Here is a 144,179-nt window from a genome sequence, read left to right as displayed (position 1 = left end):
TTTAACACATCAGAAATCTGTGACATAGAGTGACATTTCTTTTAATGGTGTTTGGCGTCAAATATGAATGGTCATCTCAATGTTTTGCCATCAGTCTACTTCTCAGTCTTCCTGTTGATCACTTTGACCCCTTACCCATCAAAACTTGTCTGTTGTTCACAAACAGCCAACGTTGTCTGTGTCTGATTTTCATCTAATCATTTGCTCAGACTCCTTGCGGTTAAATTAATCTACTGCTCTCTACAGTTGTTTCTTGGGATTTGGTATGCTTCGCTTAGTCATAACCTGCAATGTTGCTGCATTATGAGCAGCCAAACACGTCGAAACATTTCTACAGCTTCATTAACTGACCCTGAGTATACTGTCATTTGGAACTGGTCAGCAATGTCATGTTATTGCCGGCAAACCGTCTACTGTACATGTGTTATGTGGGCTGAGTGTTTCCAGTTTTTCCACCACAATCTCCTTCCAACGTGACTCACAAGGCTGCTCCATCTGCTTCAGATCCATTAAACAAACAGACCATATTAATTGCATGGATTCAACAGCAATTTGACTGCTCTTGAAAACACGCCACATTTGATTTCCTTTGGAGTACACTACCAGCCTAACACACACAGGCATATACATCCAAGCTGCTGACTTGTTTGATCTGTCTACGCTTCCTGCGGGGCATATGAGTCACTCAGCCTTCCACCGTCTGTACGTTTGTGTATTTCTGTGTCTGTGTAGTTTTTTTTCATGCCCTTTCTCTTCAACCTTCATATGCCCACCTGAGGGAAGAAGCCTTACCACAGGGTGGGGATCAATGAACTGCTGTGTTGTGCTCAGCCAGCATAGGATCTTATTTAGGAGCCCTCCAGGTGGGTAGGATCAGTGGCGCACAGAAGGAGAGGGCAAAGCTAGCATCCATTATTTATTTCTTCATTTAACACGGGCAGCGGGTTGCTCCCCCACTTTTATTTGTTAAAGGGAGTAGTGGTGCGTGGGGTTAATTATCCAAAAGGGTTAATATTGGGAACATAATTGGATTCCTGCACTGGGACAGATGGGAGTTGGAAAGATAAGGGATGTGTTGTAAACACACTAAGCCCTGTCGCTGATAAAAGATCTATTTGTGCCGCCTGCTCTTTTGTTATAATGTCAGTGCATGCCAGAACAGGGCAGCCTGGTGAGGCTTATTGATCTACCAATCCTTCTTCAATTAGAGGGAATGAAAAATTAGTCCCTGCTAATAAAACATAACTTATTGTCTTCCTCCGATGTTGCCCAACCCACCTGTCCGTCCCTCCGTCCATCGCTCTTCTGTACCGTTATCTGGCCAAAAAACAGACGATGTACTAATGAGAGCTGAAGAGCAGGCTGCTTTGTGCTGTTTGAGATAAATGTCCTCAGAAGGAGAAAAAAAAAGAAAAAGACTTCTTGAAGGTAAAACCTGCAGTTACAGTTTCATCTGTGTCGAGGATGGTTCTATGTATAGCTGCTTACACACTGATAATATTTAAAGACTGTATAAGGAAAAAGATTTCTGATTTCTGCTGTGTTTTCTGATAAAACACGTGAGATAATTTGCAATTTTCTACTCTGACCTTTTAGAGGAGAATTCTGAGTATTTTCACCCCAGGATTTTTGTTTTTGTTTTACATATCTGGGGGTCTGAATTAAGTTTTGGAATATCCCCAGTAGTCCCTCAGCAGGCGGCCACAAGACAGGCTGTCATTGCTGAAATAAGCCCTTGTGTTTGTTACTTTTATATAGCCTCAGATTGTTAACTTGTCTGACAACACTGCAGTAATGATCGCAACACATGGCATAGACCTTTTTTTTTGTAATAACATTGCCTTCAAAGTCACCATGACTCCTCTGATCAAAACAAAGATTTATCTCACAAAGAACTGTAGTCGACAGTCTGACTCTGCATGGATCTGTTTGATTGTATTGTTGTGTAACCAATGCTGGCTTTTCATTCCTTCACTGCACAATAATGCAGAGCAGAGTTTGGTTGATTCTGGTATCAGCTGTTTCTGGTGTTCTGGTTGATAAAGGATTTTACCAAAACATTTTATATAAGTTTATTACGATTCAGATTATATTTGTTACCCTGGCAGATAGATCTAATAACTATCTGAGCCCATCAGTGGCAGAAAAAAGGACTTTAGCGTGAACATTATCTTTCTGGACGTGGCAATCAGCTGGTGCAGCTTCAAAACTGTGTGTACCTGTAAATCATTAAGTTCCAAATATATTTTAAAATAAGTCCCGGCTTTCCCGTTTTAAGTTACCATCAATTTCGATGTCATGATAAAACAAATCCATGTTATATTATGGAGTACCCCGTTTGAGACCAGACAGCCTGAATACAGGTTTACTGCCGTGAACGTGCTGTTTCTCTTAACATGCACAATTGTGTACACACCAGCTGTGTGTATGTATAACTCGTGCCCTGCACTATATGAGCTGCAGTTCCCAAGTTTTCAATATATTTGGAAGAATTTCAACCCATTCTGAAACGACAGATTATTGGCTTTCAAAAAAAGTCAAAAGAAGCAAACAAGATTAGCTGATATGCAAAAGCAGATAATGCTGTTTAAAAAAAAAGTTCCCAATAGACTGTATTGGGTTTTTTCACCAGAACAGATTTTTGGATCAAATAAAGAAAGTGCAAACAAACTCTCCATTCTGCACACCAAAGAGCTCCTATTTAAAGGAGTTATTAAAACAGGCCACCTTCAGAGTGGGAATTGGATTCCTCTTAACTGAGATGGGTGGGGGCGGGGTTTATCAGGATGGGCGGGAGAAGGCAGGAATGGGGTTTACAAAAGATGACCACAGTACAATCTTAACTCTTATACCACCTGTATATGTTTTATCCTCTGTGCAAACCAATAAAGAGATAAAAAAAAGGAGTAAATGACAAGTGATGTTTCGAGCTAACATGCTCTTCCTCAGACTTTTTGGATCCAGTACCTACTTAGGGATGCGTGTGTCTTTTTTTTTTTTTTTTTCTAAAGAAACCCTCTAACAGTTTGAGAATATCAGGAATTTTTTTATCACTGTATGCTTGAATTGGAATTTTTAGGACAATTTCTCAGGATTCCCAACAAGTACAGTTAATTGCATCACATGTACATTATCAAACGTAAATCAAATATATTACCAAGTGCCTTGTCAAATTTGCTGGTAGGATAAAAAATGGAAGAATATCTCAAATCAAAAAGATCAAAAACCTGTAATATTAAAAAAAAAACACCTCATAAGTAGGTACTAAATAGTAAATCATTCCAATTAAAATTTGAACTTCATTTTATCTTGCGCATACAGCATACATTTATTATTTATCATGTTTATCCACTTGAGACAAGGCTCCTGAATAATTGTATTACAGCTGAATAGCTGCTCCAATAAAAGGGAGACGTTTCATATACCGCCTGAAGGGCCAGTGCTGAAGAACTCCCTGTGCAGGAGTCCTTCAACTTAAAATGCTAAATGATCTCTTATTAAAATACTGTGCCCACAATAATCACCAACACTGCCCCAAATGGTTGAGCAGTTACCGTTAAACTTTTAAGCTCTAATTAAAAAACAGAAAAGACGGAAGAAAAAGAAACGCATTCACCCGCGGCACCCCCAGGGATGAAATCTGTCTTCTATTCTGTTGTAAATTGAGCACACCTAGCAGCTCACTGCAGAATAATCAGGAATTAGGAGATAAATGCAGCGACTGTGAAGAGTAATACGAGCTTGCATCGCCCCTGCACCCTGAGTTTATAAAGCTCTCTCTCTCTCTCTCTCTCTCTCTCTCTCTCTCTCTCTCTCCCCTCAAGCTTGTGGCTATGCTTCTCTGTTTGAATGCAGGATTTATAAGTCTCCCGAGAAGCACAGTGGGTGCGTAAGAAGTGTTTTTTTTTATGTCATGCTATAAGCTTCCACTCAAGATATTTTCTGCCCTTTTAGATCCCTCGTTTTTTTCCCCCCATCTCTGAATGCATGTGCATTGTGCTTTGAGAAAAGCACAGAGGGAGTGTGAAGTTGTGATTGCTGCGTAATAAATGAGAAAGAGAAACACTCCCGGTGCCTCATGCTTTTGACAAGTAATTAAGGGCAACTGTGCCACAGCAGACACATAATACAAATACATAAACTCAGGCACAAAAACATTCTTTAACAATAACCATATTTGCTGCAACTGCTGCCCGTTTCTCTGTGTTTATGCCAGACAATCCACAGCCTGTTTTTTTGAGGATAAATGATGCAAGATATACAGGATTGCACAGTTGACTTCAGCACTATTTACAGCCTTCATCTTTAATCTGCAGTATCCCACGGCCAGTATCAGGCTCGGGTGTTAAGGTGAGGGACACTGAAAGAGGCCATGGCCACCTCATCACCCTGGCCCGTCCTTCAGCAGATGGAGTTAACCCTCAGTGCTGACAACAGCCGTCATAGCAGCTCTGGACGGCCTTGCTGAAAATTGAGTGTCAGGTTTTTTACTTGAGCGGATTAAGCAGTGGCCCAAAGATCGTACCGGGTTATTTCTTTAATCCTTGCAATTCTGCGACAGCGCCACTGTCCTTCACTGCCAAGTAAACACGACCACAAGGTGTAAGGACCACACACTTTCTGTGTTGGTGTTGTGTTTTACTCAGAGCATCAGACATGACCAGACATGGTATGGCAGGTAATAGTCCATTGTGTTGTTTCATCCAAATCAAATGCACATAGGTTCAGCTGTTATTGAGCAACCTGCTATTTGTTCATTGGACACTCTATAAAATATATATATATAAAATATAATAGTGGTTGGAGGGGCCCTCAATTAATGTCCCCCGACAGACTCTAGTATTGCCACTGCATCTGGTCACCTTACCCTCAGCTTTACACTCCTCTTCCTTTTTTCCACGAATATTTGAAAAAAATCTAGTTTCTGATGTCAATTTTCTATTATATTCAAGGATGCCAACCCTTAGTTTTTCCAAACAGTTGTAGAAAGTATGTCACTCATAGTCCATGTCTTGGCATATCTGAGAAGCTAGTGTGCCATTTATTATTTTTATTTTTTTTTGTTATTGTTTTCCGACGTTGTCACATTGGTCAAATGTCATGGGCAAGTAAATACAGGAAATGAAAACCAGGCAACAACTGCCAGGAACTGTGCAGGTTAATACTTGTTGTCAGTGGTGAGAAGCAACTTGTGCCAGGTTGCTTCTCACCTTGACTTAAGGCTCCGGACCTTACAACCTGCAGTTGTCTTAGTCATCATATTATAAATTCTGAATATCAGCGCTGCTATCTGCGATTTAGGAAACAACCAAAATCTCTCTAAACATCATATCAGTGTGTTAGCAAGTTTTACAGTACAGTCCAAAATATGTTATCTTAAAAATACATGTAAATATTAAAATATACCATGCCGAATCCAAGCTGGCAGGTTGCTTAATTTAGCAGCTTTCCTGGCAAGATATCACAACGGCATGGGAGGACAGCAGCGCCACACATGAGGGTGTTCTTACTGCGGAGGCTGGGAGAACAGTGATGTGGTTTCATAACAGAACAGCTGCCAGACAGTGCTGCTGACCAATACTATGTGGGTGCAACCTCATTAATCCTGAGAAATATATTTTTCCCTCACATCAAAGAGTGTTATATACATCAGCAGCTTACTGTGTACTTGATGGATTTCCCGGCTCAGTTTCCTGAAGATCAAAACGAGTTGTATGTTGCAGCTCAGCCAAGGGTTTTTTTAGAAATGGTATTAGTGCAGCAGCGTTAAGAGTTTATGATCATGTTATAAGTTTCAGGAATCCATATTCTTTTTGGTACGGAATGAAATTAAATCAACAAAACGTTCATCATGCATTCATTTTGAACAAAAAAAAAAAAAAAGGTTTGAATTTGGTGATTTGATGAGTGAGTGCAGAATGAATTAAAGCACATACTTTAAGCATTGAATTCTGCAGGGATCAGAAGAAAGGCACACATGCAAAGTAGAGTCGCCAATGAACCTAACGAGCATGTCTTTGGACTGTGGAAGGAGGCCCGAGTACCCGGAGAGAACCCACAGGGTTAGAACATGCAAACTCCACACAGAAAGGCTATATCCGACGGGGATCTGAACCAGGAACCTCCTCACAAGTGTCCATTTTAACAGTATGTGTGTGCATAGCAGCATATCTGGTGATCACGCATGAAGTGAAGAGAAACTTCTCCCAAACCTTGAGCTTTTGTTGCTGATCCTGTTTGGCCTGTTCCTATTTGCCAAATGTGCTCTTGGTAAAATTGGGATTCATTTTTTTTCCACTCCTGATGCCAAGCAGATCTTTTTAAACATGAGTTTGCAGAGTGCACCAATACTTCCCTATTCCTAACAATCCACTTGAGGCTAACACTCACACACACACACACACATACAGGAGTGCACAGATGGAACGCTCACACACATGCATATCATACACATCTAATTTCCTTTGCTGTTTTTATGAGTGTAATTCCCCCACAAAACACACTGGCAGCAAGTCTTTTACTCTGTTCACAAACATTGTTTCAAGTGACTGTGGAGAGGTAATGCTCATTATCCAGGCACTCATCTCTGAAGGGGTGACCCATGGATCACCACTGACATGTCTCTGGCTCATCAGCGAACAACAAGTCCCCCCCCCCCCTGCAGAAGTTGTTTCGGTAGTTATTGTTTTCATGTTGCAAGACCACCACAGAAAACCTCAGGACGCGAGTAAAATCTCAGCTTGACTTGGAAGATGTGTTGGCAATGGGAGACACATGTTACACAACCACAGCAGGGGTGCACAGCGCTCGGCACGGCGCATCTCACTTCAGAAATCTTGGCTGAACTACCAGCCTTAAACAACAAGACTCCTCACAACAGGAAAGAAGTCAATATCGTGTTATATCAAATAATGTGACAGCTTGATCCCTGAAAGTCACTCTTAACACATCGCCTTTGAAGGTATAGAACGGTGTTAAGTGTGAGTAAAAGTTTATAGGAAGCACATCAATGTAATGGCTGAGGATTGTTTCTCTGTGTCGATACTGCTCTTTGAAATTCATACACGCAGCCAAGTCCGCTCGCTCTCTCTCTTTGGGGCATGACGAATAACTGCGAACTGTATTCCCATTCATTCCCGCATTGCACATTAACAAGAAGAGAAATGGCAGCTGATGCATTTGAAAAAGAAATGTAATCGAGACTGGGTGCAGTGGACACTCCGATATTAATTTCTCAGAGGGCAGGGCTCGCTGCGGGGCATCAGATAAAATGTAATTAGGCCCACATTTCATTTGAGAGCGTCTGTACTGCAAACACAGACCGGAGGTGAAGTCAGGTCCCTGCTTTGATGATAAGTCATATTGGCTGCCAAACAATGTATCAATCATGCCTGTAGGCTACTTATTCAGGATTTATTATTCATATTCACCACTGCAGCCAGTAAACAGAGCACAGAAAGAAAATGCTGTGACAACTTGCTCTGACTCGTAACTTTACTTTTAGCACTCTTTAAGCATCAACATTTAAGCGTTTACGATCATGACGAGTGTAATATAAGGAACTACTGAGCCATAGTTGTCACTTTTTATTCAGCCTCAGCAATTCAACATCAAACCAAACAAAGTATTATAAGAGATTAAGTTGCAGTTGTATTGGCAGACTTAAATAAGTAGTCAGGAAAAGAGTTGTGACAAAAGCACTTTTATCAGTATTGGCCGGCAATACAGCCTGAAACGGGATAACTAGTATTGGCAAATGCCAGCAACCCAATGAGACTCTCTATCCAAACAAATCTGCTTATATGGGATACATTCTCCTGTGACAATTGAGCTCAAAATTGACTGTCTATTTTTTTTGATGGCTCTGGTACCAGAAGTACATTCCCCCATTCAAATCCTCCATTGACATCAGTGGTAGTCAAGTCATGTCCCATTCATTCATAAAGCACATTTATAAAAACAGCAGCAGCTGACCTCCTGTCTCTGAAATAATGCCTTTACTAGAGAGACACAGGACAGTGTGTAATAGTAGGAAATCAAGCGAGAGAGTGGGGACGTGCAGGAAAAAGGTGCCACATGTCAGTTTCACTTCAGGTTAGAGCCACGTCCAGCTAGGCCACGCGCTTCGATCTTGGGCCGTTCGAAACATGGTTGACCCTCTGAGCGAAACACAAACAAGCTGAAGGAAACGCTTTCCTGTCCATGTGAACGCAGAGAACAACAAATCCAGAGTGATTTCTTTTTTAGAGAGTCATTACCACACGTTACATTTCCATAGGCAGTATTTATTGTTTGCTACATTCATTTTCAGAATGTCACATATTGTATCCTTCCTTTTTCACTTTATCAGCAGTCACGATTCTGAATACCTCCAGGAATAAGAATAATTGGAAGAATGATGTGAATAGCATTCACAAAATGCACAAGGAATTTTGCCATAGTTCATCATTTGAAGGTGAGATTTACATTTATTTTTAGAACAGCAAATGCAAGCAGAGCATGTCTTTTGTGTGATATCCTTAATCTTTGGGTCCACTAATCAGTCTTGGACATAAGGCATGCGAAAGATATTGCATCGCAAATACCGATTGAGGCTGCTACAAGAGCTGTGGTGCTGCCAGATTTCTTACCTGCACCACCTGGTCTGAACGTGTGAAGCCCTCTGAGCTTCAGAGACTGCACACTCTAAGCCAAAGTCAATTACTTTTACCCTCAATCGCTGCTGCGAATGGCCCACAATCATTATATCTGCAGTTTTTTTTTTTTTTTTCAGATCTGTGTGCACAATCCCTTTTGCTCCTCAGGAAACCACAGAGCCTTACCTCAGTCCTGGATACCTGGACAGAAATATTATGAGAAGGTCAACCTTACTGCAGCAGTTAACATTTCTGAATGTCATTCTAGGGGCATCGCTTGGATTGGAGTTCACTTTAGGGCAAGCCACTGACTCTGTGGTAGAACAGGAAATTATGATAGCAGACACTGTTATGGAGACAGTACTGTGTGATACAGAAAAGAGAAGGCTGTATGATTTGTAAAAGCTCTGATGTCAGCTCAATTCAATCCACGACTATTTCAGCAGGAGAAACAAGAAATATACATTTTTTTCTCCCAAAAGCATCAAAGCACATTGTTCAATATATAGAAAATTGTGACGGCCCTCTGGCCTGTTATTGTTTCTTCTCTCTTTTTGTGTTGCAGGTTTGTGTAATTGGTAGGCGTGGCGGCCAAATAAGTCTGACTGGGAGCACCTGGGCCCGATGCTCACAGTCATTATTAAAGCCTCACCCCATTCTGATCCCAGAAACTTCCTGCATGCGCCTTGTTTGGTTAATTTGCACATTTAAGCGCATTACACTTCTCACACACCCACTCACATACACTACTGACTCTACTGACATCCACACTTCATCTCTTTTGCAATTTCATTCACATGTTTGTAATGAAAACAGTTAATAAAGTGTGAATTTGGTGTCTCTCCCTTTGTTTGCCATGGCCTTTGAGCCGGTCATGACACAATACGGATGAAACAAAAATCGCTTTGAAGGCTTACCATGTACTTTTAAGAGTAAAGTTTTAGACGAGACGCTCTCTTCATCAACCCACCCGCTTCATCAGGAAGTCTCTGTGAGGCGGATAGCAACAGACAAGTGCTAAGAAACATCTGAAAACAAGATTCTTTGATCAATCTCAAGTGGTGATATGCATTTCAATGCTGACTCTGTTGTTCTATGTTTTTTATCTTTTTCGGCCATGGAAATGATTTTCTCTAGTTTGGAAAAGATCTGTTGGTTCTCTTCGCTCATTCTTGTGACGACACTTCATTGTAATACCCCTGGACACAGCATGACACCATCTGTTCCCTTACATGGTGGCAGGGCTAACAGCTAGAGAGGAATGGTAACGTGAAAAAAAGAAATATATATATATATATATATATATATATATATAAGAAACATGTTTAAGCCTTTAGGTGAAACATAAACAAGCTGTGGGAAGTGTTGTCATGTCAGTGTGAACACAGAGCTCAGAACAACAAACCCAGAGGGACTTTTTTAAGGAAGTCCTTACGCCGAAGTCTATTATGATTTTTGCAATATTCATATCCAGAATGTTGCATACCTTTAAAGACATTTGTAGGACTAGATGTTAAGTATTTCAGAAGTTTGCACAACTCCTAAAAAAAAGTTTTTTAAAAGCACAATTAAACCTCTTAAAACAATGAAAGGTTGTGGACAAACACACAAGTCTCAATTCATTTCCTGTTGAGCTTCAAAGCCATGAAGCTACGTTTGAGTTGAGCATTTACCATCAATAAATATCTGTTAGATTTGATTTTCCTCATGGAAAAGGCTACGTAAAGATCAACAGTCTAAATGTCAGATACATTCACCAATTTTCAGTAAATTAGAGCAATGAGCTCCAAGTTGATTAATATTGATTGATACTTAATATTTAGGGTTTAGTATTGACTGATCCTTGCTATGCAAATGGCGAGCGTGATGTGAGTTTCAATACATTTCAGTCTGAACTATTTTTTCTTTAGTTTCACATCATATTACTAAAGTGAAAGTAAGATTTTTTTTAAAATTGAATGTAATATATTCGACTCAGCGTTTCTGTTGCATGTTTTATGTTACATTGCATTCAGTCCCTGTTTCATTTATTTACTTTGTCTCCCTTTCAAATGGGAGTTCCTTATGTTTCTGCAGCTGGTTGGAGCCACAAGGCGCTTCCTCCACCAGCGCTCATGGTAATGAAATTCATCATAAACAGCTGCCTGCGTGTGCCACATCTGAATGGATGTCAAAGAGCTCGCCTCGTTCTATCTGAACACCCCACGCCCAAGTTACATTACCACCTGCCGCCAAAATAGGCAAATCAAGGCTTAATCCCAGAGCCGCACATACAGTATTGCAAATAATGCATCTCTCATTTACTTTATAGCTTACATTGCACTTGCAGATTCAAACGCATTTTGTAAAGCGGGCGGATGCATTAATCTAAACGCCACAACCAACCTCCCCCATTCCCTCCCTTGCACACAAAACAATCTACAATCTGTTTCCCCTGTGGTGGCTCCTCCTGACTTATGCAGAACTCAAATCTTGCCAGGGTAATTTATTACTTTCCTTCGCGTTGGGCGAGTCTCCATTCTGCGGTACAAAGAGCCGGCAGAGCGCCACGAGATGCTCGCACATCATTATGCAGCACAGAGATAGTGTAACATGGCTGACAAGTCCTGCACATTAGCCCTACATGCAGGACTTTATCTGTGAGAATGAGCTCATTCAGGAGGAGGCCTTACGGATCTTTAACAGTGTGAGCATAGTGGCTCCGATCCTTGTTCAGGTCACTGGGTTTTTACCATAGACTGTAAATATTACTGGACGAACCCTGACCCGTCTGTGACATAGGCAGAAAATGAGTCCAATCGACGGCCGCATCCATATTGGATTTGCAGTCTCAACCTAACTTCGGATCAACCTAGCGACAGCAGTAAGGCGGGACCGGCGGGACTTAGCTCCGCCCATTCAGCTCGACGTTAGCAGTCCACTTGACAGCATAGCTAACAGCTAGGCTGCTATCATCAACTATTCCTGCTCGTCCTGAGAAAACTCTACAAACAGTAAGTTAACATTTAACTTTTATACAACACAGTTAAAACGAATTATATTCAACCCAAATATTTAATTAAAGTCTTAAAACTACACTTTTTTAAATATACAATTATGTTTATGAGTTATTTGTTAGAGAAGTTAGACTTTGTCAGTGTTAGCAGAGAAATACATTAACAAAGTTTTATCCATAGACTGTAAATATGAGACATCCAGAAGAAATCAATATTACAAAGCATACAGTTCATGTTACTGTTCTGACAAAAAGAGGAATGTCTGTGTTTTATATTTACTGATGTCAACAGCGATGAGGTGAACATGACAATTGAAAAATAATTATTTAGTATTTATTATAAGACATTTGTTTTCTATAGAACCCCGTGAAGTCATGGAGTCTGTGGACAGTGTCAGCTTCACACCAAAAACTTTAAGTATTAGAAAAAATAGTATTTAAGACTGGCATCTATTATGATGAGCTGCAGCTACCTTGTTCAATATTATTCCTGCAGATGTGGCTCATAACAAAAAAACAGCCTGAGCTGTCACATGTAGTTAACTGTACATTTCGTCTTGTCTGAGGCATTAATTGAACACCTTTGTATTTCTCCTATAGACACAGTGTGGATTATTGGTGACTTGTCCGTCGAGGTGCCCAGAGAGCTGCAGAGACAGAGGAAGAAACCTGAGCTTCAACAACATCTGCATTTGTTGGTTCTTCTGGGGTGGACTTCGGTTGCTTCTCTTCAACAGCTCGCTGTGAGGGAGGTCTCCCCCGGATGGCCTGAGTGATGTCACCCACAGGCTGAGAGCTGAGACGGGTTTTAAGCCTTTTGACAAACCGTTACACCGCGCCCACCTGTCAAGCTGGTCAGCTACACGCCTTATTGTGAATAACTCTTATCCTTCATCAAAACATTCCCCCCCCCCCGTACAGTGTGTGTCCATCGAGACATGAGCTAATCACACCTATTTGTTTGTTTTGTACCAAGCTGTAAACATGTTAATCTCTGCTGTAAAAACAGACTTTTTTTAATGTTGTTTTTCTGATTAAATAAATATTTCTATATAAATGCACTCCTTTATGTCTACTTATGAGTATACATTTCAGATTAATGCTCAACTCAATAGCTTAGGGAAGGAAGTCTACTTTTACACAACTTCTTATTCTTTTGATAAATACTAATGTAGTTCATTTCTGAAAGTGGGATGGAACAGAGTCATTGCAAAAATATGCCCTTAAACACAGCCCCATTCTTAAATCAAGATACGTGGAGAGTAAATAAGATCAATAACTGGTGAATAAAAACACAGTTAAAAATGATTTAGAAATGTAGTCTTCCCAGATCAATATCACATAATATCAACTTCTCCCATCTAAACTGGACAAAGGGTTTTAAAATGGGAAGAAAATAGTTTGATTGCAAGTTGTTTGGAGGAGATCTAGTTTTATTTGAACAGCATGAATACAGTCTTCCAAGGTGCAAACCCTCCTCCTCCTGAAGCTTGTGGAGCTCCTTGATGTACTGCTGTCTTATCTGCTGGCCATCTTCTCTCAGCAGAACTTCAACTGTTGAAAAGTCATTCAGAAGAAGCTTGAGCATGTGACATGGATCCAGGAGAACATGGACTTTTAGTGAGGGGTCTTCAGGGTGACAAAGAAAGAGAGAAAATATCAGTTATTCATTAAATCATTTTTTTGTTCTCATCTATTTTTCTGTATTCATCTGTGTGTAAGAGTACATTTATAAATTCAACAGTGTACTACCCAGACAACAAAGGTACAGTATTCAGGTAATCAACATCTATTTAAAGTTAAGAAGATAAACATTATTGTAATCGTGCTGTTTTCAGCTCTCACACTCACACAATGATATTCCACATCAAATTGTCTCAGATTTTGTGAGGAAAAATTAAGCAGTTTATTGTGGATAGTACTTCATCTTAACATGAAACAAATATAATCTGAATTATTTAAATCATTAACAGGTCCCAACTCTCTGTGCTTCAGTACAGAACATACAGTAACTCATTTATTATTAACATGAGCTCAGTACATGGCTGTATTCTTCAAACTATTTCTTATACTTTATATCTATGTGCTTTATATCTTATTTTCATTCCACATGTTATTTATATTTCTACATCTATATTCTGTGTATGAGTTCAGTGAAAATTAATATGGTTATTAATATAGTTCTTAATGGTTACAGATGCTCTTACAAAGTGAAGTTTTTTTTATTTGTTAATAGTTTGCTCAAATCTTCAGACACTACATCAACCATGTAACGTTAATGTCATCCTCTATAACCTACACAGCACATTAGGTTCAGTTCAGTTTATGTTACTGACGGATAATTACTACACAAAGTTTGTTTTTTAATGTCGACATTTAGGTGGAGTATAACATTCATCATAACGTCAGATAACCATATTTACAGTCTGTGGTTAACCACCGAGATGAACCTTTAGCTTCTAACATCACACAAACTCACTATTTTCAACAACAACATCTTAACAAACATTTCTAAACCATTGACCGTAAATAATGTAAATAATGAGCTACACAGTTAGCCGACTGGTTTACAAGCTAACGCTAAACAAGCTAGGTCCGTAAATATAAACACATGAGTAAGCAGTAAATATAACACTACTATATCACTTACCGAAAAAAACTGAAGCATCAACTTGTTGGATGGTCTGTTAACCGCACAGCAAGCCATGTATGTTGTCAGATATGTGTTAAACAAACTCTCCAAACGAAGTAAGAAAGAGGAGAAATCAGACGGATCAAGCTGTTAGCCTCCTGACCTGCTGACCTGACAGACAGATGCAGCGCGCAGAGCTGTCAATCAAATCTGACACAACCAAATATGGGCATAGTCGTTTTCCTTAATAGAATAAAATCCGATGAGTTATAAAAAAATTCACCCCCCCCACAGTGTGAGGAGAAGGGGCCGTCAACTTCTCAGATACATCTCGTTTTTTGAACCAGGCTGTAAACATGTTGATTCCTGTGGTAGAAACGGGCTTTTTTGGCTGTGGGCTTATGGCACTTCCGGCGCTTCTGCAGCCAGCCTCAAGCGGAACCTCGAGGAACTGCAGTTTTTTGTACTTCCGCATAGGCTTCATTTTTCGAGACCGGAGGTTGCCCCTTGGTTTTTACACGCGTTCAGTAGTTCCAGAGGACTTCAAATGTCATCACCTGCCTTTCATGATAAATCACAAGGACACAGTGACTCACGATCGGCTGTGATAGCCATAGCTGTGCCTGTGGATGTAGAAAAAAAAGACACAGCAAGTAGTGAACTGGCAGTTATATATGTATCCTGGTGAGTCATAAAAGAAACCTGCATCTAAAGCAGGATGTTATTTGCATATTGTTGAATGTATATGATGACTCTGGTTTCCTCATTTCCCTTTAGTACTATTCATCCATGAAAAGGCATCAGGAAAAAGGTTTCTGATGATGCAGCTTGAACTTATTCAAGGAAGATAAGATTTACTTATACTTTTATTGATCCCCGCAAGGGGAAATTTCAGTTTTTACACTCTGTAGTGATGCAACACACACATATCGGCTAAAGTATACACACACAAACAGGATCCTATGGACATGCACTAAGGGAGAGATGTCAGAGTGACAGAGTGGCCCACAGTGGGTGCTCCTGAGCTGGTGGTGGGGAGGGGGTTTGGTGCCTTGCTCAGGCACCTCTCCAGCTACCAGACCAACTTCCATACTTGGTCTGCAACAGGACTTGAACTGGTGACCCTCTGGTTCCTAACCCAAGTCCCTACAGACTGAGCTACTGCCGCCAAAGAGTTCTGAATTGAGCAATTTGGGGCGTGCGTTGTCCACATTGTTGGGTTGTGTGACTATCTTTGATTGGATCGCAGGAAACTAAAAGCCAAAGTTTAAATCACATAATTTCCTAATCAATTGTTGTGGCCTCTTCGCTGATGCGCCGAGGACAAACAATCGATGTAATTGAGGAAATAAAAGACAGTTTTTAACCATCATGGAAGTGACAACAGTGAGTTCAGGTTCCGACTCACAAGTAATGCATACAAATGTGGCTGCAGGCCATCAAAAGTGTATTCTCTGTCTTCCAACAATTCAATATTTAACCAAACGTGTTGTATCAGAGTAATCCCAGGGAGGTAAGCTACGTTTTGGATTCATAAGTGTTGAATCAGTTTATCCAATTCTCACAGGATCGGTGAGATGTTTTGATTTTTATTTCTGCATTGTCCTTTATCAAATGGGATTTTTTTTTGGTGCTAGTTTTATCAATCAGTGAAACTTGCCAAATTAAGACTATCCAATTCAGAGAAACCTCTCGAGGTTTTATCAATCATTACTATTGCAGCAGGGATTTTGTTTCCACTGGAAGGAAGCTTCTTCACTGACAGGCAATCCAGTTAAACATTTAAAAATGAACAAAATGGAAATTAATCTGTGACCCCAGACCTTTAATTTAAAGGAGCATTGTACAGTATTTGCACTACACAGCATGACTGGGAGCACTGAGGTTAATGTCTGAATTGAATAATATAATATAATATAATATAATATAAATTTGCCAAATTGTAAAAAACATGGTCGACATTGGAAACTACCAGCAGCAGAGGTGATGCAGAAAGCAAATGTTTAAACCCAGTGGATTCTAAAGATCCTGCAGGAGAATAGTTAATGTAATTATCATCAGTACGTCTCACATTTTTAGATTAACAGGTTGGATACAAATATTCAAGAGTGAGTTCCAACTTTCTACACATTTATTTTAAACTTTTTTGAAAAAAATCGGTCTTTTTGGCTCATGACAACTACAAATAAAATGTGTAAATGCCATGCAGTCTAGAATCCTAGAGACTGCATCCATTTGGGTGATTTCTTTTTTTTTTTACCTCTGGTTTGCAGGATGTAGAAGGGAAGTTTGGGGTCAGAGGTTCTTACATTTTCATGCAGGGAACTTGTAATCCTGCCAGCTATCTGAAATGAACTTTAACCGCTACAGAAACAAATAATCGCGATCACTCCCTAAACTTAACCTACCCTGGTTACTATATGCACATATAACAGGAATTTCCAAAATTAACCTTAAGGTCATAAGTTTTCAGTATTACTCCAAGTTTCTCCATGATCCCCAGGCAGCAGTGGCAAAGAAGGAGTTTTTGGACTGTGGTGGCCAAACAAGTGAAACACATTTTTGAAATGTGATATTTTCCATCTACACTATTCATATCTAATTAAATGTATATCATTAAAGATATTATATTTTTTTTAATTCTTAAGGAGTGGGCAGCAATTTAGCCTCCAATCGATCTAAAGACAGAGAGGAAACATTGGGAGGCGAAAGTGGGGCATGCCATGGAGTACTATAGCCTCTGTATATGAGGATTACGCTCTGGGCTTTACAGGCACTCCCTGGGTATACTGTGTAAACTATTTTAACTTTAGAAAGTAACAAAACAGAGTAGCAACATACAAATCTTCTTCACTGTATTGTTTATGGACTCAAAAATCCAAATAGGAAATGTCCCAACTCAAAATTTAACAGACAACTATAGAGAATTGAAAATTTCAATCTTAAAAAAAGGGACGTGCAGCTTTTTGCAACAGCCCACATAGTAGATTTTAACATAATTCCAAGCACTGACAAGGCACATAGGCAATCATATTTTAAGATTTTCTGGGGGGGGGAGGGGTCAATGAGATTTCTAGGGTGGCCACCCACTCTTCATCTGGACCCGGCCCTGTCCCCAGGTGTTTGTCATGAGGTTGGAAAAACTTTATTTGAGTAGATAATGAAAACTTCTGAGTCATATCTGAGAACTTGCCTACTTATGATTGGATATTTTTTAAGGCCAATACAAAGTAGTGTTCTTATTCTATTGTCATCTGTTTGTACAAAGACAACCAATACCAGTGTGATTGCAAAAGACACCGGTGTCTCAATGATTGATTATCAGCCCAAGCTTCAATAGATCACCAGAAGTCCGGAGGTGAAATGCATCTCCAAAGTTTAGTGATTTTGAATTCCTTATCCATCATACTTGTTGGCACTGCCATGGAAATGCCTGCATCCTTTTTCTCACTCTGCCAGACAAGAGAGTTTAAAACTCACAATCCTTGCACGAGTTGGTAATGGTATTCTCCCTGTTTCCCTGAACAAGGTGCACTTGTGCTCAAGATGACATATGAATGAAAATGAATACATTTAATGTTATATCGTGTGAAATGAAGCGTGTTGCTGCGAGCTAGTGTCACACCTCACATAGAGCCACCTGGATTAAAAGGTCATTCTCTCCTTTAACAATTTCACCATTTGCTGCGGAGAGACGAGAGAGTCCTGGAGGTTTACCTGCACATCTTTCATCCACCAGGAAGGTCAGAGAGATGAGATGGCCATCTTTTTTTTAATTTGTGGTTATAATTACTGATGATTGATTTTAATGTCAGACACACATGAAGACGTATACAGGAATTTACAGTGGAGTACTTTATCTTCTCGTTTTATGATAACTTCACAGAAATATGGATTCTTTGGCTCACTTATTGGTAAATCAGGCAAAGAGGACCAGAAAAAAAAAATGAAGAGTAATGATAACAAAAGAGAGGTAGGGGAAATGTCTCCTGCCCGTTCTTTTTAATGGAGTTTACACAAGTTACATTTCTTCTTGCACAATAAGCAATTTTGGCCCAGTCGATAAAAGCCGCTGCAAAATTGTTTACTTCCCTTGCAGGTAAATCATTTCAAAATTGGTTTGATATTAAGGCGTATCCCTGAGAGCATGTACACCACGGATGTGGGTGATTACAAAGCAAACTACTGAAACCTTTGCAGACTTCCTAAGGACCCCTGCACTCTTTCTAATTAGCTCTCCATCCCCCCAGGGCTCCAGATAATGGCTAGGTGTGAATGAAATTTGTGGGTGGATTGTAGCCGCGGGCAGTTGTCGGATGGTATATGTGTTAGGAGAAAGGAAACCAGTTCATTTGTTAAGCTCCAAAGTCAAGTGGGAGTTAGACATGTTATTAAAGCATTATCCTGTTTCTGCCATTGGTTGTGTCCTATTGACCCATGAGGGATCTAAAAAGAAGGTGTGTCACTGATGGATATCTCGTACTAATCCTACTCTAGCAGTGACAATGTGCAGTAATAATAAAGGATTTGACATGCCTCTAATAAGTGTCTACAGCCCATTTTCTGCAAACTGTTTTGTACTAGACCGACTTTGAAAATACTAATTTGAGGTGGAAAAGTTACGTAAAATCTCATTAAAGCTGTTGTAAAGGATGATGAGGCAGCCCAGGGAACATTCGAGAAAATATCTCTGAAAAAAACGTATTTTCGCAGTTTAAATCCTCATCTGTTCATCTGTTAAATCTCATCTTGATTAAGATACCCTTACTTACTATTCAAAAAAATATTTCTTCCCAACACTTACCTCTCAGGCTCCATCTGCTCAGCTTCTCTGACTGTGAAGTCAGTGTCATGGTGACCCTGCTCATCCCTCTCACTCCTCTGCTGCCTTGGACACGAATACACTGAGATGGCCTCAGGCTGCACATGATCACCGGCAGAATCACTTTATAAAGGCATGAACCGCTGCTTTCCCATGGAGAGTGATGATGTTAAACCCCAGTGCAGAGCTACCCTGAATGTTGAATACTGCTCAGATTTACACAAGTTATTAATTTTAATATAACTGGTCAGAATACTTTCCAGCTGAACAGGAAACTACAGAAATTGAAATTGTGTACTCTATGACTCTCCATCAATCTTTTGTCTAGTTTGACACAACAAATACATGTTTCATCAGTTGTTGGTTGAAATTAATGGAACTGATGGGAAATTAGCATTGAGCCTGGTCCTACATAAAACACTTCTGAGTTACACCCAAGATGGCGACTCGTGCGGGCACTCTGGCTTGGCTCCAGCTTGTTGCTTTTGTGGTTTTAGCTTTTCTTGCAATCCTTGTCTATATCTAAACTTTGCAGCAATTTTTACAGCGTACAATCGACCGAGCGAGTGGAGGTGAATGGACGTGTTTTCTCTTGGAAAATAAGCAAATAAATAAATATAGGTCTAGTGACTGTTAAAGGAGCAATAAGTAACTTTGACATGTAGAATTTAAAATAAGTACTGCAGTCCAAATTCTTAACATTGGAGAGTCTCCGCTGCCCCCTCCTCTCTAGAGTCGATGCACAAGGGGTTGCCATGTTTTGGACACTGAAGCTTCAGTGTTTAGCCAGCTCTGCATCAGTCTTGAAACATTTCTGTGTTCCAACCTCTTTCCATTTTTCTAAATCGTCTCCAAAATGTATTTTTTTTTACCAGGTTTTGCTCATGGAGCTTATTAGAAAAATGTAGAGGCTTTTCAGGTCAGTTAGAATCGGCTATATCTGAACTAGTTCTTTTATCCGATTCCATCGCTGAAGATCCTGTTGGTTTGCGGATTGCCTAGCAAAACAAAGAACGTCCAAAACGGTTGTGTGGGGTGCCTTAAAACTGTCTACCTTCGCTGGTCCAAACAAATCCAGTCCATCCAGGACCAGAATCTAACGTTAGAAGGAGGACATACTGAAACCAGCACTTCAACATAGCATGTTTCCTTAATGTGTGATCATATGGTAAGGTCCTTTTATGATTTAATTCAGTAGATCGCTTACATATTGGTCATTTCATATACCTGGTTGTGACTTCCAGGTAAAGTTAATGTGTTGGAAAATATGGATGCTCCTAAGTAATGTTTCTCATATTGCTGACTCTATCTGACACAATGAAGCTAGTCAGATCTATATTCATGTGTCTGGAAACCGACCACACTTTGTCAACCAAGCACAAAGAATGAGCTCACAGGAGGAGCAACACATTGCTGCTGTATTTTTTTTCCTCACTGAGAGATTCTTCTCTGTATTTCTCAGTATCCCTCTGCATAGAATCACATCCTCTTTTCCGAGGCCTTATCAGGGATCATTCTTGCAAAAAGGATTTGTGTTCCTAAAGGATGTTTTTTCACAATAAGGCACGGTGCATTAGCCTAGCCAGCCTTGGTGCACAGGCTGCAGAATAAATATTTTCCACCGTCAATAAGGTACCAGTTGAATGAGCGGTGTTAAGGGAGATTTACAGCGTGAAGAGGTGGATAGGGAAGTCCTGATTATGGAGGTGTGCATTTTCCGCCCTCACTGTGCATTTGTCTTGTTAGCAGTTCATTAATAATACGACCTAGGAGATGGTTTGTCATCCGTATCGCCGCCGCTCTTTTTCTCATTTCAGCCCGGTTAGTACAGTACGTGCCCTCCTCGATGACCCATAACTCCAGACTAAATCAACTTCGTGTGGAACGCACAACGAGTTCATGAATCACACTAACACATCAGCAGGATTTACCCTCTCACACAGGGGTATACAGACAACAGGCAACACTAAGACTTAATCATTTTGTAGAATTATTAATTTTGTCAAGCGCACACATGCAACCACGCTTATATGAAAAACTGCAATATCTATTATAGCCTTTCAGTGCTCTGATGGATAAAGCCCAGGCTCTGCCAGAATTATTGCTTCAGTGTGTTCAACACTGTAGGGACCTCTAAAAATAAATGAGCAAGCCGACTGTAGGAGGTGTCGTTATAGGGCTGTTTTTTAATCAGCATGGTCGTATCAAAATACTGTAGGTTTCACTGTTAGTCAGTGTCTCTGTCACTTCTATATATACACATGACTTGCATTGATGTCATATAAGGTAAACACACATGCCTGCGCTGATGACACTTTTCTATTTTGCTTTTGTTGTCTTTAATTGTTCGGGTAGAGATGGCAGCTGCTGATAGCTGATTTTCTCAGTCAATATTCAATTTGTGCTGTGTGATCATTGCCGTTTCTGTTTCAGGACCAAAAAGGAAAGGAAAATTAGTATTTTACCATTTTCTGCAAAGGACTAAATGATAGAGTGATGGTGATAACAATGGAAATAATATAAGTGTACGAGGCAGGAAAAATAATAAGAGACATCATGGGGTGGGGGAGAGGCAGACACTTAATAAGATGGAATAGGAAGACCGAGGAGGAGAGGAAAGGGAGTGAAATATAAGGAAACAAAGGTAAAAGGGAGTAGAGAGGAAAAACAGAAGGAATGGCATGGAAGACAAAGATCAGATAGGAAAACAAAGCAGGCAAAGAAGAAGAAAGGGGAGGTAAAAAGAGAAAGGAGCTAAGGTAATTTTGAGAGGAAGAGGAGAAGGAAGTAGGAGAGAAGAGGAGGAAGGATAAGGTAACTTGCCTGTGACAGTGAAGGTAGAAAGCAAAGACAGGAAGGATGGGAAGCAGTCACAAAATCGAAGACAGAAGGAGAGTGGGGCGATGGACTAAATAAGGAGGAAAGTAAGGAGAAGAGACTGAGAGGAAAGATGGGATTCAATTCCAGCCGAAGGAAGGAGACGTTGAAGGAACATTTATTGAAATATTTAGAAGCTGGGGAAGAGGAAGTGGACAAGGAGCAAGAATGATTTTATCAAATATATTTCATGTTATAGACATTGACCTACATTTCACTTTTAATCAAATCAAATCATCAGCAATACTAAGCTTTACCCTGCGAGTTTGAGCGTGTGTGTGTGTGTGCCTTTTTTCATTTCTGTGCATATGGTGGAATTACCAGCCTTTTTAAAATCTCTTGTTCCGAATCCTTTCATCTCCGGCTAATCCCTTTCTCTTTGGAAGTGCGGATTACGTCCACGTTCAGTGGACTAAAGTCTTCATCCATACGTAACATGATAACCTCCTACTCCCACCTTCTGCAACAAAACCCACTCTGAATACCATGCAGACGTGAACGCACGGACCCGCAAAGACAAGAATGTTTATCTTGTTGTGTCAGTACGTGGCAGACGATAGCATTACATATGCGACTGCCATCGCTTCCAGCCGCTCGCCAGCACAGCCAAGCCCCACTGCTTTCCATGGAGGTAATCTGCAGTGGCAGAGGCAGGCTAGATTATGGATAGGAGATGAGACTGCGGGCCGGCCACGGGCGTCCCCCCAAGCCGTTGTCTGTCACGCTGTTTCAGTGAAGCGCAGGGTTCCTCTCTTTGGGGGATGAAAGGATCTATCTGTCTGTAACTGAGCTCACTGAGAGGATGAAATGGATTTTGGTGCTGGAAACAGGGCTGGGGCGGGGCTGGACAAACATTTAAACATCTCTGTGAGACGCGAGTCAGAAAGCAGATATACAGAGACCACTTGGCATGTAACAAGTGTCCAAAGCGATCATGTAGCACTAAATGAAGACAGCAGACACCAGTGCTGAAGAGGGACAGCGCAGCATGCATGTACGAAAGCCAAAATGATGAATGCTGCTATTGAACGTTTTACAACATCCACACCTCTATTTCGAAAACTTTCAGCCAGAAACACTTTGTTTCATTCAAAGTGCAGTCTAATCTGCTCCTCTGCAAACTGTTTCTGCCCAGTGTCATGACTGCACACTCTTTATTTGCCAACAAAACAACAATATACAGTACCTATGTCTGTGTAGGCTCTCAGAAAAAAAAGACGCTTTTTCTATAGGCTTTCAAATGTTCTCTCCTCATTGGAAACAATGGAAGAATATTGTCAGATTTTTAGATTTAGATTTAGATCTTTTGTGCGTTTTGTAGATATGAGGTGTATTCTATAAATAAGTTATGTTATATGTGTATAGTGAATTATATGATAGGCTGTACCTGTACAGATTTCTTTGTTATTATTTGTGTGAAAGTATTATTTTTGATTCTCTCTCTCTCTCTCAATCTGTCCATCTATCTTTTGTTTGTTTTTTTTACATCTGTTATGCAGCAGAAAATTGTGTTTACCATGCATAACAGCGAATTTGACCTCTTGCACCGCTACGTTTAATATCATCTGTGCGCTCTAACACTTCTGCACCTTTGTGCTGAGAAACTCTGCCCTCTTTTCCAGGCAGATTCTCTTCAGACGTGCCCGTGCATGAAATCCTCCAATATTCACTGTGGTGCGAGAAGCATGGTTAAAATTTGCGTTCTTCAGAAGTTGTCTTTCAAGTGAACTGTAAAAAGAAAAAAAAAAAAAAAATGTTTTTTGGACTCTTTCTCATTGCATACCTGCTCCTGAAAAAAAATGAAGAAGTTCAGAAAAGCCACTTACAAACAAATGAGAAACACCGTCTTCATGCGGTACTAAGAGAAGGCATTTTCTCCACAAGGGCATGGATCCAAGAAAGCAGCTCTTGAGAAAGGCAGAGATGAAAAGAGAAAATAGGACAGGTATAAATGCTGCCGAGAGGTACTTTTATTGACTTTGGAAGTCCAAAAGTTTACAAAGTAATGACTGCGGCAAGAGACATGACATTTTGATTTCATTTAATATGAAGAGAAACGACAGCATAGGGAAGCTCTCGAGGAAGCCAAATAAAATGTATCGTCTGACGGTGGAGAACAATGCAATAAAAAGAAGGGGGAAAAAAAGGGCTGTGCTCCATCCACAACAGCGTATAATTTCATTGAATGTTCAGTAAAGGAGATTACTGTTTCATCAAGCTGCATTTCATGAGGTATATACAGTATAATAGAAAAGCGTCTGTGTATTTCATAAAAATCGAGGTATCGTGCAGAACGGAAAGGCTGTGCGTGCCTGAGGACAGACTTTGCCGACCTATCTATTCCTGCAGTTTTATATAGGTCTAGTGTGTGTGAAGCCAAAGCCCTGGAGGAGAGTGTGTCAGAGGAGCAATGCATTAGGGCTCCCTGCCTGTGGGGTGGAAGGATACAAGGTCAGGAAAAGCATTTGTGTTGCAGACAAAGTGGTGGTGAAGGTGCAAGCAAGAACTATACAGTGCAATGCATCAGCTCAATCATATACCGTGAGCTCGATCAACCAACTGAACCAATGTGGCTCCTGCAGGAGGGTTTGGTCGTAGACTGTTTTCATAGCTTTCACGGGACGCCACACAGAGAGAACGGCCCACCTGGTGGTGCGAGAACAGGCTTCTTACTGCTGCACGCCATCGCCATGGAGAAGTCATCAGTCTCAGTTGCCACCTACTTGTTTTAACCAGTATTCAAAATGAAAGGCAGTTGTCTCCAACGAGGAGACAAGCAGGGCTGTGCTTCTACAGAATTGAACATGAGAAAGGAAACCCAGTGAGGAGAAGATTGTAGATTAATGCTTCAAGGCGCTCAGCTGTCCGTATAATGACGGAACAAAAGAACTGACTTTCTCCAAATCCTAAATATTGTCAATCAAACAGTCAGTTAATCAATCAGTCAAAGTAGTAGCCCGTTTTCTCCTGTTTATGTGTTTTGGAGCTCAGGTAAGAACACTGGCATTTGTTTGGTTTGCTTTTCTGTTAGGGGAGATCGGGGTTTTGATTGGATACTTTCTGTTTGTTACTTTGGCCATTTCCTCACCTCTAGAAAATTATACAAAAAGACAATTAAACTGCTGCTTAAACTCTGAATTTGACTTGTGTTGCTGGCTTTCCACCCAGGAGAGCCAGCAGCACAAGTCAAGTGGGAAGAATGGGGGTCACTTATTAACATGTTGTGTCCAGGTATCCCTTAGACCAGGGACATAATGGAGTGTGACACTGACCTCTTGATAAAGTTGTAAAGTTGTAAATAAAGTATTTTAAGTTTGCCTAACTTTACGAGAGCTTGCCTGTTGAGGTGTCAGTTCAGAGGATGGTCATATTTTTTTTTCTGGAGGTCATACGGGTTGCTTTCAGACCAAAAAAAAAAGAAATCGATATCGGGTATGGCTTCAGCACAGTTGTGAGGTCGTTCATTTCTAATCATTAAAAATAAAAGCCTTGTAGAAAACACAACTCCTCTTTGTTCTTACTTGTGGCTGTTTTGATCATAATTTCCCTCAAATTATTCACCACTATGCCTGTATCAAGCAATTGCAGAATAAATAATGGGTGAACTCTATTTAGAAAACAAACACAGCTTATTTACCTCGCGGGACTGTGCAGTAGTTATATCATTATTTGTAGAAGTAGCGAGCCCAAAAAGCAGAACCGTTTCTACAATGCAACAAACACGAAGCGTATATAGGACAGAGGAAATTGAGTAAGACAAAGAGCCCATTAAGCCCTCTCCCCCCGATGGTTGTTCTCTCGCTGCACTCAGAACTAATAGTGAAAATACTTGAGCAAAACACATATCAAGGTGACAACAACAGGAGCCTATTTATTTATTGTCACAGGAAAGGTCTTGTTTCTCTTTCTCCTTTACTTTAGTCTTATCAAGGCAACCAAGGTGAAGAATTGGTTTAGTGGCAGATGAAACTCAGATCATGTCCCCAATAATTGTCCAGTAACTGATTTTTTTTTTTAATTCCATTTATTCCATTATATTATAATATTACTCAGGCAATACGTATTTACTGTATGTAGCAGTAAGAAGGAAAAGTAAAACACCCTGATTCTCTAAAAATGGATTGCGGCCGCTTATAACTCCAAAAGTGGTGCATCATTTCTCGCTTTCCTGCTCCGTCTCAAGGTCTAAGTCACAAAGAGTGTAGTGGTGATGATATTCAGGCACATGCATGCCCATGAAGTCGTCCTGCTCCGTGCAGTTTGCTCTTGTTTTGCATCTGAGTGTGGAGAAAAGTTGCTCCTTGTGGAGCTGCACTGTCATGCTGAGGGAGCCGTTTTGTCCACAAACAGACGACCAGGCAGGAGGTGAGGGGACATTTTTTTTCAGGTTTTATTTTGATGCCAGACTTGGACAATGTCAGATGTGTGTCACTATTTAATACAAATGTTGCTCCCTGAATTAAGAAGGCAATCAGGCTATGCAAATATGCGAAAAAGGCTGCACACCGTCTCCACAGTGTTGAGCTGATGAGAATTATTATTATTATTATTTTTTTTACTCGATCTTGTCTTAGTCTCGAATTTTAAATAAGAACGCTCAAGACCGCCGCTGAAATGCTATTTTTCCAAGTCATTACTTTGAATAGAAGGAAAAACACCCCCTTCTAAAAGAACAAATAACCTAAATTCATTGAGAAGTTGATTTTAATCCCCTGGTTACGGCCGCAATCTTCCTGGTGTTGTGTTCTGACTGAGTGACATGCCCCCTGCACACAAGATAATGATTTTTCTTTGATATTTATGGTCTTAATGTCTCGACCTGCCTTGGTCTTGGTCTTGACTCGGTCTTGATCCATAAATTTCTTGGTCTTGTCTTGGTCTCTGAGCACTTTGGTCTCGGTTAGTGTGGTCTTGACTACTACAGTACTTCAATGTATCGCACCTTGAGAAAACAATAAAGGGTACCTAAATCATTTCCTGAATGGTATCTTAAATGGATGAGTAAGTGTATTTTAAAACTGTATTACAGTAAGAAGGAACTTGAATGAGATGTTAAAGGATACCTTTCTTCTGCTTGGGCCCTTTCATGTCTGTTTGGCATGACAAATTATCCGTTGCTATTCATACCGTAGGATAAAAACAGGACTACTTGAATACAATTAGATACTGACAAAACACAACATAAACCACATAATGACACAACACAGCTCCCTCATTATCACACATACACTCGCATTAGATCCAGGGATGCACAATGCTCCTTTCTTCACACCAGGCAGCTGTAATTTTCTGCGGCATATGCTGTGAAAATGACTCGCGAGCATTATGCAGAGACTCTTACTGCGTCCGTCACTTTGGGGAGCAGCACAGTTCCTCCTCTTTCCTTCACTCTCCGAGAGCCTTTGTAGGTGAGAGACGTGCTGGAACACGGCTCTCTGGCAGTAGCTGGGATATGTGGAGGGGAGGGGAGGGGATGGGATGGGGGGGGGGGGGGGGGGTGATGGGAGGATTTTTTTGATGGGAATGATGATAGAAACCTTGTGGTGGTGTTGGCTGTTAGCCTGTTGTGCTCTGCTGGGCAGCCATCTTTTCACCAATTTGACATGCATGGCATTTTTAAAATCCAGCAAGGACGCCCCGTACAGAGAGAGTAGATTATACACCGAATGTCAAGGAGGGATATTGTCTCCCCTACCTCCATGAGAGATCCACTAAGCTCAGCTGCTATACCTTTTTTGCAAGTAACTCTTGGAAGGTAATGACATTACAGTCACATACAAATGTCTCCAAGCGGGTAAAGCTGGATTAAAGAGGAATTGTATGCACAGTTATACGATAATGAGGGATTTGAAAGAATGTTTATCTCAAAAAAAGAAGACGCCTTATGCGAAACGATATCAGACAATCGAATGACATAGAAACAGACAGAAAAAAAACAGATGCATTTAATCCAGTGGTCATGGTTCAAAGTAAAATCTTTGCTCGGAGTTGTTTGGTCTTTTTGATCTCCTATGATGGTAAAAAAAAAAAAAAAAAATCAAAGCTTGTTCCTTGGAGCTAATCCCTGAAAGTTTATTTGGCAAGATACTTCAAACAGACGCGGCTTTACTTTCCTAACCAACTATTTCATGAACTAACCTCCCTGTTGGACCACAACAAGTTAGGACAAGAAAACTTTTTATTTTGAACCAAAAAGCTACAGTTTTTAGATTTTAATATCATTTTACGTGGACAAGATATATATTTTTTTAGGTGGGAGTGACAATCAGTACTTCTTTATTTATCATGACAAGCAGTACAAGTATGTCTTGTCTCCGCTTCAAAGATTGGTAAACTGCATAATTCATTCCATTCTCTAAATTTTGGCATAAAATATTTTCCATTCAGTCAAAGACATACATTAGAGATGCAAAAACCGTGCTCACTCTCTCAGTCCTGCGGGGCGAGACCCACGTGGGAGTCCCGCCCTGCAGGTTGGAAACCTTTTGGCTTTGTATGTTAGCAACTGACAAATTTGGAACAGATCCAGGGAAGCAGAAACCTTTACAAGCTCTGAGCTGCTGTGGCCTAACAAATGGTCTTATAATGCCACCAGTCAGAGCTCAGACATTCAGCACTGAAGGCAGTGACATTTCAGAGACCTTCTGAAAACTAAAGCAACAGCTTGAGTCTGGAAGTAAAGAAGAATTCATTCTTCTGCCTCAACACAACTTCATATCACAGAGATTGTGGGCTTTGGTGACCTTGGCACTAGAAACTATTCGTCTTTCACTGTGATGTGAGAAATGATACCATCATGTATGGTATTTAAAACCTGCTCTGTTTATAATGCAGTCATTACAATGTGATAGAGCGATGGACTGATAGATTGATAGAATAATATTATTATGTTTCTGATTCATAACCACATTTATTTCATATCAAATGAGCCCAACATAGCCAAACATTTGAATAGTCATTGAGTGTTGAGATCATTGAACTCAAAGTGTGTTTTCAGCTATTATGTCAGTTCTCTTGTGACTTGTGAAAAAAAAAAATACATTTCAAAGTTTAAATGCCTTAAATGTTTAAATCTTAATAATTCTAATGAGGAGTATTTTGGAAATGTTTTATGCAACAAATGTAATCAATCTTAATTAAATTTGTAGGAGAAGCAGTTATTGTTTTTTAAGAGCAAATACAAATAAGTGTGGAACCTCTGACTTCATTTTATATTTCCCAAGGGTTCTGACCCAAATGTCTCTTGTAGCTATAAAGACGAATAAAAACAAAGTATGGGAGGTAATGATGGGCTGCTTATAAAAGCAGCAATATGTAGGAATTGTTTTGGTATCCTTGGCGCAAAACCAGGGGAGTGTCCAGAATTCTTAGGTGCCCCAGGTGCCGCCCCAGTATCCTTAACTATGATTGGCTAATTGCCTTGCCAGAGGCGGGACTTGTGTTAAAATCCATTATTCAGGCTGTGTTACAACAGGCAGCTCACACAGTTTTCAGTGTGTAGATGTTTGTTTACAATTTTTCAAATACTTACATACCTATACTGTATATTGTTTTAAATCCTTGAAGAATTGATGTACCTATGTTTATTTGATAGGGACAGATACATGTGACGACCCCTGACTGTGTCAGTGCTCCTCCTGCTGCCTTGTATCTCTCCCCACTCAGGTTGTCTTCAGGCAGTAAGGGACGGAGCCGTTCAATTTGATGTCATGCACCCGGGCAGGCTGGGCCCTGGTATTTAAGATGGCTTAAACTACTGTCCAGTGTGTTCAATGCTGACTGGCCTGCTGATGCAGAGCATTCCACAACTGTAACAGCCATCTTTGTTATTGAAACAGCTTTTCCAGGTCTCATATGGAGAGTCAGTCTTTGTATCAAAACCATCCAATAATAGATAAACGGTTGTGATTGGCCCTACTCAAAACAAGCCAGACAGAAATCTGTTTGTATGGGAGGCAGACGAGATTTTTCTGCCAGACGACAAAACACATGAGCTTACACACTAATCTGGATCCCTGGCTAAAATATCCCCCAGTGGCTGAAGCCAGGGGAGATGCCTCTTGGATATGAGCGCTTTAATTTTTTATCTTACATCATCATCTTTACTGTTAGAAAAATAACCTCGCTCTATATTGTTGTTATTGTTTGTGTTTTGACTTTGTCTTTTTTGATTAAAAAAACCTTTGAGTAGATTTAGCCATTTCTATGCGCCTAACTTTCATACACTTTTATCCACCATATTGGAAGGCTTCACACATTGGACTGGTGTGTGTGTGTGTTTGTGTGTGTCATCTACAAGATTGCTCTCTCCCAGCCAGCCAGCTAACTTTGCAGTCTGCTCACACCCGCACAGTCCTCTCCTTTGGACAAACACAGCAGTCTCCTCTGTGATGGATGCAGAGTCTAAGTGCCACCACTGTTTTTAGCCTTCTAAATATTTCTGCTCTCGCACAAACGCCTCCATGTGCTCGACACTGGCTCCTCTGTTCGGCCTCTTTTGTGGGCAATATTTGCACCTGTTCCATCTGTCGCTCTGCCCAGCACGTTTTCTTTTCTCTTCTGCTTTTATTTCCCACAGATTTGATTGTTTATTCTTGTTTTTTCCTAAGAAAAAGAAAAAAAACAACACAGGGGACTTTCTGCAGGAGCTATGCTAATTCTTCGTTGTGTGGGTGAGGAAAACATATTGTCTGGTGTCTAAGAGTGTGCATATATAGGCATACATAACATGTGCATGCATTTGTGTGGGCATCCATATGTTACAGTGCGTTCCTCTCCATCCGTGTTTGTATGTAAATGCGTTCTGCATGCTCTGCTGGGACCAGATGAGTTCATCATGGCTAATACGGTGCAGATTTACACAGAGCCCATAATGCCTCTGGTGCCAGACATGTTGCTCTCTGCGGCCCTTTTCCCAGAGATTTGTTAGAATAAAGACCGTATCTCACTGCAGAGGGCAAGCGGGTCGACTCGCATGCAGACAGGAAAGCAGAGAGGCAGGATAGAGGAATATACAAAGGTTTTATGAGGCTGAGGTAAAATGTTAAGCTCCATTGTGGGAAAACATAAACTATATGCAACCAAACATATAAGTCATCTTTAAGTGACCAATAAAAATCTAACTGAATAGGATAAAGATAGACGTTTTCCTTTCTTTACGTCAACATGTGAAGGTTATGAATTCATGGCTGTATATCTGAATAACCTGCTTCATTGTGTTTTCACTGATTGATTGATGTATAAACGAGAAAACACTTTGTTATTTAAACAGTTATTTTTGAAGGACTAATGCCTTATTCAACTATTAGTTCAATACGACTTCATCGAGCAATAAACATTTGTTCAAGAACATATTACCTGTACAGACTATCTTGTTAAATAAAAAGGATTACACTTATTAGTTTGCAATGATTGATATAATGGGATTTGATGGTTTCTTAAAAAGAGAACTTCCACTCTGTTGACGTTGTGTCAAGACATCTAAATATTTTAAACCTCAGTGTGGAAATTCCACCACCAGGGGGCTCTCAATCAAAACAATAACAAAAGATGATGTTGAGGCTGGTGGGGAATCATGGGAGTGATTCTCTCTGCTACTCCCCCTCCCCACCCCGGAGGAAATTGAACTCTGAGTTGACCGCAGTCGAAGATGATACGTTTACCGACGATGTATCCAAGTATAATTTGCATGATGTTTTTATTACAGCAACACATACAGGTGTTACAATTATATAATAAAGGATTTCTCTGGCTTTGATAACTTAATGAAATATTAGGGGTAATGTAAGTACTATATATAACTATATATAGTGGAAAACCTTCCACATGTTACACAGATAAATAGGAGACTCATGTATGAGATAAAGGAGTTTAAACTGAGACTGAATTAGAAATAAGGAGGAATGATTTAAAAATCTAAACACAGTTTGGTTTTATTTTGACTACAACTCGCATTAGAAATTATCACAATTGCTCCATGTTAAGCTTAGCTAAAGCTAATAACAAGCACCTGATGATTGAACATAAGTAGATAAGTGTTTGAAATTATCCAAATGCTCAGCTGTGTCATAGTTCACAAGTGTATATTTAGAACCACTTTAGATAAATATTAAAGAAAGCTGTGACACACTGGTTTTCCATTGTGCTTTTCAATGCCAAGACAGTTCACATTTCAACAAATGTTATGACCCAAGGCACAAGTCCCGGCAACCTCCAAGTACTTTCTCTAATCCTTAAGGGGAGCCCTGATTCAGAAGAAGTCCGCCTCAGACTGCAACAGTCACAAACCGAGCATGAAGGGAAGACATCAGTGCTGAGCTGTTTCCTGCCTCTTTAGGGGGGAGAAAGTAACACCGGGAGACAGGCTGAGAGTCAGGGATGCACTGAAGGGTGTCAATATGGTACAAAATTGAATTAAAGTGTAATTAGGGAAATCATTACCTGACACTTATGCAGTTGAGGATTTGGTTAATTTACTGAACAATCCTTCAGTGAGTGAAATGTGTTTTTGAAGATTTTAAGTCAAGGATGCCTGAGTGCTTGTGAGTGTTGGAGGATGAATTCATGATGCTCTCCTTAATAATGGAACACTGATTCGATCAAATCTGCTTTGAAAGTGTTTATTCAGTGTAAAAGATGGCAAAGTTGGTGCTGACTGTGCTGAAAGAGGCATACTGTATCTTATCCTGCCTCAAAGCGTAAGCATTATCTGCAAGGGGGAAATGCCTCTCTCAATTCTGTCTCGCTTTCAAACTGTAGTCTAATGCCAGGATTCCACAGGAACGCAGCACTACGGCTTTGCTATGCTTTTATATGCGTTGGTTCCACTTTATTTGAGTTTTTAAAAGTCCCACTCATTCAGCAACAAAAACTCCTTGAAGGAAGAATGTGAGATATTGTACAGCAGAATTGAAGTATATCCTCTGTAAATGTCTTTCTGAGTCATGACTGTCTACAATGAGTGAGAAGTGTGAGTCCCGACAGCTGTACTGTTGTCGGAGCCGTGTTTGCATCATGTTTACACTGATGGGACTGCCTAAATGCAAATAAAACTCAAATTTACAATATTAATCATGTTTTCAGGTATTTACTTGTTTTAGATAGATTTACTTTTGCCTGCCATTAGTAGACGTACTCATACAGGACACACTCCTGGGGGTTGTATTAGCGGGGAACAAAAAACAACCTACCTACTTAGTTATATGGGTTGTAGGACTTTATTAAACCCAGGTAACACAAACATCATTTGGGTTTATAAGAAAAATAACATCAGAGACAGACTGTTTAAATGCATGGGTTTATTAAAAGCAATGTAGTACTATCATGCCAGAAAATGATTACAGATAATTAATATAATAAGAAGGGTCCTTGTATAGAACCCTGAGGCATGCCCTTTTTTACGGGAAAAATAAGACCCAGCAAAGTAGATGAAGTGAGGTCAAGCTGGAAGGGAGGTTGTTCACCAGTTTTCAGCTACCCTAATTATGTCCGTATTGGAAGTATATTACCCTTTGTCACCTATTCTCCTGTATCACATACCTTGGCCCTCAAAATAGCTCATAAGAAGTAAAATACTTCATGCCTTTGGATGTAAATCTAAGACCAATGTTGTTGACTTTGTTGCCCGTTACGCACTGATCATTTTCAGGCTAAACAACAAAGCTACACACGAGTTACATGACCGCAATTAGCTACAGTAGGTCCCTCCGGGGAAGAGATTTATGAGCAGGTGCGTGTTTTTGTGTGCATATTTGTGTGTGTGTGTGTGTGTGTGTGTGTGTGTGTGTGTGTGTGTGTGTGTGTGTGTGTGTGTGTGTGTGTGTGTGTGTGTGTGTGATCCTGAAACTGCTGCACTGGTGCAGAGCAGTTTGGTGTGTGTGCGATGCCGTTATTTCACGGAGGAGCTTCATTTGTTGCTCCTTCTCAAGTAATTAATTTATTCATGCCAGTTAAAAATAAAACCAGGAGAGGACCCTTGTGAGAATATTAAGGCAGGGAAAGATGCTGGAAGGGTGTCAAAACATCTGCTGCTTGCACTGCAGAGCCGCTTCCACTAACCATCAAAAGCACAAAAATCTTACATTATGGGGTCTAAGTGCTGGTGTTACATTTGGTACTGTTTATCACTTTGTTTGGAAGAACTATGTCTGTAACATGTTTCCTCATTTAGAAATTCCCATTAAAATCAAAAGGGGAAAAAAATTCAAAAACATAGACATGAGCTTTTTCGGCCTTGTTTTTTTTTTCAAATAACATTTCTTCATTTGCCCCACGGGATCTTGTAAATAAGGCCTAATGCAGGGAAGGTGGGAGTGGTTAAAAATGAAATGTTCAAAAAACATTGCCCCACATTTTTAAACATCTCTTATCACCCTGTTTAAGGATACGACCAGAAAGAGCTCTGTGGTAATGCAGCATAAATAAAAAGGTGTGGGGAATATGACCTTCAGCCAGTGAATATTATGAGCTAAACAACCATAAGTAAGAAAAATCTATTCTCCTTTTAGAAAAACATTTGCTTTTCCCCCCTCACCATGATACCACCAATGAAGGATAGTTTGAATTAACCTTAAAATTAGATTCTATTGCCTCAAATAGCTTCAGGTACATTCCCAAACCTACTACATCACACTGAGTGTTTCCAAAGCTCAGCAAATACTCAAATCATAAGCTACAAAGATTTGGTCGTAGTAGGGGTCATCAATTATTCCCAAGTTAACCAGTTTGATTTCTTGAGTGTCCTTGAGCAAGATACTGGGTGACAGGAGGCAAACTTGTAAAGAGCCTTCTCCATTAAGGTAGAAAAGCACAGGCTTTATTCGTTCCCTGTTCACAGTTGAACCAACAGAAAATGCACTACAATTTGAAAACAACTAATGTTATAATGCCTGAGTTTGGACTGTATAAAACAAAGCGGCAAATCCGGTTGTTGAAATATGTAGCCAAGTGCAAAACACTGCAATTTTTTGAGTGTCAGCTTGAAGTCCTAAACACACCCCATATTAAAATTTCCATTTTGACTGCAGAAATAAACATGTTACCAGCCTGGTTCAAAAAACGATTTGTCTGAAGAGTACATGTCTTTATCGGCATACACTGTACAGGGGGAGGATTTTTTTTTAGAACAAATTCCCTCTTGATTGTATGAAGGATATTAATAAGGGACGTGGCTGATCTGACTGAAGTCCCGCTTCATCTCCAACCCTCAGCCCCAGCGCTTTTCCTGCTTTTAAGTTGACCAAAAGTTAGTTTGAGACAGCATTTCCAATATGGCAAATGGTGTCTATGGGCTTTCCCCCAATCAGTGACATCAGAGAGATAAGTTTGACAGAAATGCTGTCTCACACTACCTTCTGGTCAACCTTAAAGCAGGAAAAGAGCTGGAGCTGATCGGTGAAGATCAAGCGAGACTTAAGCCTCCTGACAAACAGCTGCTGCTTGTGAGTGAGTGAGTCCACCCCTAATTTAGCAAATGTATGCATACATCCTAGCCTAGATATATTAAAAAAATGGAACCTCATGTACAGTGTGTACCAATAAAGACATGAGCTTTTGGTACCAAAATTGTTCTTGAACCAGGCTGTAAACATGTTTATATCTGCTGTCAAAATGGGCATTTTCACATGGATCTTAATGAGACTTCTGGGGCTTTTGGAGCCAGCCTTAAGCTGACACTCAAAGAACTGCAATTATTTGCTCTTTTGCGTTTGATTCATATTTCAACACTGGAAGTCGCTGCATGTTTTGGAACCATTTGTGGTTTATAAAATTAGCCAGGTTGTTTGTTCCCTTAACCTAGCAAATAAATAATTTATCATACTTGAAAGAAGTAAAACACAGCATACAACAGATGCAAGAGGTATCTTGAAGCTGTCCTCAAGGGTACTCTGAAAATGAACACAATTTGGTACTTTGAAACAAATGCTATGTGTACTGTGAAGCAGGTGCTAAAAGTTACCCTTGACTTGACCATGAGGGTTATTTGAAACAGACACTTAAGGTTACCAATCACAGACCCTGAGAGTATCCTGAAACAGGTGCTGAAACAAATGCTTATGGGTATCTTGAAACAGATGCTGAAGGGTATGCATAGAGGTGCCGTATGCATCTTTTTGGTTACAAAACTAATGCATGCCATTTCACAAGATGTCTTATCAGTCATTAAATGACTCTGAAAATCACTGTATACATGCAGTTAATTTATTCCATTACACTTCTTATGATTTTCTTTTTTTTTTTAGTCTCTGGCCAGAGTTGTGACAGCTCAAGTCTCTGCAGTCTCCCCTCGTGTCAGTCATTTTCCAGCAACACCCCCGGATCACAACATTCCATTTATTCGATAAGTGTTTGTGATCACATGTAATTTGGTTTTCTCTCCACTGTCCCAGAGTTTGATGGCAGCTGATGAGGTCTTAGAGAGCCAGGCCTTTTATTCTCTTGAGAGCATGTCCCAAAACAGCATCTGGCCATGCCTCACAGCCAAACACACGCTCACACAAACAATACGTCACACAAAATGCCACACACACACACACACACACACACACACGCGTGCTCAGTACACTATATTTAACCAGTTCTGTCTCCCTCACTGCTGCATGAGCTTTAAACATTTTGTCCATCTGCAGTCATTCCATTAAATCTCACTACAGTCTGTTGTCTGCTGTTTAAAATATCACTGCAGTGTAATTTTCAGTATTGCACGGACATATGGTGTGTGATGAAATTATGATATTAAGTCGTTCCATCACAGAGGCATGATCAGAATCTGTTCCTGAGGATTTTCTCTTTCTAAAAGTGAAGCAGAACACAAAAACAGTAAAATATACAAAATCTTTAAATGTTGAACATTTTATGAGCCTGGATGGGGCAAGAGATGTGAGCATGTTTTTTTTTTGAAGTTTTCACTGCTCCGGGATGTAGTACCATGAGAGAAAATTCCAGTCCATGTCTCCATCCTTTAAAGATTCTGATAAATTTCCAACCTTAGCAAGCGTATTATCTCAAATTTAGCCTGCAGCAAATGACTAAGCAATGCTCACAATTTGTTAAGATAATAGTCTTTGGAATTTTTAAATGATTATTTCATATATCAGGGGTAAAACCAGAATGAGTGTTGGGAAGAAAAGAAAAGACTAGGATAGATCCAATGCAATCAAGGACAGTTAGTAGTTTACTCAAGGATTAAAAAAAAAAAAAAAAACATCTTCATCACACAGAGAAAGTTTACACGTCATTATAACATTAAGAGTTAGCCGGTGCAGATTCTCTCCCAAAACACTCGTGACCCCTAACGAGGTCATTTGAGATCTATGTGAGCAAACAATGGCTGTAAAATTACTGCAAACATCTTGAGCAGCACAATCAAAGTATTCAAAAGTCCAATATTTACCTCATTATCTCCAAGATTCTCCTCACCCACAATGCTCTTCGGGCCATGCTCCATGCGGGAAAGTGCTGGTGCCTTCAGAATGATGAGTGCAATCTTCAGAAATTTAAAAACTATGAATTTTACAAGTATTTGAGTTTCAAGTGATAAAATCCTGAGTAAAAGGACATGCAATTGGGTGCTTGGCAGCTTTTCACTTACAGTTTGAACATTCTGTTTGCTGTAATACTAAAATAATTAGTTGAAAGAAGCTACAATACTTTGGAAACTGAAGAGCTCAGAGTAATTCCCAGTTGGTTTATTATACTGAGTAACCACTCTCACTGTAAGTGCCATTTTATGATTTCTTTTTTAATATATTGAGAAAGAAATAGTGCTGATTCAGAAGACAATGTTTGTGTGTTTGTATACAGCGATGACGTGTTTTGTGGTTGGTCCCCAACTGGTGGCAAAGAGCTACCTGTCATGTTTGGCGGCCAGAAACCAGTCGTCTTGCAGTGACGAGCTAACCCTTAGCAAGATGGTGAAGTTTCCTGACCGTGCTCCCTGTTGGGTCAGTGGGTCAAGGATCCATTCAAAAGGCCAGAGGTACAGAAACCCTGTGTCTATACTGAAGAAAAACTCTTGACACGTACAATTTTGTACTTTGCAGTCATGTCCAAATCATTGAATACCGAGATATGTCAAATGGCTTTTGTGTATTATGTACTGACATACTTCTTAGCCAGCAGCATCGCAGCTATACACGACTTCATAACAAGTCGAACAACTACATGCTGATGATGAACTGCACTTCAATGGCGTAAGTAGTAATAACTGTTTTCTTTTATTCTGGATGATTTCATCAGTCCAGTTTGTTCACTTAATGGCTTGTAATAATACTTCTGCAATTTGATTCAGAGGGCATCTTCAACGACCGTGTTATATAAAAATGGAGCTCATGTTCCTTTGCATTCTTAAATAACATCAAATGGAAAAAGAAGACATTTTGTTCCCTTATATCAGGGATCTGGCCTTCATCTCCAATGTTTCTCTCATCTTTCTTCTGCTGTTTTCTTCTGCCAATGATGGAAACACAACTGCTGCCATGACTACATCCTAACCGAATCAATAGTGCTGTGGCAGTAAGAAAGGGAAACACTTACAATCAAGCTTTAAACAAACAAAAGTAGTCCAGCATTTCAAAATACTCCTGGGATTCAGCTGTCTTGTGTTTAAAATGAATATCTTTGCTGTTGTAAGTGAACTGATAATACTGCAATTCTGATAAGCACTCTTTTCTGAGGTATTATTCAACAAATCGTTTTTTGATTACTTGAACAAATACCGGTCAATTGAATTGATTACAAAATAATGTTCAGTTGAAGCATTAGTTAAGCTGTTAGACTTTGTCAAATGTGGATCAAGCAGCTGTGTAGTACAAAGACCGCCCTGAAAGTTAGGAAACAACGAGGTTAATATTCATCTGTTTGGGGCGGCTGTGGCTCAGTTGGTAAAGTCGGTCGTCTCTCAAGCGGAAGGTCTGGGGCTTGGATCCCCAGCTCCTACATGCACCACATGTCCGATGTGTCCATGGGCAAGACACTTAACCCCAAGTTGCTCCTGCTGCTTCGTCTGCAGGGTTTGAACATGTATGAATGAGATGAGTTACTTCTGATGGTCACTTTAAATAGCAGCCTCAAACTGTTGTGAATGTGTAGGTGTGACCTCCGGTGTAAGAGCACTTTGAGTAGTCAGTATTTTCTGACCTTATTGAGTCGTGTTAGGAGTAAATAATTCATAAGAAAATGTGTAATTCTAAAAAATGGCATAGAAATGCACTTTTGCAAGCTGTGTCGCCTCTCGTGAGAGTGCACAACAGACTGATGGCACTAAGCTGTTTGGGGCCATTTGCGTACTCTGATGACAGTTACACTCACAATGGCTGAGAAATAGCAATCACACTTGTTTACAATATGCACCCTGCATGGAGACGATTGGAGCAGGGCTCTTGTGTATTTCAGCTGGACTCTGCACAAGACTGTGAGCTGCTGGCTGAGGTCATTTATCAGCAGCGAGCCGCCACAAGCAGAGGCTGGGCACTTTCTATCCGTGACCTATGTTCTCTATAAACCCAGACAATGTCCTACTAACACAGGTTTTTTTTTTTTTTTTTTTTTTCAGGAAAAAGTCTCTCTATCACCGCTGAATTGTTTGCTTTTCTCTCCGCAGAGAATGAATCGTCCTTGCCCCCGCCCACCCTGCAAATGCAGACCAGCATCAAGGGGAAATAACTCTAAAAAGGTAAAAACAGAAGAGGGAGGAAAAAACATAACACTAACAAGGTTTATACAATAGGTTGTGCCAGCCCAGCAATCTGCTCGGTCAGATAAGCATTCCTACCATGTTTTATGAGACCCTTGAGGACATTCAGCCGAGCTGGACTAAAATGAAACGGGTAGCTAAGCTAAAAAATAAAAGTGAGCGATTGTATTCGTCAGACAGAAAAGTAAGCATTTGTATCAGTCTTATTTTGTTTATTTGTTTAAACCACATTAAAGGGATCATTGAGCTGATATGTGTGTTTACATGTTAAAAAAAAATCTCAAATCAGCATGTTTTGGGATAAATACATTAAAGGAGCAATATAAGATATCTACTGAATGAACTCATAAAATGACCTTACTATATGATCAGACGTTAAGAAAACATGCTGTGTTGAAGTTCTGGCTTCTCAGACAACAATGCAGCAGCCAGTATGTCCTCCTTCTAACTTTAGATTCTGGTGCATAAATATCTGTTTTCGTTTTGACCAGAGAAGGGAGGCTGTTTTAAGGCTCCATCACACGGCTGTTTTGCCCCTCACTTCACAGTTCGCCAGGCAAACAGCAAACTGAAGAGAACTAGTTCAGATCAATGAGCAGAAACGTGCTCAAACTAAGATAAATGTTGGAGATGCTTTTAAAAAATGGAGCGAGGTTAGACTGCAGAAAGGTTTTAAAACTGGCTAAACACTGAAGCTTCAGTGTCTGCAACATGGCAACCTGCATTCACATCGACTCTAGAGAGGAGGGAGCGGGGGGGGGGGCAGCTCTCTCCAATGTTTTGAATATGGACCACAGCACCCATTTTAAACAGTAGGGGTCACAGTTCCATATTGCTCCTTTAAAAATTGTGGTTATGTATCTTTAATGTGTCTTGACTCATGAATTTCTGAACTGAGGTTCCTGCTTTTCTCTTTCTGACTTTAAATTTATGAATTCCTTCGACAATATTTATATAATCTTCAAACCAATGTCTGTGTAAATGTTCAACCAGAAAGACTATTTCACATGAAAGCTCCATCGTTATCTCCCACTTTGAAATTAAAAACATAAAAGTTTAAAACAAAGCAATTAACCATCAACAGATTACATAAGAAAGCTCTATGAGTCAGCTGCCAAGTAATGCTGGATAAAGATTCTTCTGAGGGGGAATGAAGACTTTTCTACATTACTGCAAAGTGGCATTGATTATGAGTGGACATCCTTCCTCTCGGGGAGGATTTTAATGTAATAGTTTAAAAAGGCAGCTTGGTTAGCCAGCCAATTCTTCTAAATATGATGGGACCAATACATATAGGAAACTGTCCTCTAGTTTATACTATAAATTGAAGACACTTGGTGTCTATCCTCTGTGAAGGAATAGTCAACGTTGACTCCAGACACACGTTAGTAACCCCTAAGTAGGGAATGTTATAGCCTTTTTACTCCTGAAGATTTCCCAAATATTCTGTGTCAGCTGCATGTTTGAACGCAAAAGACCACATACTTCACCCCAGCTTTAAACTGACTTTTCCCTGCCTGTCCCCTGGTACAATCTCCACAAGACATTGGGATCATCAGCTGTATAAAAGCAAAAGGTTATACTTAAAATCCACACAAGCGGGTGGATCATGCAAATGATGCACGACCGGTTCATTCTTGTGCACGTAATGAGACTGCTTCATACTACTTTTTCTGCTCGCCATCATGTTTTTTTCACTCTTTCATTGACAATGTGATTACTTGTAGCAATGATACAAAGGCAAAAAGTGTCATCATAGCTGAAAGCTACGTAACATAGGTGAGCTACGTGATGTTAGCACTGATTTCATCTTAAAAGTGTCTTGGCATGGCAGCTGCTATTTATCATGACAGTCACGACATGTTTATCGTTGCCATGGAAACACCAGATGTTGCGTCAAAGACCGTTGCAAAAGGAAGCAGAATCTGCTACTTTAAAGCTAATGTACTGTTGCTGTATGTGCTGCTGTGATAGAAATGTCATGTAAATTATACGTGGATTCATTCGCTCGTCGGTAAACGTATTCTCCTCCTCAAGTCGTTTTCGCCCGTTTGTCTTTCCTCACTCAACGCAGAGCTCGTTTTCATCAGGAATGGAAAGGGGGGTGGAGTAGCAGAGAGAGTCACTGTCATGATTCCCCACAAGCCTCAACATCATCTTTTGTTATTGTATTGATAAACTCAACACTTCACACTGGAGTCTGGTCATAGGTTGCATGTGTACTTTTTACTGAGAGCCCTGCACCTGGTAAACTGACACTCAATGGGAAACTACAACTTCAATATTTAGAAAGTTCAGAGCCACTGCAACTATTTGTTGAATTCAGTGAGAGAATGTGTTTGCAAAAGAGCGGCACCAGATTCATCTTTCAGCTCTTCACTCCCTCTCTTTATGCACACATTTGAAGGTGAAGCAACATAATTTCCCAAATTTTTATGATTCTGCTCCCCTATTTTGCACAAACTCATTTGACAGGAAGGCAAGAATATACAATAATTGCTTCATAAGGAACATCTTGAAAGTCAGACATGCTTGAGTTCTCCATCTGCTTGTTACCTTGTGTTCTCCCACTCAATCAAAATCAAACAATGTTCAGTCTTTACTATGAAACACAGTACATATTTCAATCTCTGAAGTTAATGGTTTTCCAACTGGAGCAGCCACATTTGCAAATAACAATTTTGCTCTTGCAAATGAACCCAACTCCCTGATGAGGTGAAAAGTCTGACAGTCCTTAAGAGTGGGAAACGATTTCACACGTGCTACACATCATATGACACACACTCATGCATGAGCACACACACACACACAAAGACGCCGGCTGTCACTGTATTCTTGACAGAATATGCAAATGTCAGAACCATTCAATAACAGAAGCAACATCAGGGAGAGGCTGAGCATCTGGGGAGGCAGTAAGGAGAGCTATGAGCTTCTCCCTCTGTGGACATACTGACACGTTTTATTATTTCTCTTTCCTCCTCGTCTCTCTCTCGCTCTCTCTCTTGCCTCGAATACTCTGTGCATGAACGGGTGACGGCAATTGGAAAGCAAGCATATGACGTAAGTCAAGTCAGATTTATTCATGTGGCACATTTCAAACAATATTAGCTCATATTTGTTGTGTGAGAAGCACACATACATAGTCAACTACGGACATCCAACACACCTCCTCAGACTGTACAAACAGGAACAGTGCTGTACAGACGTACATTAAAGTGAGACACAACCAAATGGGAATGGTTATAAACTCCTAATGTGTTGTTTAAATGCTGCATGTTATTACTAAAGAGGATGTTAAAGTAAATGGTTTCGTTTCTCTCTTTGTCGTCTTGGATACTATTTGAACGTCAATGCTGACTTCTGTGCACGAGATTGGACACGTTGACTTCTTTTCAATAACTAAATCCATTTTTGTTTCGTTTTGAAGCCAGACATGATTATATTTGAGTGACAGTGTGGATTGGCAGGCTGTCATGGTAACAACCTGTCAGTCACAGGAAGCCATGCCATAAACATACCCTGCTATAATGATAATAATAATAATGCTAAATTAACATCATGCTTTATTGATAACATTTGGAACTAACATATGAGATGATGACCACTGCAACCACTGTAGTCTTACCCTGCTGGTGATTAGAAAGAGGGTCTCACATGGACAAAATAACCGCTTAATGATTGAGATTTGTAAAAAGTAAAAATGAGGGAAAACAACGTTTCAAATGCTTGTGTGTTGAATAGAGGTTGGATCGATCGTTTCTGATGGATGTCATTACTACATTGTTCTCTTTTGCTCTTCATTGACTGTTTTTCTGGATTACACCAGATCCTACTGTTATGTGATTGGTTATTACAGTTTGGACTACAAATGTATAACAAACAGACACTAAAGCCCTTCCCAATCTGCTTTATATCTGATGTTTGATATCCGTATAGTTGTGTTGTAGCCAAGACCAGACTAACCAAGACCAGAGTGCTCCTAGATCAAGTAATTTAGGAATCGAGAAACCCGAAACTGAGATAAGACTAAGACCATAAATATCTTAGAAAAACCCTCATCTTGTGTGCAGTTGGCGTGTCACTCTTTGAATCCGTAACACAGGAAAGTTTGTGGCTGTAACTGGGGGGTGAAGATAAAATTATGGATGTATTGAAGCTCTTTCTTGATTCAGAAAGGAGCGTTTTCTTTCTAATCACAGTAATAAAGTGGAAAAAGTGGTTATCTTGACAGATCTTGAATTAAAATCCTGACAGAGGCCTCCAAAAAGTGGTCTCGAGACCGGTCTTGGGACCAAGACCAATTTTGAGTACTGTAACGCTACCATATAGGACACAGAATGGAAGATAAATTAGACATTGTGGCAAAAAAAAAAAAAAAAAAAAAAAAGCCTTGTTAGGACCATAAATTAAAGAAAAGTATGTGCATAGCAACAGAAGTAAGGTCATATTGGATCACACATTTGCATGTATGCATATGATTATACATAATTAACTAGCTTAGAAACATGCGGTGGATACAGTCACATGCAAAAGTATTGTACATGTAATTGCCCAACGGGATTAAAAGGTCTTTTCAAACTTCTGTTTTCTCTAACAGCAGATGACAGGTGAGAATGAAACGTGCACATGCTTATGTTGTTTAAATTCTGAATTCAAAGATATTCCACACATACCAAGAAAGAATGAGAATAAAGTACACCAGCACTTTATTTAAACTTTTTATAGAGGTTAGAAAAACAACTATATGCCAAGATGGAAATGTTGAAGAGTTATCAGCTGAAGGTAGAATGTCTTACAAGTGAAAGCAGTAAGATGAAGAAGAGGACGTGAAAGACATTGAAGAAAAATAAAATGCACTGACGCCACGGCCAACATCTACTGCGCAGTGACTGATTCAGCCTTGTAGAGCTCACCCACCTCCTACTGACTCTTCTCTACATGCCCGCTAATGATGTGTCTCACACATTCAGAAAACAACACAAGACCTCACAGTGATCCAAAAAGTTAATGAGAAACAGGGCATTTATTATACTCAGTGGAAAAAAAAGAAACCTTGAACACTCTTTCAATCCTGCTTGTGTTACAAATACCAAGACAAAACGTAGGAGTCAGACGACCCGACGTGAGGCTCAGCATTTTCTTAAGTTGATTAATGGTGGGTTTGGTGACTCGAATGAGCAGTAAGCAATGCAGATTCTGAGTAAAGCTTTGTCAGGCCGTGGGCCCTTTTAATTACCACATTATATATGCCTTTGACCCTACTGGGAAATGAAATATGGATACTATTAGATGATTTAGATTCTCTTTTCTTAAGAACGGACAGGTAGAAAATGATAATTTACACAAGTCCCTTTCACACATGCACCTCACTCCTGAGATTGTCCAGGTGTCGGGGTGTGGTACATGTGTAAATCGAGTGTTGAGAAACAAAGCCACTACCAAAGTGGAAAACCCTGCAGTTCCTCAAGTGCCCACTTGGGGCTGATGGCAGAAGCCCAGGAAGTCACATTCACACCCATGTTAAAATGCCTATTATGACAGCAGAAAAAGAAAAAAAAAGTCTACAGCCTGGTACATAAAAACAAACAAAAAAATGTTGGTCTGAGTAGTTACTATATATATATATATATAGGCACGTACTGCATGGAGGGTCCAAAAAATAACCTCACATATTTCGATTTGACAAAGGATAATCAATCACTCAATCAATCATTATCTGTATAGCACCAACTCATAGCAAGTGTTATCTCTAGACGCTTTACAAAAGAGTATATGGGATGAGATGCAGGGAGGATTTCTCCTTTGTATTCCTGGCGTTCCTGTTGTCCACACTTCCTTGCGGCTGAGGTGAAGGTCAGAGCAGGCCGTGCATGAATCAGGATGGCGGTGGTTGAGGGACGATAAGAGTTACGCATAATTAGGGGTGTGGCTGATATGACTGCAAGTTGGTGCATTCTAGCTGTTTGCCAGGAGGCTTAAGGCCTGCCTCAGCTCCACCCCTTTGGCCCATCTTTTACTAGAGTGACCGAAAGTTAGGTGAAGACAACATTTTCAAAATGGCGACTGCCATCCCTGGGCTTCAATGAGACTATGTTTGTGTTTTCTACAGCCTATGATGTGAATGCAAAGGGCTGAATCATTCACTGCAAGAAAGTGTGTGGTGGTATTACGATTGTTATGTTGATCTGAGTTTCACGGCTTGCTGCCTGCATCAGTTTTTAGCCCTTGTCACACATGTACTCCTGAACATTTCTGGAAAGTTAAAAACAGCCTGAAACGTTCCTGAGATGCTCTTTCACACATGTCCCTCACAGTCGTAGATTTCTGTCAGACGAGGTAAGGGTTTGGGGGCAAGACATGACATGGCATAAAAAAGATGTTGCAGAATGTTTACAGCATATCCAGGATGTTGGACGAAGCAACAAAGGCTATGCAAAGCTATGCTGACTTTTAACCTTTACATCAATGTTACGTGTATTTGAATATTATCACAAAATGAAGGAATGAGTGGAAGAGAACCTGCAGATGTGCAGAAGAAAAACTGAAGCAGCTGCATGACAGGAACAACGTTGAAATGGCTATGCATCACATGCAGGATATAAACATTGTTGATCGCCTGTTCTTGTGTTGTTTTTTTTTTGCTTTCTAAGATTATATCAGCCCGAGTTTTTGTGGAAACTTCACTGAAATGATCAGATCAATTCCGAGTTAAATTCTAGCTGATTGCATTCACACATGCAGCCCACCCCAGAATTTTTCGGGACGTTTTTTAGGAGTTTTGTGCGAATGTGAACGGCTACATTATTATGTTTTTTTTTTTACTAGAAAAACGTCATTTTCCATGTTGTAGTGATAACAACACAGAACAGTTGCCATGACAGATGACTCCTTCTTATGTACGATGTACCCTGAAGCCCCCTATAAACCAAATAATAATTTCAATGATAATTTCACACTCGTGTATATGTGATACATTTGTAAAAGGCAATTCTGAAGAATATCAGGCCCTGAATATCTTAAAATGATCTGGAAAATGTAAGGAATCCATGTGTGAAGGGGCTATAGACATATATGCAGTATTATAAGCCTCCTATACAAAGAGAGAATAGTTGCTGTCTGATCCATCAAAACTCATGGGCAGAGATATCTTGATTTATTCTTGAGCCTAAACACATCTGCATAGAGAACAGTGACATTTGCGTTTCATCTGGCACCTAGGAGCGTCGAGCAAACACCCGATATTTCCCGTCTCGTGCTTCTCGAGGAGAAAGCAAGTGAAGCCAACGCGGCGGTGACAAAGCACTGACAAAAGCTGTCAGGTTTTCAGGCTAATTAAAACCTCAGCTACACTCTGTTCCCTGATCACTCCTCACAAAGACCCTTGAGTGGCATCAATGAGCACGCTCAGGCTTAAGTGAATGTTTACCTCCCCTAATGACTATCTGTCTCAGCGCTGAGTAAATGCAACTGCCCGGGTCCTCTCCCGTTATTCAGGTTACACACACTCACGCTGAGACGAGACCTCAGCCCCAGGTCTGTGTACCAGCTGTTTGTCGACACAAAGCCATTTGCAGGTTGTTATTATTTTGTGGTGTGTCATGATTGCTGGACTGCAGGGCGGCTCAGTGGTGCATAGCGCTGCTTAACAACAATAACAAGAATGCCAGTTTTATTCCACATCTCTGCTCTGACCTGCATATCAGCTCTTTCTGCTTCTTTTAACAAATTCCAGTCAGGTGGAGGACAGAAGTATGTGAATGTCTCTTTATCTGAGTACGCCCTGTGATGGAGAGATGACCTGCTCAAGGTGTTTTCTTGCTCGCTGCGCTACAGCATGCTGGGATAAGCAGCACACACCTGGAATTAAAATGAAAGAGTGGAGTTTAAAATTACCATAACTGCCCTTTGGATCACTTAGATAGCAAGACTACTAAAAATACCCATTTTATTTAAAAGTCCTATAACCCAAATTGCAGCTGAGGAAAAACTGAAAGCTCACATGTAGCTACAGTCATACGACCCACAGGAATGTTTCCAGAATTAGTGTCCCTACCAACGGCAGGAAACATGTCCTCATTACTGAATGTGAACCATCAAAGATTGATTTAGTAAAAAAGATAGAGATTTAGTTTAGTTACCAAATCATCCTGGTTCTCATCGGGGCTTTGATGAGGCTTGTTTTTTTTGTGTGTTTTTTTAAGCCTTTTTTAAGGTGACGGGACAGTGGATAGTGTCTGAAATCAGCGAGAGTGGGGATTGACATCCTGTCAAGGATCCATGTCAAGGAGCCTGTCAAGGATCTGTGTGCGCCAAGTTCTGTCTTGGTTATATCCTGTCCCAACGGCGTGCACCATACCTTACTGGATCCATTTCTGAAGCGTGGAGCAGCGGAGAGCAGCCCCAACCAGATGGATTTCCAGGTTCACTATCACAGTAGCACTATCACATGGGAATATAGAGAACAACATGTAAGCAACAGGTTACCTTGCCTTTTCTTTTTCTTTTTGGGCTTTTGTGCCTTTAATGCAGAGACAGGACAGTGGATAGAGTCGGAAACCAGGGAGAGAGAGCGGGGAATGACATGCGGAAAGAGGCCACTGGGTGGAAGCGATCCCGGGCCTCCCGCTCGAGACGACAGCCTCAATACATGGGGCGCGCGCCCTAACCATTGCACCACCAGCGCACCCCATCTTGCCTTTTCAATGATGAATTGTTGTACATCAATAAGGGGATGGCGGAAACCATTGGGAATTTTGTATGGTGTTTTATTTTGAAATTGACAGGCTCTCTATGCATTACCTTTTCTAACTTCCTGTCTGGGTCGATCTGCTCTGTTCAGTTAGATGCACGCTTCCAGAAGGCACCTACGAATATGGACAGAATCAAGTCAGAGATGGACCATGAAGTGTCCTGTGAAAACAAACTGCTCCTGAATGCGTGACACGGAAAGAACATGGTGCACATAGATAGCTTAAAGCTATTAAACCCACTGTGCATAAGAGAGATAGCCACAGTTAGACAAGCTGGTTAAAACAATGCCAACCAGATATTTCCCTCAGGATCTGCTACTGTAATGACCAGCGATGGAAGAGAGGTAATGCTTTGTTTGGGCATGACTCAGAATGAGGGCTAATGCTTACATCTATCTGCTTCATTTGTGCCTCTATCAGTCTTGTGATATGAGATTGAAATATCAAGGCAATAACAAAAGCACCTGAGGCCAATGATGTCCATGAAAAATGTATTATTGCAGGTTTAAGATTATACGTATTTTGCATTATCTTTACCTGAGAGACAAAAATGTCTGCAGGAGTTGAAGTCAACTGTGGCTTGGCTTTAGCAAGACAGGATATCTGTCATCCAAGCATGCATGAAGAAGACATTTTTCAGTGCATTCTATCAATATTACTACATATTTCGACATAAACTTATTAACATGTTCAATACTTTAACACCTTTGATTACAATATTTAAAAAAGAAACAAAAAAACCCTATGTTTTTTAATAAGTGATTGTGTCATAGTAGTAGAAGATTGAAAGTCCATCCATCCATCATCTATACCTCTGTTCCCGCTCGGGGTCGTGGGGGCTGGGAGCCGATCCCAGCTGTCATTGGGTGAGATGTGGGGTACACCCTGGTCTGTTCTCCAGTTAATCACAGGGCTGACGTATAGAGACTGTCAACCAGCCACACACACATTCACACCTCCGGGCAATGTAGAGTCACCAGCTAACCTAACGAGCATGTCTTTGGACTGTGAGAGGAAAACCGAAGTGAAACCACACATGCACAGGGAGAACATGCAAACTCCACACAGCCCCTATTCGACGGGGATTCAAACCAGGAACATTCATGCTTCGACGCAACAGCGCTAACCACTGCACCAAAGTGCAGCCGCTAGATTGAAAGTAAAGTACCAAATTAAAAAAAACCGTCACAGCTTTGATAATGTTTTTAACCAAACCTGACACGAGAGAAGCAGTCAGAGCACTGTCTAAATTGCTAGAAAAGAAAAAAGTTCCCAATGTACTTTTTGCAAATTAGTCATTGTGCAGGACTTTGAGGGACATTTTTGTTAATATAAAACATGAAATTACCCGCTAATGGGCGTCTGAAACTTCTATTTCTGTTGATGTGGTATCAAAACAGGTTTGGATTTTCTTTGGATTTGTACAAGTATCTTATCTTAGTTTTAATCTCAGTCTCATGACGACACCATTTCTCCATACAGTAATACAAAAACCTCTGCATGCAGGGTGGTATCTCTTTGACTGCAGGTACAAAGGTTGTGTTATCTTTGCTTACTGCAGCCTCAAAAGGCATACTGATGTCTTCGTTGTTATAGGTCACTGCTCTTTCCACTGTGGCCTGCACATTTCCTGCACCTTTCTCAAGCAATAATGAGCCCTTTGCTACGACATCCAACTGGATTATTTGTGTTACCCTTCCTCCTTGTGCGATGTTTGTTTACATCTACTCTCACATGGACATCCCCATGCTCCATCAATTGGCAATCAATTCCATTGCCTTGCCTGTCTGTACTACAAAGCAATAAACAAGAACGCTTGCTTTTGTACACACATAAATGCTTCTACTCTCCCACAAACACACAGGAATTGATGAATGATTTATCTCAAACAGTAAATACAAGCTGATGGGACTTGCTTCCACTCTGTTCGTGTGAGTTTTGTGGCTCAGAAGCCGAAAAAACAGTGTTCTAAAAAATGCCTGAAATGCAATGTCCATGAAAGTAATGAGCCGTGACACCCTGCACTAAATATCATGTTTTATTCAAAACTTTAGGGAAAGAAAGTTTAACCTGTGCTTGCAGACAAACTTTAAATGGTCAGCCACAATGCAGCTTAAAAATAGAATAAATCCAGAAAAGAACACTATAGAGAAAAGATTGTCTGCTCCCATTAGGATCGTCCTTCACAAGTCACCATGGCTGCGAGGCAGGGTCAGCAGAAAAGCCACCCAATCCCGAGACACGATGATGAAACCGTGACAAATCAACTCATTCTTTCACTCCAGAATCTGCAAGTCGCTCTGCCGTGGGATTTCAGCTTCTCTTTGAGTTTGGGTACCAGCGAATCTCGCGACTCAATGGTGTTCATTTCTCTAATCCAATCCCTGTATAAAAAGCTCCCTTTGAACGTCTACAGAAAAGCTGAAAAGCAGCACATATCCCTCCCCGCGTCTGCCTGCTCTCTGCGCTCTCTGATCCACGCTCGCTGTCCTAACACACAAGCTCCTCGGAAAGAGAAGAGGGGCAGGCAGGCAGGCAGGCAGGGGGAGGGGAGGGGGGTATAGAGCAGATCTAATTAAGTTTGCTGATGGTGAAAGTGATGATTATTCTGCAGGAAGAAAGGAGAGGGAGGAAGAGGGCAGAGGAGATAACGAGAATAACTGCAGGGGGGCTGAATGCACCCTCTGCTCCTCCTCATGATCGTCATTATCATCTCCAGCGCAACCACCATTAAAGTCATTATTTCAAAGAATTCTAACTTTTTAGGGATCCATTTGCACAAAAGTCTAAACCATTTGAATGATTTATGATTTTGTAGATTGACAATTCATTAGGTAGAGTACCAGATTATCAATTATTATCTTAATCCATTTTTTTTACGACTACTTATCTGGTTCTTTTATACACCTTTTTTTCAAATTCCAAGTGCAGTGTCTTTATTATGACGTTTTTTTTTGTTTGTTTTTTACCTTTAGATGTTATTAGGAGATGGTTTGACATTTGTGGAAAATATGGGCTGCAAAAATAGTTTTTTTTAAATGTTCACTTTTGAATATAAGCGGATTTTAACACTTTCCAGAGTCAAATATGGCTGTAAATTTGAAAGAAGCCGACTTATTAAAGTTGACAAGCCCTTTCTACCCTGGTTCCTCACCGTTTCCTCTTTTATACCATCCTGCTTTTAATCTTTACACAATTTCTAACAGGAGGGATCTGACTCTGGCACATCAGTATCCTCCGACCATTCCCCCCCTGAACACCTCCTACTCTCTCTCTATTCCTCCAGTTCTTCATCTCAGCCAACCGGAGTGTGCTCGCTGCTGGAATAAATTAAATTGCGGCGGTACGGTACAGGAGAGATAGAAGGGGGAAGAGCAAGAGAGAGAGAGAGAGAGAGAGAGAGAGAGAGAGAGAGTGCTGCGAATGCCATTCACACATTTCCATGCGCTGGGAGTCCAGGCACTGTCAGCAGCTTCAGCGGCTCTCCGTGCGCCTTGCATGCGCCCCGAGCGCGCAACTCCAATAAAGAGCAGAAATGAGTTAAGAGGACGGCAGCTGCAGCGACGCTTCCACATGCGGGAGCACATTTGAGTCCCTGCTCGTGTTCTGAAATAATTTGCCCACCTGGAAGCTTTGACCCTGTGCGCTCTTGAAGCAGACTCCCTCCGCCTGATTGGACCTACAGTTTCTCCTGCGCGTCGTTTGGAAGCTCTCCGCTGGAAATATGCAGCTTTGAAAAAAAAAAAAAAAAAAAAAAAAAGAAGAAAGGAAAAGAGAGGAGCGCGCTCTGAGGAGGTTGGGTGTCATCTTCTGTTTTGCTCAAGTTGCTCGGCCCCTAATTGCACGTCTGTTTGCATTTGTGACGATAATCTTCAGTTGAGTCCTGTTTCCAATGCCGCCCTGTGTGAGCGCCGAGGCGAACCAAACTTCACGGACCTATCTGGGGATTTTGCGGAGACTAATTCCGACCAGCCACGGAGCACAATACTTACAGAATAAGGTAAAAACAAACATCACATTGAAAAAAAGAAAGACTTAACTATATTGAATTAGCCTTCTAATTTCCAATTATGGTTGAAAATACAGTGTAAATTAGCGTATTTTCCTAATAATGTACTGTCAGTATTCCAAATACCTATATAAATATAAAATATATATATTAAATAGTGGTTTCTTGCCTTATTTATAAACTTGTGAATCCTTGACAAATGCAGTCCTCAGTTCATCTTCGTCCCTCTCATGTGCATACCAGAATTTCCACCTTCTTCTTCTACCCTTTTTTAACCCCTCTCCCTCTCTTTCCTCCCTTTCCCTCCCTCCAGGACTCATCCAGAGTGGGTGGAGAATGAAGAGTCACCGGGGCAGGGGGAAGCAGCATGAGTGGCCCGTGCATCTGCATTAGACTGACGGCCCTCATGTTTCTATGGAAGTGGTTAACATTAAGCCTGCTCCAGAGCTGGGTGTCAGAAGGGGCCTGGGCGGCGGACCCTGCAGGGGCCGGATTCAGCGGCTCCACTGGGCCCCTGGGCTGGCTCCTGTCGGACAAGGGTCCCTTTCACCACTCGCAGGAGTTTGTTGATTTCACAGAGCGCTACCAGCAGGGATTCACCACAAAGTACAAGATATACAGGTGAGTGGACAGCAGCAGGGTCAGGGGTTGTGTGAACTGTCTGCATGGCTGAGATGCATGTGAGGGAGGCTGCTTTGCAAAAACAATCCAAAACGTTTACTCATTGCAGAAATTTAACACCAAAAAAATTACTCAGTAATGTTGATTTTTCTTGCATTGCCTGCAGGAAAACTAGAATGTTTGCATCCTCCAGAATGAATAGGCGAGAGATCACACAATACTTTTCTTGGAGTATAAAAGATGCATATTTAGTAGGCGGCAAACTGTAGGATGAAGCGCTGAGGCGATTACTTACTTACTGGAGTTTTGCATACAAATCAAAGCCCTCCATGTGCTTTGTAAAGATGCAAGCTTCTTTGGGTGCGACTGGCTGCTTCCTTTATTTTTTTTTTTGTGGGAAGCAGAGACATATGGTTTGAGCATGATACAAACCTCCTGAATGCTGCGTATCAGTGGGAACTCAAAGTGGAGATACCGCAGGAGGGCTTGGGCAAAGCAACGGGACGTAACAGATATCTGACTGAGCCAGTTGATGTGTGACGGTGGGTAGACAGGGAAGGCTTTGGTACAGTGTGTGGTGTGAAGTATGGTGGGTGTGTGCTTCGACGCGGCAGAGTGAGCCTGCTTCGATAACGTTTGTCTTGACTTTTATTCCCCCCATAAAGACAACAGGATGGAATTAAAAGGAAAAAAAAAAACACTGAGCATTTAAAAATGAAATCTCCCAGCATGAATTCACAGGATATTAGGTGGATGTCAATCACATACACAGCTTGAAATAGATAACAACATTTACTGTTTCAAAGTAGTATTTTTTAAAAATAACATCAAATTAGCTATTCTGATCCATCTCAAAGGGAAAAGATGCCACATTTGTTGTCATTTCACACAACCGCTTAAGTGCAAATGTCATATGAAGTGACAGGCTTATCGATTTGATTGATTATTTGATATCCTTGTTTTAAACGTGTGGGGAAAAAAAAAGTGGAGCACCTTGTTAGCTCATAATTAAGATCGAATGGCGAGTTCATAACAATCTGAATTTTATGTAAAGCAAACAGCTAATTTAGGATAAGGAGCAACCCATGTCTGTGACATCTCATCCATATTAGAACTGACAGATGATCCCAATCCATTTAAGACCTAAATATCCAGCAACAGTCCCTCGCAAAGACATGAAGCAGCAGCATTTTCTTATCTCTATATCAATTAAAAGAGTGTTGTTGTTGTTGTTGTTAACCTGAATAATGTTTGTGCTTCTTCCCACATTCACACTGTCCCTTGAATGCAACCCACAGATTATAAAACAGACACTCCTCTTTGTAACACAAGCCCAGGGTTTCTTTAGGTGAAGCTTTTCTCCCAGATAAGCCTGTGAATAAAAGCACATTTAAGGTGTAACAGCTGCAAACTTTAACTTTACCTAGCAGGCCTACCTAACTTCATTTGGTTTCCCTCTGTGACTGACTATGCGAGTGTGGGTGTTTGTTTGTGCTGGATTTCCCATCCCCTCTGAGTTTTACTCTCTTCAGGGTAGAAACGCCTCTTGCAGTATGTTTATTGAAAACAAACTGTGAAACTTAGACTGATAAAGTACTTTCAGGCGATGGTTCAGTATCTGTTTAAGGCAGCATGACCCACAAACTGTGTAAGGGGATCGGGGGGGGTGGGGGTTGGGGGTATCATCATGGTCCTTTTAAAAGGTTAGAATTATTTTCCTTATTTTGCAGAACCTTGAAGAAGCAGAACCAAAATGCATTTTTTTTTTTTTTTTTTGTGAGAACAGCCCAAAAAAAAAAAAAAAGGCCGTGCCGGATTTCTGATTTCACCAAAGTTTTCAGACTTTCAAGTCACAAACAACAACAAGGAGCCTTTTACGTCACAGCGACTGCCTGTGCATGCATGAGTGGGTGAGTTTGTGTGTGTGTGTGTGTGTGTGTGTGTGTGTGTGTGTGTGTGTGTGTGTGTTTCTGCCAGGTAAGTGTTTTGATACTCCTTGATGAGAGCGATGCTGTCGGAAGCGTCCCCGTTCCCCTGCAGTGGAGGGGGGCCGATGCCAGCTGAACACAGGTTTGAGTGACACTGGCATTTAGCAGCTGACAGGGGTGACAATGCCAGGCAAAGATAGAGAATGTAACGCTGTTGGCTTCCCCGCATCCATCACTTCCTCCCGCGCTTGCCTCTCTGCCGGCCTCTTCTCTCTGTCTTTCAGGATGTCTCTATATACCGCCCCTTTTATCCTTTCTGTCTTCCCCACCTCAGACTTGGCATGAACATCTAACAGATATTTGCACACACCGTTTTGCATTGCTAAGGCTCACAAGGGCATTGTCTGACTCCTTCCATTTCAAAAACCTCAAACCTGTTTTTTATCATTCTGTTACCTACAGCCTGACTCCTTTTGACCTCCATCAGCAAACATCCAGAAATGCAAACTTGACAAGTCTATAACCCTCTCCCCTTGAGCTGCACTGGCCTTTCCAGCGCTCCTCCAAAGAATAACGATAAGCAAGCATGTGTGACAAAAATCGAATGAAATATCGAGCGAATTTGAGCCAAAATTTCTCGATGTCAAAAAAAGTTGCGATTATGCTCCCACATTGTCATTTGCTTTCCTCGCCTTTGAAAAACAACTCTTTTCAGTCTTTAAATATCTTGCACTCAGAGCTCTGTCATCCATCACTGAGCAGCCGAGGATGCCAGTTAGCAGAGAACTGAAGAGATCACAAGTGCCTTCGAAACGCAATGGGCTGCAGTTTCTTTTTTTTGTTCCAAAACAGACTCATAAATTTTGAAAGGCAGACAAAGTAATCTTGGAGTCTTTGGAATTGATCAGCAACACTCTTCAGCTTCTTGCAGCCACATCTCAGTCCTTTATGGGTCAGTAAAAAGTCTTGTTACTGCCACTTGAATCATCACTCCAATGTGTTCAGCTCCTAAATCTGAATCCAAAACCAGAACCGGCTTCTTCTAGGACAAGGGGAGCCAAATCGTCCTCCATTTGAACACTTTTCCTAGACGCTTGTGCAGATTTCTTTTTTGTGTCAATACAATAGCTGTACTTTAAATTCATGTATTCCAGCACATACAGAGATTGACACTGAGGCATAGCAGTGAGTAATTACTTTTAATTAACCACTAGGTTAAAAGAAGATTAAATACAATGCAACCTCTGCCTCTGCCTTTATCTCCACGTGCATCTCACATTTTCTCTTTTCTCTCCCCCTACGGCTCGCTATCCCCCCTTCCTCTCTCTCTCTCTCTCTTTCTCTCTCCCTCCCTCGTCGAATGATCTCAAACCAATTGCTCTCCCTCGCTCATAAATATTCTCCAGAGCTCAGTTGGCCTTTCCCGTCAGGGGGCAGGGGGGGAGAGGGAGTTGCACATGTTGGGGGAGGACTGGAGGAGTGCAGAGGAGGGGAAATACGAGGGAACAGGGGCTTTATCCCCCCCTGCTGGTTGATCATCGCACCAAAAACAGCTTGTGGCAATACCTAATTACAATGAAAATCAAATAATAATGGCGTGTTATTCAGAGTAGAGGTTGTGAGTTGTTTAAATTTTACACCAGCATCCTAACGTCCTCTGTGTGGACTGCTTTTACAGGAAAGATTAAAAAGCTTAAAGTATTACAGCGTGATTTTTTTTTTTGTTTTGTTTTACTCCAAATCCTCTGAATGAAAGAGGTTTTTTCTATACTCAAGGACTGATCAAATGCAGTAATGGGAGCGGTGATTTCAGTGGATTCAAAAGCAAAAAAAAAAAAAAAAAAGCAGGAATGGTGGCACTTAACAATATTACTTCCTCTGTGATTGCAGGAAATCTACGGCTGGTATGTGTATAGGAAAGATAGTGAATTGAAAACTCATTATCCTTATTTCTCTCGTTGAGTCAAGGGTCAAAAGTCTTAAAACGGATATGGGACTTCCTTATCCACTCGATATATCTGACAAAGACACAAATGAAACATTTCACATAATTTCTTTTCACCTTCTTGTTCACGCCGACAGCTTGACTTCATAGTGGAGATATTTGTGTTTATCTGCTGCTGTGCAAACGGGTGTAAAAATGAACAAAAGCATGTTTCATTTAATAATTGAAAAGGCTTGTGGTCGTGTAAAGTCATTTCTGTGAACGTGAGAAGCTCTTGCTCCGTGATTTTTCTCTCATGTAGTCACTCCGTTCTCGCAGACAGAAGCGTATTAGTCAAAATGTCAGCTCCTCCTTTCTTCTTCTTCATGGGCCATAACTTTTCCATCACGCCTCATCTCCTGTGTTTCTCCTCTCTTTCCCTCCCTGTCAGCACCACCGGCTATTACATTGACTTCATTTGATGTAAGGTGTTGCCTTGTGTAATTATAGAGTGATTAGTGTTTCAATTATAATGCAAACATGTTTGCAGAGGAGTCGGGGAATGCCGAGGCGTGGCGTTCCAGTACCTGTGCTGCGGCGTGTAATCGTGTCGTTTGGATTTGGAGCGCTAGATCCTAATGTTCTTCATCCGTCTCATGTTTATGGTTTGGTGATATTGTGTTTTGAATGCTTTAGATGGGAAAGCACATTTAGCAGAGATTATAAAATGGGAAATAAATGGGATTGGAGTATATGAAGCAATGGAGGGAAGAGAAAAGAGCATTAAGGAAGATGATATCAAAATGCACTGCACCCAATACAACAAGCCCAGTGCTATTGTCGACTGTAGCAGAGATGGAGCAGTGTGTACAATAATAATAAAAAAGCTTTTGTAAAATGTATTTTTTATTGAGTAGAGAAAGAGATGATGGTAGAGACAGGAAATGTGTCGGTGACGTGGGGTTGACAAGGAGCAAAGGGTCAAGGTTTGGAACTAAACCGGGTTACTGCATTTTTTTTTATTGCACATGTGAAGAAAATAAAACCATTGAAGAACAATAACACGCAGAACATAATGATTAGGAAGTAAAAACTAAACATAACTTCATTCAGAAATGTGCAGGAGAAGCTAAAGAAACCTAGTTGAGTGGCCCTCATCATGTTAAACATGTAAAGAACAGAAACTGTTAAAGTAGTTTAAGAAGTGTTGTAGTCAAGACCAAACTAACCAAGACCAAGACAGAGACGTTTAGGTGCCGAGACCGAGTCAAGACCAAGGCAGGGCGAGACCGAGTCAAGACCAAGGCAGGGCGAGACCGAGTCAAGACCAAGGCAGGGCGAGACCGAGTCAAGACCAAGGCAGGCCGAGACCGAGTCAAGACCAAGGCAGGGCGAGACCGAGTCAAGACCAAGGCAGGGCGAGACCGAGTCAAGATCAAGACCATAAAATATCACAGAAAAATCGTCACCTTGTGTGCAGTGGGCGTGTCACTTTCTTAACCGAGCCGTAACCGAGGGATAATAATCAAACTACACTGAATTTAAGTTATTTGTTCTTTTAAAAAAGGAGATTTCCTTCTAATCACATTGATGACGTAGAAAAACAGCCTATCAGTGGTGGTCTTGACTGCTCTTGATTTAAAATCGGGAGTCCACCCAGTCCAAGACTGAGATCTTGAAAAAGTGGTTTCAAGACTGATTTTGAGTGCTACAACACAAAGTCCAAAGAAAAAAAATATATAAAGCTAAACGGAAACATTCTTAATCAGGTGTTAAATCAAAGAATAAACAGGGAAAATAATGAGAAAAATAAATGCATGTACTGTATTGAGGACTCATCCTCTACACATGCTCAATCAGCTGATCAGCCAGGTTTTAAATGGTTTAGCTTTAAAGAGAAACACAAGAACTATTAATGATGTACAGACTGGATCACTGTCATGCTGAGCTAACAGTAGCCATTTCTGGGGCCGACAAGACGTACATAGGAGATAACAGGATGTGGGATGGTTAAGCTTGACAATATCTGATGTGATGGTTGGTTATAAATGTTATGTTCAAAGGAATACTGTTCAACACGGTTTCTCTGACCTGTCTGACCTTTCTGCTGTGCTTCTTTAATGTAGCCTGCTGTGTTGCTCTGCTAGCCTCTTTGATACACCAAATGCACCCACCAGAAACAGCTCACTGCCAATCAGAGTAAAGTTGAGCCTTATAGCATCACCAACATACGGCCCACAGACCTGTTGCAATACTTTTAAACCTCAGGGAACTAACAATACAATCAAAGTGCTCTGTTGCAGTGACCTCTAAATGTTAACACACAAACAGTGTTGGTTAGCCAATGCAATCTCAATGCTCGGCAACAAGTCACATTTGCTTTGCAAATGCCTCCATGTATGGATGCTTACTCAAGAGCAGAATGAGAAATGAATAACTCTGACCCTACTCAAGTCATTATTGCTTCCTGGCCTTCCCCGACACAACCCTGCAATTTTCTCCCTGCTCCTTGCAATTACATAGCATTACATGTCACATTTGTTTTCTACCAGGAAGTAATATATATACACCTCAACAAGTCCTACAGTATATTCATTATAATTAAAGGAGGAATGTACGACTTTTTGACCCAGTAGTTGTCGCCCTTGAGCCACCAGCATGAAACCAAAACAAACTGCTGTTTGGCGACACCTCGAGCTTCTCACTCATTGTGGACAGTCATGACTCAGAGACACATTTACACAGAATATACTTGATTTCTGCTGTATTTATTTATGTGTAAAATGCTGCAAATTCTTCCTTTAAATGAATTTAAAAAATCTGAGTGTCTGCAATATAATGCATTTTTACATTTTTTTCACCATACGCCAAAATACCAACATATGCACTGGCAGAGTCATTTCTGTGAAAGAATAGAAAAAGAGTTCAATCCAGAACACCTTCCAGCGCCTCCTCTCTCCTGCTCCACTTTCCTGCACGTACGTAACCAGATCAAATCTGACCTTGTTGTTCACGATGTGGAAAGCAGTTTGCAGGTAGAGGGGCTTTTGATCCTCGCTGCAGTTGTCTTGTTTGCTGCTCTCAATATATTAGTTTCTGGAAATGATTACTGTAAAGACATTTTTTTTCCTGCGGAACAGACCCAGTGAGAGCATGTGCACACAGCTTTCATCGAACTGCTGTTTTCTCTCATGCATGAATGCCCGGGCGGCTTGTTCGATGAGAGAGTGGTGGTAGAGACGACTCTGTCGTCCTCCAGTCAGAGGGTGAACGCGTCCCCGGGACACAAGCAAGAGCAGGCCTCTTCCTCGCGCTCACCAGCAGCGGTGGCAGTGACGAGGACTTCATCCAGCGCCGAGCTTATGCTTTCTGACAAGTGTGTGATGGGGGAGTTATCAGGGCCAGAGGTCCATGGAGGCAGCTTTTCTGAAAGAGAAACTCCACGAGTGTTTGAATGTGTTTAGTACGGATGGTCTGAGCTACCAGTATTGGGGGATTTCATACCAGCTGTGTAGGATTTCTTTATGGTTTATCCTTGATGAGGATAGCATTAAGTGGAGAAATTTTTTTTTTTACACCGTGAAGCATCTGCAACACCATCCTACTTTGTAGATAGGGACTGGAAAAAAAAATGCCCTGGCTTAAACTGTGAGAAGGCACTCTTGTTTATCCCAGTTTAGAGCGAGTGTCATGAGTGATTAATGTCTTCACAGTTCGTATAAAGTAGCAAATAAAAAATGTAAGAGTGAAGGAAAAAGGCAAGTAAATCAACAAGAGTTCTTCCTAGCACAACTTATGGTCCGTTTTTGACTGCGTCACACGTGCAGAATAAAAATCTAGAAATCGAATTGTGTCTTCTGGCAACAGGGTCCCAATGCATTTCAAATTCAAATCAATATTTATCACACAAAGTTTTAACCAAAATAATTTGACGAAATGTCTTGGGGCTCTTTAATCAGCAGCTCATTGTTTAATGACTCTGATCACTTCTGTGGTTTGGAATTTCATTTTCCTCAACTGCTCTCAGGCTTTAAAAGTCATCAATAGTTATATCACACTTTTGTCTAAAAAAAAGGAAAGACAAAGGAAAATGATGAATGCATTGTTCGAACATTACATAGAAAATGTGAATAACATTCTGCATAGGCACATTTCAACACAATTCAATTTTTAACTCTGTGCTACACAAACATGCTGAAATACAAACACATGCACAAACAGGATCCCATGGGCATGTCCTAATGGAGAGATGTCAGAGTTAGGGGGCTGTCCACAGGGGCCTTGCTCAAGGGCACCTCGACAGTGCTATGGAATTGAACTTGGACCTCACCGGCTACCAGACCAATTTCCAGATTTGGTCCACACCAGGACTAGAATCAGCAACCCTGTGGTTCCCAACCCAAGTCCCTACAGACTGAAATACTGCCACCATGTTTGTGAAGATTGTCACAACAATGCATTTTGCTCTAAAAACATCTTGTCATAGCTTATAGCAATGCAATCTTTGAGCCTTTAAGCTATAGTCTGATAGCTTCGAGAAGCTATGGCTTATAATTAAGTACTTTGAATGTAGCCTTGGGATTTACAAAAACAATATTTGCCAAGACTTCCTCATCTTAAGGCTGGTCATATATTTTGTAAACTGAAACATGGAAAGTAAAACATATTGTTCTACAACAGACTATTAGTTCTCGCATGTCTGAGTCATTCTGCCCACCTCGTTTTACACAAACTGTTTTACCTGCAAGCAACCAAAGCCTGCCTCAAATGGTAAATGGACTTAAGCTTGTATAGCGCTTTTCTAGTCTTCTGACTACTCAAAGTGCTTTTACACCACAGGTCACACCTACACATTCACACACTGTTGGCAGAGGTTGCTGTGTAGAGTGACCATCAGAATTACCTTATCCCATTCACACACCGCTGGAAAAGCAGTGGGAGCCGACCCTCTGGTTGAGAGACGACGACTCTACCAACTGAGCCACAGCCGCCGTAAACGAACAAACAGTTCAGTGACCTACAGATTATGCATTTATATGCAATAATTTGTTATTACAGATATACAGATTCCATATAAAGTCATGCTTACTATCTCGTGTTGCTTTGAGTAACATGATATCAACAATTTGGCAAAATAAGAAGAACAACAGACGGGAATCATAACCAGATATGGAAAAAAAATGTTAACACTTAGTTTTTAACCAAGTGTGATAAAAGAATGAACCTGGCACTTCTGAATAACAGAGTATACCTGAATGTGCTGCACGTATGTGATGACACATTGTGTGCAGTTACCCGTGCAGGCATGTCATCAACAGAGCGCCACAGTGTCACAAGGCTCACGATTAAATGTAGTGGGTGGCTCTTCTGTCTTCTAGGCCTGTGTGTATGCATGTGGACTTGTGTGAAGTTGAATTAACAGTATGTTCATGCCTCATTATGTACACAATGTGATTCAAGGCTTTTCTTGTTTTATGAGTGCAGTGAAGTCTCTTGTCAACAGTGCTATGACAAATTGCAGTACAAAAGAGATCAGCAGTCTTCGTGTCAGCAAATCACGCTCCGACTTGCCCTTGCTTTCTTTTATCAGAGGTGTAGTGTTATTCATGGGAGCTACAAATCAATAATGCAATTTCTTTTTTTTAACAAAACACACCCTCCAACAGCATCTGAGCTGTTTTCTTTTTTTTCTCTCCGTGCAGTATCTCACAATTTCACAAAATTGGCCCCACTCTGAATGCCTCAGACGGTTTGAATAAGGTAAATTTGGAAATTGCACGCTGTAGTTTCCCCTTTCTTCCACGACAAATGCAAGTGCCAGAGTATTGCTCAGAGGCATGGAAACAGACAAAGAAATAACAACTGTTTAGAACACAGAGGTTTCATTTAAAATGGTATAAAGCAGTTAACACAAAATTTGGTTTAGAAATAAAAGCAAAGCAAGTGGATGCTGGAAAATTTTAAATGACTGTTTTTCGGCAAATAGCTGTAAAGTATATTATTTGAGTGGGATGTGTCTGCTCTTTGAGGAAGGTTTTCAAAGACCTCAACACAAGCACAAACACAAATGGACATTTTAACTTACTTTTGGCAGCAATACCAAAAGAAGATGGGGCGGCAACAGTGAACAGTGTTAGCATCAGTGGGTTAGTAAAGTAATTAGAGAAGAGCAAAGGTCAAAGTATCAAATCCAAGCTAGTTGGGAGGAGGTCAAGATGGATGACTGGGCACGGAAACCTGCTGATTGGAGACTAAAGGTTGCCTTCTGTCTCCTTCAGTTATCCTTTAAGGAAAAAGCAAGTCAGTTTGGTAGTTATGTTTGTTCACTTTATTTCCCTCTTTAGTCTGGATGATTGACACCTCTTTCATATCTATGAATAAAACAAAGTGTAGCTTTACTTACTAATATAACTGGAAACAGGGGGGAATAACTTGTCCAAATGTAAATGTACAATTAAAAAAAAGACTAATTTGAAATTGTTTCCATTTCTGTTTATACCTCTGATTATTTTGAGGCTTGGTGGATATAATCGGTCTCTTCCAAGTGGCAACCTCCAGTATTAAAATATGAAGCCAATGAAGAAGTGCAAGAACGCTGCAGTTCCAAAACCTCCCAGAAGGCTCATAATCACTTTTGTTAAAATGCCCATTTTACAGCAGAAATAAACATTTTACAGTCTGGTACATTCAAAATATAGAAATGAAAATTTGGTGTGCTAATGTCTTTATCAGCACACACTGCATGGGGTTTTTTATTACTCCCCCATTCTTATTACATTAATGCTAAGAGGTATGCATACATTTGGATAATTGAGTTGGGTTGACAGAGCATTTCCAAAATGGCGAACCCCCATTTTTGGACTTCTAAACTCCGCTTCAGAAACTAAAGGGTGATATTGCCGAGGCTGCATCCATGTTTTATTCAGTATGATCTTTTCTCCACTATTAGTTTGTTCCATTACAGCCATGTAGCTGGATTCAAATAACTTTTAAGCCCCATGATTAATGTACTATTTAGCCCACCTGTAGTTGCTGTTGTAAGTATGCTAGGAGTAAAGTTCGAAATCAAGTGACGTTAGTTAGAAAACGGTGAAAAAGTAAACATAAGGCAGAGACTGTTATGGGTCTTTGGGTTTAAGATTCATAGATATTCACTCAGTAGACTGGTATCCATGTCCTGTATGGTAACCACAGCTGCATTTAGCTTATATCAACCTCTGGACTCAAATACACATATTTATCAGTTTTTATGCAAGTTATCAACATTATTATTGTAACTTCTCCCATGTGATTGTCCACTGCACTTGTCACTGGCACCCTTATTGGTCTCATATGTTGTTTTGTTGGAGGGTTTATATGTTGTGTTTGGCATTCTGTGAAACCGACCTTTACTGCCATTTAGGTATGCAGATGTGTTTATTCATGTTGTCATAATGTCTGTATCAAGTTACCCTGAAAGCAGAGGCGCTGCTTGTCAACCCCCAAAGGGCTGAACAACTTTAAACAGCTAATGTTAGCAATGACAGAAGGAAATCTCCCCCATCAGACAGCACTCACTCATATACTAAATGACTAAATGTTGCTTCTCTAGTCCTAAATATGGGGGAGAGGAACTTGAATAACTCAACTTCTGCTGGCATTACATTTCATTGACAAGGCGCTTAATGTTCTATTTACTTTTATTTTGAAATTATGTGAATTAAGGAAATAAAATAAGAATGGTGGTGAACGCTGGTTGCGGCCCTCTGTGAATTTTTGCCTTGGGCCCCTACAGATTACCACTGCCTGAAAGACATTCTGTTTGGGAATGTCATGTCCAGTAACTCCTAAAAAGGTTATCTTATGCTGCTTTCTCTTTACACCTTTTGGAATCCCAAAAGCACTCTGTCTTAATCCCATTCAGGAGTTTTATGTTTGTTGCAATGGTCACGGTCGTAGCTGTTAATCACGCGTTTGAAGTGTACTCGAGTAACGCTCAGAAACATGAAAGGCCTGAAGATGAAAAGTGAGAAGAAAGAAAGCAGTATGTTGTCGTATTTATACAAGCTCTCTGCAGGTTTAATAGGATTTTCACAAATTAATGGTCTGATGTTTGTTTGATATTGCTGGAAAAACTGTTGGTGGCAATTTCATGAAGCGTTCACAACCAGCAGCTATTGAGCACATCATTACGCTCTCTCCTCCATCCTGATCTCGCTTTCATTCGGGTCTGTCTCGCGGTGGGTGGAAAAACCAGAACAAGTGAGACTCTCCATCTTTTTCTTCCTCCATCTTAACTCCCGCTCTTAATTGGACGCTCGAGCGTTTCTCTTGTTAAGTCTGGATCTTAAGTAGCTCAATTAACAAAGTTGACGTGAGCCACTCTGAAGGTGCCTTTCAGGAAGATGCTCACCAGCAAACGGCCTGTGTAGAATTCCTTTAGATGTCACTCAAACGGAAAGCCTTTTTGTTTGTAATTCTTAATTTTTCCTTGAATCTTTTCTGCATATAGAGAAGGATCAATGTCACATCAGATTAAAGGGAAAGAATAAGGAAACTGCAGCAAAGAAATGTGCTTCATTCAGAACAGCAGAGCGACTGCAGTTTGCTTACAAGGTCTTCCAAATAAATGTAATTTGGTTTATCTTATTAAATGAAGCATGAAGGACTTTTCTCCCATTTTGCACAATTCTCTTCAGGGAGGTCCTTGAAATAACTTTGAGTCTACATCAAGCAACTGTTTTGCACAGCAGGTTATTTTGGTATCTGGGGTAACCTAGCTATAAAACCCAACATTGTGTTATTTTTCGGGCCTTTTTTATTATCAAAAAAAAAATCATTGTCTATCATGGTTAGGCAAATATGGTATCTATTGAATTTAATTTTTTTCTTTCCACACATGTTTTTTTTAATACAAATAGAAAGTGTTGTATAAGACCACATTAACCATGACCAAGGCATACCCAAGACCAGAGCGCTCTCAGAACGAGACAAGACCGAGACATTTAGGGATCGAGACCGAGTCAAGAACGAGGCAGGGTGAGACCGAGACAAGACCAAGACCATAAATATCAATGAAAACACTCACTTATACCGTAACACGGGGAAGGTTGCGGCCGTAACCCGGAGCTATTAATCAAGTTATGAATGAATGGAAGTTTTGTTCTTTCAGACAGGGGTGTTGTTATGACTTGGGAAAATAGCCTGTCAGTGGTGGTCCTGACCGGTCTTGATTTAGTCCGCCCAGTCTGAAATTCAGAGACCAGACTGAGATTTTTAAAAAGTGGCCTCAAGAACGGTCTTGAGGCCAGGATCGGTTTAAGTGTACTACAACACTAGAAATAGAGAAACGCAAACTTCAGAAACGAAAAAAAAAGGGCAGGCAATCATGTATTTTATTTAACTTTGTTTTTGATAATGTGTCAATTTTTCTTATGAAGATCTTGCCTCATTGATCTTGTTATCCCAGGTATCTGCTGGGTGTTCCTGTGATTAAGAGTTTATTCGTCGTTTTTCTCATGAGCTTGAGAAATTAACTTTTGGGGAAAACCAGCGTTGTTATTTCCAGAAAAGAACACAAAGAAGTCAAGAAGTTGAAAACAATAAATACCTGTTATCAAGTCATGGATGAATGTTCACTTAGGGCTTCTGTAAAAAAAAATAGCAAGAAATATAGTCATTTATTTCGTTCAAACTAAACTTTTTGGCTTTTTTTTTCCATTTTAAATGACGTGAATGGCATCAATGATCATCAGAGACATATGTCACTGATTTTAATACTGACTCTTGGAATATATTTTTATTTATTTATTTTGACAGCAGATGAGAAGATTCACTGCACACAGGAATGTATCTTCTCATTTGCTGTCAAGATGATATTTCCTGCATCACTTGCACCAACATATGAGGACTGACGGTGCTGTGCACAGGGTGTTCCTGTTTGTATGATATTCATTCATTCATATTTATCAGTTAATTTGTCAGGGACAAAACATATAGGCACGTAACATCTAATTAAAGTGCTAAGGATGTACTGTATATAGGACTTCTAGCCATGGCTAATTTGCAGTCCTTGTCCCTGTTTAGGCTTCATACTGTACATAGTAAGTGAAGCAGAATTCATCTATAATCAGCCATGCTTTGTTTATTATAGAGCTCCTGGTTTATGTGAGACCGTCATGACGACTTATTTTCTAACTTTATTTACATGCTGTTCCAGAACACAGAGTAATTTCACACTATGCAAGAAAAAAAAACCCCACTCTGGGTTGTTTATGTTTTTTTCCACCTATATCACAGCCATCTTGGTTGGCGCTCAGCCTAGAATGGAGAGAGCTGATGACCTTGCAAAAAAGTGTTTGGAATAAAATGCCACATCAAACATCAAAAGATGCAATAACTTATATTACCATATATACCATATCAGGGAGGGGAAAATACCTGTCAGTCTTATAAACATATCCTTTCTATATCTCTGCAAACATGCACATTTATAACAAAGCAAACATGGCATGATTCCAAAGTGTTGTTGTCTCACGTAGCAATAAGGAGTTTGAAAACTGTAAGATGCAGACGGAGGACCAGGAGGATCATTCTGTCCAAAATAACCTCTGTGTTTCCATCTGACACAAGCTGTAGGCTTGCTGAGGGGAGAGCGTTTCTGTAATATTCAAACAGGGCTCATCTGCTAAAACGAAGCCGTTCGATCAGCTCAATGTGGGTTTGTTGTCCAATCACCTTTGTGTTTTACTTCTAAGTGTTGTGATTGCTACGTTTTCCGTTCGTATGACCTTGACTTTCTTACTTTGATGGTATTTACAGCTCTAAGTTGTCCGCGCATTGAACTTTAGATTTTGTATCCAACTTAACTGGAAAACAAGTATACACAAGATGCGTATATAAAATGAATCCCCAGGGGATCATTATATTTATATACACCAAATAAAACGGAAATCTAATGTTCAATGAAAGACAAATATGTAATAGGCTTAATACAGATGGTCGGATGTGAAATGAGACTTTCCTGTTATGGTTTAAAATGTGCATTAGTTAAATGTGAACACTAAATGCCTGGACTGAATAAATCACCGTTTGAAAGTAGAGATTGGACATGCTGAGTATTGATGTGGACCTAGCTGCTGTTGAGTCATGATACAGTTTTTGAGCAAAACAGAGAGGAAATGAGAGATGAAGGAAACCGCCCTAAGTGGCAATCAGCTCGCTGCTGGAAACAAGTGTAAAAAAATGCAAATATTCAGAACACCTGCAAAGACAAATCAAGGTTTTCCTGCTTTCTCGTTTGCCCTTCAGTTTTGTTTCTGTGTGACTTTCAAATGTTCTCATGATGACTAAAAATGAGAATGCATTATGTCTCACCATATTCACATTTGCATGACTGAGCCACCAGCAAAAAAGGAAAACAAAATGTGGAGCTGTATTCATGTTCGAACAAATGACTTGCAAAGAAAAACTTAAACCATAACTTTGCACTCCTTTTTGAAAACTTGTGTAAACATGCACCCTGTAGAGGAAAATGGTTAACTTTTCACTCCACAATTATCTGCGATTTGGTATTATATTCTGTGTTTTATTTCTTAGATGATTGGGTAATGCCTTACATGTTGCTTGTCAAATTAGTTTTTTCACTTAAACATTTCCTATTGGAGGGGTGCCAGTGACCTAGTGGTTAGTGCACACACCCGATGCACAGAGGCTTTAGTCCTCCAAGCAGGCGGCCTGGGTTTCAATCTGAGTCGTGGCTCCTTTCTCCCATGTCTTTCTCAAGCGGCAACCTCCCGTCTTGAATGAAGTCAAATGCAGAAGTGCAGAAGTGCATTTTTCGAGTGTCCACTTGAGGCTGGCTCCATGAAAACAAGAAGTCACATACACACCACAGGAGTAAAATACATTCATCATCACTGGCACGCACTGTGTGGGGCGTGTTTATTTTGAAAACGATACCTCTTATCCATAGAAAGGCTAAATTCATGTGTAAATCTTTCCCGGAATAGGCTTCAAATTAACTATGCAGGCCTATTTTGGGCTTTTCGTGTCTTTAATGGGGAGATAGGACAGTGGATAGAGTCGGATATGAAGGAAAGAGAGTAAGAATGACATGCGGGAAAGGAGCCACAGGTGGGATTCGAACCGGGGCCGCTCGCTTGGAGGACCAAAGCCTCCATACATGGGACGGGCACTCTAGACACTGCGTCACCTGCGCCCCTTACTATGCAGCAGTGTAAGATAATTGTTTTTTTTGGTTTTTTTAAGATATAGCCTGACCCCCCATGGGGTCTTTAATTATTTAATAGAATTATGAAGCAGTGATCACTTACTGGAGCCTCAGGGCATTTTATTTCCACAGCGCAGAGGGACTCTACATAGACACTCCCATATGTATTAAACAAAGAATAATGGCATTGAGGTTGGTTTGAACTAAAGTGTGCGTGGGCCGGCAACATTGTTCATGTCATATATATCACACTCTACAGTTTCAAAGTGACAGTAATGAACTAGAACACTACTTGGCACTTGAAGGTATTTGGTGTGCTGTACTTTTAAAAACATTCTGTGTTTATTTTATTTTAAGATGATTTATTTACTTGCACTAATTACCAGTAAACACGCCTCAGGGGTTAACTTTCACCCAGCCTGCTCAGTCTCACTCTGCACTCAAAGGACACATTGCACATTGGTATGCTTGGTAACCGGTTTCGACTGCATCAGCAGGTTATACGCTGGGTTGATTTCCTGATTTGTTATGTTGGGCACCGAGCAATGCCCCCCGGCTGCCTGTACTCTGTGATGGATCTGAGACACCTGTGCTGTGATGGACAGGTAGCGGGGGTTTGGCTGCTCTGATCGCGAGCCCCCCCCCCCCCCCCCCTTTCAGCTCATGCGTCTCACCTCCTGGAGCACAGCGCTCCGGCTCGCTCCTAGGGAGGGCTGACAGGTAGATGTGCAGCGGGCCTCCTGCTGCAAACAGCTTCGGGTGAAATAGAGCTGCCTCCTGTGTATGTGTATGTCTGCGAGAGGCTATTCCAGTCACTCAGCACCTCGCTGAGAACGGTTAAGGGTGAAATAAAGCTGCAGTCTTCCATGAAAGGCGAGATCTTTTCATGTGTGTATGTACGTGGCCCGCTAAAGGTGAGGCCGAGTTGAAGCCTTTGACAACAGAACTGCCTTCATGTGTGTGTGTGCTGTAATTTCCCAGCGTTGCTGTGGCACCAGTCATGAATGTCCATCAGCGAGCAGCACAGCGAGACACTGTGTCGATCACAGCCGGAGCTCTCCCTCTTTCTCTCTGCGCTGCTCCTTTTCTGCAGCCGGCCCCAGCGGATGGAGAGAAACACTAATGGCCACTCGTTACAGAGGAACACTGACATGAAACAGGTCTTAATGAGCTGTTTTCTGTTTCATATTTTTCTCTAGGGGTCATTGTTATTGGGGGAAAATTGATTGGCAGCAGGCCCCGCACCCCTAAGGGGGGGAAGAGACAGTGGGGGGCTCTGCGATATTCTGGGCAATAGCAAAGTCGTTGCAGCAAGGGCAGCTTTGTTTAGATGTTTGCAGCTGCAGGGTGCGTGTATGCATGAGTATGGAATCAGCTTTGCAGGAGGGAGCTGGGTGGGTTGAACACATGTTAGAGAGAGAAAGACAAACCAGCATCCAATTTGCAAAGAATTTCAAGATTTTTCCGTTCAATTCCTAGAAACCATATCAGACATGCAGAGTTATTATTCACCACATTATATTTGTTTAAAGTTACTTTAAATAGTTTGGTTTACTTAAAGATCCCATCGTCACCTTTCATGTTGTCACTCTGTGAAACCTATAGAGAAGCTTTCATGTTATGCAGCTAAAAACAAAAACGTATTTATCTCATACTGGCGTCTGGGAAAACCCTCATTTCAGCCTCTGCCTGAAACGGTTAGTTTCAGCTGCTGTCCCTGTAAGGCTCCCCTCCCGACGTGCCCTTTCTTCTGATTGGCCAGCTCTCTGGAAGCCTTCCGGTGGGCAGAACGCTGCAGGGCTGCCGGGGAAGGGCTGCTCTCCAGTGCATACAGAAAAGAGCCTATGAGATTTCAACGACTTGAAGGCTTAAAGCAGCCTCGTGAAATTCTTGGTTTAACATCAGGGGGCTACAGACTTATCCTGGGATTACAGCAACATACGTTTACCTCATGATCTGAAAACTGTGCCCACGTTTAGTCTGGACATCCAGCATTGTAACACTATATGTGAGTTTTATGAAGGGGATCTGCATCAACTTTAACATACAGATATAGTTCTCTTACAGATGGTGGAGACAAAACCAGAGCAGAAAGGGAGAGTAGACATTTGGTAGAAAACTCCAGGTGAAAGGATTTGTATTCTTATCATATTAGCGTTAAATTAGCCGCGGAGAAGTGTAACTTTAGCCTCATGAGTCAAAAGTGTCTGTGCTTTGTTTAGAGGTCATTAGTCCAAAAATTGATCCATGCTGTTTTCCTGATGGAAGAGCAACTTAGGTTCAAATCAGAGGACAATATATTGATGATTTTATTGATATTTTGTATGTCTTTTAGGGCATTTTGTGCTTAAATTCTAGAGTGAAATGTCCACTGTTTATGACAAAAAGCGAGTTTAGAATCATGTAAATAAGAGCAAAAGCTTTGTAAAAGATGTAAATGACATATGATGACGATGAATCAATGGATCGATCCACTTTTTTTTGGCCCGGCTTCTGCATCAAAAGGGAAAACTGCTGATGGATTAGTTAAACAAACATAATATTGTTGGGATAATGTAAGCATGGATTTTGTCCAGCTTCTTTTCTCCATAAAAGCATTAACATGTACATTTTAACTTGCAGCTTTACAATGACAAACATATTAAACCTCAAATGCATATGAGATATTATTTTTTCTTCCTTTACCCAGTAAAAGAAGCAGCAAACTATCCAACAGGGATTGAAAGGTCTTCAATTTCTCCCCTGCTAGTTTCGGGGAGAACCTTGTTTCGTACCTGCTTTATTTGAATAGCGCTAATCTGTGCATCAAGCAGCAGCACTCGGCCCTGCACTTGCTAGATAAAGGCAGCTGGCATGCTGCAAGGCCAGGCTGAATATCAAACGACTTTAGATGAGGACTGTTCCACCCAAAAGAGGCACTGAAAGCAGCAAGACTCCATCCATGATTACAGCCCATCTAACCGCAGCGACTCGACAAAAAAAAAAAAGACTCCAGATGAGAAAAGATTGCGCTATTATTTAAAATCGGTAGAGAAACACAATGATTTTTTTCACTATGGTGCAAAGCAATTCTCCGAGCCGGCGGTAGAAACAGCATGAGACCATTCATCTTTAAAAGAGTGGCACACAAGATTCAGTTAGAGGTCGTGCAGACATAATTTTACGCATGGCGAGGAACAGATCCGAGTTTGGGTCTCCTTGTGAGTGGCAAGCTGTGCCCTGTCCACTTTTAAATCTCAACATTTGGCCCCATTTCCCTTGGTTTCTTTTTTTCCAGAAGCATGAAACGATTGTTCAAACCGGGTTGATGTATTCATCTTTTTTTGCATTGTGTTGCTAATGGGAACGTCTCAAAACAGCTCCCAGATCCCTGTCACTTTTTGTCAATGGAAGAGAAGGCTCTTCAAATAGGGACCTTATTGTGTGAAAGTTCAAACAACGCGAGTCCTCTGTTCGGCCAGTGTTTTATCTCAAATGTGCCTGCATGCAGCATTCGTGTGATGTCTGTCCTTTTTGCTTCCATTTGCCAGGGAGTTTGGCCGCTGGAAGGTGAACAGCTTGGCCCTGGAGAGACAAGAGAACAATGGCTTTTCCTTGCCACTGGACCCCGAGTTCCTCCAGACCATTAGGCAGCTGGGCAGGAGGCCCAGTCTCGGTGCAATCACTGACAACATTATCAGAAAATACGGAACCCACTTTCTGCTCTCCGCTACGCTGGGAGGTAAGTGAGACAGGTGACCCCGGACGAACATTTGGGCTTTTTCCACATCAGGAAGCCTTCCAGAAACCTTTTTATGACCCCAAGAATTTGACCTCCTTTTAAAGCTGAGGAGCAAGGATCTACATTCAGTTGTGACCTGCAAAAAACGGGGATATATTGAATTTGCTAACTGTTTCAAACACTTGATATTTCTTTATTTACATAATCTTGATTTACATAATCAGTTTTATCAACCCAACATTTCTTCAAATGTCCATTTGGGGTCTTCATTTCTTATTCTAAATTAAGTTAGCAAAGCTTCTGTTCCTGGAACTATTCGGTTGAAAAGGGCAAAGGTACAAAAACATAAACCAAAGATGACACTGTATTGAGTCTTTTTACGTTTCTGTACCCAGGAACTAGGGCAGCAAGGGTGCTGCAGCAACCCCCTAAAATCAGGGACAATTAAAACCATCAGCTTGTAAGAAAGTTTAACCTTGTGTTTTTACCTGTTTTATCTGGTATGTAGATGTAGCACCAGAATGTTTGACTGATTTATTTGTCTGTATACTATCGTAGTCCATAACTTGTTTTTAATGCTTCCTGCAGAGTGAAACAACAGGCGGGAGCTTTTCATATTTGCACACCTATCAAGGGTTTTTCCGAAAAGATTGAAACGTAATGAAATAAAATAAAGACGTCTGATCATCTTGTACGACGGGGAAGAATGATAAGATATAACCCTAGGCTTTTTAAGTTTTGCCTAAATTATCTGTGTAATACCTTCAGAACAACTTTTGTGGGTGCCGAAATTCAATTTGGCTAGAGACAAGCGTGGAGTATTTAAAAAGATCTGCACTCCACAGGGGTTATTTGTGTCTTTTTTTTACATTATGAGTGAAAAAAAAGCTGTTTAAAAGTGTCAGTGTCAGTCTGGTCCATTCTGAGAGGACACAGTGATACAGTAATCAGAATCAGAATCGGGTTTTATTGCCAAGTAATTTACACATAAAAGGAATTTGACTTTGGTGTATTGGTGCTAAACAATTATCAAAGAAATAAAGCACAACTAGCAACAACTTAAATAATACAATATAAGAAGCTATTAAGTTTGTCTATTGAAGTGTGAAGTGTTCTTATGTTAGGATGAGCTGCTGTTAATACTCTTAAGTATTGATAATCCTGAACATCCAAATTAATAAAGAAAGGACACTTTTTTTTTCAGCAGAGAGTGTGACATCATCATCTCAGCACCACAACTCACCCTGACTTCCATCATCCCTGTCTGAGGATAAACTAGCGAAAGATCAAGCAGCCAACATATTTGACGCTCTTCTTTTAGATTCATGCAACTAAAATTGTAATTAAATATTGTCTCAGCTGTGGCTGTGGGTCATGCTGTCGTTGCTTAAGCTCATATTCTCGGACTCCCGATGTGAAATCTGTGTTTGCAGTAGCTCGAACAAAGACAGCAGAGGATTCTTAGGCTAACTTACATCTATTGTTATGGAAACAGAGAACTGTAATCACAGCATAAGCTCCCCTGGCTATCTGCTGCACCATCTCCTCCCAGCTCCTCCGTCGCCTCCTTTCATCTCGTGTCTCTCGTGCATCATCTCTCAAAGCTGTGATGAACAGTATTTAAAATAGATCTGAAAGACGATTCGGTGAAAGGCGTGTTGCAAAGAGGAACCAAAGCTGAGGCAAACCCTTATATAGCTCTCAACAACATGAATATTATTGTTATTATTTTATTAAGATTATTTATTTGAATTAAGAGGATGACTTTGAACATCTCACTCATCATTATCATTGCTGCACAAGTCACCGTAATAAAATCATCACATCACCATTATTATCTTCATCATCAATATGACCTTCATCATCAAAGTGACATCAACACTATGATCAGAATTTTGGCTACGTAAATCAAAACCAGAATCATCATTGCCATCACCATCACCATCATCTTCATCATCACCATCATCATCACCATCACCATCATCATCATCTTCGTCGTCATCGCCAACGTTGTCATTGCCATTGTCACCATCATCATCACCACAACCATCATTATCATCATCATCATCATCATCATTATCATCATCATCGTCGTCACCGTTATCGCCTTCGTCGTCACCATCAACATCATCTTCATCACCACCACTGTCACCATCGTCACGTCACGTCACCACCACCATCATCATCATCGTCATCGCCATCCTCACCATCACCATCACCATCACCATCATCATCACCACCATTGTCACCACCATTGTCACCACCATCATCATCATCGTCATCATCATTGTCGCCATCGCCATCGTCATCATCATCATCATCATCATCATCATCATCATCATCATTCTCACCATTATATTCAAATATAATCACTGTTTTCATAACTGTCACCAACATGAAATCATCACTATCATCACTTCTATAACCACCTTGATCTTCATCATCTTATCATCGATATCATAAAAATCCTCTTCATCACATCATCATCTAAATCAATATTTTAATCATCATCATCATAATCATTTTAATCGTCCCATATCATTATAACTGACATTGTTATCACGTCATTACTAATATCATCATCCACATTACCATCATCATGACATTATCATTACTATCATTATCATTACCATACCCCTCTTTATCATTACCCTCTTCACTGTTCCTTATCACCACTATCACTGTCACCATAGTCATATAGCGACCACGACCATCAGTGTGTGAAAGGGTGTGAATGGGTGGGTGTGACATGTGGCGTAAAAGCACTTTGAGTACTCGGAAGACTAGAAAAGCGCAATATAAGCTCAAGTCCATTTTCTATTTACCATTTACCCAACTCATCATCATCACTGTTAGCACAAACTTCGCTAGCATTTTCAACATTATCAAACCTATTATCATCTGTGGTTGTCATTATCAGTAACACCTTTCTTCATCATCATACTCCAATGTATTCATCTCTAGATCAAGCGCTTTATGTTGTCCAATTTTTCTTATAAAACAAAACGTATCTAAAAGAAAACAATACAATACGATACAACAATACAATACAATACTTTATCGTCCACCACGGGGAAATTTGTTATCACAGCGTTGCAGAGTTGTTACACAGGCTCACATAGATAAGAACATCATCAGTGTTGGAGTCATGTTTTAACCTTTATCCCCATGGTAATATACTGTATATCAGTTGCCTCTCCAAATTTCAACCACATCCCCCATAAAACCTGACGCTGTAGGAAAGGTTTTTAACATCGACTTTCACTCTGTTCGCCATTTGTCAACACCCCAGTCTTCTCAAGTCCTTGGCACTCTTTGTTATTAAGAGACTTACTCAATAAAGCATCTCAATTTGTAATGACACTGTTACTCCAGCACTGTCACCAAATTTAGACGTAGACTAGAGTATTAAATCAGCAAAGGCAGCCAAGGTTCAGAAGCACTGAATAACTGTGACTGTATAATGAGCACTTGGCAGGTTAATATCTACCATGACATCTCTAGGAACGTAATATGTGTGCACAACAACAAGGGGACGAGTCAATAATGTAGTCTGTGTGCGTGTCTGGCTGTGTGTATTCACAGGGGAGGAGTCCTTAATGATCTTTGTGGACAAGCGGAAGTTGAGTCGTACATCAGAAGTGGGTGAATCCAATGGCACAGCTGTGACTCTGGAAGCTCTGCACCAGCTGGCTGCCTCCTACTTCATCGACAGGGAGAGCACCCTGCACAAGCTGCACCACATCCAGATCGCCTCCACTGCCATCAAGGTAAATGCTCGCTGCTGACTGGCTCGACATAATACCTATTAAAAAAAAGAATCAAGAACTCGCCATTCCCCAAAGCATTTGATTGCTGCCATTGTTTAGTTTGTTTTATGATTGCAGCCATTTCAGGAGGGAATTGTTCAAATCAGTTTTGTTTCAATGGATGAACCTCATTATTGTATTTTTGAATTAATGAAATCATGACCAGTATGGGGGCTGCATGGTGGTGCAGTGGTTAGTGCTGTAGCCTCACAGCGTGGAGGTTCCTGGTTTGAATCCCTGTTGGATAGGGCCTCTCTGTGTGGAGTTTGCGGGGAGTTTGTTCTCCCCGGGGGTTCTCTCTGGGTTCTCTGACTTCCTCCCACAGTCCAAAGACATGCTGGTTGGGTTAATTGGTGACTCTAAACTTGACCTTGAATGTGAGTGTGGCTGGTCGTGAGTCTCTATATGTCAGCCCTGTGATTGAATGGAGTACCCAGTCCAAGGTGTACCCCACCTCTCACCCAATGACAGCTGGGATCGTCTCATGCCCCCACCCACGACCCTGAATGGGAAAAGCGTGGAGATAATTGGTGGATGGATGACCAGTATGGGCCATTACCGTTTAATGAGCAGACTAAATACATTTCAAGAGGATCTGCTGTCATTACTGGCCAATCAGGGTCCCCATTTTTTTTGTCGCTGTAGATTGAGACTCAAATTACTTTCGTAAATCTTTTCTAATAATTATTTTTTAGAAAATGGTGAATAGTGACATGAATACAGCAACAGAATATTACAGGATGTTTATCATAAAATATGACATCATATTGGTTAACTATAAATTTAACCAGGATTTGATGAAAAATATTCATCATATACATATATATATATATTTTTGTCTTTGGTGCAGCACAGTATGAGGCAGCCTTATGTGTGTGTTCGTATGTTTTTTGAGATAATAATGGCGCTTGCGCCCCCCTTGGGCATCAGTGTTGGAACAAATCAGGACACTCTACAGTGGTCAGGACTTGCCAAGTCCCTTCCACTTACTACCAATTACTGCAGGCACTTTACGACCCATCAATGGGTCCTTGGTGGGCTGCTCTGGCCCGCTCTAAATGCAGAATATTATTACGCTGTATATTATTAAAGCATATTTTACAGGACATGAAGCAAATTCAGACCTTGGTTGACAACATTAGACCCTCATTCCCTAACTGGACTCTCTACATGCATGGATACACTTCAGCTACTTCTAATGCCGTTTTTAATTAATTAACCCTCCGCAGTGAATGTGCCGTTTAAGACCTAATCTAATGTGTCCAATTCAGAGCGTCTTCCTTAGGAGTGGGGCGCCATCAAACATTTAGTACAGTGCTTTAAGGAAAGTTAACCAGAGAATGCTTTTAATGAAAACAACTTTTTATTACCACATTGGCTTACTTGTTCGAAAAACTTTGTTCCACAGCAGTTTTTTCCAAACTTTATAACAGGAACTCTATAATGCCTGCTGACACAATGCACATTGAGCTAAGTAAACAGCAAGAGTGGAATCAGGTATCTTGTCTTTTTGTGCACAAGGCACATTTTCCAAAAAGTCAAATTATGTTTGGACACAAATGAAATCTGTGTGTCAGGAACTTTGTTATCTGGGCTGCAGCCTGTCTTTGCCAGGACACTCTTAGAATTTGAATCTCAACAAGTTTCTCTCCTGCTTAAATCAAAATAAAAGTATGCTAATTTGCTAAACATCTTAAGTGCATTTGTATATTTTGTTTATTAGTTATTTCTCATGCAGCAATTCCCTCAGTTGTGTGAAGCTCTCGATACATTTGTTGGCTACAGAGTGTTCAAAACAATATGTCTCTAGTAATAGCTTACTGGGCATCATTGCAACGTTTCACAGTTTTGTTTCAACCAATCCTCCAAATTAAACAGCAAAATATGCTGCTAGTCCATGTCTTCTGGAAATGCATATATATAGACATTTTCTGCCAACTATCAACCAGTCAGCCTGATTTATCTGTGGCTTCCAACAGCAAAAAAGCAAAGAGTCCAACTCTTTCATATCTGATGGCATGTTACTGTTTGGTGGAGAAATATCATGCTTTGAGAGAAAAGTGGAGGTTGCTAATGTTAGACGTTGCTCATCATGGTCATCACTTACAGTACAGTCGACAGAATGGCCGCCCTTGTCTTTAAAAGAAACCACTTTGACTGTTTGTATGAAATGGGAAACAAACAGTGGTCTCCAGGGTCAGAGTCTAATGCTTTGTTGACCCATTCATACAGCCTGTGTCTCTCTCTGCAGACTCTAGTTCCTCCATTGTTCTCAACAGACAAGGGTCATTACTCACAAGGTCTCACTTGAACATAAACACATTGTTTTGGGGCATCTCTGCTCTGCACATTGTACCTTCTGCCGTGGTACAATTAGCTCCCTCTGTCTCGGAAAACTCCTGCAAGAAAGCTTCCATTGTTCAGTCTGATTTTTGGTTCTTTTGAGGCAGCTCAGGTATTTTTGTCTTAGCTGGTGCTGGGGACTGAGAGGCATGAGCATTTCTCATAGCGCTTTTTCACCTTGACAAAATCTGTCAGGTAAACAGTCAAGTTTTTCCTAGTGCAAAGCTGTCAAAACACCTGAGATCATTAATGTTCCTTTAAGAAGCACAAGTATTCATTAGCATTTTAAATCATTTAAAGTAATTTAATGTTGGAATTTAAGCACATTTTTCGGTTGATAGTAATTTGGAAGAGATGGTAAATGTACAGTCAACAAACCTCAGCATCATTAGGCCCATCCTTATCATCATGCAGCTGAAACTTAAGCGACATATTGCTTTAAACGCACAGTATGTAAAATTTGCCGCCATGGGGCTCTCAATCAAAACAATAACATCAGATGACATCTAGTCTGGCGGTGAATCATGGGAGTTCTCTCTGCTACTCGCTCCTTGATGTAACATCCGGTGTTTCCTTGGCAACAATAAACATTTTGTGTCTCTCATGGCGGCTCATCATGCTGTCTGCCGCGACAAGACACATCCCGTTACAACTAGAAAAAAAAAGGATTTTGATGTAAGTACTCATATGTAATCATATATAACATAGGCTTAGTCCATTTTTAATTAATTGAGATATTTGAATGTAAACATTGTCATACAATTCTATATACTATACCTTTAAGAAATATAAAACGTACAAGGCAAACCACTCATCTACATGACGTTCTTTACTGTGCTGGTTTATGAAAATATATACTCCTTCTTCCTTACCCTGCAATGTTTCCACTCGTGGTTCTTTAGTGTGAGTTTGCGTCAGACATGTACACATGCACGCTCGATGAGCAAATAGTTGGACCAAAGTGAGTAGATGAAGCGAGCTGCTTCATGCGCACATTCAGAAGTCCTTTATACAGAACAGCATGCAATGCATATGAAGTTATGCTTATGATGTAAACATCACCTTGCATCTTTTACTGCTTAATACCTTCGGGGTGTGTTCATTCATCACTCTGTCAGTTCTTATCAAGAAGAAGGAATTGAATCGGCTGAGTTTGCCCTTCGCGCGGCACACTGACTTCTGCGTGCGTTCTACAGAATGTCGTGCCTCACGTGGCTTTAATGTGTTTTCCCTCGCCCGTGGTGAACAATAGATTAACGTCACGCAATGTAGGTACGATCAGTACCTGCAGAAAAAAAGGCAAAAAAAATAAATAAAATATCACAGACTCTGTCAGCTTATGCAGTCTGTCATGTGCCGTGTGCTGTGATCAGCTGGCTGCCTCTGCTGCAGGTTAGTGACAGGTTGCACCACACACAAACACATCTGGCCTAGTGTACACATCTCCATTTCAAGCTGTATTAAGAACTGAGTTTAGACTTGATGTGGGACAGTCTGGGGTGAAATGATACTCTTGAAATATTCATGTAACGCTTTCACAACATGTAGATGAGCTGAGATGGAATCTGACAGAGGAGAGATGGATGCAACAATGTCAATAAAACACTCTGTAATCTATCAAATGAAAGTCTACTTTTGAAAGTATCTGGATAAGAGTGAGGACAGGTGTGATGGACAGTGTGCATGATATCTCCTGAGTCTACAAAGTTCCTGATCCAACATGAATAAAGCTGAGACCTTGTGATGTGCAAAACAAGACCGATAATTAACACAAACTGTTGGGGATTTTGTTCCTCCCCTTTAAACTTTGAAAAATGCAAGCAAGTGTGTATTTGTCTCATTTCTAGTCAAAAATATCTCATTGACATGCCAACATAAACCCATTATTTCAAGATATAACAATGAATAAATAAGGTCTGCATTGCCAGTAGTGTGTAAAACAAATCTGCCAAGGGGGAAAGCTAAATTTAGTTGAGCGTCTTGAAATGAGAAGTACTCATATATTTAGATATACATATTTATATATATATATATATATTTGAAGGCCCCCTACAAGTAAACTGGATATCTGATCTTGCCAAGTGAATTAGGGCTTAAAATAATTAGATTTTTTTGACGAGAAATTAGACAAATAAACGCTGCTTAGATTTCAGATTTTGAAGTTTAATACAACCTGAAGGCATGTGACCCAACTCGTCTTCATACATGTACATTCCTACCAACAAAACTCCTGATTCATGTTGTTAATTTTGTCAGTAGTTCTACGTTTTGTAAGGTAACAAAAGAACCTGGTAAAGCGAATTACACTTTATTTTTCATGTTAAAATAATTTGTAACATTAAGTAATGTTTCATTCCTGAACACACGTATGTATGTGATATTACACACTAACATAGAGAAATAAACTTGACTTGTTTTACTCACAACTCAAAATCCAGCGTCCGCTGAGACGACCTTGTGATTGTTTGACCCACCATTGCCAATGATGGTAACCCAAAGAGCCTGTGTTAACTTTGGAGGCTACAGCAGGTTGTTGTCTAATTTGGAACATAAATATGGATTGTAACAAGCTGCAGCAGATGAACCGTTAAACGCATGTAGATACACTTTTAAAACATTTTTTTAAAAATCTACAGTTAACAGGTCCAACCAGTGTACCAGTTGCACATTGGTGCTGAGAAACATGAGAAATGCGTCACTTCCTCCCTCATTAGGTCAAAATCATGCATGCAAAGAAATGCAGCTTTACTGTTAAACTCATGGAGTGCAAGTTTGATTGAAAAGACTCCTAAATTAAAGACAATAAGTGACCAGTGAAGGTTACCGGCGCGACTCACAGGCTGTGGGTCCGTACTTCACACCCTCTGCAGCTAGCAGGGTTACAAACTCCAAATGAGATGGTACTACAAGAGCTACAAAGCTGCACAGAAACCCTAACCTGCTGAACACAACTGAAATCGTCACCCAAGAGAACAGTCCCCTGGAAGCCCCCCCCTCCCCCCCAAAAAAAGATGGCATCTCATATAATGGTGCAACTCATGATGTGTATTTTAAGGTAGTTGACTTTTCATTTTCAACTTTGTGCTGGCAGTTTCTCTGTGAAAGAACTGTGTTTTTGTTCTGTCCTGTGTTTTTGTTCTGTCCTTAGTATAAATGAAAAGGGAAGCTGTCTGGTAATGTGAGGAAAAACAACACTCTATACTTACATTTCACATCTCGAAAAAAAAAAACATTTGGAGCGTGAGTCACACAGACGAGATCTTTCACTAGTACATGCAGGAAAAACATTTTGTCTTGTTTTGTGAAACTTCACCAATGTTCGGTTAGTTTACATGCTTGTCTTTTATGGAGTGGTATGTTTGGAAGGGGATGTCACTTCTTGTACCAGGAGGACAACAAAACATTAGGCGCTCTTGAAGACAACTCAGAACCATCAAGGTCTATTTCCTTCATTGTGACCGTGGAGCTGCGGCTAAGATACCCAAATGGCTTGCCTTTTTTTCTGAGCTTCGGCCCATTTTTCATTGACTTGTCCTTAGTGATGCCCCACTATACAGTCCATCAGAGATAAAACTACATTCTCTAAAGTGAGTTGGCAAGAGGACGCTGAGCTGATTTGGCAGCCGCCACCGAACCAAAGTGCTGCTAAAAACCCCTCTGATTTAGATGAATAGAGAAAGAGTCCTCTGGAGCGCGTTTGTTTGTGAGGCATTTTCAGGTGACTGATGTAAAATATGCACAGCGTCAGCAGGCTTTAATTCCTTGCATGTTTTTTTTGGGGGTGTTTTTTTTTTTTTTTTACCTCACCCCAATGAAGACGGATGCCAAAACAAAGCCGTCTTAAAGAAGAGCGCTGGTCCCCCTGGTTTTAGGAGATAACAATTTTTAAATGGTAGAAATGCCTGGCCTGGAGGAATGAGGGACGGAGCGCGTGCAGCAGCACTGGAAAATAATCAAAGACGGGGGGGGGGAAATGAGATGGGAGAGTGAGGAGGAAAAAAAAAAATGTCTCTGGCTGTTACATAGTGTGATGAATCAGCCCTTTCCATTCCTGTAATTTCCTTTGAGAGCGCCCGCGTCATTTGTCAAATAATTTTGTGGTAGGAGTTAAGGTGTCAGGTGCGTCCGAACGGAAAAGATGAGACGCTGGGATAGACGGCCCTTATTTAGCCAGTTCTCTTAGCTAAAGATCAAGGTGTGGCAGGTAGACAGGAAGTGCGGCATCAATCAATGCACTTACCTTTGATTTGCAGCCCGGGCTCCTCTGTATTGAACATTCATTAAGCTAAACTTGGGAGGAGAAATATCATTGACGAGGAGGAGAAGTGATAAAGAATGTTTGACCCAATTTGCCACGGCGAGCCTTGAATGCGCAGCCAGTCATTCGGCTTCTTTACGCTTCATTTGCCCGACCAGACAAGTGAGACTGGAGCTTCAGAAATCAGATAATGGCTGCTGAGGAAACGGGGTGCAGAGAACACGGCGCCCTGAGTTTTGAGGCCGTTTTTGATGGCACGATAAACTAAACACAAGCAAATACAGGAGAAAAAAAAAACAACAACAACAAAGCACTCCATCCTCTTTTATCACAAATGCGGATGAATTATTCATCACTTGCAGATTGTTTTAGCATCTTCATTATTCCGAAAGCGACGTACATTTTCTTTTTTTTGTGTGTTTGTGTCTTTTCACAATGTCTTCAACTTCTTTAACCTGGAACAGGATCTGTCGCTTCCCTCCCTGGATATTCTATAGATGAAGACACCTCAGATCATTCATGGTATAAATATGTAAGATAGCTACTGGCTTTAGCTTCTGATGACAAGAATTTTTAGAGAACTTTTCTCTTCCAGCCAGTTCTTTTTAATCTGCAGCTGCTTAAAAAGACTTGATGCCTGGAGAGGAAAAATACACAGAATCAAATTTGCCCTCTTGGCCCCTTTTCAAGTGACTGGTGCTTCCGCTAAAAGAGAAAGAGCATAGCTCGGCATCTATTAAGAGGACTCAGTGAACACAACACCACATACAGTATTATATTCCACTTTCTTCTCCCGCAGGCTCCCCTTTGCACCCCTGTGGCTTCAGGCGCCTTTTTTTTTTTTTCTGTTTCTGTTCGAGTGCACACAATAATCTCATTCGGATGCTATTTTCTTCCTCTTCCTCTTCTTCTTGCTTGTAGTTTATAAGCTTATCCCTCGCTGGTTGACATTAGAGAGTAAGCCAGTTGCCACAAAGTGCTCTTAAAAACATGCATCCAAATCCTCAAAGACTGAATAAACAGGCATAAACGTATCCCACATGCAAATGTGGATTTTCACATTCAGTGTGCCGCGATGATTAAGGAGAAACTACCATTCATGGAGGTGCGGCGAATGAGGCAATTTTTGAAATGAGGGATGATTTTCATGAAACATTAATGCTATCTTGTACTTTTCCCCCCTCCATCAAGCAGAAAGTGCAGCCATTTACAGTCCATTGTTGCTCATTTTGACAAAACAAGCTCACTAAGTGACATTTTATGCTGTTTTTGGTGGAATTATTCATGTGAGGGATTTGCAGCTGTGATGAATCTTCATCAGTAGAATGCTCTTCCCTAACAGGTCTTATAATAATATTAAAGCCTTAGTTTTTCCTTTTTTTTTTTTTTTCAATAATGGATGTGCCTCAGGGCCATCTGTATCTGTGGACCATGTTAACAGGCTAAAGTGCTGCGTTGCCCTGCAGAGGCCCCACACCAATAACTGAGCTGCTATCATCCATCCACATGCTGCGTAAGATGGAGCATCATCACATTTAGATAATATAGGTATTTTAATAACCTTATTGTGCCTCATTTCCTTTTATCATCTCTATTTCATTCAATTTCTTAACTTTAAATATTCAGTTTAAGCCCCAGAAACTGGAATGTGGTGACTTTCTACTAAATCAAGGTCGAGGCAGAAAATACATCAATTTCATCTTATCATATTTTACATATCTAATAAGATTAACACTTTGATCTATGTGGTCCAAATGAGTCTCCTTGTGTATATATTGTTATTTTGGGGCATTGGTTTTGACATTGTGTAAAGGGTTGTGGCATTAGATCACTGTTCATGGCTGCTCCACCATTAGCTTTATTCTCCAATAGCTCTGAAGCCTTCTTTAATCAGTTATACAATGGTAGTTGTACACCTGGTCTAGTTTACTATATCTATGCCTTTGCACATGCAGCCACATGTTTAATGAATTACAATGCCCAAAGACGTATATCAGTGTACTTCTAGTGATTAAAGATACAACAGAAAACTCTAAGTGCTTGGTCTTTTTTGATTCACTAGTTTTGTTTTTTTTGAATTTTCAAAATCTAAAAAACACCAACCAGATGCATAAGATACCATGTCGTATCACGTAGCATCAGGTGGTAGAACAAGATTCAAAACCAAGTCCAACAAAAACCAAGACAAAGACAAAAAAAAGTACAGGAGCAGAGAACTTGGGTAAAGCAAATGAAGTGACAAAGCAGGGAAGAAACACAGAGGATGTTCAGGAAACTCTGAATGTAGTATGCAGTATGTACTGCATACTGCATACTGCATACTACATTCAACAATAGTATGCAGTATGACAGCCAGTCCGTTTTTGCTGTACATGCGGCTAAGCTGGTTTCTGGTCTTAAAATGCATAGAAGTACTGAAGAAGCAGAGCAGGATTTTCTTGCACAACTTCACCAACTATCAAAGAGTGAAAGGCTTGAAGAGGTCAAAAAGCTCCATCAACACATGTAGTGTGAAGATTGAAGTTGATAAACAAATTCAAACGACAAGTTTGGGTTTGTGGCCTTCATCAGGCTCATCCAGAGCTAATCTCCAAATCCAATTGCATATTATTAAGTCATTTCTTCAAATATCCTCAAGGTTTTCATGTGTTTGGGGTGGCTGTAGCGCAGTTGTTGAGCGTCGGTCTTCTCTCAACCGGAAGGTCTGAGGATTTGAGTCCCCAGCTCCTTGTAGCCTAAGGCAAGACACTTAACCCCAAATTTCTCCCGCTGCTTATTTGAGTGTGTATGAATGGGATTAGTGACTTCTGATGGACACTTTACACAGCAGCCTCTACCATCAGAGTGTGAATGTGTAGGTGTGACCTGCAGTGTAAAAGCTCTTTGAGTAGTCAGAAGACTAGAAAAGAGCTATACAAGCTCAAGTCCATTTCCCATTTTTACCATGTCTAACATCTGAGGTAATATAAGTGATGCACTCATTAATAAATATATAGATTGGTAGTTTTCATTTTGCATCATCTCTAACTCGGAAGTGTCTGGTTTGCCCGCTGCCTGCAATTTGTCCTTGCATTACCAACACTGCATGTAACAAACTAACAGCATGACACAGCATGAAAGGCAGAAACCCTGGCTTTCTGTTGCAAAAGCATGCTGGCTTTAGCTATCATCGGTTTTGATAACAATTGTAACTGTATCATTAAAAAATAAATAACAACCAAGTATAAGTATGTTTTGTGTTTTAATTTACTGCAGACCTTATTTGCTGTGAAATGTTTGCTGTGATTGTTATGTGTGAGTTTGCATAAAATCAAGCATATTCGTCCTTGAGAGCGATTGAGGGCTGTGCGAGTCTGCGCTGGTGTTTGCATAACCTCTCTTGTGGGAAACACTGGGCCCAGACAATATCTCCTCCTCCGCTGTAGAATCTGAGCAAAACTAGCAGCTGTGCAGTGTTCAATTCAGCTACGCTGCCAAGTCCCGGCTCTGGCTCTCAACTTCTCGGGAAGGTTCAAACGACACGTCCTGAACTGACGCACTTGTGCGCTGGGCCGCTGTGAGTTGAACAATGTCAGCTTTCCGAGCAGCACTGTTTCCCTTAACAATGTCTCTGGCAGCAGGCAGAGCTACATTTCCACTGACAGAGTGTAATATGAGGCTAAAAAGGATGCCTGCAGGGCTCACTGGGGACTGTGTGTTTTGCTGCTTGAATATACAGACTTGTGACAAAGAAAAAAAGCGGAATAAATGAATGGAGAGATATAAAAAATGCAGATACTTCCATACAGGGCAGGAGGGTTTGGCGACTGGTTTGATGAAAATCGTGTGAATCTTATCGGCTGTGGCAGTTGCCGTAAACAAATCTCAATTCAGGTGTGAACCCCATGAGAAATGCTAGATGCACATTGCCACCAACATCATCAAAAGACTAAAATATTAAAGATCTTTGGGAAGAATGATATCCCTCTTGTGGGTATAGATTGGTATATAGATTGTGTGGACTTGAGAGAATCTACACCAAGGAGCACTGAGGTTGCTATAAATGGTGATCAAACACGTCACTGAGGAGTTCAGTTGAAACAGAGCACATCTTTCAACAAATCAAGTGCCTCCAGGCTCAAGGACAGCAAATTTCTGAAGAACAAACGGCACTTGAACACATCAGTTGATCCGCTTTGATTTCACCGTTTGGAAAAAAGCAACGTCTCATCGCGACGGTGTCTTCATCAGAGTAGGAGTGAACAAAGACTAGAGAGTAAGAAATGGTAAATGGACTTGAGCTTGTACACAATTTTCTAGTCTTCTGAATACTCAAAGCGCTTTTACACCACAGGTCTCACCTACACATTCACACACTGATGGCAGGGCCTTCTATGTGAAGGGTCCATCAGTATTAACTAACCCATTCATGCATATTCATACTGTACACCGCAGATGAAGAAGCGGAAGCAACTTAGGGTTAAGTATCCTGCCCAAGGACACATCAGACATGTGGCTGCATGTGCAACAGCATAGATATAGTAACCTAGACAAAGTGTACAATTACCATTGTATAACTGATTGAAGAAGGCTTCAGATATGTTGGAGAATAAACCTGAAGGTGGAGCAGCCATGAACAGTGATCTAATGCCACAACCCTTTACACAATGTCAAAAACAATAGACCACAGAATGGTGACCCCTGACCCGTCTGTCAGATCTGCATCATTAAAGTTCTGAGAATTAATTGCAGTTATTTGTTCTTCTTAGAAAGAGGTATTTTCCTTCCTATCATAGGTATAATGTAGAAAAACAGCCTCTTAGTTGTGGTCTTGACTAGTCTTGATTTAAAATGCATTGTCCGCCCAGTCTGAGACCGAGACAAGACCGAGTAAAAAGGCCTTAAATTCTGAGACGAGACCTTCAAAAAGTGGTCGATTTCGACTACTTCAACATTACAATAGAAACCTTTGATATATATAAACATAATTTTTCCAGTTTCCAGAATGCATTGGTACATTTACATTTGTCTAAAGATGTCTATATTTGTAAGATCACACACTAGAGAAGGATTCCATTCAGAGATAAATCCTTGAGTGAATTTTACCTGCAAAAGATCTCAAATCAAGGTACAGATGTGAAATGTATTTCTAGTATCCTCAATTCAATCCACCTAAAACATTTTTATTTTGTTCTAATCTGAGATTTACATCTACATTAGATGATGTTCAGAAAATGATGAAAAAAAATCTGTAGTGTCCAATGGAAGCATATAGCTGACCTTGCATTCTTGCATTTGCAACAATTTGTTCTACAAAAAAAAAGTTATTTTAGCATCTTTGACAAATCAGTGAATGTGCTTTCTTTGCATGAATATCTATGTCATTCCTCTCATCATTTCAGATAAAGGCCTGCAGAGTCATTATTGCAGATCAGTGACAATGATATAATCATGTCTCATTGTATCTCTGTATATACGCCAATTCCTAATAATCCAGTGATGCCATTTGGCAGATCTGAGATCCCTCTGATGTATGAATCTGGTATCCTGAAGGATTTACATACATGCATATTGTTACATGTGGACAATATGATTTGGGGCATCTTTCAAACTCAGATATCCCTGTTTTCTACTCTATAATGTTGTGGACCTGTGACTGATACGTGAACCTGTAAACCATTAGTTCAGTCCAAATATAGGTCTCTCTCTTTCCGGTGTTGGTGCATGTTTGTATATGTTATATTTTTGTAAGTTTCCTTTGTGAACAAACGTCGAAATAAGAAAAAGCACAATAAATAACTTGTATACATGTGTAAAAAGGTGTAAGTCATGTAGACCTTCAAAGTAACAAATATCTTTAATTTTATAAAGTTTAAGACTTATTCACAATAAGGAGCATAGTGATGTAATGGTTGGTCAAGAGCAAAAGAAAACGTCTCCGCTCTTAGCCTGTTGTTAGGTTGACTGAAAGTGAGGTTGAATGACAGCAATTCCAGCATGGTGACAGCCATCCAACTGGACTCCACCAAAGCCCCCTGCAGTAACAGATGGGTGACATCACTCAGGCTTTATCCATAAATATTTACAATCCATCCTCTTAACATCACCAACCAACCACAGGGCCACCTGCGCCCCTAGACACATTACATCCAATTCAGATGGTTAATTGTTATGTAGTGATTGGTTTGGGAAAATGGATCCAACACCACAATGGAAAACCATGAGGGTGGAGGCCCAATCACTAAAGACGGAGATGGAGTTTTATGATTTGGTAATCCTCTTTTATATCAGGCAGCTCCTGCGATTTAATTTCTGTATTTCTAGTGAAATTCACGACAGTAGAAAACAGTACACTGCACTGCAGATCAATGTGTTGTTTGGCCATTTTGAGATTAGTGACAGACTCTTAAAATCACAGTATTTATTTATTCCAAACCGAATAAACCAGCCGTTCAAAGAAGAAGATGACGATTGTAGGAGTCTCTGAGTATCTAAAAGAAATATTGTCAGTATTATAACATTCTAGCTGAGATATTAGTCAGTGAAAAGACATCAAAAGACATGCCTGGAGTGGCACAGTGAAATTCATTGAGATAGATAAACAAGTCACGTCCTCAGCATGCGAAACCGTCACAAACTGCTTATTCTGAGAAAGCCTTTAAGTGCAATTAAATGTTCCATTAAATGCAGCTGTTGCTTATTCCAACACAGTCAGCACGATTATCTTGTACTCAATTATGGCACATTAATAATTCCCCCCCCACCAGCCCATCCGCGCCATTTACATATCATGTTCCCGGAGTCGCTTGCTTTCTCGCTTTTAGCAGACCCGCAAGGTCTTGAAAGTTCCTGAAAATACACAAAAAGGGATTTCTTTTTTTTTCTTTTATTGTGGGGTTGCTTTCTAATAGAGAAGGCTGACTGTGCACACATGCTCTGCTCCAGCGGTTTCCTTTTTGCAGATGGCCTCATTGCTATGCATAGAAAAGCCATCCTTAGATTTGCATTTGGTCAATTCTCCTCTTTAAGTAGGACATCTGTCTGTGTTAGAAATTAATCTGCGGATCCCTCTAGAGGCTGCGCTGATTTTAATTAATTGTGTTAACGCGTCAATAAGAAAAAAGAAAAAGAAAAATGGAAGTCAGTTACTCTCCCTCAATCTCTCGTGCTCTCTCCAGCTCTGTCTGCCTGTCCTGTCGAATGCGATGATGTCTTTGTATTCATAGGACTATATTTCAGTAATTACACGTTGAAAGCCGAGATAAGTATCTTTGAGTAGGAGACTGAAAAAGACTCCCATGCTGTTATTCATCGTTGTGTCTTTCTGTATTTATTTTCCTCTTTGACCTTGTTGTTGTCAGAAATAGACGTCAAAAGAAAAGACAACTTTTCTGCCTACAGTGGCAAAAGTCTCCTCCCCCCCCCCCCCCCCCCCCACTCCCCTGGCAGGATATCACGGATGCTGTCATTAATCTAGCAAGGATATGTTGTTATTTTCATTGAACCTTTGGGAAAATATTAAAAGAAGACACCTTCATGGAGCTTGGCAATAATTTGCAAGTGACAGCGAAGGAGATAGATTTCCCTTCAGGTTGGCAGTTTATCTTTGCCGCCCATGGAGCCTGGATACATGTGTGCTCTAAATCAGGCTTATGTCAAGGATGATTGAGCTGAGATTGTGAACAATCTAACCATGAGCTCAAAGGACTCTACAGGGTTGTTTTGTGAGTGTGTGTGAGAAAGTCTGTGTTTTGTCAGCACAAATCCGGCGTTCTGGCTTTGAACTTTGGGTAAAGTTGCATCTTTCAACACTTTCAAAAGCAGTTCTTTTTTATGCCTCGTCTCAGAAGGAATTCTGTTTTGACTTAACTTTTTTTGTTTCTTGCTTCCAAGTTTGTTCTCAACTCCCAGAGTCTCACTAAACAAAATTAATTTGGAAAGCTATGTTTCTATTCATAGTCACTTCTCAGCATGTAAAAATGATTGTCTTTGAACTCTACCTTGATACAGTCTATCTCGCGCTTAATTTATCTAACTTTCCAGACTCAGGATAATTGCATGAACCATACCTTACTGCTTCTGCCAATTTTGACACTTTGTAAGTTTGAGATTCTTGTTTGCATATTCACAAATGTCATCTGTGTTGTTGTTTTGTTTTGTTGATTTTTTTCTTTTCTTAGCTCTGTTTTTAACCAAGGTCACAATCTTTAACAAAAAAAGCTAACCTCAGTCTTTCCATTTCTCATTCACTACTTATCCTTACATAAACGTGTGCACTATACTTCATCTTACCAACACATCTAACCAGCAGCATTGTTTGCTGTCCTTTACTTAACCAATCAGTTACATTGCCCAAACTTCAATTCAATTCAATTCAATTCAATTTAAGCCTTTATTTATTCTCGAAAGGACACTGAGGTTTCCCTCATTTCCAATGCTGTTGAGATTACAAGCACTGTAAAACAAGCAAACACAACAAACACTCAGAATCAGTGATCAATTAAAAAAATCAGCTTCAATTAAAACAGAAACGAAACAAAGTGGCTCGCAAATCAAATTCCTAAACTCTGGAAGAGAGGGAAGAACTCTGATCCTTAGAGTTTAACTAAACAATTCAAGTGCTTTGGGAACTCGCCATTGCCCATCTTCCTACTGCGCCCTCAAAATAGCGGGAACATGCTGCCAAATAGACTTTAGATTGGGATTTTGTTGGTTTATGTCAAAGTCATTGGGTGCGTCCTTAAGATAGCAATGTGTCACCTGTGCACCTTAACCACCCTTCGTTTTAACACCAACCATGGATGGGCACTAAAATGGCTGTGAACGCATCTCCTTTCCCATTGTGTTTGCACTGGGTGTGAAATGACAGCTCTGAAGTGGAAAATAGCGCTGATACTTGCACAGTACGCCAATGCGCTTTGTACCTCAGATTGTGCACCTAGAGCACAATCTTTTTCACCGTGCAAGAATCATGAGTCCAGTAAGAATTAAGATGTTAAAATGCTTTACCCTCCAACTGTGAAGGAATATTTTGCAGGGAGGGCAATCAGATGAATTTGCATGACACTGAGCCCTGACACAGATTTTTTAGATTCATACCCAGACCACTTCTGTTCTGTTTTAAAACTACCAAGCACTTCACGTGAGCCTAATGTGGAAGTGACTTACTAATAGGGGTTTTGTTTTAAAAGACAACACTGGCTGACTTTGGCTACCTTGGCCCCTAATTCAGCGTTCAAGAGAAATCCTATCAGTGTCATCAGTCTCATATCATCTGTTTGCAGGCATTTATGGGTGTTAAAACCTCTGTGTATTCAGTGTACCTTGATGCGTCAGTCTCTGATTAGATGTGACAGCTAAGTATGGACTAATGGCTGGAGAAAATTGGAGCAGTCTCTATAGACATAGTTGGCGTTTCGTCCTGTTTAACTTGTGTTATTGTATTCACTCCACCCACATATTGAATCACACTTTTTTAATTTAGAATAAATGTAAATATAGAAATAGCTTTGGAGCGAAGCCGACAGAGAATGTGTGGTGTGCAGTGAGTCTTCATATATAAATTATATCACCCAACTGGTAATACAAAAACAAACACATTCAGCTCGAGTGGAGCTGTGGATCAGTTATCTGCCTGAACAGCTTCCAAAGCTTCATTTCTCCCACACCAACATTTCCTTCTGCTACACAGGAGGTGCCTTTATTAAAAACATGAGGACGACAGGATCATTCCACTTGTTCGTAAGTAAAAACAAGAAAGCAACAGATGCCTTACCAGACAGGCTTCTACGCTCTGTTGGGTTTGCTGTCATTTAGTTTTTGTTCACCAAAATGTTACATTAGCATTGGACCTTCATTGCATGAATCCAACACGACAGCTTTGCTTCTTCTTTTTTTTTTCTTCTTTTGTGCGGTGGCTGCAACTCAGTTGAGTTGCTGTGGCTCAGTGGTAGAGTTGGGTCATCCCTCAAACGCAAGAGTAGGACCCCATATTGCTCCCCAGTGGCTCAGCCAGCCGTGCGTGAATGGGATTAGTTAATACTGATAAAAAACTTGACTGAGCCGCCTCTGCCTCAGGCTTTGTTTACATGTGCAATAATTGTGTTTGGGGAATCTAACTACACTGTTAACATGGACGCTAAATAAAGTGATCTGATGAAGATGTGTCTACTCATGCACCAAGAATTGAAACCATATTGACATGGCGCATATCTGTCCTGTCGGTCTAATCAGTCAGAAAAGAAGCTCTTCCTTCCTGTTAACATACATGGAAATCGTACTCAAATCTGTGAGAAAATGTTCTCTGTTCTGTATCAACACATCAACAAAATGAACAGCTGCAGCAGCCAATGATACGCTCTGATATCAATAAAGCATGACATGTCAACGGCGTCAGGAATATATGGATAATGACCAGAACAACGATGAGCATAAATCACCCCTCTTGTTCAGAATGAAATTTATTTCACAATGGGCTGGATCGGGCAAATCCTCCAAATGATATGTTAACATGAAGCTTTTTTGCTTCTGATAATGCTTTTACTCTGATGATTTGTTTCCATGTCAACACACAGTAGTGAGTGTGTGATAGTAGTGTGAATAGGTGATTGTGACATGCAGTGTAAAAGTGCTTAGTCAGAAGACTATGATGGACTAAACAAGTTCAAGCCCATTTTCCGATTTCCTACACAGCTTTTAGAGGTCATAGTGTTTTGGCTCCTGTCACAGAGAGAGAGAGAGAGAAAGAAGGATTTGGGGTAAGTGGGGAAGCTTCAGGTTTAACCCTTAGTGGAGTTCTTCTCATTAGCGAACATTTGAATGGTCACTTATGCTGCACACTTAGGCTGCTTCTCTGCAGGTAGTGTTCTTTAAGCCCTATAAAGCACCAACTCCTGACAAGTCCAACATCTTGATCTCTGTGCTCTGGGAACAGCTCATGAAGTTTGAGTACATTGAGTGTGTTCAGAGAACAACGACAATCATTTCCAGGGTGAATTCATTATGAGAGATTGATTTTGCTTCCTGGCCATATCATCCTATATATGAGGGGCCATTACTACTAGTACTTGTCGTACTTGTAAGATGTGAATAATAAGCCAACTTAGCGCCTTGAATTATGCTTATTTTTTATTTGTTCCCAAGTACATTTTGCACTTCCAGGGTTGCAGCTGGTTGCAGACTCAAACTGTCAAACACCTCATTATATCACATCTGAGCAACACTCTGCTCTAATGGAATAAACAGATGTAACTCTAATCGCGCCCTCCCTTTATTTGGCAGCTGCAGCTGTTGTTCTTTTAGGGGATGTTTAACTTCTACATATTTGTCAGAGATCCATCAATTGCAATTTCGATGTTTTTTCCAGGTCTGACCTGCCGATACCGATTTTGGCCGATACCAATTTTTTTTCCTTTAAAGATGTATTATTAGCAGCAAACAAAAACATTTGAATAACTTTTATTTGTTGGAAAAATCCACTATTGGTTGACTGTTTAGGAGAAAAAAAACAATGTCAAACTGTACCAGGTTACATGAGGGCGCAGAGCAGATTGGGAGCGGTCAAAAAGCAATGGCACGCGTTGCTAGGTCTCCGAAACAGTAGTCGGGGAAAAAAAGCTACTTACTTCTTCGTCCAGTAGCTGCAGCTCTTTAGCGTCCGGTTCACAAGCACGACACACATTTCCGCTGCTGTTTTAAATACACCTGGTACACAAAACTGTTGGACATTTCTTTTCAAAACTAGAGATTTCTCTCTCCGATGTCCCAATAGATCTGTAAAACTAGAGCGCGGGAAAATGCAACACTGCATTCGTTGTGATCTGATCTTCTACATAGACAATGAATGGGCTTGACAGCGGCATCCTGAAAGGCTCTTCACTCCAACAAATCTGGTGTGTCAAACCATTATCTGTATTTTTGTGTTTTTTTATGCCGTAATTTATGGTGAAAGTGTCTATTAGTTTCTGCTATCTATTAAAAATACATGAATGCACTTTCTCTATTAAATTCAAATTAAGATTGTAACGGCTATTATTTTCACTGTCTTTTTCCGCAGTAGTTAAATGTAACTCATTAATAAATCAAGTGAGAGAAACAGAGTCGTTTACTGCTTCACTCTCTTCAGCTGCATTCGCCCTGACACCTGAAGGAATGATCAATTACTGAACAAGTTCGTAGAGCGAGTGACTATATTATTAAGCTGTTGCTTGCAGTTTCTCATCATACCCCTGTCTTTCTCGCTGCCTCATTTAACAGTATTTGCGGCAAAGAGTTTGTATTACACTTAATATTAGTAGTGACATAGTACCTTTAAGTCATATTCATTGTTGTTGCTCTTTTTGTCCCTATCATTCTCCGTCTTCCTGCATCTCCCTTTATACCACTTTTTTAAGATATGTTATGGGCCTTTTGGTCTTCATTAGATAGGACAGTTGAATAGAGCCAGGAAATGTCAGGAGTAAAGAGTGGGGGAGGACATGCAGCAAAGGGCCGAGGTCGGATTCAAACCCACGGCCGCTGCCCTGAGGACTATTGCCTCTGCACATGGTGCACGCATCATAACCGCTATGGCTATCTACACCCCGTCTATCCCACTTTAATTCCAACACAGTTTTGGCAGATGGCTGTTCAACATGAGTCTGGTTTTCCTCGAGTTTTCTGACTTGGTGGAAGATCTTGAAGACTTTTCACCTCTCCTCTGAAAGGTTTCTCCAGTTCAAAACTAACTGGTGGACAGAGACTGGATCTTCAACCAAGTCCAGTTGCCTTTGGATCAAGCTTCGATTGACTGACTGAGAATCTACACATGTAAACTACCAGTAGATTTGTCCATATTGGTAATTGGTCATATAATGACAGCATGTGAACGCGCTCATGGCTAGATAAGGCAACCCTTATACTGTTCATAATAAGTGCCTTTGTGACAGCTTACAGCGATCACACTTGTTCAGCTTAGTGATGCCAAATTTTGAAAGATGTACTTGAACTTGCTTCTCAGCACAGGCCTCTCTCAGAGAATGAAAAATCATGTTTTCATGAATTTACCAAGCAAACTCACCAACACAGACACAAGGACACCCTGATGTTTACTGCACAGACTGTTTGTTCAGACAAACAGAGGCTTTTGGACAATCTGGTCAATCCCTGCATACACAACACACCGCTTGGCTGTCCACTGTATGTGCACATCTTTCCTCAAATACACGGTCGCTCCCAAAAAAATGAGCCTGGATAGGGCTGAAGAGAGTTGTCTATTTGGCGTCAATTGATGTGAGTCTCTTCTTCTCTTACATGGTTAACCTGTTTGGAGTTAATTAACCTGACTCAGAGTTGCTGTGTAAAACCAAGTGCCCTGTCTGCCTCCATCTGGTGATTTCAGTCCGCCCACTCATGACAGAAGACTCATCTTGTTTTGCTCTGCTATTTTTTGAGGATTGGAGCCGTCTTTTGTGACTTGGATAAAAACCTAAAACTAGAGGAAGTTTTCATGATTGCTTTCAAATAGCTGTTGTGTGATAGATCGCCAAGTATGCAAAACTGATGCACTGACTGTGAATAAATAAGATGGCCGTGGCTTCTATAGATTGGCTGGCTGGTAAATGACCCTCTCTCAGCGCCAGACCAATAACTTCTGCCAACGTGTTTGGCGCTTCGCTTCATGTCACTGAACCGTTTCCTAGATTTGTACAAGAGTTCTCCTGGGACAAGACAAGCTCATGCTAACTAAATGTGTTTTCTCCTCTCAAGCAGCAGTAATTTAATATCCTTCAGCCCTCGGTGGCTTACTTGGGGTGTCATATATTCTCTGAGAGAGAATTTACACCTCCCACGCAGCCACATCAGTTTCCTCTGGGGGAAAGTGTTTGTGTTGAGACCTGCTCTTCTCTGTCCTCTGTGTCATCAATTTGTCAGACCGCCATTGGGCACACTGCTGTCTTATATAAAGAGAATGGGAAAAAAAAGATTACGTGATTGGTCATGAGTGAAGTGAGCCGAACAACTGACAATAATACTCCCATGGTAGTTGGGTTTTCAGCGTTGCCACGGGAGCACCAAAGTGAGGAGAAATGACGCATTACCACGTTGACTCTATACCAGGTTGTAAAGATCTCTGTGTGTTCGGTGGCTCCAGAGAAGGGGGGGGGGGGGGGGGGGGCAGCATGAAATCAGCTTGAAGTGCCTCAAGTCAGATCACTTGAGGAAGCATCAGTAAATACTGCTCGTTTGGTTCATAATTAAACAGGAGATGTCACAGTATTGGATCTTTGAGGTCCTACAGATATGCAAAAAGCCCTTTTAGGCTAAAGAAATCTGCAGCTGCTGTTGGGGCTGAAGACTTTGTGTGGAGGGGAGGAACCCAGGAGTTTACGAGACCTCAACAGAAAGCTCATCATTAATGTATGAATCTAGCTCAACTTACCATTGATGTTTCTGGCACAACAACCGAGGCTGAGACTGAACTCTCAGAAGTGAGAGTTGAATTATGGGTAATGTAGACACCAAGATTTGTCATGGATATCAACGGGGCGACAACCGGCTGCAAAAAAAATATGAAACAATCAGCTTAGGAAAGTTCATATTTAACACAAGACATCACAACTCTCTTAATACATTAACAGGAGGTACCTATTAGCTGACGTCTCTCGTTCTCTCTCTCTCTGATCACTGATCATGATGCAGGGGGGAAAGCGAGGGGCACTTTTTTCTAGTTTATTGATCAGAGATGGATGTCTTATAGGGTAAAAAAAAAAATTCTGCAAATGTATGTGCGGCAGGCCCAGGTATCATCTCTGGGAAACACTGGTTCATAGTCTTTAGGGTTACGTTTCGGGACAATGTCGCCTGCATAAAAGGATTATTATTATTAGTATGGAATTTACAAAGAAGAAGAGCACAGCGCTTTATTGTCACTGCCATGCAGGGTCCCTGAGTTTCCAATCAGATATGTCAGTAGATTTGAGTGAATTATAGACTTTGCTTATCCAGTGCTAATGGGCCGCATCAAACACTGTATCAGGAGGTAATTCCCAAATTATCAGAGGTCCCCGGGTAATGCTAATCCCGAGTGAATACTACCTAATTCATGCAATGCCAAATCAGCAGAGTAGTCCTTACACACTGGCAGATATTTTGCTGCCAATCCTCTCATTACATTTCTGCCTTCAACGACATTGTGTACCCCCCCATGTAAAAAAAATAAATAAATAAATCACCAAGCAATAACACTAACCCTCAGATGTGAATGTAATTGAATAGAACATGCTTACACCAACAGGACAATGGATTTGAGCATGTTACTGATGTCAGTGGGCATTGTAATGGGTAAACAAAATGCAGACATGAATATGATAGATGACGCCACATCTTACTCATTAAGCTTTTACTCCCGGGATCTTTATCATAGCTCAATTTTCAGCCCAGTAGCTCGCAAAGTCATTCTCCTTAATTTGATTTGCATAATGGAGAAGTCTAAATTGTGCGTAATATATTTTCTGTTTCTCAAAAGAGAAGATGGTGAAGGGAAAGGGTGTTAATCTTATCCTGCATGACATTAAGTCATATGCGCTCTCTCTCTTTTTTTTTTTTCTTCATCTCTTTTTCATCTATCTCTCCTCGCTCTCTTTGTATATTCAATCAGTGTGTTACTTTCTCAGTATGGATTATTGTTATGTTCTCTGTTTTCCTCCCTTTAGGTGACCGAAACAAGGACGGGCCCTCTCGGATGCAGTAACTATGACAACCTCGATTCTGTCAGCTCTGTTTTGGTTCAGAGCCCTGAAAACAAGATTCATTTGCAAGGTTGGCCATCCATAATTGAACTCCCCCAATTTCTGATGGAATTGTCACAGTGTCTGTTCTCTGGCAAGCTTATAACTGCAGCATGAGAATGTCAGAACACATTTAGCTTCAATCACTCTTTGGCTTTTTCTTTTTTTTTTTCTTACCACGCATGCTTGCAGAGTTCTGAAGTGAATCCCAGACAGTAATGATTCAGAACCAAAGTAGCAGAAGTGTGCAGTGAAAAAAAATATAACTTTAAGTGAATCTCAGCATACTGCATGTTTGGCCAAGCATATGTCAGGCGTGGCAAAAAAACAGAGAAAATGAGTTCCGGCCCCTTGTGATTTACAGATCCAGTGTATAACAGCCATAAACACATTTTCTGCAGTAACTAAAGCACTTACAGCCCTCCTCTTCATTCATCCATGTGACATTTCCATGTTTTTGTCCTGCTTTTGTCCTTGCCTCAGGCCTGCAGGCCATACTGCCAGAGTACTTGAGAGCCAGGTTTGTGCAGGCAGCTCTCAGCTACATTGGATGTAACGAGGAGGGCCAGTTTGTGTGCCGAAACAATGACTGCTGGTGCCAGTGTGCCGTGGACTACCCGCAGTGTAATTGCCCCGAGGTGGATCTAAAGGCGATGGAAGCCAGTTTGCTGAAAATCCGAGACTCCTGGAACATGGCCAACCAAGACTTTGAGGAGTCAGGTCAGTTGTTTTTTTCCTTTTTTTTTCCTCTCCTTAAATTGCTGCAACCCTCCCACTGACAGCAGATTAGAGCCCATTGTTAGACGAGCCAATAGGGAGGCGAAACAAAGACAGAAAGGCCATGAAAACAAGGGACGATTGCATCCAATCCACATAATGGGAATTCATCAGTACGCAGAGGAGCGTTTTTTTTTTTCAGGCAATTGTGGCAAAATCATACGAAAACAGAGAAGAGCGCCTCATACCTATAAAAATGAAATTGCTCCGATTTGATTGATTTCTCAAGGTCCCCGTGTTAGCTGTGGAAATCTGCAATAAATTCTTACATACACAACAAAATGTAAAAGCATCTCATAAATGTAAAACACGTTTGCATATTTTTATTTTTCATTTCACGATATCATATGTTATGATATTGTAAAATTCCTGCAAAATGGTTTTGAGATTATTTTATTTTTTTATCTGCAAAGTGTTTGTTGGACAACCTGCCAAATTAAATGTTTGACAAATTAAGGCACTTCATCACATTGATGAAAAAATCCTGTAAATCCGATACTGCCATAAAGCAGGCCTGCTTATTGATTTGCAGCACGTCCCTCAGTGGCCTCACACAGCCAGAGGTATTAAAGGCAGGAGCTGAGTCAGCAGAAAAAACCAGTGAAATCTCTCATATTTGGCGAATCGCTGTACGCTGTCAAAACACCTAACACTCATCCTCTGTACTCAAGCAACTACCTTTTATGCCATTCGAGCCTGGCTGCGCACAGAATTGCACGGTGCAAATTTCAACATGAAGGAAATAAGTGGGGGCTGTATGTACGCGGTGATGTGACTGGGTCAGCAGTGATTCAGTCAAATGAAGGTCTTTCAGTGCCATAGGAGGAGCTTTCGCACCCCGGAGACAAACTACAGTGGCTGTGATCTGTGATGTAACTATGATGTAATGCATTGCAGTCCAGCTGTGGCCGTTTTGACAGATAACATTATTTAATGTCTGTTGAGTAACAAGGCATAAAAACAGCATCCCTGCAAAGAGTCGGCTATGAAGTGCAAGGAAAAGAAAATAAACTGGGATAATATAAACATGTGCAAAATTTCTATGTTAACAAAACAGGAGAATTTATTAGGCCAATTTTATTTTCTTATGTTCTTGAAATATGTTTTGCAAAGAACCTTAACACAAATTGGGACGATTGCTTTTGGACTGAAATCAAGTTTATTTCCCTGATACTTAAGCAGTGAGATAAATGTGCTTTAATGTGACACATTTGTGTGCTTTGATTTTGGAAAATATGACTTTAATTAAAGAAATCTCTTGATAAGCAGCACAGCTTCACTCAAGTACAATTGTGAGGATACAAAGAGCAGGTCTAAGAATCAAGTCTAAGTTTGCAATATATGGAAGCAGTACAGCTATACAAAAAAATCTTCTGCTTAATGGAAAGATTGAGAAATATTTCATCTTAAAACAAACATCAAGTGCTTTTCCTATCATCTTCAAGTCAGATTTAAAATCCTGAAGTTCACAGAGAGATATAGAAAAATCACTTAATTTTAAAGAAAGTTATACAACTCCGGCAAATTAATTTCTTGCTTAACATATACACAAGCCAATTACGTATTTTTGGAGATAGCAGGGTTGTACAATGGTTCAAATGACGTATCAATTCCTTACATGCTCTCATGCTTGATGATTATGTATCAATATAAAGGCAAACAAGTTAGGGTGCACACTGTCGTTTTCTGTGATGCTGAACCTCTTTAATGTACGTGTGATATTTTAACTGAACGTGTCCTCCATGGCTCTGCCTCTTTCCCTGTGCCTCCATCATTACAGGAACTTAAGGCTGCATCCACAGGCTCTGAGAGCATCTGGGTGTTTCAATCATTTCCCTCCCTGCCTTAAGCTGCTCTCTGTGCTGCACCTTGCTGGCTCAGTGCGTAATGACTGACTGCCTGTTGCTGTACTTAGGGGGACTTGATTGGCACGCAGCCGTAACAACCAGCAAGGTGCCCTGAATACTGGAGTTGCTGTGCGTAACATTAAAACGTTCCATTGAAACCCAGAGACTCGACAATGTGATCTAGTACAGAATAACTTACATCAGTCGCAGAGTTACGTAAAGCATTTTGCATCCACATGAGGAAATAAAAATCTGCTCTGTTTTTCTGATTGAACAAGATAATTATCTCTGAGTTAAGAGTTACGAGGTGGTTCCATTTCTGAGCACATCAGTGGTGCCTCAGTTTCACTCGTGGGGATCCAGAATGTTCTTTCCGTGCTGTCTCTTGAGTCACCACGTAGGCCGCAAGAGTGCATTTCAGATGCATTAAGTTATATAAGTGATGAATGTCTCATTATCGCAGCTGTTCCTGACAGATCAGAGTGAAGTTTCTGTCTGAACTGCAAAGCTCTAAGATGCCTGTGTGAAGTCGACAAACTAAAAACAATGCCATCTTTGTTACCTAAAATCGCAAGAATCTCCCCACATGTCAAAATAAAAATAAAATGGTGTTAAACTTAAGAGTCTGGAAATGTTTTCTCCTTTAAAGGTCACATAAAAATCACCATGATTTTCTAACACTACTATGTGTCTCTAGTCTGTCTACAAACACCTTAATTATGAGAAAAGTCCATCCTTCTTTTCTTTTGCCTGCTCCATTTTTCCGAAAATGTGTGATCAAACAGGCCATTTGGAGATTTTCCCTTCATGACATCACAAAGGGCAGTAACCCCTCCCCCAGGTGCGTGACACTCCCACAGCTAGGTGTTTGTTCTGCCCTCTGAGTCTGCCTTCTCACTGTAAACAATAGGGCATGGAGAAAGAAAGGCCGATCCACCCAAGAGCCCCTTCCAGAGAGGGGGCGTGGTCACACACAGATATTTACATTTAAAGCTACAGACACAGAAACAGCCTGTTCTAAGCAGGGCTGAAATAGAGGGGTTTATAGGCATTATCAAATACAGGATCAGGGTGGATTTTGAACAAGAAACTTCCAGACATGTTTTAGGGAGCTCTGAGACTTATTAAAACTTGTTAAAAAGGAGGATACTATGTGACCTTTAAACAGTCAAAATGATATCTTCTGTTGGGAATTTGAGGAACCAGTAGGCCTATCTCGTTAATTCAGAAAAATAGAGTAGATCTTTAGTTTTCAAAAGGTAACTCGTTATTCAGAGAAACAGCAGATTTTTTGAATGCACTACGCTTATGTACAGAGTTAAGAGATTCATCTTGATACCTAATGGTTAAATCCACAGTCCACACTGAAGTAATTGCTTTCAAGGTTGACTCTGACTCTCCACTTAGTGTGATTTGATTAAATTAGGATATTATGTATTTTAGAGCTGGATCAGTGTGTTAGACTCAGTTGCATTAATAAGGATTAATTTTAAACCTAATTAAATAATGGTTAACTTTAAATTATGTTCCACCAATCTGTTATGGTTTACAACAACGTTAAACTATCATTTAAAATGTGATCCAATATTTACTATATTTTTTTGCAAGTTCTTAGTTCTTTGTAAAATCGTGTTTGTATTTAAGTTCAGAAAATGAACCAAGATAAACTGTTATGAGTCAAAACAGGAAGATTGGAACCACCTGTCAGATATGGCAGTGAGAGAAGTGCAGCTGTATCAGCACTGCTCCAACTCCTGGTGGCCTTGAGATATGATGCCAAAGGATTTTTTAATTAACTGACATGAATTCAGCCAACAAGTTTTAGTCAGAGGAGAAACAGAGCTTCCCTGATGATTGTGTTAAGGCGCTTTTCTCAGAGCAGCTGACACTTAATGCGTGTGTGTCCCCTGCCCTCGGCTGTGAAAAAATATATTTTATAAAGTTTGGGTAACTAAGCATCGCCATGGTAATGAAATAATTTTAAACTTGGTTCATGTCAGAAAACCCAGTTTTGGTAAACTCTCATTGGATTATTGTCAGGTAAGGAGGAAGTGGGACACAGGTGTGGACCCAGGGGCGGCTTAAAGTTATCCCAGATTCTAAACTAGATTCTATAGCACATTGTTGTAATTTAGCAGTTTGAATATAAGCTACCAAATAAAAGTTAGTTTTGCTGCCCCCTCCGCATGGTGCTTTCTCCAGAATGACATGACTTGCAGATTTCATTTCACTTGAAGCCTTTGGCTCGATCTTAAACGACAAAAAAACACGAGACCATTGGACAGTGCCTGTGTTTTTAAATTGTTATGTAATCACAAGTTCTGCACTTAATCTGTGAACCAATGTGCACATTTGAATTGTCGATTGCTCTTAATTTATTGTATGTGAGCCGTTTCTTAACCATGTCATGTTTTTGATGACGTGTACTGCTGCTCTCTTTGCCAGGTCAGCCCTGTGAAAGAGATCTTGATCTCAGTGGGTCAATTACCTCGTTAAATAAAATAAAATAATAAAAGCATCTTAATTTAGACAGTGACACAGCAGCCCCACAATACCAGTCAGAAGAATAGCCACACACCACACTGTGTTCGTTCCCTTCCAGACTGGCAGTGCCTTCTATTTTTAAACTGATCCAAAAGGAAAGTGCTGTTACCTTCCTGGTTTCAGCAGCTGACACGATAATAATGGGGGGGTAGTGACAGTGTTTCTAGGGATGAGCTAGTGTTGTCTTGGTGGTAAAATAAATGTCGATTTCTGCAGCAATCTGCAGTTTTTCTCTTTCCTCAGGAAACTATGTAGCCTACAGGTTTAGGTACCTTTTGGGTGTTTTTTTAGTATTAATTTCTCCTTAACAAAAATTCACAAAGTCAATCATAACGATTACATTCTACACATCTAACACAATTAAACAGATAAACTAGCCTTTTCTTAACAAAGCTCCTGTGATTGCATTTCTTCCCTTTGTTTCTTTGCCACTCTTGCTTTCATCACTTTGCTCTCTCTTCTCATTGTTTCTATTATCGAACACTTTTTTGCACAGGTGAAGATATTCCAGTTGTGCGATCATGTAAAAGTCATCAGTGATAGATTTCTGTGGAGTATAAAGCGATCACATCCAAGAGTTTTTCATAGATAACGGTAGTGATTTTTGCATCAATGCTAAAAAAAAAAAAAGAGGACTGTAAGGCGGGAAGAAATAAAATAATCAATAGACACAAAAGCTCACCCCGACTGAAGGTGTTGGGATTGTTTCAGAACCTCTTGTACCTGCAGCTGAGTATGAGCGCAGAGTGTCTGTGTGAAAACCTGCTCAAGACAATCTGTATTGACTTTGCATGCATCAATCAACAAAGCAGTCTTCTACAGCACTGAAAAAGTTAGGGCTCTTTATATGTGTTGCACAATGGAGAACAACAGGAGGTTACCCAAAAAGCCGTACTGTCGATGCAAACAGTGTTGAATCGGCCTACTTCCAAGTAAGCATGATTAAATGAGAAACACATTAAAAGCAGTTGTACATGATGTCATATGTACAAGAGCACTTATCACAACTATAGTAATTAAATCAGAATAAAAGTTGTAGAACTGGAAGAAGGGCATCCTTAATAGAACCAACAACAGAACAAATGGAATAGAATCAACCATATTTTTATAGAATAAAATAGAATAATGTGAATAGAATAGAATAGAATAGTGTGAATAGAATATGATAGGATGGAAAAGGATAGAATGGAATAGAAGTTCCCTGCCATTTGCACAGATCAGTTCAGATATCAGGATGTGGAATTTGACTTGACAGCTCTAAGAATAAATTATAGCAATATCAAAGATAAAAGAGCAGCAAAACTTTAACGACATATCAAATGATCCTAAAATACAGTCAGAAAAATATATTCTCTCTTCCTGAAAAGTTTGCACACCTCCTATTGCATGTGATATTTTTGGTGTATTTTATGTAATCGCACATAGAACACATTTCCAGCGCTGTTATTGCACATAAATAACTGCACTGCTTTTTCTAATATAGTGCACATTGTTATTGCACTGTGAGGAAGATGTCTATTAAGTAGGAGAGGTGGGGTGTTGTAGAAAAAGAGGAAACTGTAGGGTTACATTACAGAAGTTCTTTACTGCCCCCAATGTTTAAAATAAAAAAATATCCATGGCAATTTTTTTCTTAAAGTATTCATATCTTTGGCAGAATTAAATTGACTTGGAGAGGAGAGACAAAAAGGAAATTTGTTTTTTGGCTGTTTTGTTTTGACTGATTCATCGATAAGAATATGAAATAATCATAAATCCATCCTTCAAACTATACGAAATCTTTCCTCCACATGTTCAATTAAGTGAACAAACATGGAAGCTGTTCCTCCTCCTCTGGATAGCGTTCCTCTCATTTTAAAAAGTAGGCCATGGTAAGCGCCCCTGAATAACCTTTTAATATATTTTATTACAAGCTGTTTAATCAACTTATTAATTTCACAGGGACATGGAATACACCTTGCATAATCTGCAGGGAAGCCATTGACACTTAATTGGTTTTCTAATCAGATGCTGTATTATCAAGATAACGCTAACTAATTACAAATAGGGCAGCCGTTTTCTCATCAGTGCAGCGCTCGCATCGATTTTCCATACGACCAATCATGATTACAATGATGATGATATTGTTATTGAATGCCTTGGAAATTTAATATGTGTTCTGGGCATTGTGTGTGCGGCCCACAGCAGCAGCTCCATAGGGCTGACAGATATTATCCTCTGTGCTTCTTGTCCTCTCACAGTCAGAGCAGCGGTTCTAAAGCCCAGGAAGAAGCTGTTGGCTGTTCATTAAAAGAAGAAGAAAAAGTATTACCCCGAGTATTTAGCTCTGCCTTTTTCTATTTGCATACGCGTCAAACAATATCACTTCCAGTTCGCCCTGCAGGCTCTCGAGCCCGTGTGGCCTCTGCAAAGTGACTCTCTCATTTGCTCTGAGTAAATTAGCCAAATATAGTTGGAGTGAAGTGACATAGAGAGAGAGAAAAAACAAAAAAGTTCAACCCTCCTTTTTGCTTCTGTCCCTGTCTTTCCAGATGAGTTTCAAAACTTCGTCCGAAGGCTTCCCACAGTCTACGCCCTCAACATGTCTGCCATTCAGTACTTCTGGAAGACGGAGCCGAGCGTTCACCAGCGCTACAGACAGCTGGAGCTCGGCACACAGCAGCTCCTGAGCAAAGCCCGACGCATCGTCAACAAGCTCTTCACACTCAGCAAGAGGTGTCGATCTCAGCCCAAAATCATTATGCTGAGAGAGAGGTGAGAAGCTGCTGACCTCTGACGACGGCGATGCTGATGATGATGGTGATGATGTGGAAGAGTGTGGGTTGCTGTGCATGTGTGAAAAATAAGCAAAAAAAAAAAAAGCCTGCAGCTACATCACAAGTCCTTTCATGCAAGCTGTGAACGGCACCACTCGTTTATTTTTTTCCTCCAGCCTGCTCCGTGTGCGGCGCTTTGTTATCCCTCCAACTAGGCATTATGCTAATAAAGCACACACTCTATTAGCCCTTTGATATTCACCAAGGGTCCCACTGAAGTGAGCTAAAGTGTGGCACCTGATGACTTGGCTGCACTCCCAGCCCCGGTCCTCTTTGCATCCAGGAAATCAAAACCATCCTCCTGTGAAATTAAAGTTTGCAGTGTTTCAAAGGAAAATGCAAAGTTTGGGAAAATGTTCCTGTCGGCTAACTAGCCTGAGATGTACAAAAAAAAAAGAAAAAGTTTGCCACGTTTCCTCATACCATCATCTATTTTTGAATCGTTCTAAGAAAAGACTCTTTATATTGTGTAGACTCTGAGATTATAAAAAAAAAAGGAATGTGATTAAGTCAGTACAGCTTGATGCAGTACCAGTTTTATTTTAGGAGCCAATTCAGGTGAGAAACCACATTTTCACTCTCTGCAATGAGATTTCTGAGCTGCAGCTACATCCTCCATTCGCCCACCACCTTGACTTCCTGCTAAATCAAATTTAATCCCCCTTCATTTAAACAGTTCATTATTCTTTACACAGCATTACCAAACACCTACAATGTCTTGTCAGACCATACATAGACATACTGTAACCCATGTTGCAATAAGGTATATTTATCTCCCCGCTCAAAACAGCACATGTTTCAGCAGCAGTATGTTTTTTTTTTTAACTGAGGATTCACAGCCCCGTTTTAGATGCTAATAAGCAAAATGTCATGTTTAACCAACCAGCTGAGTCACGGACTATATTTATGTTGGACTGAGATGAGAAAGATCAATGGTGTCCCTTAACATTACTCATTAGTTAGTGAAATCCTTTTTGAAGTCTTGAGTTTGGCTTTTTAATGTCCAAACTTTTTTTTTATGGTGAAGTACTGAGGGCTTAGCAAACATGTCTGAGTTGCAAATGTTCTTCTCAATATAAAGGTGCCTTAACTTTTTTTTCATTTTTAGCCAAAAGGTCATGCTGACCTGTAAAAGGTTGCCATTGTTATTACATTATAAGTTCAAATGCTAGCAAAAGGCACAGGTTTTAAACAATATGTTGATGAAATGGAAAGCTGATTCCTCAGTGTGTGTTTTTTTTACACAAGCCAAACAAAAGTGTTAAGGTTGCTCAAGAAGAAACTTGTCAATCACAAGCCACACCCTAAAGCATGACCTGCTCTTCTCTCTATTATCTTTAATGGGACTGTCAGTTAGAAAATGAATGTGACCTATTAATCAAGACATTAAGACTGAGGTTACTTTAAACAGAGGTTAAAAATCATTTTCTAATAGAATCAAATACAATCAAAAAAATGTTTTTGTTTTAATGAAAGTGGAGATGCTCCCTGAGGGCCAATAGAAAGAATACAAGTTTATGGCACTTAAGAATTTGACTCACTGATGTAAATTCAGACATAGAGATTATATTCACCTTTTCTTTACAATTGAGTTTTGCCGACATTTGTCCAGAAATATGCGTCATCCATCAACATTGCAAGTTTGGGTGCTGGAGAGGTGCCAGCTCACTTCCCAAGGTCTGCCAAAGTGCCCTTGAACAACCAAACCCCCAAAACTGCTCCCTGTCCATAGGATCCTGTGTATACATGTGGGTGTATGTAATGTTTGCCTTTGTGTGTGTGTAGCATATTTGAATAAGAGAGCGTACAAACTGAAATGTTCTCGGGCCGTTCTCTTTCTGAGGCTTTCTTGTCTAAAGGTGCAAACAGGGATGGAGGAAATGGGGCTAAATATAGGTGTCGCACGTGATTGATCACTGTAGACTGACCTCGGCTGCAGAGGAACCTGCATCTGAAGTTTATTGTGAAGGAAAAAAAAGCAGACAGAAAATCTACCACCCTCTTTAATCGAAAACACACTGAGTGTGAGACTTGTAGCCCGGCATAGTGAGAGACAGAGAGAAGAGGAGAAACACAAATTAAAAAAAGATACTTTACAAAGTTACTCTCAGGGAGCTCTCCCCGCAGCACCACAACATGATACAAAGAAGAAAAGGAACAGCCAGATATTTTTTGAGCAACTTTACCTTTGTTTCCTGCTGGTCCCTCCCGCCCATGTTTTCAGATTTATAACGGCTCACAGAGGCTCCCGCAGAGTACGCTATGATTGAAAAGGTCATTCAGAAGTATCTGCAGAAATAATCGAATGAGAGGAGTTTTAAGAGTTTAACCAAACTCCCTTTCCCCTTCATGCAAACACTCCACAATGCCAGTACTTTACTGCCCCCCCCCCCATGTAGCCTAAGAGCTGTGGTTAGAATTCAGGATGGTTGAAGGAGATCCATCGAGATCTGTTCGATTATGGTGTGTGCACTTTGAGTTCATACAGTCATATGTGTATCACTGGTCTTGTGAAACATCACTTAAAGGGTTGTGCCATCATTCAGCAGCACATATTGCATACCTCTTGCAGAATGAAGCCAATATTCCAAGTGAAGCAGCCGCTCTCCAGACATGCACAACACACTTCAAAACAGTCTGACTTCAAATCCTCAAATTGGCTTCTTAAGCAATTGGAAGAGCTTTGGCTAAGTTTGTTTACATCAGTAGTCTTTGTAAAAACCAAGCCACATTTTGCACATTTATTAAACCACAGGGTTTGTGTCTAAGAGTTCAACAAACCTTCAGACATGACAATTAATTACATTGAAAACGTAATAACTTGTCCAATAAACAAGTCACATATTGCACGGGCCTATGCGACTATAACTCAGTGTTTGGCTGGACAGTATCTGGGGCAAATATAGCGAGAGCAGAAAATGCAGTGATGAGGTGGAGTGGGAGTGATGAAAGCAGATGTTTAAAGTGGATATTTTGGATCCTGCTGTGAAATAACCTGGTGCTCTGAAAACATCTAAGGAAGAAGTCAGTCTCTCCTTTTCACTTGGGTGACAGCCAAGACGTCTTTATAAAAGATGCAGTTGCTGCCTCAATGGAAAAATTGCACTTTTTCTGTTTTAAAAAAAAAAATGTAATATATACATTTTGCATCAGCCTAAACATACACTACAGAGTTATAATTCAACTCCGACAAGCTGTAAAAATTATGTGTGATTTTCTTGTCCTCCGCCAAAGAAATGTGATTATTTTCTCTATTCCTCTGTGTCTTTCTATATTTTCTTTTGTGTAATGACCTAGTTCATGGAGGATTTGTTTCTTTTTTTCATTTGTATAAAAGAAATATGCATGCATCTCTGCAGCCATTATTCATGTACCGGAGCATCATGGTCTTTGTCAGATAAAGAAAAAAAAATAGCAAATAGAAAAAATATATGCTGTGTGACTTTACACTGCAAAACCCATTTTAGACTTTCTATTGTAACTTTTTAGTACGCCCTTTGAAGAGGCGTGTTTTTCAGCTGCTGTCTGAGGACACCAAATGTCACAATAATAGGAATGTGTTTTTTTTTTTTTTTTTTGCAGCTCACAAAGGAAATATATTGTTTTTAATGGAAAAAAAAAATGTGGTGCATGTTGTTTGGAGGGAAAAGATTTTTTTTTTGCACAAATGGAATCTGTGGCAGAGAGAGAAAGTTTGGGATTGATCAGTGTGAAATGAGCTGACAGGCAGTGAACAGATTGTAGAGTGAGCACCCAGCTTCTCTTTGACCAGTACTGCACACTGTGTCTGTGTGACAGTTTACATGTCCTGTTGACAGAATGTGCTTTATGTTGGTGGGGCAGCTTCCTCTCTCTTGCTGTGAACAGCCTCAGACTCTGGAGGTGAGATATGCACAACTGACTCTCGCTGATGAGTTTCAGAGAAGCACATTACATTGACTGTGTTTTGACAAAATGTCACCACATTTAAACCCCTTTTTCTTTCTCCACATCACTGCCACAGAAATGCTGATGCTGGAATACTGTACAAGCCGCTTGCTTGTTAAGAGGGCCTGTTTCAAAGCGCTGATTTGAAAATGTCAGACACAACACTTCAAATTATCCGTTGACTTTGGCTCCACAGGAAAACTCTTTTTCCCTTTTCATACAAATGAGATAATACTTCTTAAAATGTTATAAGAGTAGTGTCATTGTCCATTTATACATGCACTGAGGGGGGATCACTGTATTGCTGGTGTTATGTCCAACTCTGCTACTGTAGGCGATGATGGACTGTACATACCTCCTTTCAGCTAGTTACTATTGGACCTTCTTCCGTTTGACCTTCCTAACAAGCAAAAGGCAAAACATGCACAACTTAATTAAGGTGTGCATGTTTTGACATATAACTACCACTTGTCAAAATCATTGTGCATGTTGCTCCATGCGTCAATTTAGATAGGCAACAACCCGACTCCTGCTGTGCTACATATTTATTCAGTTTGACTTTTGGGAGGTCAAAATCAGGATCTCACTGTTCTGAGGTTGTGAATGTGAGATTTGCATAGATTAACTAATAATCCCAATGATAACACACCTACTTTATTCAAAGGTCTGTAATGATTAAATGCAGGAGGCTTGCATTGGAGTCTAAAATGTGTTGGGGTGTTATTCGTGTTTGGTATAGACGATCACAGGCAGACTGGTGCAATTATTTTTGTATGATGGCTTACAGGCAGGTAAGGAAGGACAAGGTCTGAGTACAAAGAAGTTAGAGACAAAGCATATTTTTAAACGTGGACTGGAAACCCAACAATGGGAATTGTCTGATAAAGAGTGAGGCTGGTGAGTAAGCAGAGGAAGGCCATGAGACTGCAGGGCTGATGAGAGAAGTTGTGTGAAAATAGGAAAGGGTTGAAAGTCTGTGGGCATATATATGACGGAGAGTCAGGCAAGCAAGAGACTGGCAAGGGACCATGGGAAATTGGACTCTTGTGGAGGTACAGGGAGACAAGATTAGAATATATACAATAAATGTGTTTTCTTGCAGTGTCTTATCAAACAAACAAAAAAATCGATTCATCAAATCAACAGTTGTTTTCAAATTATTCATATCCCAAGCATCAAAGATTTAGTTTCTTTGTTGGAGGAAAAAATGGCTTTGTTTTAAACGGCTGTGTAGAAAGATGGAGGTGGTACACATTTGATTTGAAACACGGAAATATGTCTCATATGTTTGCTGGAAACCTGGTTTTTGAAGTTGAAAAGAAACTCTATTGACTTTTAATGGCTTTGATGTAATATTCATAATCCCCCAGTCCCACACACACACACACACACACACACACACACACACACACACACACACACACACACACACACACACACACACACACACACACACACACACACACACACACACACACACACACACACACACTGTGCAGCCTACTTCTTGTTTAGTCAAACAACTGTTTGGACAAATGTTATTCTTTCCTTCAGAAATGTGCATTTGAATTTAGATTATTTATACATGCACCATTGTTCCATGTAAATTAATTGAGCAGATGCGCACAGCCACAAAAACAAAGCTGTTAACTCTGCCGGAGAAGAAAGGGGAAAAAAAAGTGGATTCAGAAATGTGACAGATGTTGAACAAAGAAAATGATTTATGACATTACAGTCTTGCTGTGTGGTCCATCTGCTCCTTCTGCACAAACAACCTCAGGAATTTAGATTTTACCATCACGGATCGTGTCGTCGAATAAGAGAAACATTAAGCTTTTCTTACTTGTGTAGTCATTGTGGATGATGAATTATTACTTCCTGCTTATTAGAGATGCACCGATCCACTTTTTTTTTTTCCGGTAGCGATCCAATTCTGATACACACATGTACTGATTCCGATATTTTTATTATGATAACTAATAGTGTTATTGTTGTTTGTAGTATGTGTGAGGCTACACAAAAGCTTTAGTAAACCAGGCATATCATGCAAACAGGAAGCAGCAACAACTGTCAGGTTTTCAAATTAAAGGCAGGGTTGGTGATTTTCTCCAGATACACTTTTTAAGATTTTAGTTGAAATTGTCTTTAGGTCCTGACAGACATTAATAACTCGTGTGCTCTGAAAAAGGAACAAAGAAAATCCGTCATCTGTAGCAGGTGTAAGCCTGTAAAAACTTCGACCAATGTCTGCCACGAGGTACCAATCTGATGAACCAATCACGTCTCCCTGTCTCCCTACTTGTTCTCTACCCCTTGCATGCACGAGCCCGGTTCGCTTCTGGACCAATGGCACTCGTGCATGTAATTGAGGGGCGTGGCTTTTGAGGGAGCACAGAGGGGAGGGGGTGGGTGCAGACGGAGCATTGAGGGAATGCTACTTTCAAAATCATGCTAGTATTTGTGATCTTATAGAAGGAGCTGTTCCATCTCGTCTGAACGTCGTCATGGAGACGATATGTTGACAATTGTTAGAGTTCAGTCTGAACGTCTTCAAATTGATACTATAGGTTGATAATGTTTAAAGTGCCCAACCATTTTTCTTGATCAGTGACGTATAGATCGGTGCCGTCAGTCTGATATCAGATACGTAAATGATGTCAATATTGGACCCGATACCGATATAAGACCGGATCGGTACCCATCTCTACTGCTGATATCAGAACTGTTGTATGAAAGGCACCTAGCTTGAAGCCTTGTGATCAAACAAATCCCAGCCAAGCTGATATTCAGTACAACATCACTCCAGTAGTGGTAGTGTTTCGTTCTACATGTGTGTCTTTTGTGCTCCTCTTAGGATAAGGTTATGTTGTGGCTTGCTTTTCAGTGCTTATCCGAAACCCAGTGCTAATAAATCTCTCTAAATAATAAGTGGGCGTGGAACCAGGGTATCTTGATTTGATCAAAATGTTGAGTTATTTGAACCAAAAACAACCAACCTCTTTGACATCCAATTAAATCCTTCCTTCACCATATGTGTATGATTTCTCACCAATTTGTTTTGGAGTCTGGTGATCTGATCTCTGCTGAGTCTCTGTACAAAATGAAAGCTTCTGCTCAAACCCAGATGAACAGACCTTTTCCTCCAGGGTTAGGGGCCTGACCCATGACAGGCCAGAGACCACCTCAGGGTCTGGGCGCGAGAGAGGAAAGAAGGCAAAGCGCAGGAGAGAGATAGAGAACAAAACGTTAAGCGTACAAACGATACAAAAGAGATTGAAGAAAGTAGGAAGAATGGTTCAAAACAACTAAATAAAACCTCTGTCCTTAGCTAACCTGTCCCAGATTTACCTCAGCAGCTCTTAGTCCTTTCAGCCAAACCAGAGATTATTTTTTTCTATCATCTTTTGTCTCCCCTTTTGCTTTCTCCCCTCTAGTCTGTAACATTAAAAACCCAACCCACACAAACACACACACACACACACACACACACGTGCTGAATAATACAATAAAACATTATAAGCCCAACATTATGCCCCTGTATTCCTTCTTTTCTTTTCTTTTTTTTTTGTTCTTCGTTCTTTTTGTTGTTGTGTCTGCTGGGTTTTGTAGTTTGTTTTTCTCGAGTCTCGTTCCCCCTCTTGTTTTTGAGCCGTGTTACGTGTCTTCAAAAAGAACAAAGGGTTTCTTTCCACCGCCATCTAAGATCTGTTGGGGCGAGTAGACGGATTCTTGTTTTGTTTTTTACTCAGAGTGTCCTACAGTACTTTAACACCACATCGGCACAAGTGTTTGTCCAAGACTTTGAAGTGAAAACTTCTCCACCACAAGAAAATCTGTTTTCAAAGATTGTAGGTCAACCACTGAAGAAACTCAGTCTACATATAATACACGTCATGGCTGGTTAACAACATTGAGTGTGACTCAAATCGTGTTCAGAACAGAAAATATCAACATCAAAGTGGAGATACAGGATTCCTGCTTTTTAATAAAGTTAGATCAAAGCACTCTTCTTCATCTGAATCAACTCTTATTGGGATGTTACTTCCAATACACATGTCTTTCTATCTTGTCTTTAATTGTTATGTTGCTCCAAATGAAGCTGTTGTGATACAAGAAAAATATCAGACTTTAGGGGCGGCAGTAGCTCAGCCTTGAGGGACCTGGGTCGGGTTTTGGGGAGCCACAGGGTCACCGGTTCAAGTCCAGATGAGGACAAAAGTACTGAAGCTGGTGTGGTTGCTGCAGAGGTGACAACTTCCTGAGTACTGCCACTCTGACATCTCTCCATTAATTCACGTCCATAAGTCATGTTAGTGAATGTGTGTAATTTGTCCTCTGTGTGTCAGAAGCATGTCTCTCAACAACAGAGTGTTAAACCAGATTTAGTAAAGTATGTTCAAAAATCTCACCATATTTCTTTTATCATGCATGTCGGTAGCTGGTATCCAATGAATAACCAAATAAGTTGGATGATAATAAAAAAATCAGTTTTCACATATTCACCATTCATTTCTTGGAGGAGTTTTTTTTGCAATGAATTATTGAATACTGATGTCTCCAACAAACGCACGATGCAACACGACTGACTGTTTCAAAAAAGCTAGTTTTAATTTCTCTCACTGCTGCCACCAAGTTGGAATCAGGCACAGTGATAAACAGCTTGCAGACCACAAGAGTCCTTGATTACATTTTCCCCATCAAAGATCCACAGTGGGTGGTACGTAAACCAGTCAAAATCACCAAGGACCAGATTTTCTTTAGAGATTCCGTCTGTATGTACAGGACAAATTAGCAAAGAGGTACCGTTCTCACAGTTGCTTTAAAGCAATTATTATATATTTTTTAATATATTAAAGTATTTATATGTAGGCTATAGTAAAGCTCACATCTTGTTGTTTTTCTGTGTTACAGGCCCTTCAGCTACTGGTTGCACTACATCCTCTCCATCATGTACTGCAGTGAGAACAACCACATCGGCTCCTACCTGGAGGAGACCCGGAGCTGCTCCTGCCCCTATGAGCACCCTCCCTGCCAGGGTGTCATCCCCTGCACGGTAGGCGAGGGCACCTCCTGCGCCTCCTGCTCCTCTGAGAACCGCTCCCGCTGTGCCACCTGCAACCAGGGCTACATGCTGAGCCAGGGCGTGTGCCGCAACGAGGTGCCCGACTCCACCGACCACTACATCGGCTTCGAGGCGGACCTGCAGGACATGGAGCTGCGCTACCTCCTGCAGAAACGAGACAACCGCATCAGCATCCACGGGATCTTTGTCAGCAACGACGTCAGACTGAATAACTGGTTCGACCCGTCATGGAGAAAGAGGATGCTGCTGACGCTGAAGAGTAATAAATACAAGTCAAACCATGTGCACATGCTCCTGGGGATGTCTCTGCAGATCTGCCTTACCAAGAATAGCACTCTGGACCCCCTGCTGTCGGTCTATATAAACCCATTTGGGGGCAGCCACTCGGAGAGTTGGATCATGCCCATTGAACAGAGCAACTACCCAGACTGGGAGAGGACTAAATTAGACTTTCCCTATGACTGCTATAACTGGACTTTGACTTTGGGAAACAAGTGGAAAACTTTTTTTGAGACGGTCCACTTTTACCTGCGGAGCCGGATTCGAGGGCCCTCGAGTAACGGCAATGGAACTGTATATTATGAACCTTTGGAGTACCTGGAACCGGGGCAGAATCTGGGCTACATGAAGATCAACAGCATCCAGGTGTATGGCTACAGCATGCACTTTGACCCGGAGGCGATCCAGGACCTGATTTTACAGCTGGACTACCCATACACTCAGGGATCGCAGGACTCGGCCCTGCTGCAGCTGCTGGAGATCCGGGATCGGGTCAACAGGCTCTCGCCACCCGGAGCTCAGCCTCTGGACCTGTTCTCCTGTCTGCTGCGGCACCGGCTCAAACTGTCCACCACAGACGTTGCCAGGATCCAGGCGGCGCTGCAGACATTCAGTGCCAAGCAGCCCAACTCGATGGAATACGAAACAACCAAATTATGTAGCTAATAAGTGGGCGGGCGGCCAGGCGCACAGATGGCAGAGCAGTTATCACACAGACCTGATGATGGTTAAGAGCAATTCTGGATCCATGCAGGGGACATTTGGGGGACATTTTCATTGTCGATATGGCTCTCCAGAGTGCATTTGAGATCCTCATGTCAGCTTTTCGTATAAATTTGTACAACATTGTAGAATTAAGGAGGATTTCACCAAATTGGCCTCATAGCTTCTTTTTTTCCCCCTCTCTCTCTCTCCTGGTGGAAATAATAACTCTGACACTTATAATGGTATACATTTAAATCTCTAGCACCTCTGATATGTTGCCAGTGTGCGTATGTTTGTAGGTTGCACAAACTTGATCACTCACATACGTAAATAAGAGCTTTTTTCTGATGAAGTAAGCAATGTAATCATCTGGCGAGTATAACATTTCATCACCAGCATGTTTTTTTTTTGTTGTATTTTAACCATCACATTTATTTTCCTGGTGCAAAAATACTCACACTCAACACATTGGGTTCTTCTTTTACTCTCCGTGCGCTCCTTTAAACTCACACCTGTTTTTAAACTCTACTACACACTTTTGTAAGAAAATAAGGAAAAAAAAAAGATTTGACAAATATGGATACATAGATGCTGTAATCAGATTTGCTGAAAAAAAAAAAAAACGACACCACAACCACAATCTATGTTACATGTGCTTTTATTTTTATAATGCTGTTGTTTGTGAGACAAAAAGTTACAAAAATACAATGTATAATACAATTTGTTAATACACTAAATAAATACATTTTTATGTGTGGTCTATAGATGGTGTGCTTGTCATGCGTGTCACTCATTAAGCTCATTAATAACACCTCCGCTATGGCATGCCAAATGTCTGCTAATGCCTTTTAGTTCGGGGATAATTGAGTTAGGCTGATTTAAGGCCACAAGTACAGGATTATAAAGCTGCGGCATAATTGTGATATTTAAAAATTAATCCAATAAACTAATTTCCAGATTTAAAAAAAAAACACTTTTTTTTATCTTGGAGGTATAAAAATATAAACGGTTTTAGTAGAAACAGTGATGAGAAAACATCATTATATGTGTCATCAGCACAAAAAGTCATTCTTGAATTGAAATGCATACAAATGTTAAAGAATATGCCATCAATAGGAGCGCCAATAGCCTAGTGGTTAGTGGTCTTGGTTTAAATCCGACCTGTGGCTCCTTTCCTTTCACTCTCTCTCTCTGTCTCGCTCTCTCTCTCTCTCTCTCTCTCTTTCTCTTTCCCCCGATTTCTGACTCTACCCGCTGTCCTTTCTCTAAATAAAGGCATATAAAGCCCAAAAGTCCACCTTGAAAAAATAAATGCCACAAATGAAAATGGGTTTAATCAAAGAAGAGCAGAGGCAGAGCCAGTCCATGGCCACCTCACTATGATTCGCTATTGGCCTTGTCCGAGGTGGAACTTGCGTTTCAATCAAGCAGCAACCTCCAGTCTTGAAAAATGAAGCCAATTCGGAAATTGCAAAATCCTGCAGGTCGTAAAGTGTCCACTTGAGGCTGACTCCAGGAGCCCAGGAAGTCAAATACACACCACAGGCAAAAAAAAAAGTGTTTTTACAGCATAAATAAACATGTTTGCCTATATTTCTTACCACATAAGGGGAGTAAAAGTTTAGCTGGAAGAAACTCCAGATGCTCACTAGTCTGAGCCAGCTAGAGAGACCATACTATCCATGATCCCATTGTCTATTGTCTTCTTCTGGTGAAGACAGATTTTAGTTTTTTTTAAAAAGGACTTCCTGCAATGACGTCTTTCACCGTGTGGTGACATTGTTGACAGTGCGACTGGCACCTTGAGAAGCGAGAACAGAGTCAGAGTTAAGAGGAGACACGAGCAGATTGTTAGCTGCACTTAGAAACGGATGTCTGTTCATGGATTAATTAGAGCTAAGTCGTTTTTGAGATCCAGGATGGATTTACTGCTGGTGCGTTCTGCCTCTTTTGCTCTTTACATGGACTGTTATCCTGCTTACACTCAAATCCTGCTGGCATACAAAAGGACCATTTCACTCCAACTACAAACTTTAACAAGAACACTTAAACACCCGCCAATCGTGTCATTTGCATTTGTATGCAGAACCTGTGAATAGAGATTAAAGAGAGAACATCAGACCTCATTGGAACTTAGAAAGTCCACTCACGGTCAAACAGTGGTGTTATAAATTGAAAGGTCTTTCCTTTGGACTCATGGAAAATTGGCACATAAAACAAAAGATAACAAGGTTAATGTCCTGTCGTGATAATTAACTCTCAGAATATACAATAATTGGTCGCAATTAATACGACAAGCTCTGACTGACATTTGAAGTGGCTGCTACCTGAAGCTTTTGTACACTGTTTCTTTTTTCTTTTTTCTTGTTGGCATTGATGACTCATGCGTTTTGTTTTTCAACCTCTGTGTCAGAACTTGCTGCATCCTGAATACTTTTTCACATTCAGGCTTAATTTTATTCAGCTATGCAGTGGAATAGTCTCGTCAGAAAGGCCAGCTGCTGTGAAGGAGAGCAGCACTAACAGACTGAGATTCACAGAACACACTGAAGGATATGTTCTGATCCCTTTTCTCTGATTCACCACCGACTCCATTTATGTTCTCAAAGATCTGATTATTCATATTGTGAAATATCCGGGATGGCAGGTTTCAGAAGGCTGTTTCTCAAATCCAGTCGATGCGTTTTTGTATCTCCACAAAACTGTTGTTTTTCCAGTTTTCAAATGTGACATTTAGTCATTTTAATACAGTGAATACACTTCACAGGAATATTCAAAGAAAAGGGGGGGAAAGCTGCATTGAAAACAATTTAACTTCCAAAAAACTGCAAAACAGCTGTCAGTGAATATCGGAGCTAATTCACTGATTTGCTAAATTGTATCTTGGAAATAGATTTTTTTTTTTTTTTTTTTAAAGAATTGTGTTGTTGCTGAAATGGGCTTTGAAAATGTGCCTTGGATCTGTTTTGCCATTTTTTTTGGAAGGATAGTGATGAGAGACAAAACACTTCAGGATAAGAGAGTGAGGGAAGACATATGACCCCTGTCCAGTACAAGATTCCCCCAGGTGTCAAGGTATTTTGGATCCAATCGGATGACGACAAACCCAAAAACTCATTTCATTTGAAATGCCTACCTTAGCACCCAGGTCCCGTCTCATCAACGAAAGACGATGAGGTTAAAAGTACAAGGGATAAAATTAAGTTTACGTGAAAGAGTGGATGTCGCAACACGCACAACACCCACAGGTGCCATGGGCCTGGACATGTGGCATATGTCAAGGGTCAGTCTTAAACGCAGGATTGGCCACAAAGACTTCAGCCTCTGCACGCTCTAACCACTGAGCTAGTCAGGCACTCCTGATTAATCATTTTTAATGTAGTTTTTCATAAAATTGCAAAATTGAAACCATAATTCTTTTGGATATCTTTGTAACTAAAATATGACAGATTTTCTAAAAATGACTGATGGCTGGTGTTCAAACATGGGTGTTATCTGGCTTATTGACTACATTTAAATTAATTAATTTTGACATCAATCCAAGATATGAAACAATAGACATCAGTTTGGCATTTCTGTGTTTTGGTATCTGTTTTAAGCTGATCAAACGTAGCTGATTTTTCAGACGTGCAGCTCTGCCTACAATGCTCTGTTCTAACAGGAAGAGAATTTCCGGGCACTGGATCTCTTTTAGAGTTGTTCTGATGGATTGCTGCTGCAGGCGGCGGGGGAGACACAGCATCAAAAGGCCGTTATCTCAGGTGGTTCTCCCAGTGGTTTGCAGTCTGTTGTAATTTGCAGGGCTTTATGTCTTACTCCGAGGTGTGAAATAAAAGCATCACAGCCTGTGTCCCGCAAGTGTTCTGTGCTGTACAATTATGGTATGCGGCCCCCCACTGTTCACCATGCAGCCATTCTCATTCTCCTCTCTGATGTTTAACCACGATGAAAGCAGTCAATGTGGAAATGCAGGTTCAGAGGGATGAATTGGCCCACAGTTTCCAACCCCACATCTCCGGTGGAGACGACGATGATGCTTTCTGCCAGAGGTGTCAGAGAAATGCAAATCGCTCCTGCCTGCTAGAAATGCGTGAAGAAGGGAGAGATCAAGTGGAAAGTGCAAGAAGAATTTGAAAGGTTTCTCAACCACAAGTTTTCAAGAGTTTGGTTAAATCCCTCAATCCCTTACATCAGCAAAAAAAAACTACAACTACAAACACAACCCTTGCACAAAAATGTTTTTTATCCTCAGCATGTCCTGTAAAAAAAAAAAAACCTACTAACACCTATGTGATACATTAATGAACCTAAATAAAATCATATATTTACAATGCTTGGTATTGTACCCTAGTGCATGCTGTATGAGTTAGCTTTGCACATGTAACTGATGCTTGTGTGCTCTCTATGTTGCTAATATCTGAAGCTTTGGGCCACATGTATAAAGGGGGCCAAGACCAACCTTTTCAAACAGGATCACAACGGTTGTTTAGTTTGCACCAGGGTTCAATTTAAAGCTTTCACACCAGCGCAGACGATCCGCACTAACTTGGCAAACAGACTCAAATTAATTTTAACCGAAACAAACAGGTTAGATGTGAAATGCACTTGACTGCTTGGCTCTGTTATTTGGAGAAAAAAACTGTGCTATTTAGCTCACACTGGAACACTTTAGGAAAACATATATTTTAGCTGGAAAAATTAGATTTCCCAAGCTTCAGTGCTTTGCTCCTTTCTTTCCCCATATCAGAGCTGGGCTGTTGCAGCATATAAATACTGTGATTGCACCTCACCTGCAGGGAATTCCCCCTTTCCAACTTAATGGAACATATAAGCCCTATCACGCACCAGTGTGTCTGCGGTTTTGCTGAATTTGAATCTGAATTTATCCGTGCATTACAAACAAATTCAAAGTAACATCTGTGCGAGAACAATTCGCTCTATGATTGCATGTAACTCCATGAGCAAGCCAACACTTGATTCACTCCAAAAAGAAAAAAGGAAAAAAAAAAAACGTTGAGATTTTCATTAAACCACAGGTCGAAGTGGGAACACAGAGGAGGGCCCTGAATTGAATTTTCTTCATGCTCAGGCGGCCATCCTGATCCATCCATCAGTCGGTGAAGAAAAATATAGAAGTCAAAGTGCAAGACCAGTGTAGACAAGTGAGTCATAAAATAGGACATATACTGCAGGCATTCCTCCAAGTTTGAGAGGAGATGAAGCTCAGCGCTGGTGGTAACTTAAAAAAAAAAGAATTATCATGCAAGTGTGTGCAAAATAGTTTTAATATGTGTTTTGCGCCAAAGGGAAGTTAAAAAAAGATAAGATTTCCTTTGACTTGTGCTGTGCTGCTCTGATGATAAGGTTTATCTCAGCCTTCTGTTATTGATCATCAGATGCTCAGACAGGAGCTCAGTGATCAGCGCTGTGTGATAACTGAAACATGACTGACTGATGATGTGATGTCTCTGTCTGCTCTGAGGGGAGTCAGATCTTGGCCTCGAGTTAAAAAGAGAAATCAGGACCATTTAGCTTTACAGCCAAATCACACACGGCCCTTTTTTTTTTTAATCCAGATTCACAGACATTCCACTCAAAGGAAGCGCTGATTAAAGCCGCTTTAATGTGTTGATAGATTTGTATTAATTGGCAATTCCAGTTTAATTGCCAAGGGTGCAAGGTTGAAATGACTCGTATTTATTTATTTTGTAACACAGGTCCTTATTTTGCAAGCAAGCATTGCAACATCATTACAAGCCGCATAATGAAACACATGTTCAGAAATAAACGATGCCGTATTTTCCTCCCCCATTGAAGCTGCACTTTAGGCCAGAAGGCAATTAAATCCAAAAGTCTCGCTAAAAAAAATCATCTTCGAGAGGAGAACAGAGCTGTCATGAAGTTTCACAAGCAAAAGTTTCAGTGTTTAAGGCTGTAGTGAGAGGATGCACAAAGTTCCTGAAGTTTTGCTGTTTTCAGAAAGTGTCAGTTTCACTCAACTCAATATCTTCCTAAAAGCCAGAATATAAATGGCCGTCATGTTATGTAAAAGTTCCCTCTCCCGAGTTTTTTGAAGTCGTGTAGCTCTGTGGATTTTGTTTTTCTCTCCACGCACAGATTTCAGTTTTGTTTATGTCTATTGTGCAGGAGGATGCACGTACACTTTGGTGCCAAGTCACACCTTCCTGCAAATACGGTGTCAAACTTTTCCGCTGAACTGACAAAGCTGACAACAGAGTCTTTGTCTTAGAGGAAGTGCATTCACATTTGCTGCAGCTCAGGTAGAATAGAAACTACATATATCCTTCCTCAAAATCAAACACCAGCAACAACGTTCGCACACTCACACACACATACAGCAATCGTCAATAACAACAGGATAACAAGCAGCTAAATCATAACAAAGAAGACGACACAGCAATCACGCACGTCTGCTGTTGCACTGGTGGTGCATTCAGATGTCCAGTCTTCCAGTTTGCGTATGTACAGCAGAGAGAAAAGCCCTGGCTCCGCTCTCACTGTGTGAGTGTGTGCAGTCATATGACCAAAATATCAAACATCCCAGAATCCCATCCGACCCGTCGTGAGAGGCTGATTGTGCCATCATCATCAGCTGCCCCCCCCCCCCCCCCCCCCACCACCACCTTTGTACACTGCACAATAAAAATTTGTCCAACTTCAAAATATAGTCACCAGACTCAAAAATATATTGCTTTTTTTTTTCCAGCAAATCTCCCACCTTTCTTTTTCTTTGGTGCCAAACTGCAGATAACATAAAATGTCACACTTCAATGTAACAGCTTGCACATAACAACAGGAAGTCTGATATCACGCACCAGAGTGAAACCTAAACCTCACTCAGCACATACAGTAACTGATACAGGTAACACTGTGAAAGCAGTGAGAGGAGATGGCTCGGTCCAAAACCTGCAGATGTAACAACTGCTTTGATAACAACCTGATATCTGTATTTTGAATGCTTAGTATTTATTTTAAATCAATAATTTAAAGAAACTCCCTTTCCTTTGTTTTCATGTTTAATTCATAGCTATGTTGTCTTCTTAGATATGTACGCCCACATCTTATTATAACTCAAACATGAGGTCATATGTATTCTTAAAAGACAGTTTTACAACTCTCAAGTAGCGGCGTCCCCCCCCAACCCCCCATCCCCTCCTCTCAAGAGACAGATGTTCCTTGTTTTGTTCAGAGAGTCAAAATATTTCCGCAATCAGCATGTGTTGCCTTGCTTTTATTGTTCAGTGTTGTGTTATTACTCCTCATCTTAGTCCTCGCTGCAGCTCCCCACAGAGCAGTGAGCACGGCTCTTTGCAAATGTACTTCATAGTTCAGCAACCAAAGCCGCAATCAGACACAATTCCCAAAGTGACCCGAAGAGTCGCAGCCCCTCTCTCCTGCAGAAAGAAAAACACTCACGCAAACTCATAATGCCGTAATAGTGGCACTAAAACATAACGCTAGAGGGTGAAAGTGAAAGAGCCCCCCCCCCTCCCCTCCCCACGCCCCCATCTGCACAGAATGCGGTGGGTGAAGGTGACAATATTATCATCGTCTCAATGCCAGATCCATAGAGAAAACATTCCCTGAGAAGCTTGAAGTAGGCGGTGAGACATGGTGTCCTCGCCTGGCAGAGGCTGCCTCGACTTCTAGAAGAACTCATACGTGAAGAGAGTAATTCAGCCCGTGTCGATATAAACGGTCGAAAAGTGAAAGGGGCTTTGAAGGTTATTGACATTTGTGTGGCTTACCTGCAGAGTACTTGAGCTGAATATTTTGAGAACAAATGTTTAGAGGTATAAGTTATTTTTATGCATATTACCCTGCCTTGCCAGAGGGGGTAAGTGAATCTAATTTAGCGGCAATAAAACTAAATTAATGGACTACAAGCATCGGAGCACATAAAGAACTAATTCCATCTGAAAGTTACATTAACACAGAGAATATGTAATTGCGAAAGGGGTCCATAAAAATTGTGATTTGGTCGGCCAAATGCAAATGTGTCCCTCAATCAACTCTGCCAAGTTCTGCTCAGGCGTGACAAGCAAACTGGATCCGAGTCCAGCTTTTTCCCCCCTAAATCATCAGATTCAAGGATTGCCCTGAAGTGATAAAATATTTGTCTGATGGAGTGGACCAATTTCAATCCCTTGATCTAAGTGTGGAAACATGAAAGGCATGTTGTGTTGATCTTGTACAGCTAGTTGAGTTTAAAGAGCCCATATTATGCCCTTTTTGGGGTTCGTATATTTAATCTATGTTCCTACTAAAGTATGTTCACAATAGCTAAACTTGAAAAGTGTCTGTTTTCATGTACTGCCGCTCCATGCACGGGCTCGCTTCTGACTCTCTCTCTAAGGCTCTGAAGTGCCCACGTTCAGAGCCCCCACGTGTGCCAAGTCTGATCTGATTGGTCGGCCTGTCGGCTCTGCCGTAATTGGTCAGTCGCTCAGCCACTGTGGCTCCGAGGGCCGGGGAGCAAAAACATTAGCACCTTAGCACTACTGTGCTACCGTAGGCTACGGCGTATCGTGTTAATGGCGTACAGAAGTTAATGGGCGTGCAACATGAGCTGCAGGGCTTGCCACAACGAGCCAATGGGCTTAGATCAGTGATCTCACACTGACACATTTTTATCGAGGGGGGCTAGAACCGAGCGTTACATGCAGCTAATGCTACAGCTAACAGGAGAACGTAGGAGAAGCAGCGTTTCCACAGACTTTGAATTGTTGCATATAGATGTGCCTAAACATGCACAGGAACACAGGAAAACACACTAAAGAGCATATAAAACCAGAAAAAGCATAATATGGGCCCTTTTAGGCTTAAAAAGGTGAAAACACAGACACCTGTCTTTTAATACTCTTCTCTACAGAGATTTTTTGCCGTTTTAAAAAAAAGAATGAGCAACTTTTGGATCCAGTAGATGTCGCTCTTGAGCACCAGCGTTAAACCAAAACAAACTGCTGTTCGCCTCCGTCTAAAGCCGCCACTAAACTCTCCTCCAGCAACACACCAGCAACCCCCCTCCCCTTGCGTTTGCACGAAGGAGTTTAGCACAAGCAGCGAACAAAATTGTCCCTTCGCTCGAGCTGCAATTGCCTGTGGCCTGCATTGTTGTTTTAGCAGGCTAATGTTAGCACACTTAAGTTAGCTCTTTGCTTCACATTGTTTCAAACATTAACACGAGTCAAAGTTTTTTTTTTTTTTCAGCCACCATTGTCCCTCTCTGCATAATTGCAGTAACATGTTCGGACAAACCCTGCACCAAACTGCAGATAGACGATGTCTGCGATTTTCTGGAAAATAAAGTAAAAGCCTACACATGCTAGCCTAGCTGAAAAGAGCTATGCAGTTTATTTGGTATAAAAAGGTTAGTTAAAATTGACTTAAATCCATCCTGTGACAAAAAAAGGCTTTATAGTGTCTAAATATCTGATTGTCTACTGTTTAAGCCAGTGATACTCAACCCACGGTCCTCGAGCCACAAGTGGCTCATTTGGGACTAGTTGTGGCTCTTTGAGGTCCTACTTAGAAAAAAAGTAATTATTTAAAAAAGGGAAACATTGTCAGCAGAAATTATTCTTTGCAACTCATGTCACTGTATTACCCCCACACATATTAGGAAAGAAAGAGGTTTTATGTTTTTGGTTTCACTGTTCTGTTTCCTCATTCTCGGTAGCTGAAGCTCATATGATTCTTCTGGTGCCTTGTATACATGTGGAAATGTCCCTCAGAGGTAGGTGGAGACCAAAGCAGAGCTGGAGCGATTACGTTTATTTATGCTGACTTAAACACATTTTAAAAGGATGCTAATGTTGCTCAAATGTTCAAGTTAATATGTTTAATTTAAAGTTGTGCTCAACTCTGCATTTATTGACACTCAGCCTGCCTTGAAATGCGCTGAAATGTTTTTATTGTGCCAATCACTTTATAGTGCACTACAGAGAAATCAGTATGTAGGGAGTAGGGGATGAGTGTGTGATTTTGGACACAACCCAAGTATTCATCTTGATCCTCAATTGTTAGCTGTGTTGCCAACTATTTTCCAAATAGGCGAGCTGTGTCTGAAATAAATAATTCTACAAAAATATTCAAAGTGCTTCCTTTTTCACTCTCTGTAAAATGTTCTTATTTTTGATTTTGTATATTATGCATTGAGGCATACTCATGAGTATAGTTCAACTTAATGAGATATGAAAGGACAAGCCAAATCCTCCGTGTGAAGCATTATCATGGGTTTGAATTGTCGGAGCAGAATCTTTTTTCACATCGTTATTCCTGCCTAAAGTGTAAGTGGGCTTATCTGTTCAAATGTCTTCCTCTTGTTTAACCTCCTGTGGGTGAAAGTGTTCCTCTCAGGGATCCATTCCCACCATCACGCCCACATTTCAGCAATCAAACCCAATCTCGGAACAGTTTGGTGAAATCCCAACCGCCATAAAATTTACATTTTCTGTCTCAAAAATGTGTCAAACGAGAGAAGTTAAGGAATGAACTACAATTACACCCCGTCTTTAAATACTGCAACTGGGAAGAAAAAAAAACAATGCAGAGGCTTGTGTTATTATAGTTGTCTGGGATTAAAGGAAGCTGATAACAAACTTCTGAACGTGTCAAACTTTGAAAGAGGTTTAGAACCTGTGTTGTGAAACGCGAGCTATTTCTGCTCAAGGCTTTCAAAGCTCTTGTCAGAGGCAGCAGGATGCTCCACGCAGTCCTTACAGTTTTTTTATTAGGACTCAAAGCACTTCTTCTCTGTTCCCTTTCATTCTCTAAAGAACAGGAAAAGGAAATGAGAGGCTTAAAAATCAAAACTACAGCAACAAAAAAAATGCTAACCTCATTTCTTTAGAAAAGAATACAAGTGTCTCTTTTTTTGTTCCTGCTCCTTTATCCACCACTCTTTGAACATCACAGCTTGCCCTCTTGCCCAACCTACTTATGCATGCCAGTAAAAAAAAAAAAGGCATTTTGTGTCCATTTCTATTCCAATTGCTTATGATAGCAGGAGCGCCGTGGGTTCCTCTGGGGCTGAGAAATGCTCATTTGAAAAATCGCCCGGACGTGCATGGAGGTTGCCAACCTCAATTTTTGATGCAGTAGCTCATTTTGTGTGTCTTCCTCAGGAGTCACAGTCCAGCCCCAACGGAGGCACGGACACGCTAGCCAGCCAATTATCAGGGCCTCTTCCTGCACCTGCCCGCACCTGCGTGTGTGTGTGTGTGTGTGTGTGGGTTTGCAGATCCACTCAGAGCAGGAAGCAATCTAAGCTGACGCCCCTCCACAGCTCATCTCAGAGAGGCTAACGAAGCGGTGGTGTTGTTAAAATGAGAAAAAGTGTGAGTGTTTAAAGCTTTGGTGTAAGCACGCAATGTCTTTTGAAGGTTTTGGTGTTCAGAACATGTCGGCCTTTTATATTCAACCCACAAGATCTAGACCACTGAATGCAACTTTTTATGAATGTTCAAACAAAAGAATTTCAAAAACAAGTATTTGAAGCAGAAATGAAAGATTAGCAGATAAATAGAAGAATAGGCAAATTCAACCTTCTTTCGGTGAGAAATCAAGCTTCAGTGAATTTCAAAACCCTTTTATTTTTTTGCATGTCTGGAGTGTAATAATTTGACTTGTTTGTGCAGAATGTTTGCAGAAGAATATTTCCCAAAGTGAAATCAAAGAAATTCACAAGCCGAAAAGTAAAATAACTGATTAAAAACATAAACACAAAGATTTTCAGTCCGCTCTTAAAGTAGGAATTTGAAAGGTGTCTTCTTAGGCTGCATTTCTTGTAAAAAAAAATATTTTTATACTCTAAATTAGTTTCTTTCTATTTGGATTTTCCCATCTCTTTCACATTCAGCCATCCAATGTAAAATACATTTTCTTTGTTTGTTCAGCCGTTACGGGTCCATCAGCCCTGTGCACATCACTTTATCAACATTACAACAAAACAGGCACAGAATGAACACCGAATCAACCTCACAAAGACAAAGCAACATGTTGTTTGCACGTTTTTCTCTTTATCCCCGTGTGATTTTGTAGTCCTACATCCTACGAAACCGTGTGTAGGGCTGCTCATGGCTGCGCTCATGCTTCAGAGAGAGACCCACTGGGGCAGGTTGCACTTGGTTGCCATTGAATGGAGCAAAATTGTAGCACTGACGGAACGCACGAGTGCAGAGACTGGAGAAAACATCTGCTTCCACCTACTCTCTCTCTCTGGCAAACAAAATATTTCTGGAAAGTTGACATGGCTCGTGAATTTTCCAGGCAATGTCGACTTTATGTAATTGGCCTCGAGCTTGTAACGCGCACTTCTAGTCTTCTGACGAATCAAAGTGCTTTTAAACCGCAGGTCAAGCATACCCATTCACACCCTGATGATAGAGGCTGCTATGTAAAGTGTCCATCAGGATTAACTTATCCCATTCATACACATTCATACGCCGCCACCGATGAAGCGGAGGGAGCAACTTGGGGTTAAGTGTCTTGACCAAGGACACATTGGACATGTGGCTGCAGAATTTGGGGATCGAAGCCCCGACCTTCCAGTTGAGCGATGACCGACTCTACCAACTGAGCCACAACAGACCCAAATGTGCAGACTGCATTTGTCCAGTTCAAAAGGCCAAAGAAAACTGCAAATTAAAAGGCTTTTAGCAGCGAGATGCTCAACACTGAGCAATTCTTTTGATTTGAAATAAAGGAAAGTGGTAGTGGGAAATGTTTTACTCGAAAAAACATGTAGTGTTAAGACACATGTCTACAAATTAACATGAAAATCCTTCCCTATCTTACACAAACCAGAACGGGGATTTACAGCGAGAAATGTTACACTTCCTGCAAACCCTGTTGGCTAAATACTCCTTACATCCTGTTCCTTGCTTCCGCTTCTTTCTCTCAACACTCTCTCAGTAATGTATTCTGACTTAATGCTTGCTGTTTTGTTTATAAAATTCAAAAACATCAATGTTTTTTTTTTCAAATCTGACTGCAGCTAATGGAGTGAGTAATGTGGTGAATGCTGCCTGACTTGCAATTGCATTACGGGGGCATCTGTTCGAGGGACGGGGCGATCCTGGAGCAAGAGAGAGAGAGAGCGAGCACAGACAGTGACTATCCAAAAAGCTGCTCAGTGGTCCAGGTAATATCACACGAGTACACTCTGCCCATACAAACACACTCTCACTATGTCAGGGCAACGAATTAGGGCTTCAGTTCACATATTAGCAACCAGAAAGGACTTTAAAGCCAAAAAGAGCTCGATTTTTTCATGTTTTATTTCAACTTGAAGCAATTTTTAGGGATGCATTTCTTCTACAAATCAAAGTAATCCAGCACAGTGATCAAAACAAGCTAACTGATGAGCGCTGTCCTGGATTTAAATTAGTCCTTTTTGTTTTTTTTCTCTCGCTCCAGCCACGAGACTCGGGAGATTGAGTGTCGAGGAGATAAGAGGAACAAGTTGTCAGCGTGAGGAGCGGCTGTGAGATAAACTGATTGGAGTCGAGATTGGATATAAAAATGGTCTGCATAAGTAGAGGCTGTCACTCACAATCAGTGGGAGTGAAACAGAAAGCCAAACAGACTCTGTGTGCTCACACTCAGGTCTTCTTATCACGTTACCTGCATGTGATGTGACATTTTTTAACTATGTTTGCTGGCTAGAGGGGCCTGAATACAGCATCCACCTGCAACAGCCGCAACAGAGGACAAGTAGTCTTTGTCAGTGAAGCATAAAAGCATACAAACCTGCCTTTCTTAAACCCAAAAGTTTTTTAAATTTTTTTATAAAAATGTATCTCATTTAGGTCATTAATTTTATTGATTTGTGTATTTCATGTTTATTTGTAAAGGGACAAGTATGGATCATGATGCCATGGACATATGCATGTCATGTACACTATAGGCTACCGCACGTTAGCATAAGCTAACACCCTGCTGATTGACACCCTGCCTGTCCAACAGAAAGAAGGCCTACTCCACATCCATGGGTGAAAGCCAACCACGCTGTTCAACCTCGTTTTTGAATGAGCTTTATCCGCCTGCTCTACTTTTTAGAAAATGTTTGCTCAAAGAGTCCTTTTGAAGATTTTCCCTTAATGACATCACAAAGGGCAGTAACCCCTCCCCCAGGTTGGTGACACTCCCACAGCTAGGTGTTTGTTCTGCCCTCTGAGTCTGCCTTCTCACTGTAAACAATAGGGCATGGAGCTAGAAAGCCCAAACCCTTCCAGAAGGGGGGGGGGGGGGTGTGGTCAGACATAGCTCATTTACATTTAAAGCTACAGACACAGAAACAGCCTGTTCTGAGCAGGCCTGAAATAGAGGGGTTTATGCATGATCAAATACAGGATCAGAATAGATTTTTGACTAGCAACTTCAAAGACATGTTTTGGCGAAACAAATTGTTTCAAACAGAGGCTGAAATTATGGATTTAACTGACACCAGTATAAGATTAATAAGGACATTTTTTGCGCTACATATCTCGCAGCACTACTCAGATGTGTCACAGACTGATATAATCTAAGGTGAAAGTGAGTATAATAGATTTAACACTTCGCTTGTAAAACATGTGAATCATTTTTATGGCTGTTTTGTCTTTGCCCTATCTGATACATATCTAAGTGTTAAAATGACTTGCACATCTTTTAAATCCATATTCTTCCCAAAGGCAAATAAGAACTTGCTGTGTCACTGTGTCACTGAAAGTACAAAAGAAGTCCACTCCTCAAACTCCATTATATAGATGTGTCGGTAAACTTCATACACATTTCTGCTTAGTCAGACTAGAATTGCAAAGTTCCCTTAAAAGGTGACATAGTCCTTTTTGAATTTGACGCTAAAGGCAGACTCGTGATAAATCTACAAGTCAGAGATAGATGCAGGTCATTTAGCCTCCATATTTATCAAAACATGAGCAGCATGAAATATAGTGTTGACACTGGAGGAGTGTAATGAGCTGCAATATATTGTGATGCTCCGAAATGGAAAACAATATTGAGTCAATACCTGCACAGTGATGCTTTGGCAAGCGTTCATATTGTTGATGGATGGATTTGTAATAAGAATCTGTCTGTGCAGCCGACGACTCTGAGAAGTTCTGAAATTATATTTTGTGATGTAGAGTTGTTAAATCCCTTCAAATAGATTTGTAGTCTAACTAGCTGGTATGTATATTGATGTAAACCTTATCAATAAAGCAACTTAGAGTCATTAAGTACAAGCTCTAATTTGTGCATGATTCCATTTCCCAAAGTGCTTTTTTGCCTTCAAGTAAAAACTTTCTCTAAGTTTAGTCGGTATATCAGTCATTATTGAATGTGCTCATGCATATGGATATGATATTTGCCTGGTAAGGCATATTAACCAGAATCTCTCCAGAATTTACATCTTTATGATTAATCTTGACAGCTGTGGGATTATCTGTGTGGATGCACGTCACTCTTACGACGAGAAGAAGACTGATGGAACTGTAAGATTTTTACTTTATTTAAACCATCACACACAGCAGGTTCAACTGACACCCACTTGAACTTCAGGCTTTTAATAAAACTCTATAAACAAACTATTTGGGCCATAATTAATTGAATCCTAAACTAATGATGACCACACTGTTTCACATGAACCTCTTATATGAGTCCAATGGTAAAACAAAGACAACTTTAAGGTCACCTGCATGCACTGTAGCATCTCAACCAACAGGAAAAAAAGAAAAATTCTTGCTATTATTTCTTTCCGTCTCTCCAAATGCAATATATCTCAGAAATACACATTTTTGCAAAAAACATGAACCTGGATTTATGATGACCTGATAAGATTTTGGGGTTCAAAAGTCACTAAAATGTTTCCCTCAAATCAGTCCCATTTTTATATCTCCCAATCATATTTAGGTAATTTGTTTACAGCTAATTATTTTTTTCTATCTGTCCGAGAGAAAGACGCTATTCCTGAGCGATAAGTCGATAATCTCCTTTGTTTAGTCCCTCATGAAGCTGTTTCCTCTGTGCAGGAAGGGTCTACAGAAATCCACATTCTCTGCAGATAAACAAAAGGAGAGACTTTATAATCTACCTTCTCTAAATAAATGAGGTTCAACCACTCTTGTTCGATGTAGGCCTCCATTTTCCTGTCTTTTGTTTTTCAGTCATTGTATGCTCTCAGATGTTTTCACGATACCAGTTCTTAGGTGTAAAATGTAGAATTTGTACACTGAAATATCAAAATAAATAAAATATGGACTAAACATGTTTTATTTAGTTTTTTGTTGAGTACTTACATTACCTCAAATATTTCCAACAGTTATCAAAGCCAGAGAAACCGTCATTTAAAAAGTTGTAATAGGACTTGTCTTGTTGTGGCGGCCGCCATTCCAGATACAAAATGTTTATTGTTGCCATTGAAACACCGGATGTTACGTCAAAGACTGCTGCATAAGGAAGCGGGAGCTGCTACTGAAAGCTGCCGTTCTGTTGCTGTATTTGTTGCTGTGATAAAAATCAACAAATCTGTAAACATATTCTCTTCCTCAGGTCGGTTTGGCCCTTTTGTCTTGACTACGTTGAATGCTGAGTTTAAATCACTCCCATGATTGATCATGATCAATGATCATGATCATCTTTTTGTTATCGTTTTGATTGAGAGTTCAGTTCAGATCTTTATTGTCCCTGGAAGGGAAATTTGATTTGCAGCAGTGGACACAAAAACACAACAGATAAACAGACAAAGGACAGTGCAACACAACCAGATGAAATACAACCAAGAAATATAAAATATAAAAACTCACTGTTTGTTAAGAAGTTTCACTCAACTGGTATAAATAAATACATATAAAGTGCAATAGCTCTGCTTGAAAGTGCAGTCAATGATTTAAAGAAGATTAAGAGCATTAATTGCACGAGGAACATATGAAAATTTAATTCTGTTTGCTTTAGCCCTGGGCAGCCTGTACCTCCGACCTGAGGGGAGAAGAACAAATTCCTCTAAGAGAGGATGGTCAGAGCTGGACAAGATAGACTTTGCTTTCCTAACAACTTGTCTGTTCCAGACTTCTGACAATGAAAGCTGCTGAGAGCACGATTATTTTACTGGCTGTATTAAAATTGACTCGATAAAAGATCGGTAGAATAAAACCATTAGCGTCTTGTCCACATTGAAAGTGTTCATTCTGCGCAGAGAGTAGAGCCTCTGAAGGCCCTTTTTGCAGATTGCATCTGTGTTCTTGTCATGATTTAAGTTTTTGTCAATCACAGTGCCCAGCCACTTGTAACACTCAACCCCAGAGCCCCCCGGTGGAGGTATTTTCACGCTGTGCGTCTAAGGCACAGCATGGAGAGTGAATGATTCTTGTTCAAGCTGGACCGAAACAAGTCTTTTTTTTCCAATGCATCAAATTTGATTCAAGGACTATAATAGGTTAAAAATCATAATCTGCCAAGAAGTGACTTAGATGAGAAACAGAATCAGTTTTCTTTTATAATTCAGACTTTTCTACCATAACAGTTGAACAGTTTATTGGCCCATTTCAATCAAAAATCACACTTTCTGCTATGAATCATGGAATCACTTTGGAGAAAGTGAATTGTAGAATCATCTTTGACCAACACATGACCTTGGACCTTAACACCACGTCGCTTGTACAGTCCGGTTTTCTGCAGGTTAGAAATATCACTTAAATCAGACCAATGCTCTCCCATTCAGATCTTTAACTATCAAGACTCATAATTTATCTTCTCCCGTCTAAGATTCACTCTATACATGCCTCAGCCAATCGTCACTAAACCATTTATAGTTAGTACAAAATGCAGCTGCAAGATTATTCACTTGAACTTTCCCATAGCGCTCCTGTTCCTGCTTCCCTTCACTGGCGTCCTGTAAAAAACAGAATAAACTACGAGATTGTGTTTCTCAAATACAAAGCACTGCACAACCTCGCCTCCGGCTACACCTCTGACCTCGTTGTTCCATATTCCACCCCTTGATCCACTCAGATCTAATCTTAGCCTTCTTTCCATCCCACACTCTAATTGTAAAACTATAGGGAATCACGCTTTTGCTGTTTTAGCCCCCGCCCTCCGAAGTCAACTCTCACAATCCATCAGATCTGCAGAATCTTTGGGCCTACCAAGCAGCAACCTCGTGTTGAAAAATTGAGCCAAAACAGGAATGCAAAATCCCGCAACTCATCCAGGAGCCCTGGAAGTTACATATACTGCCTATTTAAAAAAAGCCTGTTTTTTAAAGCATAAATGAACATGTTTACAGCCTGGTACAAAAGCAATACTGTTCTGATTAGTCATTGTCATCACAAGCACACACTGTAGGGGGGGTGATTTTTTTTACAACTCATCCGTTTTGATTTTATTAAACGAAACAAGCTTTGCATAGTTAGGCGCGTAGCTGACATGATTGACAGGTGGGTGCGATGTAACGGTTTATCAGGAGGAGGCTTAAAACCCGCCTCAGCTCTAGCTCTCAGCCTGTCGAGACAGGATTTCCAGCATGGCGGCTGCTGCTGATGAGCCTCGGGAGCCCCCCCCCCCGCAGGAACAGATGGCTGACGTCACTCAGGCTTCGGTCTATTAATATTTACAGTCCAACCCAAGTTCCTACAGACTGAGCGACTTACTCCGAGGAACATGATGCAAAAAGTTGGACATAGTTATGAAGAGTACCTGTGTAGTGGCTAAGTATACTCAGCCACTTCCCACCGCTGAAAACTCTCCAGCTGAATGTCATGAACACTCACTCGAAACACTTGCTCCGTATAAAGGCAGTCTCTTTTATCCATTTTGTTTGACTGCACATGAGTTGTATATTCCTATGATTGTGTTTCTGGAACCAGACGAGGAGGCTGTCACCATCTCCAAACAATATGAATGCATGCTGTTTATCATCGTAGCCCGAGTCGTTTCTCAGGGGTATTATCCCATTTATGACAGAAGTTACTCTCTCTCTCTCTTTTCCGCCTGGCTCGCTCTCTCTCTCTCCTACTCTTTCTGTTTCTTTAATATATGTCCTGACTTGCGGGCACTTCCTCATTATTCCTATCTTGATATCTGCCACTGTTAATGAGTGGAGGGACTCGAGTTGCAGAGTTTGAGCATTTGGATTAATGTGGGCGCTGCAGCGGGGAAGTTTGGGAATAGTGCGCGCTCTCTCTCGGTTCATTACTGTGGATAGATGACATTTTAAGGCTGTGAGACGCAGGGCTAATGATGCTCTCCAGTAAACACTGGAGACTGCCAGCCACTGCACCTGAGAATATTCCTCTAATAGCAGGGATGTCAGCATGGTGACAGGTCTACCTCCTTTTGCACCCACTGTACTGCTGCATTTTTTACTTTTCCTGTTACAACGAGTCTTCCTCAGAATGTTAATTGATAACAGACATATATTTTTTTTTTTATCGTGCACATTAACATGAACACCTGTGCGTCATAACAGCATTCCTACAAGCTTTAAACATTGTAAAAAATGTCAAAAGGAGATGTACAAATCTGAGATTATAAGTTGAGAAGTTGTTTTATTCAGTGTGTAACAAGTGTGCGTAACAGTGTAATGCCACACCGACACTCTCGCCGCAAACCAAGACTCCTTGAGTCAGCTGTCTTAAAGACGTCATCATTAGGTCACTTGACTGGCAGTGCGTGGAAGAGGACCCCAACATAAATACAAAAAGAACAGGACAGTATGTTCCAAGATGACACCACATTTATTCCAATGACAGATGCTGACTGGGCCTGTATGCTGGGAGAGTTATATTCAGGCAACAATGTTTTTTTTCTCTCTCTCTCTCCATAGAGCATGGCAATATTGCGGACTGTCTACATGTAGGAAAACTAAATGATAATTAAGACATAACTGTTGTATTTAAAGATCTTTTTAATGCTTCCCACTTCTCTGTCATGTACTGTAGCACAGAGTTTTTTTTTTTAATTGGCTTTCTTTTTCATCCCTGGAACCAGGGCTTCAATTTTTTTTAAAGTGATGAGAAGATATCCTTGTATCAATCCCACGAGGGGATATTAATTTTACACTCATGCTACACACTCATAGTCTGGGACTGGGGATTCAGTGCCTTTCTCAAGGGTACCTCGGCAGTGTTCAGGAAGTGAACCTCTCCAGCTACCAGACCAAGTGCTTCATCAGCACTGGGATTTGAACCGGCGACAATACCATGCTTCAGGCCAGTACAGAGCAACCGAGCCTGTTGTGAGTGCGTCCTTAAAATATGACTAAAGTATGGATTCATACAAACTATTGTCGCCTCTTGGTTATGTTGCCGGTCAGGTATGAATTTTTCATGTGTTCAAGTATTGATTTAGTCATGCAAACACAAGATGGGCAATGAGGGATTTGGTGAAAAGCATTGATCACCTCAGAGACCTGACAGCGACTTTCTTTTTTATTTGAAGGAATGTCACTGTGCAAATGGAGGTCATATTTCAACTTTATCGAGTCCTGCCCCTTTGGCAGGGCAGCAACAAGGAGTCAGCAAAAAAAAAAATGCCTTAGGGTAGAAAATCTGACCTCTCTTTTGGGGATAAAATATGCCATCCGTATTCATCAAGACTCAAATTGATATTGTCAACAGCCCAGTCGTGACATAGCCAGCAGCACAAGATGAGCACTTCACATTTGTGCCTGACCTAATGCAACTCCACCCCGCCTTTAAAGAAACGCCTTAGCTTGAGCAGGAGACAAATTATCTTTTGATTTGAAATGGACCATTTCCTTAAATACCTGTATTCCTAATGAGCTCCCCCCCCCCCTCCCTGCTCTCGCTCTCTGCTTGTCTTGCTATTAGTGTCCAGGGAGCTAGCAGCGAGCTGCCCGACTGCCTGGCAGCCTGAGTGATTAACTAAGGCTTGGGGCTGACAGGATAGCTACCCCTGATAGAAGCAGGAGGGGGATAATGTGGGGCTCTGTTTAGCAAGGCAGAGAGGACAGACGGAAATAGTTGATGGGTTTGCAAAGACGCAGAGAAGAGGGGATGATCAGGTGGAGATGATAGAGAAGAGAACAAATGGACAGAGTGAATGCAAAGTGAGGAGGAGGAGGAGGTGAGGAGGAGAAGTGAGGAGTGGTGTGGAAAGTAAGTAGATGTACAAGATCATTTTTTCAACTACTGATTCCTGAATTGTTTGTGCAAGATACTTAATAAACAACAATAACTGTATACTTTCTGACACTGTATATTACTACTTCCATTTTGCTAAGCCTGGCTGCAGTTACACCCTTTAAAAACATGAACAAATACATGCAGAACGTTTGACACTCAGTCATAACTGAGAGAAGACGGGACTAAATGCATCTAGGAACAAATAACAAAACGTAATGCGACGACTTGTTTCACTCATCCCTCCAACTTTTGTCTGCATTGGAGAAACACTGATTTTCAATCTGAAGGTGCTTTATTCAGTGTTTTTATGGGATTTAATGACTGGGTCAGTTTAGTTTGGGAGGGAGAATATGTTTTGTGGATTTTCCTCATTACTTAAAACCACCATGAAAAAGGAACAGGGAAGGAAACCTAACCTTTAAACAAGCAGAGATCTGGAAAACAAGCTAAGGTAGGTGTTGCACTCCCTCCAGATATTCAGATGTTCAGTGTCTGCCAAAGCATAGGATAGAAAAAGAACTGACACTGCACACCAACTCATGTTTTCCACTAGTAATGTACTGTTAGTGTTTGCTTTTGTCATGTGTTTAACAACCTGAAATCAGTTCTTCTTTACCGCTCCAAAACAGCCGGCAGCTGTAATACCTCCATGATGGTAGTACAGCAAAGCTTGCAATGTTTGCTCCTGCAAGAATTCTTTAAGAAAAATAGACTTCCAGGGCAACAAGTTAACTTTACTCTTGGCTAATAAATGGTGGTTTCATAGCACGCTCTCATATGCCTGATCAAATGTTTTAGGCTGTATTGGAGACATATCCAGGTGAAAAAACTCAAAGATAAAAATAAAGGAAATAAAGCTGAGGATGAGGTGACTTAAAGAAAAGTCGATAAAACATTTATAAAGAAGAAAGGGACAGGATATAGAATGGGGATGAAGAAATGCTGCAGCTGTGAAGTAAAGGATGATGGGGCCATCATAGGGAGAAGAAAAGTGGAAAGTGGAGGAGGCACAGGGGAGGAATGGAGGCACAGGACTGCAGGTGGGAGTCCCCCAGTGAGATAACAGTTACATCCATGTAGTGATAAAGGCTCAAGCAAAACTAATGATCTTGTCCAATTGAGAATAGGCCATCTGAGACTAGCTTATAGCTAATAGATGGTGCTGTAGACTCTGCAGGTGCTTCAGATGGCCTTGAAGCTTTCTTATGTACTGTATAGTATAGCACTTATTTTGCATGGACTGTATACAAGAAGTGCCTGGAGCCACTTTGACACAATACATTGGGTTGGCATTAAAACCACAACTTTGGTAAACAGGGTTGACACACGTTGCTACATCCTTATCCTGCCATGGGAGCCACTTGCCAATTACAGGTTAACACACCCAAACTAAAACCCTGTGTTATCTTCTTTCATACTCTAAAGCCTGATTTATACTACTGCCGCGAATACACAGAAGCCTATCCACTTAAGATGACATGCACCTTCTCAAAAATCTAACTAGCCGAACACTTTCTTTCTTTTTAAAGATATTTTTAGGGGGGGGGGGAGGGCTTTTGCCTTGATTAGATAGGACAGCAGAAGAGAGACAGGAAATAGAGAAAGTGGTGGACATCATGCAGCAAAGGGCTAAGGTGTGACCTGAACCTACAGCCACTGCAAAGAGGACCACAGCCTCCGCATATGGGGCGCGGGACACAACCACCACGCAATCGGTACTCCCACCTGTAAACCTTTGATTGGTCAAAATTACAACAATATGTGTTATGATTAAACATAGGCTAACTAGTAGCTTAAGCTAAGAATGCTATCAGGTTGAACATTTTATCCATTCCACTCCAATGCATCAAAAAATAGTGTGAAAGCATGGCTTTTTTTATACACAGGTCTCAATGTAAACATGCTTGGGCGCCGGTGGCGTGGTGGTTGGTTTGCATGCCCCATGTGTGAAGGCTTTGGTCCTCGAACAGGAAGTCTTGGTTCAAGTCGGACCTGTTTCCCCTTTCCTGCATGTCATTACCCACGCTCTCTCTCTCTCTCTCTATAATTTCCGACTATCCACTGTCCTATCAGTCCCATAAAAGCATCAAAAAGCCCCAAAATAACTATTAAATATAACTCTAAAATAACTCTAAAAAAAGCATTTCTTGACTACATTAAAGGTGTTTCAGTTTTATCACAATGCATTAATAACAAAGGCCTGGATGGGGAGAACAATAAAATGGTGATTAATTGTGCTGCCTTAATCCATATGCACAGTTTATAGTCTGTTGGTATCAGGTTTCTCTGAATAAGTCTCTGTGCTCTGTTATTTTGTTTTCAGTGCCAAGCTGACGACTGTTGAGAATCAAGCTGACAGTCCATGAAGTGCTGATGAGAGGGTGCAGTTTTATAAATAATTCTCCGGTGCGTACGTCAGAGTGAAAACAGGTTCATTAGCACAATGGAAGCAGTTCATGACAAGAGACAAAAAAAGAGATCTGCGTCTTCTATCTATTGGCTCGCATGGGTCCGTTTTGTTCCGATGAACACTCCACAAAACAGACGAGTCTCTCGAGGCTCCTTAATTGACATCGGCTATCAAGATGCAGCAATTAAAACTTTCCATTTATAACTTCAGCTTTGACAGTGGCTGGGATAATTGAGACTTTAAAGCTGTGTTTATATGTTTGTTGTTTTATGATCCAGTCAATCATAAGAATTCAATTATCATTCACCATGAGTGCCTAGAGTATATCTGCCGATAAAAAAGTGTGCATAAATAGTCACCACTTGGTTTTCTGTACAGCTGAGCCACCTAATTCTCCATCACTCTCCTCAGATAGATTAATGCGAAAGCCATTGGTCGAGAAAGGGGCGGATATTACGATGCCAGCACTTTTCTCAATCATTATGCATTAGCTGCAAATAGAGAGCATATCACACCAACTTTTTTTCCACCCGTCTGAAAAGCCTGCAGAAATCCAACAATTTTGGTGGCAATAACTATTGGAAAATTCTGAGGGGACAGATAAGATTCAGGATTGGAGTAGTGCGGCACATTAATTTCCCTTCCCCATTCAGAATCATGGTGGCAGCATTCCCCCCCCCCTAGAAAATGCTTGGCTCTGTATTTTGTCACCTTATTAGTGTCTTCCTGTCCCAATGCTGCAGTGGGTTCTTTCCATATGTGACAATCTGACAAGCTGTGGAAAGCCGCTGGGCACTTTTAGGTGAGAAACGTGTCACAGAGGAGCGATGGGAACTATGGTGAAAAAATAATAAATCCTGCACTCTGTGAGGCTCATGGGGCCATATCTTCATTTATGCTCCAGCACCCCTGGTTTTTGTAATTTATATTATGAATGTGCTGTAGGAGATTATAGGTGTATCCACTTACAATGTGCCAGGTAAGAAGGAAAGGCTGCTTGATTTCATACTTCAAGTTAAAGTAATGACAAAAAGGTACATGTTGTAGAACTAATGTGTCCTTCATAGGCATCCGTCTTTTGTTTCTATTAAGGAAGAAACAGGTGTCAGAAGCTTACTTATATGCTAGTGCAATATTTCCTAATAAATTAACCTTTAAGATTCAATATCTCTATTGTATCTTAGCCCTGGTATCAGCACTATCTTCTAGTTTGGCTCGGCTCTGTCTTAGTATTTTTTAATATTAACGGGAGAATGTGAGACATTTTACACATAAATAAATACAGCAGAAATCAAGTATCCTCTGTAAATGTCTCTCTGAGTGAGAAGCTCGAGTTTACATCATGTTTACATGGACGGGACGGCCTTGTGTATAAAGCTGTTTTAGTCAAAGACTAGAGAAAAGAAGAAGAACATACTCACTGCCTTTTTGGATGTCACATAAATGTCTTTAGTACCGCTTCTTCTGTGTCAATTTATGTGAAATATAGCTATGAGTTAACTAAAGTGTGCTAACATTAGCCTGCTAACACAACAACGCAGGACACAGAACAATTTTGTCCAAAAACAAAAGGTGTGCGGCTGAAGGAGAGCGGAGGCTTCAGAATAGCGGCGGTGTTGCCAAACAGCAGCTTGTTTTGGTTTCATGCTGGTGCTCAAGGGTGACATCTACAGGAAATGTTGCACATTCTTCCTTCTTCCTTTAGAGTTATTTGGCCCAATGTTCATTTTTTTGGCCCTTGTAATCTTCTTGATTTGTATCCCTGGTTTGGAAATATTTTACTTGGAGTATAAGCTCTGTTGTTCCGCTGATCTCCTTTATGTCCCTTCAACAGTTGAATTGTCAATTGTATTTTAGCCCAGGTTTGAAGTGTTCCTTTCATGTTTATTCCTGGTTTTGTTTGAATTTCCACTGATGTTTAAGGCCTGCATTAGCCTTGCATTTACTGTAATTCTAGCCTATTTAAGGTGTCATGATTCAGCCCTGGTTGGGTCAACTGTTCCTCGAACACAGATGCACTTTCTGTTGTTCTTTCATTAAAATATGTAAATACCATTTTCCATCTTTTCTTCTCTAAAGCACAAATCCCTATAGAGGTGTGAAAGTGATTGACAAGAACGACTCTGCAAAGGGTCACCCACCAACTGTGTTAAAAATACTGCAACCTGTCATTTGTAATCTCTGCTACTATACTGGCATTGTCCTTCGAAGTCCTTTCAGAGGCAGTAAATTCCTGTTAATTAACATAACATAAATGTTTATGGCAGGAGTGCAAATAACAACACTGAGCACCCATTAGCAAGCGCACACACACACACACACACACAGACACACACACACACACAGAAGGAAAGACATTGATTAAAAGGATGCTATGTGAAAAAGTGCGATGAGTGGCTGTTTGATTGCGGACTTTCATTACGGGCTATTTATTCATTTGAAGAATCCCCTTTTTCAAACAGAGCCTTCAATGAAAGACGCACAATTCATAAGTGTTATCTCATCGATGGCTGCACCGAGAAAGACTGACGTGCCATAGACGTGTACGTCTGTGCACAGTGCAGCCAATTATTTCCCCCGAGCGAGAACTGCTGTGCTGACTCTCAAATACTGACACATTCAGCAACAGCGTTTGAAGAATATTTTCCCGCTTCACCTTCACATTGTCAAGAGAAAAAAAAAATAACACTATACTTCAAGCATGCACATTTGGAATCCACTTTTTTTTGTTCAATTAGACTTGCATTCAGTACTCTGAGGCTTCATTACACATACATTAAGAGCAGCAATTATAGAAGTATAGAAGTATAGAAGTTATGCACCACCCCCCCTGTTGTTTCTGTTGCTGCCTGAGCCTCGAGGAGAAGCACGAGGTGGAGGCTGAATAGACAACGAGTTCAGAGATCAGAGATTTACCAGATGACAAAAAAGAAATGTAGCCTAAGGCCTAATCCTGCTCCTCTCTGTGATCCAGCATCACGTGCAGAAATAAGGTTTGTATAAACCTAATTGAAGCGTGCATTCATACCCACATCAAATCAACCTTCATCACTTTTCATTGTAAACAATTTAAACACTGCTTGATGGGAAAAGGCAGGCGGTGCATCTGTCACTGCAGTGCTCCGCTCCCTCTGGAGTGAATTCAGAGCGCCGCTAAATCTGCCTGACTAATCATCAGAACGTTGACAGTTTCTTAAAAAGCGATGATCATACACTGGTTTTGCCTTTACAGACCTTCTTTATTTTTTTTTTTATTTTTTTTTTTAATGTCTCGCCTGAGGGGGGCCCCAGCAAGATCTGAGAACTCCCATCTCTATACCCCTCCGCCTCTTTTAGAGCCTTTTTGTTCCTTGTTAATAACAATAAAAATCTGCTCAAAATGCCTCACTGATGTATGTAAGCACAACATGAGTATGAGTGAGTCATGTCTTCAGAAAACAGATCGCACTCGATGTGCCTTTTAGTGTTTTTTTTCCGTTTGTAGATTACAGTGGTTGCCTTTTGTGAAGTGTTCTTAGCATAAGGTTGCCTCCAAACTGCCGTCTCTTCCTCATTAAGAGACTTTCATCAGAGTTTTACTGACGTCAATTGATTTATAGAGCTTCATCAGCACGGTTGCTTCACCTCCTTGAAAAATAAAAAGTGAGTCAGTTCATGAGTTGCCTTTTCTA

At 40.6% G+C, this 144,179-nt stretch overlaps 1 protein-coding gene and 1 long non-coding RNA gene across 2 annotated transcripts; both read left to right on the top strand.

Annotated features, from left to right (window-relative positions):
* Positions 1-11,360: 11,360 nt before the first annotated feature.
* Positions 11,361-12,692, top strand: LOC136179392 (uncharacterized). The gene is made up of 2 exons (XR_010666518.1): positions 11,361-11,629; positions 12,238-12,692. It is a non-coding gene; the product is annotated as an uncharacterized lncRNA (long non-coding RNA).
* Positions 12,693-51,752: 39,060 nt separating this feature from the next.
* Positions 51,753-117,716, top strand: brinp3a.1 (bone morphogenetic protein/retinoic acid inducible neural-specific 3a, tandem duplicate 1). The gene is made up of 8 exons (XM_020637290.2): positions 51,753-52,404; positions 52,727-53,034; positions 72,628-72,818; positions 76,404-76,588; positions 98,900-99,005; positions 99,458-99,694; positions 106,674-106,896; positions 115,797-117,716. Exons 2-8 carry the CDS (start codon positions 52,781-52,783, stop codon positions 116,911-116,913), a joined length of 2,313 nt encoding a protein of 770 aa, XP_020492946.1. The 5' UTR covers positions 51,753-52,404; positions 52,727-52,780; the 3' UTR covers positions 116,914-117,716.
* Positions 117,717-144,179: the final 26,463 nt, after the last annotated feature.

Source organism: Labrus bergylta, chromosome 6 (genome assembly GCF_963930695.1).
Source record: "Labrus bergylta chromosome 6, fLabBer1.1, whole genome shotgun sequence".
NCBI classification, from domain to species: domain Eukaryota; kingdom Metazoa; phylum Chordata; class Actinopteri; order Labriformes; family Labridae; genus Labrus; species Labrus bergylta.
The sequence above is the reverse complement of the archived record's forward strand: the minus strand, read 5'-3'. Positions and strand labels throughout refer to the sequence as shown.

Bases quoted from the DNA above. Each gene is read 5' to 3' on its own strand.
- brinp3a.1 (XM_020637290.2), top strand. From the start codon at position 52,781: ATGAGTGGCCCGTGCATCTGCATTAGACTGACGGCCCTCATGTTTCTA. The intron at 72,819-76,403 runs GTAAGTGAGACA...GTGTATTCACAG, and splicing joins GCTCTCCGCTACGCTGGGAG to GGGAGGAGTCCTTAATGATC. The intron at 106,897-115,796 runs GTGAGAAGCTGC...TCTGTGTTACAG, and splicing joins ATCATTATGCTGAGAGAGAG to GCCCTTCAGCTACTGGTTGC.